The sequence below is a fragment of the Lytechinus pictus genome, chromosome 10 (genome assembly GCF_037042905.1).
Source record: "Lytechinus pictus isolate F3 Inbred chromosome 10, Lp3.0, whole genome shotgun sequence".
NCBI lineage: Eukaryota > Metazoa > Echinodermata > Echinoidea > Temnopleuroida > Toxopneustidae > Lytechinus > Lytechinus pictus.
This window is the reverse complement of record NC_087254.1, coordinates 3,386,762-3,530,940: the sequence shown is the minus strand read 5'-3', so window position 1 is coordinate 3,530,940 and position 144,179 is coordinate 3,386,762. Positions and strand designations below refer to the sequence as shown.

At 36.2% G+C, this 144,179-nt stretch overlaps 5 protein-coding genes and 1 long non-coding RNA gene across 6 annotated transcripts in view; all 6 read right to left on the bottom strand.

Annotated features, from left to right (window-relative positions):
- LOC135155836 (tenascin-N-like) overlaps positions 1-13,794 on the bottom strand; it is a 22,451-nt gene extending 8,657 nt beyond the window's left edge. The window contains exons 1-11 of the mRNA XM_064106113.1: positions 13,546-13,794; positions 12,464-12,715; positions 11,412-11,663; positions 10,869-11,129; positions 7,231-7,515; positions 5,519-5,664; positions 4,915-5,074; positions 3,760-3,882; positions 2,749-2,856; positions 2,069-2,182; positions 453-569 (exon numbers count right to left, since the gene is read on the bottom strand). Coding sequence (XP_063962183.1) covers positions 453-569; positions 2,069-2,182; positions 2,749-2,856; positions 3,760-3,882; positions 4,915-5,074; positions 5,519-5,664; positions 7,231-7,515; positions 10,869-11,129; positions 11,412-11,663; positions 12,464-12,715; positions 13,546-13,783 — 2,056 coding nt within the window. The 5' untranslated portion in view covers positions 13,784-13,794. The remainder of the gene's footprint in view (positions 1-452; positions 570-2,068; positions 2,183-2,748; positions 2,857-3,759; positions 3,883-4,914; positions 5,075-5,518; positions 5,665-7,230; positions 7,516-10,868; positions 11,130-11,411; positions 11,664-12,463; positions 12,716-13,545) is intronic.
- A 964-nt stretch (positions 13,795-14,758) lies between these two features.
- LOC135155732 (fibronectin-like) lies at positions 14,759-38,434 on the bottom strand. Its single transcript, XM_064105803.1, has 23 exons — positions 38,407-38,434; positions 37,831-38,082; positions 37,292-37,552; positions 36,499-36,765; positions 30,367-30,621; positions 29,285-29,536; positions 28,234-28,485; positions 27,691-27,951; positions 26,988-27,242; positions 25,909-26,160; positions 24,858-25,109; positions 24,315-24,575; positions 23,639-23,893; positions 22,557-22,808; positions 21,507-21,758; positions 20,964-21,224; positions 20,279-20,533; positions 19,197-19,448; positions 18,145-18,396; positions 17,602-17,862; positions 16,915-17,169; positions 15,833-16,084; positions 14,759-15,033 (listed from the first exon to the last, which is right to left on the bottom strand). Exons 1-23 carry the CDS (start codon positions 38,432-38,434, stop codon positions 14,759-14,761), a joined length of 5,670 nt encoding a protein of 1,889 aa, XP_063961873.1.
- Positions 38,435-48,457: 10,023 nt separating this feature from the next.
- On the bottom strand, positions 48,458-66,135 carry LOC135155731 (fibronectin type III domain-containing protein 1-like). Its single transcript, XM_064105798.1, has 7 exons — positions 66,132-66,135; positions 63,024-63,293; positions 60,723-61,013; positions 58,854-59,129; positions 56,670-56,939; positions 51,558-51,848; positions 48,458-50,203 (listed from the first exon to the last, which is right to left on the bottom strand). Exons 1-7 carry the CDS (start codon positions 66,133-66,135, stop codon positions 49,770-49,772), a joined length of 1,836 nt encoding a protein of 611 aa, XP_063961868.1. The 3' UTR covers positions 48,458-49,769.
- Positions 66,136-78,630: 12,495 nt separating this feature from the next.
- Positions 78,631-117,164, bottom strand: LOC135155730 (hyalin-like). The gene is made up of 26 exons (XM_064105797.1): positions 117,062-117,164; positions 115,890-116,186; positions 114,443-114,715; positions 113,679-113,933; positions 106,035-106,292; positions 104,208-104,456; positions 103,559-103,807; positions 102,866-102,994; positions 101,181-101,459; positions 100,679-100,960; positions 99,247-99,513; positions 98,388-98,648; positions 97,319-97,570; positions 96,252-96,497; positions 95,202-95,315; positions 93,591-93,782; positions 89,313-89,438; positions 87,467-87,586; positions 86,365-86,466; positions 84,884-85,006; positions 83,982-84,109; positions 83,201-83,426; positions 82,612-82,770; positions 81,269-81,310; positions 80,184-80,359; positions 78,631-79,332 (listed from the first exon to the last, which is right to left on the bottom strand). The coding sequence occupies exons 1-26, from the start codon at positions 117,162-117,164 to the stop codon at positions 79,171-79,173; spliced, it is 5,070 nt and encodes a 1,689-aa protein (XP_063961867.1). The 3' UTR covers positions 78,631-79,170.
- LOC135155604 (uncharacterized) lies at positions 91,825-93,462 on the bottom strand. Its single transcript, XR_010294739.1, has 2 exons — positions 93,291-93,462; positions 91,825-92,349 (listed from the first exon to the last, which is right to left on the bottom strand). It is a non-coding gene; the product is annotated as an uncharacterized LOC135155604 (long non-coding RNA).
- A 120-nt stretch (positions 117,165-117,284) lies between the features above and the next one.
- LOC129269615 (fibronectin-like) lies at positions 117,285-141,259 on the bottom strand. Its single transcript, XM_064105795.1, has 17 exons — positions 141,256-141,259; positions 138,960-139,238; positions 131,136-131,435; positions 129,880-130,161; positions 128,552-128,812; positions 127,828-128,085; positions 127,096-127,371; positions 126,364-126,645; positions 125,222-125,482; positions 124,492-124,749; positions 123,764-124,039; positions 123,094-123,375; positions 122,252-122,512; positions 121,509-121,766; positions 120,226-120,483; positions 119,488-119,739; positions 117,285-117,950 (listed from the first exon to the last, which is right to left on the bottom strand). The coding sequence occupies exons 1-17, from the start codon at positions 141,257-141,259 to the stop codon at positions 117,676-117,678; spliced, it is 4,323 nt and encodes a 1,440-aa protein (XP_063961865.1). The 3' UTR covers positions 117,285-117,675.
- Between the last annotated feature and the right edge of the window lie 2,920 nt (positions 141,260-144,179).

The window sequence follows — 144,179 nt, the reverse complement described above, 5'->3', positions numbered from 1 at the left end:
AAATTTTGTTTTTAAGTAATTAGGCGTTAGGACGTACCGACAAAAATTTGACAGGGGGCCATAATGCCTCCCCCCGGAGTATTTGGGTTAATGAAGCAGGGCATTATGGCGTGCATCCGTGCACACTTAAATGCACACTCGCAACCATGCACATACACATAAACAATCTCAAAGATCCTATTTCTTTCTATATGCCAATACAAATCATTCATTTTTTGTGTCTTTGTCCGAGGTAGAAAAATCTTAAATTTAGTGCCAATTACTACTGATCCAAATAAATTAATACACAAATGTAATTTCAAACAAGTATATGACCATGACTTTTCATTCTCTGAAAAAGAACTGTCAGTGATGTGAAATACCTTTTAAATTTTTCCATAAATAACCTCATGATTTCATACTTTGAAATAATAGTTTGTTATATTCATAAATATACTAAATTGTTGTATTACCTATTTCACAGTCAATGCCCGAGAAACCAGTTTGGCATATACACATGAAACTGTTGACTGCATCTACACAGGTGCCACCATTGAGACAGGGGTTGACTGGTGCACAGTCATTGATATCTGTGAAGTAAGTTTTTATTTAATATTTATTTTTTTGCATTTCACCAATTTCTACATTCACAGTATAAAAATCCCTATCGTGGAGTCACCAACAATGCAATTGGATTATGACAATGCAATAAATAATCCCGGTAATCATAATGTTTGAACAAAACAATGTCATGGTTATGATTGGTCAAGGATGATAACAGGTTTTTTTATATATGATATACATGTATATAGTCATTATAAATCAAGATATCAATATAAACAAAGAATGATACAGGAGACTAATAACCAGTGCTTAAGCTTTAGTCTTATTGACCCGTATTTTAAAGTTGGGTTTAACGTAGAACATGGTCTAACCCTGTGTCAATGTACGATGTAAATTTCTTTTGTAATACTGTGGTCTTTCCTAATTTTCTTATGGCGATGACAACTATCTTATAAATCCTACCTAGACAGTTAAGAATGATTCAAAAGTCAAGTGAGCTGGTGAATTGAACCACCAATGTTAGAGATTTGTCACAATTGGCTTTCGAAAGTTAAACCCCAACTTTAGACAAGATTTTATTTAAATCAAACCCAACTTCAGAATACAGGCAAGTGGCTTCACCGGAAGCAAACTTGGTACTGGTCCTTTATTATTCTTTGATATAGCTATACCATACCACGTTGCATTGGTTATAAAACTTAAAAGCACCTGGTACACTTTGCGCATCATGACTATATATAAATACGATGAATAAAATTGAAACCATCAAAATATTTGAGTAATCAGGCAGATAATAATAATAATAATAGCCAATTTTTATATAGCGCTTTTCCCAGAATGGCTCAAAGCGCGTTACAGCATATTATTACCCCGGTCATTGGATTCATTTCAATCCCGCACGAAAAGTGCACAATTTCCACTCCCTGGGGAGCATTTCTTGCATTCATCGCAGCCTCATTATGGCGCTGGCATATTCAAACGTACCATTATTTCGCATCCTACCGGGTACCCATTTAGCACCTGGGTCGAGAGTGGCAAAGTGTGGATTAACGCCTTGCCAAAGGACGCTAGACCGCGATGGGATTCGAGAACACGACCCTCTGTTTACAAGGCGAGAGTCAGAACCACTACACCACGGCTCTTCCAGATAACGCAATTAGGTTCTATTCTCTGGGAATAGCAAAGATGTAATTCAATTACATTTGTTAGTCAACAATCACATAATTTTGTGAAACCTCACCCCATAGGAATAAGTAAGACACTTTCAAACAATAAAAAAAAAAGGGCCTCAAACTTAAACAAATTCAAAATAAAGACAATGATTAAAGAAAAAAAAACAGGAATCAATCATTATGTCCAGACTGCCAATGGTTTGTATGACGAGGAAAGGGTGTATCAAATCGCAAATCATGGTTATTGTCATAACATTTGAATTTAGGGCTGTTCAAGCGTTTGTAGTTTTTTAATGGTTATAACCCTATTCCATGATTATTTTAGAGGAGTATTGTAAACATGTATGACTTACTTGTTTCACACAACGTGCCAGTAAAGCCAGCAAGACAAGAGCATGTAAAGGTTGTAAATACTTCCACACAGGTCGCACCATTTAAACAAGGATTGTTTGCACATGGCTGGGGTCCTGAGAATGAAGAAAAAATCCGTATAGGGAAATCAAAAGTGAATATTGATAGTTAAACATAAAAGAAGAGTATGCTGGAAAAACTTCAAAATACTTTGGGTCTTGGTGAATTGCATCGTTCATGATTAAACCATAATTACCTTTTCTAAAATGATTTGATTTTAAATTAATATTCAATTACATGTAATTAAAGAACTATTCGATAGATCCAGACTCCAGAAGCAGTACCCAATAATTTCAATCCAGTGTCTTAACCCAGTGCTTATCACTATTCACCTTTTTCAAAACAACTAAATAAAAAGTTAAAAATAATAGAAGTTGGCCATATAACCTTGATTTCAGCATTATTGTGGTTGTTTAAGCATATACAGTGCATATAATTCAAGTATATGAATATTGGCGCCAGATTCAACCTCTTGATCTTCATACTTATAAAATAATCCCCACAGTAAACAGTTTTCTGAACATCAATCAAACTACCTCCAACAGGAATTAAAGAAATATACCACATTACAACTCACACTTTAATAAAGCAACAGTTGAAAAAAATATTCATGTTTACATACTTATCTCACAGTTTGTGCCAGTTATTCCTGCAAGGCAGCGACATATATAACCATTTTGAAGATCAGTACAGGTTCCTCCATTTAGACAAGGAAAGCTGCTACATTCATCTAGAAGGGAATAAACATAAAGAACATTAATTATTATCAGGGCGTTGTTTCACAAAGAGTTAAGTGTCGCACCTAAATTCCCAGTTGCAAGCAGTATTCATCACAGCATTAGTCAAATCATGCTAAAGGAGATGCAAGCTACTGGTATTAATCAATTAGGTTGCGTGTTACATATCGTGTGCGCATCAGGGGACCGTTTCATGACAGTTGTCAGGACTGACAAGATGTCTTTCTCCGACTGTTACCATAGTGACAGTCAGAGGCCAGTGCCTTTCAGCCAATCAAAACCAAGTATTTCACTGAAATTGTCAGCACTGACAATTTAGTCAGTGCTGACAACTTTCATGAAACACCCAACAGGATTTAAGAATGACTTTATGTTAAATTCAAGTCTTTGTGAAACATTCCATGCTATAATTCTCCTCTACAGTGTCAATTGGAAAAGTTTACGCTCCGTCAAGCGTTAATTTAATTTTCATAAAGCCGTTCCTAAGTTATGAACAAATTTACGCTTAACGGGTTATTACGTTCTTTGGTAATGATATACTCCACTTTCTCGATGCCATTTTAAGCAGAGGTTTCAACGAGATGGGAATTAATTTCCCAAAACCCCTAATCAAATTTTAATAAGCAATGAATTATGCATTAATATGCTTTTTAAAATAAGATATAATAAATAAATAATAATAATTTAATCTTCAGTCATCGAATATCAATCTAAATATTTTTGTTTATTACGGAGGCAATTATAAATGCATGTGTAGCCAACCAGATGACCACTATAAAAACTTGCAATCGATTATTTCCAGGGAACATGCTTTATCCATATCAAAGAAAATGTATTTCAGTTATTCCCTACTGACACACACATAAATTTGAGAATAATAAGATTATTATTATTACCCGTGTTTACTTCACAGGTAGTACCACTGAAACCATTGATGCATTCACATCTGAATCTGCCTCCTGATACACCAAAACACTGTCCATCATTCCTACATGGTCTACTTGCGCATTGGTTATCACCTGTAAGGAGAATGGAAAAAGTAAATTAGTTGTTCGCAATATTGGCATATCTAGAAAGACACCACTGATGCAATCACATCAGAATATGCTTTCTGATACACCAAAACACTGTCCATCATTCCTACACGGTCTACTTGTGCATTGATTATCCACCTGCACGAAGAATTTTTAAAAAGGTTGTAATCTGTCATTGGTAGAAATAGCAGTGTATCTAGAAAGACATGGGTAACATGCACCAAGGCATATTTCAGGGATGCCCAAACGAATCGGAAATTTCATGGGGAGCAATCATATTCGTCTTTTTTTTTCTTCATTTTTTATATCTATCATATGACATTTGTTTCACAAACAAAAAAAAAACCTTGCAATATTGCACAATATGAAATTGGAAATGAATGAGAAGTATACAGTAAGACAGAAGGACAATCAGTCTATAAATATTTAAGACTTAATTTGACTCAGAGAAATAAGATGAGACATAGATAAAAGCAAGCTTTTAACACTGTACACAGTGTATCCAACAAAGAGAAAACCTATTCTTAAAGCTAGATATCACAATATTTAAATATGTTTTATCATAAATTAAACATTAAATAGCAAGTATGAAATCTCATCTTTGAATTTTATACCTAATACTCAGTGCATTGTTCATGCATTGCCGAATACTAACAACAAATTCTGAGGCATGTCAGAAATAAATTTCGCAGAAACTCACATGTGAATCAAAATCCACTCTCATGTAGAGATGATCAAAGGCAACTTAGCAAAGTATACGTCCCTTTATTAATCGAAGTCATCGCATTCTTAAATCTCAACCAATTCTTAAGCGCAACTCTGTGTTAATGCTGAATTTTGAAACTCTTCTTAATCATCTATGCAGGAACTATTCAGATCACACTTGGTATCAAAATGAAGAAGAGAAACTGAATTCCATTATTATATAAATGGCAGATTGTAAATCACTGACTATCTTGAATAAAGGTAACCATGGTAACTGGGAAAACAAGGATGGCTCGGTATCTTGGGACTCACCTCTATTTATTTCAAAGTTAGAATTTTGTTGCTGAAGTAGCTCGGCAAAATCACTAAATGTATCAGTTGAATTCCGATATGATACCAGTCCTATGGTAGAGGGTATGATAGGATTGAGTCCTGAGATGGCGTACGCCGTCTGACCAACTGGGATAATAGCCTGTTTGAATGTACATGTAATTAGAAAAAATCTTTATGAATCCTATCTGACCTGCAAATGATTTGTTTATCTCATTAACCAGGTGGTGTTTCATAATGCTGTTTGGAAATTATGAATGACTTTACACACAACTTGTATTTGGGTGTCAAATCAGATTCTCATTTATATTCCCATCATTTAAGGTAACACACACCTGAATACAAAGTGGACTATTTTTTGTCAAAAGTTGATTTCAGTTATAGGAAATTCACTTGAACTATCAAGATTCCTTGATTGATTGATGAAGAATTTATTTATCTTCAAATGTTCAAGAATGAAATCACAAGAGTAAATTGAGCTATATCAGAAAATATGAGGTCAAAATGTAGGGTAGTGCATAAGATCTGTAACAAATGCCAAGCTGGTGAAAGCAGTTTTATCCAACGTCCATGTGAGTGTCCTTACCTGTGCCAAAGTAGTTGGATCCTGGGTTTCTGCACCATGTATCACTATATACCCATCTATTCTCCCATCAGCGGGTGGATTCCACTCAAGTAGTACTGTCATTCCAGTAATCTCGGTGAAGCGACCATTGATAGGTGGATTTGGTCCTGTGGTCAAATGAGGTAGAGACATAACCATTATAGTATCTAGGGCTGATACGGTGACACATTCAAAGTCTGTTTTATATTAACAGAAAATAAGCAGCATGCAAAGCAATTTCGAAGGACTTTTATTCCTAGAGGGGGGAATCGACCCTTTCCCATAGGCTGCAGTACAAAATTTGAAATTCGAGGGGTACCCCACTAGGGTTCCAAAATTCCCGGGTATTTTCGCAGTGGAAATTTTCCATGGTGACATACGGGAATTTTGTGGGAATTTTAGAAATTTTCGGAAATTTTCAAGAAATTTTGGGAATTTGAAAAAAGTAACACAATTATTTTTGTATACAAGAATTCAAAGGAGTACCCTGGCAGATGATGCTTGATTGTGCTTTCTCAGCAAGCACCAAGCCAAATATTATGCTAAAAAGGGCAGAATTTTAATGAATTCCATGTCAAAGTTGATCTACTCTATTACTGGCTGAATGCAATGTATGATGGCAGTACACTACACATGCTTTACACAAGGGAAATATGAGGCCTATTTGATATTCTGATCTTGTTGCAAATGATGAGAATCTTTATTAATTATTGTTGCATTACCATTATTATTATTATTATTATTCTATTAACATTATCTTGTCTCATTTATTTCTGCATAGCAGAAGTGAGAACTTGGTGATGTTTGTGGCATTAATTTGACGAGTATAATTACAGACTGCTGATTCAAGGTCAAAGGTTATTTTATTCAATTCATCCTGTTAGGAATTAATATTTTGTTCATTTTTTTCCAAAATACTAGATCAAATTAAATGAAACAGATATGAGACATTTTCTCAATCAAGGTCAAAGCTAATTTGAGGTCAACAAAGTAAGTGCATGATTTTTTTTCTCCCTTTGTGGAAAATTACTAATCCTGGTTGTTTTCAAAGCCAGAAAGGCTGCTATATGAAATTGCATAATGCAGTCAAAACTGCCATTTTTCTTTCTTCCCACCCCTTTTTTGGAAGGAGGTACGTGGGGTGGAGGGGGCTATCTCAGAAATCAATTAGTAAACATGGTCGGTTCCATGTTCCATTGACCAGTTTTTGTGAAAAAATGAAAATTCCTGAAAATTCCCCAAATTCCCAGCAGCTAAAAATTCCTGAAACTTTCCATGGAAATTTTCCAAAATTTCTGGAAATTTTCAAGCCCTTTGCAACCATAGAACCCACAAACACCCCCCCCCCCCCACGTGATCCCCACTCATGACATAAAGGCATGTATGTGTTGAGTATAAGGACATGGACAGCAAGGGGGGGTATAATCCCAGTGACAGATGGTTTCAATTGCTTCTATTTCTCATCCAGGAGAATAACTCTTACATTCTTCTAAAATGGAATTTTCTAGAAGAAAATTACTTCAATTTCTCCACCCTGTAATATTCTCATGACTGCATAAAGAATAGATTTAGAGGCAAACCATTATTGGTAGCTCTTTTCACCTAAAGATGTGTTTAACTGTGAACTTATCATTGAGGCCTATTCAGCAACTGCTTATATCTTTGAAAAAAGGTGTATAAAGCCATCATCTTACTTGTGAAAACATCTAAATTGCCTTGATCCTCACGCACTCCAGTACTGGTCACACCTTGGATGTTAACATCGTATTCTGTGCCGGGTGTAAGGCCCATAGCAGTAACCACTATATTTCTACCATCACGATTCGCAGTGGCTGGAAGTTGTACTGAAAAAGTACCCCCTACTTCACTGACTGCTGCAATGTAGCTAGTATAGGTGAATTCGGGTCTGTCTTCCCACATGATGTCGAAGCTTGTCGTTTGGATGTTTTGAGCACTGGTGACAAGATTAAGCAGTGTATCTGTGAGAGAAGGCAATGTGCATAAGCTCTTATTATCCATTACTGAACAAACAAATCCAAAACATTTCAAATTATAACCTGGTTGACATTTAATACCCTACACATATACATGTATAGGTATAAGCAGAGGAAACCAAAACAAAATCAAAGAATCATCTGATCAACGCGAAGCTGAGAGAAACTGATATACTGACTTGGCAAAGTACAGATTTACCCCGATGATACCCCGTTTATTTACCCCGTTGATATGCAACTCGAGGAGCGGGGTAAATCTGTACTTTGCCAAGTCAGTCCATCAGTGTCTCTCAGCTTGGCTTTGATCAGATGATTCTTTGATTGATAATCTTTAGACATAAAAATAACATTTAAAAAGACAGCAACATGTACTCTTCGTTATTGCATTTATGCTTCTCTTCAGTACAAACAGTAAATTTCACATCACAACAAAAATAACGTCTGACCATCCAAGTGGAAACATATAAAAATGATAGATCATATGAGAGGAAATAATCTATCAGAAAATAAGCACGTATTATATAGATTTTTGTAAAGGATATGTGGGTGTTTTCATTAAATTGACAATTTCTGATGTGTACATTCTTTATATATATATATATATATATATATATATATATATAAATGTGTAAAGTTATACATGTACAACAGCTTTGGCAACTCTTTTATTTAAATATTATATATATATATATATATATATATATATATGCAGCAATGGAGATACACACCTGAAAGTTGACCCTGAGTCAACCGACTTGAAGTCAATTTACTCAGGGTCATGTTCAGAACTTAGAAATTTTTTTGAGCTCGGAGAGTGTACTACGGGCGGCAATGGAGTGCTTTCACGATGGGAAACACAGTTGGGGGGTGTGATCGCTTATTAGAACAGCCACTACGTACATTCATAGACCTTCTGTGTGTTCTGCGGAGCAAGAGCTGATTTTGTGAAATAGTGTAGTCTTATTCCAGGAACGAATAAATAACTATACAAAAAAAGAGTAAAATTTTGATTTTTTTGTTTTGTTTTGTAGTTGAATAATATGGTTCCAAGATTAATCACCAAAATATTTGTTCATTCAATTCAATTTGGATTACATCCAATTAAGTGTACTGAGGCCTAGATTAGTAGGGTTTCCAGGGCTGCAGTTGGGGGGGTTGATATTTGAATTAACAATAAAAATGAAAACAAAGGTAGATCGACTTGATTTCGATGTATACGTAACATATCATAGATCCTGTCCATGTCTCAATTTTTATTTATTTTTTTTTTGGGGGGGGGTGCAGTTGATATATCAATATAGCATAATACTCAGTATTATGATTATATTTCTTGATATAATGGACTAAAAGTGATGGAATGTTTTTGTACGGAGACTGGAGGTCACTGTCTGTAGTATTCACTTAACTTGATGTTGTTATGCCTCACTTCATGGATTTTCATGTTAAGATAACATTACCTCATCCCATACCCTGTCTATGACTTTTTTTTCCAGCGGGGGGGGGGGGGGGAATTGATATCATGATTTTGCATAAAACTGTTAATAAAACAACCTCAGTCGTGTGATTATATTCCTTCATGTAACTGACTAAAAGTGATGACATGTTTTTTTATAGATGACTTGAGGGTTTTGTGGGTAGTATCAACTTTACTTGAAGTTTTGGGTCACTTTATGGTTTTCATGTGTGTACATTGTCTAGAGACATTTAATTTATCCCGGCATGTCCGACATCCACGTATCATACCTACTCATACTATTTTTCCCCATTTATTCATTTATTTATTTATTCATTTTTTATTTGGGGGGGGGAGTTGATATTTAAAGACACACATTCCTCGCCAGTAGTTCTGCAGCATGGAGACTTAACGCAGCAATGCCCACGCGATTTCGTGCGAATGGGACTGTGTGTTGTTATGACTCTCTTTGTGGATTTTCAGGTCTAGATAACATTACCTTATATCCCTTAATGTGATCAACTCAAAGAGAATATATGTTTTAGTTTGCTGACTTGAGGTCAATAATGGTGGTATTCATCTTACCTGAAGTTGTTATGACTCTATTTGTGGATTTTCAGGAATAGATAACATTACCTTACATGTATATCCCTTAATATAATCGACTCAAAGTGATGATATATTTTACTTAGCTGACTTGAGGTCAATAATGGTGGTATTCATCTTACCTGAAGTTGTTATGACTCGATCTCTTTGTGGATTTTCAGGAATAGATAACATTACGTTCTTCCCATATCCTGTCCATATCTTATTATAATAGTTTTTTTTTTTGGGGGGGGGTGGGGGGTGGAGCAGTTGGTATCTTACTTTAGCGTGAAACTGACCTAAAATATATAAAGTATCTAAAGTAAGATATCCCTCATTAAAATCGACTCAAAGTGATGATATGTTTTAGTTTGCTGACTTGAGGGCAATAATGGTGGTATTCATCTTACCTGAAGTTGTTATGACTCTATTTGTGGATTTTCAGCAGCGCGCCCCACAAAGACACAAACCCTACCAGAAGTAGGCCTACGCCACTGTCAGTACACTTTATTGGATGTCAAAATTGACGAATCTTGGAAAATAAGCCTCGAACCATAATATCACACCACAGTTTGAACAACAAAAACAAAACCAAACAATTTTAGAGCATTGTTATAATTATTATTTTACTTATTTATTTATTCTTGGAATAAGACTACACAACTACTCAAAATCGGCTCTCGCTCCGCAGAGTACGCAGTAGGTCTATGTACGTACGTATAGTGGCTGTTCTAATAAGCGACCACAACCCCACATTAATCGCTCTGCGTGGAACATTACAATGACAAATCTAGACTCATTATTTTGTTATTAAGGCATTATAATTAATACAGGAAACGCAAATAGAGATGAATAACCAAGCAATAACTCAAACCAGTTGATTAGTTATCAAGAAAACAGACAACATGTTAGAAAAATCAACTGAAAGAAACTGCAATCGTGATATAGCACTCCGTTGCCGCCCGCAGTACACTCTCTGAGCTCGAAAAAATTATAAGTCCTGAACATGACTCTGAGTAAAAGTCGGTTGACTCAGGGTCAACTTTCAGGTGTGTATCTCCATTGCTGCATATATATATATATATATATATATATATATGTATATGCATATAATATATATATATATATATATATATATATATATGTTGCTGTACATAACGTATATAAAATGCTGAAAGCTAATGCTTTTGCAAAAACCATAATTGCATGATTAGTATAAAAAAAAAATTAACTTTAAGTATAATGTTTTTTGGGGGGGTCATTGAGACCAATACGTGAAACTGTAAGATATTATGTGTACCTGTAGTTGCAGTAGCAGTGTCAATATCTGTCTGTTGTCCAGTATCAGTGTTAAATGCCCTTACAGTGATATCATATTGAGATGCAGGAGTAAGTCCAGTAAGGGTGAAATCAGTGGTGGGATGAAGAACCTGCCCCAGTTGCTGTTGCCCGTCTGGTCCAGTGTATATTATCTGATAGATATTGGTACCAGGGACAGGTGTCCAGCTTATGTCTACGGTGTTTGGTGTAACAGCACCCACAGTAACTGAAGTGTCAATACCTATAGCAACAGCAATATTTAAAGACTATTTTGAAAATCTTGAGCTGAAAACCAAGACCCTTAGAAAAAGAATATTATATTAAAACTATTCTAACTGGGATTTTTCAGACAAGGCTTTTACAGGTGCAGGGGGAGCAAGTAGCCAATTAATGAGAGCTTTTTCTATATTTCATATTTCTAATTTAATCAAATTCATGAAATTTACTGTATATATCTGGCAGATATACATGTATACATTTGGATTATCTCAAGAATTCATTCAGATATAAATAAAAAGTGCACCTGTAGTGGCAGTTGTAGTGCCAACATCTACCAGTTGTCCACTGTTAGTAATAGCCCTCACTGTGATGTCATACTGAGATACAGGATTTAGTCCAGTAAGGATGGTGTCAGGGGTGGTCGGAAAATCTTGCAGCGCTTGCCCATCTGGTCCAGTGTAAATTACCTGATAAGTATTGGTATTGGGGATAGGGGTCCAGTCCAGGGCAATTGTGCTTGATGTAACTGGGCCCAAATTAACTGATGTGCCAATACCTGGAACGACAGATAATTGTAAGGACTTAAACAAACTGAAGACAAAACACTCTAGAAACATCATGTATATCTTCTGAAAGAATGAAAAAGCATTTTTTTTTTCTTTAATCAAAAGCTTTCTTTTAATATTTTTAAAAGAGAAGAAATTTCCTTCAACTTTTCACTTCCAGTATGATATTTCCGAAAATAAGAACCTGCCTTTCGCATCAATCTATTTTCTTATGAGGCCCTGTACTTTTTTTTTTCTTTGCCGGTTAATTTCAAAACGTCTTGTTCATTTAATATTTTTTTGGATTTAGATTTATTTATTTTCAAACATAACTTTTGAAATATCTTAATGATGATAAGCCCGTTTGTAAATATTTTTTGATATATAATTTAAATCATACCACTTGTGTCTTTATGTCTTTTTAATGTTTTCTGATTTCTTAATATATTTTCTATCTATTGATATTGTCAATAATTGTTCTTTTTAAAGTAATCTGGGTCGGATGTATTATAAGGAACTTTTCTCCTTGGCTGCTTCCCTCTTAATGTTTTTTTTTGTAAACTTATATGTATTTGATGTTATGTATTCTTTCTTCCTCATGTATTTTATTATATGTTCCTCTTATGCAGATAGAAAAGAAGACCTGAATTGAAATTAAAAATATATATTTAAAGTGATAAGGACAAAGAATACAGATATCAATAACATGATTAATACATTCAAGTAGTACTGCAAATATGGGAAGGTCGAAATATTCATAACAGCTATTTACAATCTTTCTCCGATATGCAGACAAACTAAACATACAAACCTGTTGTAGCAGAAGCTGAACCAATTGGGATGGTCTGTCCGTCCACTGTAGTACCAAGAACAGTTATTGTGTACGTTGTACCTGGTTGCAGACTATCAATAACTGCCGGCGGTACAGGTGAATTGATAGATCCAGTGTGGAGGCCATCAGCACTGACAAAGTCTATGCGGTATGTCAAGGCATTTGTTATCTCTGTCCAACCTGCGCTGATTGAATTTGGAGTTGTTTCAGTTATTGAAACTTGTGTTGGAACTGCAAAAAACAACATCACCAAGATGCATTAGCATACATACTGTATCTGTAACTTCTGAAGGTTTCCATGGTGAAGCAGAAAGGGGGCAGCAGTTTCATAGTAAATCATGTATTCTTGAGTGGGCATGTGTTGGTCCTGAAAAGAACCACCTAAACTCAATATTTTTACAAATGTATTCTTGTTGTCTTCAGGAGAATGAGCAAGCGTAAAAAGAAGCTGTATACTCTAACGGAGATCCCTGTGCACAGTGCGTTGCGGAGTATACAGTATGTCTCTGATTGGATGGAAAAGTCATGACACAAATATATGAGTTGCAGATGTCAGTACACACATACGGACATAAGGGGTTCGAAAATAATAATGATAATGATAATAATAATAATGTTACTTATAAAGCGCCCAATCCACTCTGTAGAGTGCTCAAGGCGCATAAAGAGCTAAGAGTTCAATTAAAAGCACAAAGACCTGCTTGGTCTGTACTTAGTGATAAATGAAAGTCTGTATTGTGGTGCTGATCCAAAAATACTATGAAAAGCAAGCAACAAAATCTTAAAGATAATCTGATTTTTGATAGGGAGCCAGTGCAGCAAAGTCAAGATGGGAGTGATATTCCCGCATTCCCGCAACACCGCAACTCTGTCACTCACTCATAAGCGGATGTCATGTCATGTGACAGCGGATGTCATGTGACAGATGGACCATGCATTATGTGTTTCAGAGTTGATAGTGGATGAATCATACTAATCATACTAGATGAAATTTTTTCTTGAATGCATTTTCAGTGAGTTTTTCCTATGGATTTAATAACTATTATTTATGGAATATTTACCTGTAGTAGCGGTAGTGGTACCAACGGCTGATTGCTGTCCTTGGTTAGATGTTGAACGTACTGAGATGTCATACTGAGTGTCAGGAGTAAGTCCAGTAAGGATGATGTTGGGGCTGGTGCCAGACGAAACCATTCGTTGTGTTCCATCTGGTGCAGTGTAGGTTATCTCATAATTTATGTTGTCTGGCAAATTTGTCCAGCTGAGAGCTATCGTGTTTGGTGTCACCGAATCCACCATAACCTCATTCAGAATACCTACAGTTTATCAACAGTTATCAAGAAAACAGACAACATGTTAGAAAAATCAACTGAAAGAAACTGCAATCGTGATATAGCACTCCGTTGCCGCCCGCAGTACACTCTCTGAGCTCGAAAAAATTATAAGTCCTGAACATGACTCTGAGTAAAAGTCGGTTGACTCAGGGTCAACTTTCAGGTGTGTATCTCCATTGCTGCATATATATATATATATATATATATATATATATATATATGTATATGCATATAATATATATATATATATATATATATATATATGTTGCTGTACATAACGTATATAAAATGCTGAAAGCTAATGCTTTTGCAAAAACCATAATTGCATGATTAGTATTAAAAAAAAATTAACTTTAAGTATCATGTTTTTTGGGGGGGTCATTGAGACCAATACGTGAAACTGTAAGATATTATGTGTACCTGTAGTTGCAGTAGCAGTGTCAATATCTGTCTGTTGTCCAGTATCAGTGTTAAATGCCCTTACAGTGATATCATATTGAGATGCAGGAGTAAGTCCAGTAAGGGTGAAATCAGTGGTGGGATGAAGAACCTGCCCCAGTTGCTGTTGCCCGTCTGGTCCAGTGTATATTATCTGATAGATATTGGTACCAGGGACAGGTGTCCAGCTTATGTCTACGGTGTTTGGTGTAACAGCACCCACAGTAACTGAAGTGTCAATACCTATAGCAACAGCAATATTTAAAGACTATTTTGAAAATCTTGAGCTGAAAACCAAGACCCTTAGAAAAAGAATATTATATTAAAACTATTCTAACTGGGATTTTTCAGACAAGGCTTTTACAGGTGCAGGGGGAGCAAGTAGCCAATTAATGAGAGCTTTTTCTATATTTCATATTTCTAATTTAATCAAATTCATGAAATTTACTGTATATATCTGGCAGATATACATGTATACATTTGGATTATCTCAAGAATTCATTCAGATATAAATAAAAAGTTCACCTGTAGTGGCAGTTGTAGTGCCAACATCTACCAGTTGTCCACTGTTAGTAATAGCCCTCACTGTGATGTCATACTGAGATACAGGATTTAGTCCAGTAAGGATGGTGTCAGGGGTGGTCGGAAAATCTTGCAGCGCTTGCCCATCTGGTCCAGTGTAAATTACCTGATAAGTATTGGTATTGGGGATAGGGGTCCAGTCCAGGGCAATTGTGCTTGATGTAACTGGGCCCAAATTAACTGATGTGCCAATACCTGGAACGACAGATAATTGTAAGGACTTAAACAAACTGAAGACAAAACACTCTAGAAACATCATGTATATCTTCTGAAAGAATGAAAAAGCATTTTTTTTTTCTTTAATCAAAAGCTTTCTTTTAATATTTTTAAAAGAGAAGAAATTTCCTTCAACTTTTCACTTCCAGTATGATATTTCCGAAAATAAGAACCTGCCTTTCGCATCAATCTATTTTCTTATGAGGCCCTGTACTTTTTTTTTTCTTTGCCGGTTAATTTCAAAACGTCTTGTTCATTTAATATTTTTTTGGATTTAGATTTATTTATTTTCAAACATAACTTTTGAAATATCTTAATGATGATAAGCCCGTTTGTAAATATTTTTGATATATAATTTAAATCATACCACTTGTGTCTTTATGTCTTTTTAATGTTTTCTGATTTCTTAATATATTTTCTATCTATTGATATTGTCAATAATTGTTCTTTTTAAAGTAATCTGGGTCGGATGTATTATAAGGAACTTTTCTCCTTGGCTGCTTCCCTCTTAATGTTTTTTTTTGTAAACTTATATGTATTTGATGTTATGTATTCTTTCTTCCTCATGTATTTTATTATATGTTCCTCTTATGCAGATAGAAAAGAAGACCTGAATTGAAATTAAAAATATATATTTAAAGTGATAAGGACAAAGAATACAGATATCAATAACATGATTAATACATTCAAGTAGTACTGCAAATATGGGAAGGTCGAAATATTCATAACAGCTATTTACAATCTTTCTCCGATATGCAGACAAACTAAACATACAAACCTGTTGTAGCAGAAGCTGAACCAATTGGGATGGTCTGTCCGTCCACTGTAGTACCAAGAACAGTTATTGTGTACGTTGTACCTGGTTGCAGACTATCAATAACTGCCGGCGGTACAGGTGAATTGATAGATCCAGTGTGGAGGCCATCAGCACTGACAAAGTCTATGCGGTATGTCAAGGCATTTGTTATCTCTGTCCAACCTGCGCTGATTGAATTTGGAGTTGTTTCAGTTATTGAAACTTGTGTTGGAACTGCAAAAAACAACATCACCAAGATGCATTAGCATACATACTGTATCTGTAACTTCTGAAGGTTTCCATGGTGAAGCAGAAAGGGGGCAGCAGTTTCATAGTAAATCATGTATTCTTGAGTGGGCATGTGTTGGTCCTGAAAAGAACCACCTAAACTCAATATTTTTACAAATGTATTCTTGTTGTCTTCAGGAGAATGAGCAAGCGTAAAAAGAAGCTGTATACTCTAACGGAGATCCCTGTGCACAGTGCGTTGCGGAGTATACAGTATGTCTCTGATTGGATGGAAAAGTCATGACACAAATATATGAGTTGCAGATGTCAGTACACACATACGGACATAAGGGGTTCGAAAATAATAATGATAATGATAATAATAATAATGTTACTTATAAAGCGCCCAATCCACTCTGTAGAGTGCTCAAGGCGCATAAAGAGCTAAGAGTTCAATTAAAAGCACAAAGACCTGCTTGGTCTGTACTTAGTGATAAATGAAAGTCTGTATTGTGGTGCTGATCCAAAAATACTATGAAAAGCAAGCAACAAAATCTTAAAGATAATCTGATTTTTGATAGGGAGCCAGTGCAGCAAAGTCAAGATGGGAGTGATATTCCCGCATTCCCGCAACACCGCAACTCTGTCACTCACTCATAAGCGGATGTCATGTCATGTGACAGCGGATGTCATGTGACAGATGGACCATGCATTATGTGTTTCAGAGTTGATAGTGGATGAATCATACTAATCATACTAGATGAAATTTTTTCTTGAATGCATTTTCAGTGAGTTTTTCCTATGGATTTAATAACTATTATTTATGGAATATTTACCTGTAGTAGCGGTAGTGGTACCAACGGCTGATTGCTGTCCTTGGTTAGATGTTGAACGTACTGAGATGTCATACTGAGTGTCAGGAGTAAGTCCAGTAAGGATGATGTTGGGGCTGGTGCCAGACGAAACCATTCGTTGTGTTCCATCTGGTGCAGTGTAGGTTATCTCATAATTTATGTTGTCTGGCAAATTTGTCCAGCTGAGAGCTATCGTGTTTGGTGTCACCGAATCCACCATAACCTCATTCAGAATACCTACAGTTTATCAACAGTTATCAAGAAAACAGACAACATGTTAGAAAAATCAACTGAAAGAAACTGCAATCGTGATATAGCACTCCGTTGCCGCCCGCAGTACACTCTCTGAGCTCGAAAAAATTATAAGTCCTGAACATGACTCTGAGTAAAAGTCGGTTGACTCAGGGTCAACTTTCAGGTGTGTATCTCCATTGCTGCATATATATATATATATATATATATATATATATATATGTATATGCATATAATATATATATATATATATATATATATGTTGCTGTACATAACGTATATAAAATGCTGAAAGCTAATGCTTTTGCAAAAACCATAATTGCATGATTAGTATTAAAAAAAAATTAACTTTAAGTATCATGTTTTTTGGGGGGGTCATTGAGACCAATACGTGAAACTGTAAGATATTATGTGTACCTGTAGTTGCAGTAGCAGTGTCAATATCTGTCTGTTGTCCAGTATCAGTGTTAAATGCCCTTACAGTGATATCATATTGAGATGCAGGAGTAAGTCCAGTAAGGGTGAAATCAGTGGTGGGATGAAGAACCTGCCCCAGTTGCTGTTGCCCGTCTGGTCCAGTGTATATTATCTGATAGATATTGGTACCAGGGACAGGTGTCCAGCTTATGTCTACGGTGTTTGGTGTAACAGCACCCACAGTAACTGAAGTGTCAATACCTATAGCAACAGCAATATTTAAAGACTATTTTGAAAATCTTGAGCTGAAAACCAAGACCCTTAGAAAAAGAATATTATATTAAAACTATTCTAACTGGGATTTTTCAGACAAGGCTTTTACAGGTGCAGGGGGAGCAAGTAGCCAATTAATGAGAGCTTTTTCTATATTTCATATTTCTAATTTAATCAAATTCATGAAATTTACTGTATATATCTGGCAGATATACATGTATACATTTGGATTATCTCAAGAATTCATTCAGATATAAATAAAAAGTTCACCTGTAGTGGCAGTTGTAGTGCCAACATCTACCAGTTGTCCACTGTTAGTAATAGCCCTCACTGTGATGTCATACTGAGATACAGGATTTAGTCCAGTAAGGATGGTGTCAGGGGTGGTCGGAAAATCTTGCAGCGCTTGCCCATCTGGTCCAGTGTAAATTACCTGATAAGTATTGGTATTGGGGATAGGGGTCCAGTCCAGGGCAATTGTGCTTGATGTAACTGGGCCCAAATTAACTGATGTGCCAATACCTGGAACGACAGATAATTGTAAGGACTTAAACAAACTGAAGACAAAACACTCTAGAAACATCATGTATATCTTCTGAAAGAATGAAAAAGCATTTTTTTTTTTCTTTAATCAAAAGCTTTCTTTTAATATTTTTAAAAGAGAAGAAATTTCCTTCAACTTTTCACTTCCAGTATGATATTTCCGAAAATAAGAACCTGCCTTTCGCATCAATCTATTTTCTTATGAGGCCCTGTACTTTTTTTTTTCTTTGCCGGTTAATTTCAAAACGTCTTGTTCATTTAATATTTTTTTGGATTTAGATTTATTTATTTTCAAACATAACTTTTGAAATATCTTAATGATGATAAGCCCGTTTGTAAATATTTTTGATATATAATTTAAATCATACCACTTGTGTCTTTATGTCTTTTTAATGTTTTCTGATTTCTTAATATATTTTCTATCTATTGATATTGTCAATAATTGTTCTTTTTAAAGTAATCTGGGTCGGATGTATTATAAGGAACTTTTCTCCTTGGCTGCTTCCCTCTTAATGTTTTTTTTTGTAAACTTATATGTATTTGATGTTATGTATTCTTTCTTCCTCATGTATTTTATTATATGTTCCTCTTATGCAGATAGAAAAGAAGACCTGAATTGAAATTAAAAATATATATTTAAAGTGATAAGGACAAAGAATACAGATATCAATAACATGATTAATACATTCAAGTAGTACTGCAAATATGGGAAGGTCGAAATATTCATAACAGCTATTTACAATCTTTCTCCGATATGCAGACAAACTAAACATACAAACCTGTTGTAGCAGAAGCTGAACCAATTGGGATGGTCTGTCCGTCCACTGTAGTACCAAGAACAGTTATTGTGTACGTTGTACCTGGTTGCAGACTATCAATAACTGCCGGCGGTACAGGTGAATTGATAGATCCAGTGTGGAGGCCATCAGCACTGACAAAGTCTATGCGGTATGTCAAGGCATTTGTTATCTCTGTCCAACCTGCGCTGATTGAATTTGGAGTTGTTTCAGTTATTGAAACTTGTGTTGGAACTGCAAAAAACAACATCACCAAGATGCATTAGCATACATACTGTATCTGTAACTTCTGAAGGTTTCCATGGTGAAGCAGAAAGGGGGCAGCAGTTTCATAGTAAATCATGTATTCTTGAGTGGGCATGTGTTGGTCCTGAAAAGAACCACCTAAACTCAATATTTTTACAAATGTATTCTTGTTGTCTTCAGGAGAATGAGCAAGCGTAAAAAGAAGCTGTATACTCTAACGGAGATCCCTGTGCACAGTGCGTTGCGGAGTATACAGTATGTCTCTGATTGGATGGAAAAGTCATGACACAAATATATGAGTTGCAGATGTCAGTACACACATACGGACATAAGGGGTTCGAAAATAATAATGATAATGATAATAATAATAATGTTACTTATAAAGCGCCCAATCCACTCTGTAGAGTGCTCAAGGCGCATAAAGAGCTAAGAGTTCAATTAAAAGCACAAAGACCTGCTTGGTCTGTACTTAGTGATAAATGAAAGTCTGTATTGTGGTGCTGATCCAAAAATACTATGAAAAGCAAGCAACAAAATCTTAAAGATAATCTGATTTTTGATAGGGAGCCAGTGCAGCAAAGTCAAGATGGGAGTGATATTCCCGCATTCCCGCAACACCGCAACTCTGTCACTCACTCATAAGCGGATGTCATGTCATGTGACAGCGGATGTCATGTGACAGATGGACCATGCATTATGTGTTTCAGAGTTGATAGTGGATGAATCATACTAATCATACTAGATGAAATTTTTTCTTGAATGCATTTTCAGTGAGTTTTTCCTATGGATTTAATAACTATTATTTATGGAATATTTACCTGTAGTAGCGGTAGTGGTACCAACGGCTGATTGCTGTCCTTGGTTAGATGTTGAACGTACTGAGATGTCATACTGAGTGTCAGGAGTAAGTCCAGTAAGGATGATGGTGGGGCTGGTGCCAGACGAAACCATTCGTTGTGTTCCATCTGGTGCAGTGTAGGTTATCTCATAATTTATGTTGTCTGGCAAATTTGTCCAGCTGAGAGCTATCGTGTTTGGTGTCACCGAATCCACCATAACCTCATTCAGAATACCTACAGTTTATCAACAGTTATCAAGAAAACAGACAACATGTTAGAAAAATCAACTGAAAGAAACTGCAATCGTGATATAGCACTCCGTTGCCGCCCGCAGTACACTCTCTGAGCTCGAAAAAATTATAAGTCCTGAACATGACTCTGAGTAAAAGTCGGTTGACTCAGGGTCAACTTTCAGGTGTGTATCTCCATTGCTGCATATATATATATATATATATATATATATATATATGTATATGCATATAATATATATATATATATATATATATATGTTGCTGTACATAACGTATATAAAATGCTGAAAGCTAATGCTTTTGCAAAAACCATAATTGCATGATTAGTATTAAAAAAAAATTAACTTTAAGTATCATGTTTTTTGGGGGGGTCATTGAGACCAATACGTGAAACTGTAAGATATTATGTGTACCTGTAGTTGCAGTAGCAGTGTCAATATCTGTCTGTTGTCCAGTATCAGTGTTAAATGCCCTTACAGTGATATCATATTGAGATGCAGGAGTAAGTCCAGTAAGGGTGAAATCAGTGGTGGGATGAAGAACCTGCCCCAGTTGCTGTTGCCCGTCTGGTCCAGTGTATATTATCTGATAGATATTGGTACCAGGGACAGGTGTCCAGCTTATGTCTACGGTGTTTGGTGTAACAGCACCCACAGTAACTGAAGTGTCAATACCTATAGCAACAGCAATATTTAAAGACTATTTTGAAAATCTTGAGCTGAAAACCAAGACCCTTAGAAAAAGAATATTATATTAAAACTATTCTAACTGGGATTTTTCAGACAAGGCTTTTACAGGTGCAGGGGGAGCAAGTAGCCAATTAATGAGAGCTTTTTCTATATTTCATATTTCTAATTTAATCAAATTCATGAAATTTACTGTATATATCTGGCAGATATACATGTATACATTTGGATTATCTCAAGAATTCATTCAGATATAAATAAAAAGTTCACCTGTAGTGGCAGTTGTAGTGCCAACATCTACCAGTTGTCCACTGTTAGTAATAGCCCTCACTGTGATGTCATACTGAGATACAGGATTTAGTCCAGTAAGGATGGTGTCAGGGGTGGTCGGAAAATCTTGCAGCGCTTGCCCATCTGGTCCAGTGTAAATTACCTGATAAGTATTGGTATTGGGGATAGGGGTCCAGTCCAGGGCAATTGTGCTTGATGTAACTGGGCCCAAATTAACTGATGTGCCAATACCTGGAACGACAGATAATTGTAAGGACTTAAACAAACTGAAGACAAAACACTCTAGAAACATCATGTATATCTTCTGAAAGAATGAAAAAGCATTTTTTTTTCTTTGATCAAAAGCTTTCTTTTAATATTTTTAAAAGAGAAGAAATTTCCTTCAACTTTTCACTTCCAGTATGATATTTCCGAAAATAAGAACCTGCCTTTCGCATCAATCTATTTTCTTATGAGGCCCTGTACTTTTTTTTTTCTTTGCCGGTTAATTTCAAAACGTCTTGTTCATTTAATATTTTTTTGGATTTAGATTTATTTATTTTCAAACATAACTTTTGAAATATCTTAATGATGATAAGCCCGTTTGTAAATATTTTTGATATATAATTTAAATCATACCACTTGTGTCTTTATGTCTTTTTAATGTTTTCTGATTTCTTAATATATTTTCTATCTATTGATATTGTCAATAATTGTTCTTTTTAAAGTAATTTGGGTCGGATGTATTATAAGGAACTTTTCTCCTTGGCTGCTTCCCTCTTAATGTTTTTTTTTGTAAACTTATATGTATTTGATGTTATGTATTCTTTCTTCCTCATGTATTTTATTATATGTTCCTCTTATGCAGATAGAAAAGAAGACCTGAATTGAAATTAAAAATATATATTTAAAGTGATAAGGACAAAGAATACAGATATCAATAACATGATTAATACATTCAAGTAGTACTGCAAATATGGGAAGGTCGAAATATTCATAACAGCTATTTACAATCTTTCTCCGATATGCAGACAAACTAAACATACAAACCTGTTGTAGCAGAAGCTGAACCAATTGGGATGGTCTGTCCGTCCACTGTAGTACCAAGAACAGTTATTGTGTACGTTGTACCTGGTTGCAGACTATCAATAACTGCCGGCGGTACAGGTGAATTGATAGATCCAGTGTGGAGGCCATCAGCACTGACAAAGTCTATGCGGTATGTCAAGGCATTTGTTATCTCTGTCCAACCTGCGCTGATTGAATTTGGAGTTGTTTCAGTTATTGAAACTTGTGTTGGAACTGCAAAAAACAACATCACCAAGATGCATTAGCATACATACTGTATCTGTAACTTCTGAAGGTTTCCATGGTGAAGCAGAAAGGGGGCAGCAGTTTCATAGTAAATCATGTATTCTTGAGTGGGCATGTGTTGGTCCTGAAAAGAACCACCTAAACTCAATATTTTTACAAATGTATTCTTGTTGTCTTCAGGAGAATGAGCAAGCGTAAAAAGAAGCTGTATACTCTAACGGAGATCCCTGTGCACAGTGCGTTGCGGAGTATACAGTATGTCTCTGATTGGATGGAAAAGTCATGACACAAATATATGAGTTGCAGATGTCAGTACACACATACGGACATAAGGGGTTCGAAAATAATAATGATAATGATAATAATAATAATGTTACTTATAAAGCGCCCAATCCACTCTGTAGAGTGCTCAAGGCGCATAAAGAGCTAAGAGTTCAATTAAAAGCACAAAGACCTGCTTGGTCTGTACTTAGTGATAAATGAAAGTCTGTATTGTGGTGCTGATCCAAAAATACTATGAAAAGCAAGCAACAAAATCTTAAAGATAATCTGATTTTTGATAGGGAGCCAGTGCAGCAAAGTCAAGATGGGAGTGATATTCCCGCATTCCCGCAACACCGCAACTCTGTCACTCACTCATAAGCGGATGTCATGTCATGTGACAGCGGATGTCATGTGACAGATGGACCATGCATTATGTGTTTCAGAGTTGATAGTGGATGAATCATACTAATCATACTAGATGAAATTTTTTCTTGAATGCATTTTCAGTGAGTTTTTCCTATGGATTTAATAACTATTATTTATGGAATATTTACCTGTAGTAGCGGTAGTGGTACCAACGGCTGATTGCTGTCCTTGGTTAGATGTTGAACGTACTGAGATGTCATACTGAGTGTCAGGAGTAAGTCCAGTAAGGATGATGTTGGGGCTGGTGCCAGACGAAACCATTCGTTGTGTTCCATCTGGTGCAGTGTAGGTTATCTCATAATTTATGTTGTCTGGCAAATTTGTCCAGCTGAGAGCTATCGTGTTTGGTGTCACCGAATCCACCATAACCTCATTCAGAATACCTACAGTTATCAAGAAAACAGACAACATGTTAGAAAAATCAACTGAAAGAAACTGCAATCGTGATATAGCACTCCGTTGCCGCCCGCAGTACACTCTCTGAGCTCGAAAAAATTATAAGTCCTGAACATGACTCTGAGTAAAAGTCGGTTGACTCAGGGTCAACTTTCAGGTGTGTATCTCCATTGCTGCATATATATATATATATATATATATATATATATATATGTATATGCATATAATATATATATATATATATATATATATGTTGCTGTACATAACGTATATAAAATGCTGAAAGCTAATGCTTTTGCAAAAACCATAATTGCATGATTAGTATTAAAAAAAAATTAACTTTAAGTATCATGTTTTTTGGGGGGGTCATTGAGACCAATACGTGAAACTGTAAGATATTATGTGTACCTGTAGTTGCAGTAGCAGTGTCAATATCTGTCTGTTGTCCAGTATCAGTGTTAAATGCCCTTACAGTGATATCATATTGAGATGCAGGAGTAAGTCCAGTAAGGGTGAAATCAGTGGTGGGATGAAGAACCTGCCCCAGTTGCTGTTGCCCGTCTGGTCCAGTGTATATTATCTGATAGATATTGGTACCAGGGACAGGTGTCCAGCTTATGTCTACGGTGTTTGGTGTAACAGCACCCACAGTAACTGAAGTGTCAATACCTATAGCAACAGCAATATTTAAAGACTATTTTGAAAATCTTGAGCTGAAAACCAAGACCCTTAGAAAAAGAATATTATATTAAAACTATTCTAACTGGGATTTTTCAGACAAGGCTTTTACAGGTGCAGGGGGAGCAAGTAGCCAATTAATGAGAGCTTTTTCTATATTTCATATTTCTAATTTTATCAAATTCATGAAATTTACTGTATATATCTGGCAGATATACATGTATACATTTGGATTATCTCAAGAATTCATTCAGATATAAATAAAAAGTGCACCTGTAGTGGCAGTTGTAGTGCCAACATCTACCAGTTGTCCACTGTTAGTAATAGCCCTCACTGTGATGTCATACTGAGATACAGGATTTAGTCCAGTAAGGATGGTGTCAGGGGTGGTCGGAAAATCTTGCAGCGCTTGCCCATCTGGTCCAGTGTAAATTACCTGATAAGTATTGGTATTGGGGATAGGGGTCCAGTCCAGGGCAATTGTGCTTGATGTAACTGGGCCCAAATTAACTGATGTGCCAATACCTGGAACGACAGATAATTGTAAGGACTTAAACAAACTGAAGACAAAACACTCTAGAAACATCATGTATATCTTCTGAAAGAATGAAAAAGCATTTTTTTTTTCTTTAATCAAAAGCTTTCTTTTAATATTTTTAAAAGAGAAGAAATTTCCTTCAACTTTTCACTTCCAGTATGATATTTCCGAAAATAAGAACCTGCCTTTCGCATCAATCTATTTTCTTATGAGGCCCTGTACTTTTTTTTTTCTTTGCCGGTTAATTTCAAAACGTCTTGTTCATTTAATATTTTTTTGGATTTAGATTTATTTATTTTCAAACATAACTTTTGAAATATCTTAATGATGATAAGCCCGTTTGTAAATATTTTTGATATATAATTTAAATCATACCACTTGTGTCTTTATGTCTTTTTAATGTTTTCTGATTTCTTAATATATTTTCTATCTATTGATATTGTCAATAATTGTTCTTTTTAAAGTAATTTGGGTCGGATGTATTATAAGGAACTTTTCTCCTTGGCTGCTTCCCTCTTAATGTTTTTTTTTGTAAACTTATATGTATTTGATGTTATGTATTCTTTCTTCCTCATGTATTTTATTATATGTTCCTCTTATGCAGATAGAAAAGAAGACCTGAATTGAAATTAAAAATATATATTTAAAGTGATAAGGACAAAGAATACAGATATCAATAACATGATTAATACATTCAAGTAGTACTGCAAATATGGGAAGGTCGAAATATTCATAACAGCTATTTACAATCTTTCTCCGATATGCAGACAAACTAAACATACAAACCTGTTGTAGCAGAAGCTGAACCAATTGGGATGGTCTGTCCGTCCACTGTAGTACCAAGAACAGTTATTGTGTACGTTGTACCTGGTTGCAGACTATCAATAACTGCCGGCGGTACAGGTGAATTGATAGATCCAGTGTGGAGGCCATCAGCACTGACAAAGTCTATGCGGTATGTCAAGGCATTTGTTATCTCTGTCCAACCTGCGCTGATTGAATTTGGAGTTGTTTCAGTTATTGAAACTTGTGTTGGAACTGCAAAAAACAACATCACCAAGATGCATTAGCATACATACTGTATCTGTAACTTCTGAAGGTTTCCATGGTGAAGCAGAAAGGGGGCAGCAGTTTCATAGTAAATCATGTATTCTTGAGTGGGCATGTGTTGGTCCTGAAAAGAACCACCTACACTCAATATTTTTACAAATGTATTCTTGTTGTCTTCAGGAGAATGAGCAAGCGTAAAAAGAAGCTGTATACTCTAACGGAGATCCCTGTGCACAGTGCGTTGCGGAGTATACAGTATGTCTCTGATTGGATGGAAAAGTCATGACACAAATATATGAGTTGCAGATGTCAGTACACACATACGGACATAAGGGGTTCGAAAATAATAATAATGATAATAATAATAATGTTACTTATAAAGCGCCCAATCCACTCTGTAGAGTGCTCAAGGCGCATAAAGAGCTAAGAGTTCAATTAAAAGCACAAAGACCTGCTTGGTCTGTACTTAGTGATAAATGAAAGTCTGTATTGTGGTGCTGATCCAAAAATACTATGAAAAGCAAGCAACAAAATCTTAAAGATAATCTGATTTTTGATAGGGAGCCAGTGCAGCAAAGTCAAGATGGGAGTGATATTCCCGCATTCCCGCAACACCGCAACTCTGTCACTCACTCATATGCGGATGTCATGTCATGTGACAGCGGATGTCATGTGACAGATGGACCATGCATTATGTGTTTCAGAGTTGATAGTGGATGAATCATACTAATCATACTAGATGAAATTTTTTCTTGAATGCATTTTCAGTGAGTTTTTCCTATGGATTTAATAACTATTATTTATGGAATATTTACCTGTAGTAGCAGTAGTGGTACCAACGGCTGATTGCTGTCCTTGGTTAGATGTTGAACGTACTGAGATGTCATACTGAGTGTCAGGAGTAAGTCCAGTAAGGATGATGTTGGGGCTGGTGCCAGACGAAACCATTCGTTGTGTTCCATCTGGTGCAGTGTAGGTTATCTCATAATTTATGTTGTCTGGCAAATTTGTCCAGCTGAGAGCTATCGTGTTTGGTGTCACCGAATCCACCATAACCTCATTCAGAATACCTAAAGTTTATCAACAGTTATCAAGAAAACAGACAACATGTTAGAAAAATCAACTGAAAGAAACTGCAATCGTGATATAGCACTCCGTTGCCGCCCGCAGTACACTCTCTGAGCTCGAAAAAATTATAAGTCCTGAACATGACTCTGAGTAAAAGTCGGTTGACTCAGGGTCAACTTTCAGGTGTGTATCTCCATTGCTGCATATATATATATATATATATATATATATATATATATATATATATATATGTATATGCATATAATATATATATATATATATATATATATATATGTTGCTGTACATAACGTATATAAAATGCTGAAAGCTAATGCTTTTGCAAAAACCATAATTGCATGATTAGTATTAAAAAAAAATTAACTTTAAGTATCATGTTTTTTGGGGGGGTCATTGAGACCAATACGTGAAACTGTAAGATATTATGTGTACCTGTAGTTGCAGTAGCAGTGTCAATATCTGTCTGTTGTCCAGTATCAGTGTTAAATGCCCTTACAGTGATATCATATTGAGATGCAGGAGTAAGTCCAGTAAGGGTGAAATCAGTGGTGGGATGAAGAACCTGCCCCAGTTGCTGTTGCCCGTCTGGTCCAGTGTATATTATCTGATAGATATTGGTACCAGGGACAGGTGTCCAGCTTATGTCTACGGTGTTTGGTGTAACAGCACCCACAGTAACTGAAGTGTCAATACCTATAGCAACAGCAATATTTAAAGACTATTTTGAAAATCTTGAGCTGAAAACCAAGACCCTTAGAAAAAGAATATTATATTAAAACTATTCTAACTGGGATTTTTCAGACAAGGCTTTTACAGGTGCAGGGGGAGCAAGTAGCCAATTAATGAGAGCTTTTTCTATATTTCATATTTCTAATTTAATCAAATTCATGAAATTTACTGTATATATCTGGCAGATATACATGTATACATTTGGATTATCTCAAGAATTCATTCAGATATAAATAAAAAGTGCACCTGTAGTGGCAGTTGTAGTGCCAACATCTACCAGTTGTCCACTGTTAGTAATAGCCCTCACTGTGATGTCATACTGAGATACAGGATTTAGTCCAGTAAGGATGGTGTCAGGGGTGGTCGGAAAATCTTGCAGCGCTTGCCCATCTGGTCCAGTGTAAATTACCTGATAAGTATTGGTATTGGGGATAGGGGTCCAGTCCAGGGCAATTGTGCTTGATGTAACTGGGCCCAAATTAACTGATGTGCCAATACCTGGAACGACAGATAATTGTAAGGACTTAAACAAACTGAAGACAAAACACTCTAGAAACATCATGTATATCTTCTGAAAGAATGAAAAAGCATTTTTTTTTTCTTTAATCAAAAGCTTTCTTTTAATATTTTTAAAAGAGAAGAAATTTCCTTCAACTTTTCACTTCCAGTATGATATTTCCGAAAATAAGAACCTGCCTTTCGCATCAATCTATTTTCTTATGAGGCCCTGTACTTTTTTTTTTCTTTGCCGGTTAATTTCAAAACGTCTTGTTCATTTAATATTTTTTTGGATTTAGATTTATTTATTTTCAAACATAACTTTTGAAATATCTTAATGATGATAAGCCCGTTTGTAAATATTTTTGATATATAATTTAAATCATACCACTTGTGTCTTTATGTCTTTTTAATGTTTTCTGATTTCTTAATATATTTTCTATCTATTGATATTGTCAATAATTGTTCTTTTTAAAGTAATTTGGGTCGGATGTATTATAAGGAACTTTTCTCCTTGGCTGCTTCCCTCTTAATGTTTTTTTTTGTAAACTTATATGTATTTGATGTTATGTATTCTTTCTTCCTCATGTATTTTATTATATGTTCCTCTTATGCAGATAGAAAAGAAGACCTGAATTGAAATTAAAAATATATATTTAAAGTGATAAGGACAAAGAATACAGATATCAATAACATGATTAATACATTCAAGTAGTACTGCAAATATGGGAAGGTCGAAATATTCATAACAGCTATTTACAATCTTTCTCCGATATGCAGACAAACTAAACATACAAACCTGTTGTAGCAGAAGCTGAACCAATTGGGATGGTCTGTCCGTCCACTGTAGTACCAAGAACAGTTATTGTGTACGTTGTACCTGGTTGCAGACTATCAATAACTGCCGGCGGTACAGGTGAATTGATAGATCCAGTGTGGAGGCCATCAGCACTGACAAAGTCTATGCGGTATGTCAAGGCATTTGTTATCTCTGTCCAACCTGCGCTGATTGAATTTGGAGTTGTTTCAGTTATTGAAACTTGTGTTGGAACTGCAAAAAACAACATCACCAAGATGCATTAGCATACATACTGTATCTGTAACTTCTGAAGGTTTCCATGGTGAAGCAGAAAGGGGGCAGCAGTTTCATAGTAAATCATGTATTCTTGAGTGGGCATGTGTTGGTCCTGAAAAGAACCACCTACACTCAATATTTTTACAAATGTATTCTTGTTGTCTTCAGGAGAATGAGCAAGCGTAAAAAGAAGCTGTATACTCTAACGGAGATCCCTGTGCACAGTGCGTTGCGGAGTATACAGTATGTCTCTGATTGGATGGAAAAGTCATGACACAAATATATGAGTTGCAGATGTCAGTACACACATACGGACATAAGGGGTTCGAAAATAATAATGATAATGATAATAATAATAATGTTACTTATAAAGCGCCCAATCCACTCTGTAGAGTGCTCAAGGCGCATAAAGAGCTAAGAGTTCAATTAAAAGCACAAAGACCTGCTTGGTCTGTACTTAGTGATAAATGAAAGTCTGTATTGTGGTGCTGATCCAAAAATACTATGAAAAGCAAGCAACAAAATCTTAAAGATAATCTGATTTTTGATAGGGAGCCAGTGCAGCAAAGTCAAGATGGGAGTGATATTCCCGCATTCCCGCAACACCGCAACTCTGTCACTCACTCATATGCGGATGTCATGTCATGTGACAGCGGATGTCATGTGACAGATGGACCATGCATTATGTGTTTCAGAGTTGATAGTGGATGAATCATACTAATCATACTAGATGAAATTTTTTCTTGAATGCATTTTCAGTGAGTTTTTCCTATGGATTTAATAACTATTATTTATGGAATATTTACCTGTAGTAGCAGTAGTGGTACCAACGGCTGATTGCTGTCCTTGGTTTGATGTTGAACGTACTGAGATGTCATACAGAGTGGCAGGAGTAAGTCCAGTAAGGATGATGTTGGGGCTGGTGCCTGAGGAAACCATTTGTTGTGTTCCATCTGGTGCAGTGTAGGTTATCTCATAATTTATGTTGTCTGGCAAATTTGTCCAGCGGAGAGCTATCGTATTTGGTGTCACCGAATCCACAATAACCTCTTTCAGAATACCTACAATTTAAATTTATATTATTTTTATTAGTCATTCACCTGCGCTCATCAAAATATTTGAATTGACCTAAACATTCAAGAGATAATCACGCCAACCCTTTTTTTTTTTTAACACCAGATTAATAAAGGGTTAATTACATTAAAAAAAGAATATGAATACGTCATCAAAAGACGTGAGAAATCAGAATGAAGACAATCAAATTCTACAAATTCAAAAATGATTTTTAAAAAACAGTGTAAGCAGATGACACAGATAATTTGTTCATCAAACTCTCTAGCAAAGCTTTGAAGGTACCACTCATTGAAACTACAGAAACTATTGAGTATCCTATGAGAAAAGAGAGCCAATGGACTTTCCCATCCCTCCCCATCAGATTGAAGTTGGCCTCCCACTCGTCAACTTGTCATGAAAAGCTTCAGAAGGGTAAAAATGGTAGTCAATCCCACAAGTAGCAAGGTAAATTTCTCAAGGATGCAAAAGTCTGCTAAGAAATAAGCTCCTGGGTCCTATCTTACAAAGAGCTGTGATTGATCTGATCAACCTCAACTTTGGAAATCCACCAATATCATTATTTCTCATCCAAGTAATTTGCTCAATGTTCCTTTGTAAACAAAAAGAAGCTCACTGAAAGGTCAAGATAATGAAGCATGCATGAATATATTTATAAAATGTTTTTAACAGACATGTGCATTTTAGATCTTTGGGTTGCTGGTTTTTCATAGTTGTGGTTGATTGGATCAATAGCAACTCTTTTTTTATATATGATCAATAGCGTCTCTCTGTAAGATGAGCCCCTGGACAAGTGATGGATGAATCCTCGTGATCAAGACTGAGCATGATGAGAGGGAAGATCTGGAAATCTGGAAGATAATAATAATAACGCAGTTCTTGTATAGCATATATATCGCTTATTTCGTAACGTCGTATCCAAAGGACTTGGATATCACTACCCAGGCTTTAGCCCCGCAGCCTACAGCATGCATGGTGACACAGAATAAATTCTTGCCAGGGACCCATTCACCTCACTTGGGTTGAGTGCAGCACAATGTAGATGAATTTCTTGCTGAAGGAAATTACGCCATTTCTGGGATTTGAACCAACGACCCTCTGTTTCAAACTCAGAAGACTTATCCACTGGGTCACAATGCTCCACATTGATCTGGATCTGGAGCATATAGCATTGTCAATGACCTGAGACAACTGGACAAACAAGTGAGACTTTGATCAGGTTCAGTCATCAACATAACTAATATTTGCTCTTGGCTGCACATCATTTACGTAACTGGAATTTTTTTAATGAAATGTATAATTTCCTTTACAATATAAAGGAAATATGAAGGATGTTTTAAATAAACATGTATTTGCATAAAAATTGTAAAAAAATTGCCATAATAGGCAATATAGGACTATTTCTGTACTTTAGGGAAAAGGATTTCTGTACATAAATTAATACTCAATCAAATATTTAAAGGAGAATGAAACCCAAAATTGAATACCATATAATATCATTGATAAGTACATGACAATCAAAATGAATCCACTTATACCCAAATCCGATTTCCCAGTATCGAGTACCACCTCCATTACGAAACTTTGTGTTTAAAAATGGATCTCCTCTGACACCCCAATTTCAAATTCCAAGCTACTTTCACTCGCCCCCCCCCCCCCATCCCAATATCAACAAGGAATGGTTATCCTTAAGTAAACAACCACGCACTCTCCCAGCTAATCCACCTTCCCCCAAGGAGAAGTGACCTTCATAAGGCCTGGCAGAGAGAGAGAGAGAGAGAGGGAGTTAACTGGGGGTGATTTTTTTTAAACTTATTGTTATTTCGGCAATTGTGGGTCATTTTGCATCGTTCAAAATTTCAGTTAGATCTCCATCTAAATTTTGAATCGTTTTTAGACATGCTTGTCCTAAAACAAATAGAATACAAATATATTCTTTCAAGATTACTGTCAGCCAGGAAGCTCTGAAGAGTTTGTTTATACTATTACGTAACAAGGACAGCTGCAATCCCACTCCATGCCATTCATCAGCCTGATGTGGTGGCATGCACAGTGTTTTATCAGCTCTTATCAGCAGCTGCAGTCACTAAATCGACCCCACCCCAGTTTAAACGAGAGAAATGAAACTTTCCCAAAAACTGAAAGTGGGGTGTCAATACCCCACTTGAGCTCCCATTGACTAAGGCTGCGTTTATCCGACCTCAAGCCAGAATCGTGATTTGAATCATGATTGGAATCATGATTCAAATCACAAACATGAATCACAATTACTACAGAATCAGGGTTTAGACGACCTTCGTTCCAACGCTGTTTCTCCTCGGATTCGGACCGATCCAGTGCGCATCACAGTGCGCAGTTTGACCCAGGAAGTATAGGTCAACGTTGGACACTTAATTGGAGGTCGGCGACGTACATGTGATGTGACAACGTGGGGCGCGCGCCTTGGCAAGAACCGGAAATAGCTCGACACAATGACGTCATATAATCATGATTCAAATCACGATATCGTTTATCCGAACATTTTCGTACGTGATTCTGCAGAAACGTCTTTCCAAACGCCCTTTTTTTCGTAGTTCATGTTTGTGATTCTAATCATAATTATATTCAATTTCGACTAAACGCAATCGTGATTCTGCAGAATCGTGATTTGAATCATGATTGGAATCATGATTATAGGGTAAAAAAGTGGCGGATAAACGCACCCTAACACACAAGACATTATCAGCAGTCAGATGAACCCCACCCCAGTTTAAACGAGAGAAATGAAGCTCTCCCAAAATCTGAAATTGGGGTTTCAAATACCCCACCTGAGCTCCCATTGACACAACACGCAAGGCAATGGAGTTCCTGTGTTATAAGCTGGTGGGGTATTTTTTAAACACAGGATTCGCGTAATGTCTTCAAAGTTGGGCTTCTTCAGATATGTCTCTGAATGGAGATCGCCATTGTTGTGGGGTTCGTTCAAAATTGTGACGTCAGCGACGTTCAACTGCTCTCGGTAGTATCGGTACTTCCATGTGCACAACGCATAGCTAGCTATACGGGCTGAACCTGCCCCCAAGTGTGCATAATATAGATACTTTTTTTTACCAGGAATAAATAAAATATACACATAAAACACTTAAAAATAATATTAATAAAGCTATTTAAATTATTTTATGGATTAAAAACACAAATTGATGAGTTTTGATGAAAATTTTTACAAATTTATTTACGATATCCAAATTGGCAAATTTGACAAAGCTAAATATGTACGTACTGTACGGACGGTCATTTACCCTGAACCGAGTGATCGTGCTATGTTGGAAGTTTGGTTATTTATCCCGTTTGAATATCGGGAAATTGTTGATTGTGCTATATTTCTATATATCTAACGTTATTTATTATTTGTTACCGTCGATTTTAAATAAAACAAAACATATCGCGGACGTTTGTATTGAAATGGAAGGCCGAGAGCCTACGACTTCGAGCCACAAATAGATCTACTCGGCCGAAGAAATCGCTCAACGAGCAGACTTAGAGGTAGTAGAGTAGAGGCACGTCGGCGCACGGTCAGCAGCAGCCACCCAATTTTTTTTAGAGAGATTTCTGGCCTCAGCTTCTGCGGATCGTGAATTAGGTAAAAGCTAGCTGCATTTTGTCCCCTTTTCTGACCGATTTCGGCAGCCATACGCTTGGCAGTATACCATCCTGATCAGCAATGTTTTACGCTAGCAATCACAGGCGCTCGCCGGGGTCGGACACTGAGTTGTACGTCGCTGACGTCACAACCCCCCACGGAGATATGGGGAGTATGAGCAAAATGGCGACCTCCACGGGTCTTTCCAATATCAAAATATTGATAACTTTGACTTGGCATATCATGGGAAATAGGAAACCGTTCTGCCTCATTTTAATTTTATTTTAATTAGTGAAGTGTAATTGGCTTATGACCAGATAATAAATCTATCCTTTCATTCCCAGGACCAAAATCCAATTGAAACCAGTTGGATTTCCAACTGGTTTCAATTGGTTTCAATTGGTTTCAACTGGTTTCAATTGGTTTTAACTGGAATTTAACAATTTCCAGTTGAAACCAATTGAAACCAGTTGGGCAACTGGAAATCCTAACTGGAACCAGTTGGGTAACTGGAAATGACTTCCAATTGGGAATGATTTCTAACTGGAACCAGTTGAGTAACTGGAAATCCCAACTGGAACCAGTTGGGCAACTGGAAATCCTAACTGGAACCAGTTGGGTAACTGGAAATGACTTCCAATTGGTAATGATTTCTTACTGGAACCAGTTGAGTAACTGGAAATCCCAACTGGAACCAGTTGGGCAACTGGAAATCCTAACTGGAACCAGTTGGGTAACTGGAAATGACTTCCAATTGGAAATGATTTCTAACTGGAACCAGTTGGGTAACTGGAAATGACTTCCAACTGGAAATGATTTCTAACTGGAACCAGTTGAGTAACTGGAAATCCCAACTGGAACCAGTTGGGCAACTGGAAATCCTAACTGGAACCAGTTGGGTAACTGGAAATGACTTCCAATTGGAAATGATTTCTTACTGGAACCAGTTGAGTAACTGGAAATCCCAACTGGAACCAGTTGGGCAACTGGAAATCCTAACTGGAACCAGTTGGGTAACTGGAAATGACTTCCAATTGGAAATGACTTCCAATTGGAAATGATTTCTAACTGGAACCAGTTGGGCAACTGGAAATCCTAACTGGAACCAGTTGGGTAACTGGAAATGACTTCCAACTGGAAATGATTTCTAACTGGAACCAGTTGGGTAACTGGAAATCCTAACTTGAACCATTCAGTTGTGTAACTGGATATCCTAACTGGTACCAATTGGGTAACTGAGATGACTTCTAACTGGAAAGATGGGTAACTGGAAATGAATTCTAATTGGAACCAGTTGGGTAACTGGAAATTATTTCCAATTGGTTTCCAATTGGAAATTTTCCAGTTACCCAACTGGATCCAATTGAAACCAGTTAATTTGCATATTATTTGCCAGTGTGCACAGATTAATGTTTTATGAGATTAATCATCATTAACAATGTATCTATTTAATTCTTTACAATTTCAAGTACCACACTTTTTAAAGATTAGTATTTAGAATACTTAGCAGTGAAAACCATGTTCATAAATGTTATAGATTATAATTAAAACAGATTAAAGGATAATTAGTACACCACTAACTGTTACCAAATTACATCAAATAAAAGTACATATATTTGAAGATCTTCCATATAAATATATAAATACATGAAAGTCTGTATTTTATCAATGCCCTTTACATTGGTATTAATAGACGTATAACACTGCTTCTGTGTTGGCATGAGAAATAGTTACTGCAAATGCTAATTAATTTGTAACTAATTAAGTTCGTTCCAACTGGAAGTTCCAATTGGATCCAGTTGGAAACCAATTGGTTTCAACTGGAACCAATTGAAACCAGTTGCCTCCAATTGGATTCAATTGGTTTTAATAGGGAAATTGGAACAACTGGAACCAATTGACAACAATTGCCAACTGGTTCCAGTTGCCCAATTGGTTTTAACTGGAACCAATTGGCAACTGGTTTTCAATTGGTTTTTAACTGGAACCAATTGGCAACTGGTTTTCAATTGGAACCAGTTGTTCCAATTTCCCTATTGAAACCAGTTGGCCAACTGGTTTCAATTGGTTTTGCCCTAATTGGTTTTAACTGGATTTTGGTCCTGGGTTTTCCTTTAAACACATGGTTTCAGACTTTGGTACCATTTTGGGCTGCATAACACTACCAAGAACCATTGACATAGCCTTCAGATTTACAAGGAAAATAAAGAGCCAAATGTCGTGATTGAAGATAAAATTGTGTACCGACCTGTTGTTGGCGTGATGCTTCCAACTTCCAATGGTGCACCTCCCGGGAAAGCCACAACTCGAATATCATACATTGTAGCTGGTGTGAGTCCAGTTAGTGTGGTTTGGCTGTTTTGTGGTCCATTAGGAACTAATATTTGTTGTTCCGGTTGAGTAGAGCCAGTAGGCCTATATAAAACCTGGTAAAAAGTACTACCATCTATCGCCGTCCAGGAAAGTGTAACCGTGTTCTCTGTAACTGAATCCAATGTTACCGTCGTATCCAAACCTGGTAAAAACATTGCAAGATAAAAATAAGTCTCCATCCAACTAAACTCTACAATGTAGAGCAAAGAGTAAAATGTAGTTTTATATATAACCTAGATAATGGACATACTTTCTTAAGTGAACGAAATACAAATGAAATCTAGAAACAGAGATCTATCAGAGAGGCCTAGGAAATCCCTCTGACCACCCCCTTCATCTTTGAGATTAACGGCTTCCCGTCAATTTCATTACTAAAAATTTGTGTTTCACCTGCCCTCATAGAATGCCGTACGACTACAATCCGTATTGATATTTTGATATTCCATTCTAATTAATAGCTGTATCGTGCAATTATCAATTAATCAGCATACAACTCTTAATCACACACATTAACCCAATCTTACACACACACATACACACCCTGCCTGACACACATGCACCCTCATGCTAATGCTTTTTGCAAAATCAATAAATACCTAATTTACCCCGAAAAACAATGAACTTTAAGTATTTTTTTTTGTCATTGAGACCAATACAAGAATGTGTACCTGTAGTTACAGTAGCAGTGCCAATATCTGTCTGTTGTCCAGTATCAGTGTTAAATGCCCTTACAGTGATATCATATTGAGATGCAGGAGTAAGTCCAGTAAGGGTGAAATCAGTGGTGGGATGAAGAACCTGCCCCAGTTGCTGTTGCCCGTCTGGTCTAGTGTATATGATTTGATAGATATTGGTACCAGGGACAGGTGTCCAGCTGATGTCTATGGTGTTTGATGTAACAGCACCCACAGTAACTGAAGTGTCAATACCTATAGCAACAGCAATATTTAAGGACAATTTTTTTAAATCTTGAGCTGAAAACCAATACCCTCAGAAAAAAATAAATATTACATTAACTTTATTTCAACTGGGCTTTTTCAGACCAGGCTTTAAAATGTGTGTGTGTGGGGGGGGGGGCAACTGTCCAATTAATATGAACTTTGTCTATATTTCATATCTCTAATTTAATCAAATTCATCAAATGACATGCAGATGTGTAAAGTTGGGTTATCTCAAGAATTCATGCAGATATAAATGAAAAGTGCACCTGTAGTGGCAGTTGTAGTGCCAACATCTACCAGTTGTCCACTGTTAGTAATAGCCCTCACTGTGATGTCATACTGAGATACAGGATTTAGTCCGGTAAGTATGGTGCCAGGGGTGGTTGACAAAGCCTGCTGCACTTGCCCATCTGGTCCAGTGTAAGTTACCTGATAAGTATTGGTATCGGGGATAGGGGTCCAATCCAGGGCAATTGTGTTTGATGTAACTGGGCCCAAATTAACTGACGTGCCAATACCTGGAACAACAGATAATTGTAAGAACTTAAACAAACTTAAGACAAAACACTTTAGAAGCATCATTTTTATCTTGTGACAGAATGAACACTGTTTTCTTTATTCAAAAGCTTTCATTCAATATCTTTAAACAGAGAAGAATTTTATTTCCATTTAATTGTTTACTTCCAATAAGATATTTCCTAAAATAAGAACCTGCCTTTCGCATAAATCTATTTTCTTTTGTGACCCAGTACATTGGAATTATTTGCCGGTTAATTTGAAAACGTCTTATTCATTTAATATTTTAAAACATAACTTTAGAAATATCTTAATGATAATCAAACCTGTTCGTAAATATGTTGGATATATCATTTAAATCATACCACTTGTGTCTCTATGTCTTCTTAATGTTTTCTAATCGTTTGATATATTTTGTAACTATTGATATTGTCAATAATTGTTCTTTTTAAAGTAATTTGGGTTGGATGTATTACAAGGAAATTCTTGGCTGCTTCCCTCTCAATGCTTTCTTTTTCTTGTAAACTTATATGTCTTTGATGTTATGTATTTTTTCTTCCTCAGAACGTACTGTAAAAATGGGAAGGTCTAAATATTCATAACAGCTTTTTATAATCTTTCTCCGGTATGTAGACAAGCTAAATATACCAACCTGTTGTAGCAGAAGCTGAACCAATTGGGATGGTATGTCCGTCCACTGTAGTACCAAGAACAGTTATTGTGTACGTTGTACCTGGTTGTAGACTATCAATAACTGCCGGGGGTACAGGTGAATTGATAGATCCAATGTGTAGGCCATCAGCACTGACAAAGTCTATGCGGTATGTCAAGGCATCTGTTATCTCTGTCCAACTTGCACTGATTGAATTGGGAGTCGTTTCAGTTATTGTAACTTGTGTTGGAACTGCAAAAAACAACATCACCAAGATGCATTAGAAAACATATCTGTGACTTCTGAAGGTTTCCATGGTGAAGCAGAAAGGGGGTAGCAGTTTCACGGTAAATCATGTATTCTTGAGTGGGCATGTGTTGGTCCTGAAAAGGACCAAACTCGATATTTCGATAAGTGTTCTTGTTGCCTTCATGAGAATGATCAAACGTAAAAAGAAGCTTAATACTCTAACAGGGTTCCCATGTGCGTTGCAGAGTACATGTCTCTGATTGGCTGGAAAAGTCACATGATACCAATATATGAGGATGTAAGTGACAGTGTTGCAGATGCCAGAGTTGTGGATGTCAGTACACAAATAAGGACATAAGGGGTTTGATATATACAATGAAAGTGATTACCACTCCTACAACGCGGCAACAACTCTGCCACTCACTCACGTGTGGATGTCATGTGACAGATGGACCATCCATTATGTGTTTCAGAGAGCCAATTGTGTTGATAGTGGATGATTCATACTAGATGAAATTTCTTCTTGAATACATTTTTTGTGATTTTTTTTCCTCTGGATTTAGTAACTATTATTTAAGGAATATTTACCTGTAGTAGCGGTAGTGGTACCAATGGCCGATTGCTGTCCTTGGTTAGATGTTGAACGTACTGAGATGTCATACAGAGTGGCAGGAGTAAGTCCAGTAAGGATGATGTTTGGGCTGGTGCCTGAGGAAACCATTCGTTGTGTTCCATCTGGTGCAGTGTAGGTTATCTCATAATTTATGTTGTCTGGCAAATTTGTCCAGCGGAGAGCTATTGTGTTTGGTGTCACCGAATCCACAAAAACCTCTTTCAGAATACCTACAATTTAAATTTTTATAATTTTTATTTGTCATTCACCTGCGCTCATCAAATTATTTGAATTGACCTAAACATTCAAGAGATAATCACGCCAACCCTTTTTTTTTCAACACCAGATTGGTAAAGGGTAATTACATTAAAAAATGAATATGATTGAGTCATCAAAGGGCATGAGAAAATCTGAACGAAGACAATCGAATTCTACAAATTCAAAAATGATTTTTTAAAAACAGTGTAAGCAGATGACACAGATAATTTGTTCATCAAACTCTCTAGCAAAGCTTTGAAGGTACCACTCATTGAAACTACAGAAACTATTGAGTATCCTATGAGAAAAGAGAGCCAATGGACTTTCCCATCCCTCCCCATCAGATTGAAGTTGGCCTCCCACTCATCAACATGTCATGAAAAGCTTCAGAAGGTTGAAAATGGTAGTCAATCCCACAAGTAGCCAGGTAAATTTCTCAAGGATGCAAAAGTCTGCTAAGAAATGAGCTCCTGGGTCCTATCTTACAAAGAGCTGTGATTGATCTGATCAACCTCAACTTTAGAAATAAACCAATATCATAATTTTTCATCCAGGTAATTTGCTCAATGTTCCTTTGTAAACAAAGAGAAGCACAAAAGGCTGCCGTAACACAAAGGTTGGCGATTGATTGTACGCTTGATTCTCACGATGGATTGTAAATTGTGGTCAATGAAATTAATTGTAGAAAAATGTTCTATAATCATTGTTAAGTTTTGTGTTACGGGCCCCTGGATTGTGAAGATAATGAAGCATGCATGAATATACCTATTTATAAAACGTTTTTGACAGACATATGCATGTTAGATCTTGGGGTTGCTGGTTTTTCATAGTTGTGGTTGATTGGATCAATAGCAACTCTTTGTAAGGCAAGCCCCTGGACTAATGATGGATGAATCCTCGTTTTGATCAAAACCGAGCATGTTGAGAGAAGATCTGCAATTCTGGAAGATAATAATAACAATAATAAAGTAATAACGCAGTTCTTGTATAGCGCATATCACATTATTTCATAACGTCCATATGCGCTTCCAAAGGACTCGGATATTACTACCCAGGCTTTAGCCCCGCAGCCTACAGCGGGGTGGCACTTCAAGGAATAAATTCTTGCCAGAGACCCATTCATCTCACTTGGGTTGAGTGCAGCACAATGTGGATGAATTTCTTGCTGAAGGAAATTACGGCATGGCCGGGATTTGAACCCACGACCCTCTGTTTCAAAGTCAGAAGACTAATCCACTGGGCCACAACGCTCCACATTGGTATGGATCGGGAGCATATAGCATTGTTAATGACCTGAGACAACTGGACAATCAAGTGAGACTTTGATCAGGTTTTAAATTCTCCTCAGTCATCAACATAACTAATATTTGCTCTTGGCTGCACATCATTTTCGTAACTGGAATTTTTTTTAATAAAATATATAAGGCATACGGATTACTATAAAATGAAATATGAAGGACGTTTAAAAAAAATAATGTATTTGTATAAAAATTGTAAAATTTCCGTAATAGGCAACATGACTATTTCTGTACTTTAGGAAAAAGGATTTCTGTAAATAAATTAATACTCAATCAAATATTTAAACACAAACTTTTTTTCAAACTTTGGTACCATTTTGAGCTGCATAACACTACCAAGAACCATCGACATAGCCTTCAGATGTCGTGATTGAAGATACATTGTGTACGGACCTGTTGTTTGCGTGATGCTTCCAACTTCCAATGGTGCACCTCCCGGGAAAGCCACAACTCGAACATCATACATTGTAGCTGGTGTGAGTCCAGTTAGTGTGGTTTGGGTGTTTTGAGGTCCATTAGAAACTATCGTTTGTTGTTCCGGTTGAGTCGAGCCAGTAGGCCTGTATAAAACCTGGTAAAAAGTACTACCATCTATCGCTGTCCAGGAAAGTGTAACCGTGTTCTCTGTAACTGAATCCAATGTTACCGTCGTATCCAAACCTGGTTTAAAACATTACAAGATAAAAATAAGTCTCTATCCAACTTAACTCTACAATGTAGACAAAGACTAAAATGTAGTTTTATAAATAACCTTGATGACCGACATACTTTCTGAAGAGAAAAAATCTACAAATAAAGATCTATCAGAGACGCCTAAGAAATCCCTTTGACCACCCCCTTCTTCTTTGAGATTGATGGCTTCCCGTCAATTTTATTACTGAAACTTTGTGTTTCACCTGCCCTCATAGAATGCCGCACAACTACAATCCATATTGATATTTTGATATTCCATTCTAATTAATAGCTGCATCATGCAATTATCAATCAGCATACAACTTACACACATTTACCCAATTTTACACACACACACATACGCAACACCCCCACACACTTGCATCCTCAAGCACACCAAAACTCATTGGCTTCATTAATTTATGTTTCGGATCACCTACCTGTTGTACCTACAGCTGATCCGACGTTAAATGCATTTGTGCCGTCTGTTCCTAGCACTGAGAATGTGTATGTTGTCTGTGGTTGAAGCCCAGGCACAACGACAACTGTGTTGCCGTTCCCGTCTGGGTTAAACAAACCAGTATGTGCACCATCAGCACTGATGTAAGAGATTAAGTAGTCTGTGGCTGCCTGGTTAAAAGTCCATGAGAGTGTTGCTGAATTTCCAGTTGTGCTGTCCACAGTAACGCTATTAGTACCTGGTAGGATATCTGAAATAACGCACAGTCAGTGTTACATAATTTACTGATTTACTAATTTAAGTGATACAAAAACTTAGTACACTTAAGATTTAATAGCGTTTCTCTCAGAGACAATACCGGTAAATGATTGTTACACCCGGGTTAATTACATAATGCTCATGGCTGTCAAATGTAACTTTTGAATTTTACTCAATTTATTCATAAATTATAATTATTATTTTCACCCTGGAATGTCCCTTCGATAATATGCATAGGCGTTTATGGTAAATATGACCTTTGCTATGAATTAATCTTTATTGAACTATTCCGAGACACATGCTCGTATGACTAAAATAAAGTTAATTCTATTTTTTTAAGAAAGAAAATAAAGGAAGGCGAGTGGTATAGCTTTCATATACCAAATACCACCAATTCTTCAGTTTATGAAAATACCCCCCTCCCCATATAGTGCATATTTAACACAATTCTTTAGGGTAGGGAAAATATTGTGTTCCCTTACAAAGTGAATATGACAGAATATTGTTCATGGTTAAGCTAATAATACAAAGAGCTAAAGATGAAAGAAATGCACGGGCACAACGACAGAAATTTTCTTAATACTCAAATCAAACGACTTACTCTTTGCATACATAACATGTATGATTATGTTTGATGTCTTATTAAATTTGGTACAATAAGTTTTTTTAATTCTTTTTTTTTTACTAAAAGCGCATGGAAGAAAATTTATATTCACTCGGTATTTACTAGCAGACAGTCAAAACCTACGATTGTCTTGATTCTAACACCATCATGGCTAAAACTACTTGACCAGTATACTTATTGTGGTCCCACCATCACTTGGTTTAATAATATGATGGTTTAACTATCACTTAGGCTAATTCTGATAGAGGGTCTATAATTTCCACCAAGTTTAATTACATGTAGTATTTTGCATTTTGTCAAATGATAATTTGGTTCATAAACAGCTCAACTAATCATTTACACTAAAGTGGATATTACAATGATGTCTAGGTCATCATTAAAGCGCAGCATGATCTACTGAGTATACAAATAGATTTGTCTACCCATCACCATTTTTGCACTTCATGGCACTCAATCCTACTAGTGGCTCACTTCATTCATCATCCCTGTATAACTTCCAGAAGGATTGCTGTATCAACTATCAAGTAATATTTGTTCATCTATATTTTCTTTCAATGTTTAATATTTTTTTCAAATATTTTTAATATTTATATGTCTTTAGTATTGCCAGTGGAGGGCCAATTTTCTAATTTTTTTATGGATCAGTAAAATAGATCTGAATCTGAATCTGCAATTCTTACTGGTTGTTGCTTCATCTGATCCAACAACAGAAGCTTGATCTGTATTCGTCAGTACATTTCTAACGATAGTTTCAACAACAGCAATGTACGGGGTGTCTGGTGTCAAGTTCTCGAATAATACAGATGTGGTTCCAGCAGGGACACTTTGTTCATATTGCTGTAAGCCATCCTCACTGAACAGAAGAACTCTGAAGGAGTCGGCAGCGATGCCATCAGTCGACCAGAGTACCTCCAGTTCTTGAGCTGTAACAGCCCCAATATTCACAGTTCCAGCAACAGCAGCTGTATGATTTATGAACAAATCATATACAAAATTTTAAAAATGATTATCATAATAATGATGTTAATGCAATGCATATTAACCCATTGCATATATGAGGGCTGGAGCACTACAGAAAACACATGTTGAACCAAAAGTATTCAGTCTCCAATGGGTTAATATTGATGAAGAGGATAACGACAAGCAAAGCCCGGGGAAATTCTGCAGGCCCTACCTGTAGGAAACTGAACAAACAATGTAAGGTTTGTAATTTCACCTTCCGGAAGGGTAATAAAGTACAATGCTGCTGCATTCATTCATTTTCAATCATTTTAAATGCAGACGTTTTTAAATATTGTGATAGAATGGTTTTATATCAATAATATTGAGCTAGTATATGACAACCTTGAATTCATTTGGATAATCTAAATGTATGTGCTGATTCTTGTATGTTCACATTTTCTGCCTTGATTCATATATATTTCTGATAGCCTTGATAGATTTTCAAAATGTGAGCATAATATAGTCGCTATATCATGTTTCAAATCCATGTATGGCAATTATTCAGACTAACGCTCAGCGCACACTATGTGATGTGATTTCACCAAAATCTAATTGCAACAAGTTTCCAATCCCATCTCAGTGCACTCGCGTCAGCAGTTTAGGCATGACTTTGAAGTTACACGTAACTCTTTGTGAAACAACCCCCAGGTTCAATAAAGTCCTATAAGAAATTCAAAGAATAATACATTATCAAGATCACATCTTTAAATCATTGTCCCCAGCTATTGTGGTACCAGTGTCTTCCAGCTGCAGCTCCCACAGGCCTATTAAAAAAGTATGTGACAAGCCATACCAAAACAGAAATTCAAATAAAATACTTTATCAGGATCACCTCTTTGAATCATTTTCCCCAGCGATTGGGGTACCAGTGTCTTCCAGCTGCTCTCATGTGCTTATTTCAAACTTGTGTGACCTGTCAAACCAAAACCAATAAGTGGCCAGGAAGGTTCTCTGGAAATACTCAAAATAGTAATTAGGTCTCGAAAGAGCAAACATTGAAAATTAACTTATCTGAAAGAACAAGTCTTTTTCTTCATGCTGTCAAAATTTAATATTCTCAACTTGAATAAAAGATAAGATGCAAGAATTCCTTTGACACCATCTTTTCTTAATTCTTTGAATTTTCATTAAGATTGCGCAGTGTGCACTTCCCATGCTTGAGTGAAGCCAGAACTTCAAACCTTGATTTCTCCTTATTCTTTGAAGCTCTCGCTGAACTTCCTCTGCATTCAAGTACTTGTGAAGGTTATTATTGATCAAGTTTGATGAGTTATATATTATTATAAAGCTTAGGAAGTGCTTTTTAAAGCATAATAAAAATCTCAAAATCAATTTTGGGTGACTATAATATTGCTGGTTTGGGGTGGCTGGTCATATATTGACCTAATTAATCTTATATGTGATAGCTTATATTCATAACGTTTTCCCTTATTTTTTTAATGAAGAATAGAGGGAAAATATCCTAATGCTCTTACTTGGCGGCACAACGGTGAATCCAGGGAAGTCGCTTGTAGCAGGTTCAATATAAGTAAGAACGCTCAGGTCATAGCTAGTAGCTGGTTGAAGACCACGTATAGCATTACTGGTAGCGCCTTGGGGTAGGACATTCTGTACAGAAAAACCCAGATCCGTATTGGAAGCAGACACCAAGTAGTCAATAAAGAAGTCATTTGGTGGAAGGGAACGTTCCCATGTAAACAAGATGGTAGTTGGGGTGAGCGGATACAGGAGTACGTTGTTTGGTGGTTTAGGCCCTGAAGAAGAAAATCCCAAAAACAATTAAGCTAGAATTTAATTGAATTTCACAAAGAACACAAAACATTTGATTCCAATTAAGTGTGCATCAGAGAGTATATGATCAAGATTCATATAATCATATTTGTTTATAAACCCTTATATTTATGCAGTGTGGACTATCCAACAGAAAATAACACCATCCCTTTATTCACAATAATTGATGTGCAATTCACCCACCCCCAATGGTAATGGGTGAGATTTCAAATTTCTGTCCTCAGTCCATTTTTGCATTGAATCACCCCAAAGCGGCCGAACTGATTTTTTTCTCTGCTATATTTTGTCTGAAAAAGATCTAGCTTCCAAAATGAATTTTAATTTTAATGGAAGCTTGAAGGATATTTACAGAAAAAAAAATCATTGACTTCCCAGACAACCAACTATCATCTATACTGGTTGAACTCTATGGTAAAGGCAGTTGAATCAACATTCAGAAAGAATCGTGCTTACTTGTAAAAGCCAAATCACTTGCAAAGTCAATTTCAGTAGTTGGATTTGCACTCGCCACGATGTTAATATCAACGGTGTACTGTGTTCCCGGGTCCAGTCCAGTGAATCGATGTGTAAGAGGCGTAGCTCCTGCTGGGGCACTAATAAGTCCCCCATCTTGTACTAGGGTGACACCATCATTTCGAAGGAGAGTCGGGTGATATGATATAATGCCTTGTGTCGGGTCATGGTTCCAGACAATGTTGATGAAATCCTCACCACGGTCATCGATGGTGAAAATAGTGTTGTCTATAATTAGTCAATAAATAAGTATATATCAGAAGTTTTGAATGAATAATATAGGCGTACTAGGCTAAGCCTTCTGTACATAATAGCATAGTCGTGCACATAATTTTTTCTGTGGGAAGGGAGGGAGCAAAAAGACATGGCGGTTTTGTGCCTAATGGACTCATAATGAAAGATGGGATTCGTTCTTTAGTATCTACCCATTTTCTTTAAATGTTGCTTTCCAACATAAGTATTGATACTGGTAATAATCTACAAACAATAATTAAACAACTTCCTATTACATGTTTTCAAGGTAAAGGGGAACACAATAAGTGTAATAATATAATTATTACTATGTTAAGTTCAAGGACACACCAACGTATCCCTGTTGCAGTATAAGGGCATTTTCACGGTAACTGACATTACACGGCACAATGTTTTCACACCTTTCATTGTGTGTACCTCTAAAACAACAAATGATGGGAGTTTGCTTTTGATAGAGTTAATAAAGGGAACCTTGCTGTATACTCTGATACTAAGTTTTCCTAAGTAACCACATTTTTTTACGCATCAGCAAGCAAAAATGTGTCGGTAACTGACATTACGCAAAAAGACATGCAATTTCAGGGTGTTCATTAAAATTGAAATATCTCATGTCCCGAAGTAGATAGAGTAATAATTTGAATATGTAAATATACCTCCGTTACTAGGTTAAGATGTGTCAAAATATTAAACAATTCGTTTTTGTCTTTTGGGGGCTATGATAATTTTTCCACAACCATGCTGGTAACTGACATTACACTTAATTTGCCATAGAGATAACACATGGAAGTCAAATGTGTGGAATCATTGCATTGTATCTTCTGTGCAGGGCTTCACATGAAAGTGAGCTTGATGTGGAAGTATACCCGAGTTTCTAGGAACATTTCAATGAAAAAAAAATATATTTTTCTTAATTCCTTTCTTGAACATTTTTGTCATTACTTGTCGGTAACTGACAATACATATTAACATTTACCAGTGCTATATGATTTTCAGGGGCATAATTTACTTGGTACTTAATATATGTAAGGCTTTTTAAAATAATAAAAGTTTCATAATATTTCACATTTTTAATTATCAAAAGATAAGAAATGTATGTTTTACTTACTCGGGGGGGGGGGTCATAGCAGCTACATGTTTTCCCATAGTAATTTAATATTGCATTGACTGTACACATGTATTTTTCTGACTATACACCCATAATATATATTCATCAGTTTATATTGAATTTTTAAACCTTTTCCTTCTCCAACCTCCCCCTCCCCTCAAAAAAGGCAAAATGAATAAGGGTCTCCTCCCCTAGGCTACACGTACCCCTCCCCCAAATCTCATGCAGCCATGTAGTTTTATTGATTTCTATTCTGGTCAGTGCAAGCAATGCTTGTTCATATCTGTCGGATTTCAATTCTCTTCATAATTTGTTTAATCATTTTCTTTGCTAATTTCTTTTTTAACCTGTCAACAAAAAATAAACTCCAGCTTCTAAGCTGATACTGAACTATTTGTAAATTAAAAAAAAAAAACAGTGTTAGTAGATCCATGCAACATTGATCTGAACTGTCAAATTTCACTTTTCATCTATACTTGTAAACCCAAAACAAAATTGTATCACACATCCACACCTGTATAAAAACCAGGAATTTACTTTTAGCAAGGCAATGCTCAAAAGAATCCTGGAAACTAAAAAAGGGACCCTGGAAATCCCCTTCATCACAATGTTAAGCTTATTTTTTTTTTGCATATTTAGGCAATAGGTTGGGAAAAGTCCCCCCCCCCCCCGAAAACCAAACAAAAAAATTGTCTGATACAAACAATTAGGTACTTGGTAAGTGCATGTACAAAACAATTTCATAGTAATTTTTTTTTGCACGATGGGAATGCAACTTCCTTCATAATTTCATATAGTATTCCTTGTGAAATATACCTTTTAAAAGTCAATATAGCAAGCTCCTTCTGGTGAGACTTTTAAAGTGAAAGACTTAATAACAAGTATACATTATTTCTTCACCCTAAAATTGACCACATATTTGCATTTCAATATTGGTAACCAACGTTTTATCATGGTAACTGACATTACATCTCGGTAACTGACATTACATTTTCCACTTGGTAACTGACATTACATATAGTTAATGGTACCCTATGGCTTCATTGTTAATTGTTAATCTTTAATTTTGGTGCAGAAGGGAGGGGTGTTACCTAGAGAGGAAATCTACCAAGTTTCATATAATATATCCTCTTTTCCAGGAAATGAGAAAAAAAAGTTCATGTTTTCATGACATTACATACCATATCACATACTTCATCAATGTTTTTTTATCAGATGAATGAATTACTGGTGTTTCTTTCTGTGGGATTTTAAAAAGTGTTATAATAGCAAGCTAAATCTCAGGCGAAAACATCATGATCAAACCTGTTCTTTAAAAATCTGTCAATACAAAATATGTATCAATATACTATTTTCAACACTAATTTGTATCCATACTTTGGCAGCCATTTTGAAATAAAAAATGGCTGCCAGAGTCGGAAATAAATTTTGTCTCAGAAACTTCAGGTCTTGTTTTATTAAAAACCATAAAGCATTTGACATGAATATAAACTTGATTTTTTTGCCTCTGTGTCCATCTGTGGTGAAAATGCCCATAAGCAAGTGCGATGCTGGGATCTGGCTACCAAAATCAAAGAGCTTGAGATTGGATGACAGGTGGTAGAAGTAAACATAGCCCAGGACCAATGTTATTTATAGTGTGCCGTCATCATTGGCCCCAAAATCAAGACGTGACAGGCCTTAAGCGTGAAAATTGATTTCAAATATCAATTAATCCAGAATACACTCAAATTGAATGGTAGAGATGATCAAGAACTTGACACTAATAAAAGATTTCATTTTCCTTAGTTTTAAAAGAGTTGGGCATAAAATGAAATTGCTCAAAAAAATCTTGAAATACAAATAGTTTAATGTTCCTTTATTAGCCTCAGTTATAAAACTGAACAGTTATAAATCTCAGTTATAAATCTGAACAGTCTCATGTTTCATGAACTAGGTCGACTATATGCTTTCTAAGTTATGATGACATATTAAAAACTTATCCTTCGTTAAGATTTCAATGATAACGCTGCTGCTACCACCGTCGTTGGAAAAAAAGCATCGCCTATTAAAGTCTCGGTTTGCTTTGCAGGCAAGACAATAATCCTGAAGAGTATTACCTGGTGGTGTTAACACAGGAGGTAGTACAGTGATACTAGCTTGAGCTCTGATACCATTACGTTGACTGTACAAGTTAAATGTGTAATCCGTATTGGGTTGGAGATTCTGGATCTGTTCGGATGTTATATCTGCAGGTAGCTCTTGAGAATTGACTACTGCACCATCGGCGTATGAGATGATATATCCATCGACGTTCCCCGGGCTAGACCAGGATATAGTATAACTTGTGTCGGATGTCCGTTGTATGGTAGCAAGCAAGGGAGGAGAGGGTATCACTGCAAAAAAAAAAGAAATATAAGGAAGGGAAAAACATGTTGAATTAGAACAACTTCTAAAAATTACAATTTGATTATCTGAATTTTGGGGCAGATGGCAGATATAATAAGATCCTTGTTCTCCCAACATAAAATGAGTTGACTGTGCTATTGATGCAGAGCTACAGACTCAGCGGCAAACTGGGATGATATGAATACAGGTGCAAGCATAACTCTTAGACATAGAGCCTGGATAAAAGGAAGTTAAGTTCAATGCACCAAGCCAGGTGTTAAAAGAATAGGAAAAAACTCCTTGGTTGGCTTTTAGGGTGTGTCCTGAAAAGGACCCTTCATAATTAAGACTGTGGGTATACATGTACCATGCAACCTCTTAGTTGGATCTCCAATCTTGCATTATGTGAACCTTGTTTGTGAAGTCTGAAGACAGTATTGGAGTAAAAACTGAACTGAGATATGAATGAGATAATACAAAAGTAATAGTGATATACAACTGATTCATTTTCTCTATCCCCAATCCCCTGCGTCTTTATTTTGTGCACCCAATTGTTTCAGAGATGAGCTGCTGAGTTACCAATTGAGCTACTGACTGAACTATCTATAGATATTGACTGAGCTACTGGCTGAGCTCAGCTACCAACATAGCTAAAATCAACAGAGTTACAAATTGGCTATTAATGATTTTGGGTTACCATCTGAGCTACAAACTGAATTAATGTTTGAGCTATCAAAAGACAGTGCTACAGCGTGAGCTCCTCGGCCCCCATTGCATAAAATGTATTATTATAGTATCTTTGCCATCCAATGGTATCTTTCATGAAATCCTTGAATTTGGGTCATGTTACCATGGTAGTTACCATTGGAAGGCAAAGTTATCATAATAGTTACTTTTATGCAACAGAGCACTAAGTCATCTACCAACTGAGCTACTGATTGAGCTGGGTCGGGGCCAACACACCGGTAACATAACTCACAGAGTAGCAATTATTCATCAACTTTTCTTTACGATGCTTCTGATAAACCGTTTATTAAGAACCAGCTGATCACCTGACCCCACAGCTAAGCATTATATGTAGGCCTAACTTGAAAGAACACGTTTTGGTATTAAGGTATATCTTATCCTTTTATTTTATCCAGATTATTCTTTTTATCAGACTAACTTTTGATAATCTTTGTTTTATTTGTACACATCACTGCTACCGCTCATTTCATTTATTCTTCCCTACTTTTCTGTTTTTATTCTCTTTATCTTTTTTATCATTTGGTTCATTAGACAATGTCAAACTGTATCGAATGTTTTTTATTTATACAATGTTAATTCCATATTGAGTTACTATTGTACTCAGGTTGTACTCACCACTCTGAGGGGGCAGAGACGCCACAGACCGAGTGTTTGGAATTTCAACTTGATTAAAATCCAAATGGGCAACGAATGCACTATTCGGATCAATATCACTTCTACCCTGTAGGTTGTTGTCTTGAAATGTAATCGTTGTCACTGTATTGTCTAAGATGGTCTCGCCATTGGTCACTCCGCTTACCGAATATCCCACCAGATACCCGAACACTCCGGTCGGGTTCTGCAGGGTTGACCAGGATACAGTGATGAAGTTCAACAAGTGAATCTGATAATATGATGAGTCCGTTGCTATAAGGGAACAGCGATAGAAAGAACAAAACAAATAAATGTGAAATGGACATTAGTAAAAGTGTCTGGTTAGTCTAATTTATATATGACACAGTCAGGATTGGAACTCAAGACCCTCAGTCCATGAGTCTGGTGCCTCACTATCAAGCCAGCATGCCCGTCAATATAACTGACTTGGTCTGGCTTCAAAACCTTTGCTACAAATGCTGTACAATTTTGTTGATAATTTTGTAAGATTTTCTCAAGAATGCCTTATAAAACAAATCCTCGCAGATTGTTTGTAAGTTTACAGTTGGTCTTGTCCAAGATTTATTTTTAACATCTTAAGCCCTTCTTAAGAAACCATCTCGTTGAAAGGGGGCCTTGACAAACGCAATAAGAACATTTAAAAACCATACAAGATGTAGGTTTGAGGGCCAATACTTTACAGAAGCCTTGAATTATTATAATAGTGTAAGAAATAATTCCTTAAGTTGTTCATAGATGGCTCCTACGGCATTCGCAAGAACGCCTTGCGAACAGACATCCTTACCGCGCGTACAGTCATACAAACCACTCTTGATGTTTGTGAGGTGTTTGTAGACAAGCGCCGGAACACTTTCATTTTTTTTTAGGGGGGGGGGGCAAAATCCCGAAGGGGGCACAATATTTTTGACATCGTGAGATACCGAAGCGATCGAGCAGGAGAGGTTGTGTGACCCCCACGGTAAGCATTCAAAAATGAATTTCTTGAGAATTAAACATAGAATTCAATACGAAAGACTTTACTCATAATATATGAAATCTACGCGCAAAACGATCGCTTCGGAATGTGGTTTTCGTGTCTGATCAATAATTAGGCATTACGCTTATATTGACTCAAAATACCAGAAATTACATTATTCAGAAGAAAACAATTACATTCCAATAGCGGATGTGGTTGACGGTACCATGTGGAGCTAGTTTTCGCAAAAGTGGATAGAGGAAGAAGTAAAATTGATAGGAGAGGAAGTGGACAGTTGATAGTCGAGTAATTTTTTGTTTAAATGAGCGTAGTCCTGAAAAAGACAGTAAACCAGAAAAGGTTGAAGAGGCTTGAGTAGTTGAAAAATGAGTACTGATCCTTCTCTGCACTCCATTCGCCGACTCAAGCTAGCATCTTGTCATTTATCCCCAGGGGCGTCGATCCATTTTTCAGATTGGGGGGGGGCAAAATCATGAATCAACTTCCCAAAGGCATTCGATCACCCGAAACATACTCACACGCACATACATGTACATGTCTACATATAAATACATACATATTTATACACATATGACTCATGAGATAGAGACACATATTTTACCAACAAATTAATGCGAGCGGGAAGCGCGAGCTGATTTTTTTTTAGTATACTGACCTGAAAACAGGATTAAAGTGCCTGTTTAGGACTATTTGTAGTAACTTATGAGGAGGATACATATCTCACTACACAGATAGTGCGAGTGCCGAGAGCGAGCTGAAATTTCTTTATATTTTGACCTGAAAGCTTAAAATATTCTAAGCATTTAGAATAATTTGATTATAAAGATGGGTATCTACAAAAAAAGAATAGATGCGAGCGCGAAACGCGAGCTGAAAGTTTTGATATTCGGTCTGAAAAAAATGACAGTTTAATGGACGTTTTTGATAAAGTACAAGATATATATCCAATAAAAAAATTATTAAAGTTCTTTTGAGATTAAGAACTCAAAACGAGACATTCTATGTACCTATTTAATCATGGAAAGTATGGGTTTTTGCTACAGAAATGATGCGAGCGCGAAGCGCGAGCAGAAAATTTTTAAATTCCAATCTGAAAAACGGACATTTTGAGCATGATTTTAAATAAAGAACGAGTTGTGTATCTCAATCTCTCTTGCTGATTTCTGTGTAACATTACAATCTCATTTTATTTTTTGTACATGCAGAATAATTGGGGGTGGGGCAAAACGATATGTTTGCCCCCCACTCCCCAAAATTTTCATTGGGGGGGCGATCGCCCCCCCCCCCCCCCGGATCGACGCCTGTGTTTATCCCATAATCCAACTACTCAAGCCTCTTTAACTCTTTAACACTTTTTCTGTTTTACAGTCATTTTCAGATTCCACATGTTGCTCGAGTAACTAGCGTTCACGTGCGTTAGTGATATCGGGTCCGGTCTGAGCGTTTCTGGGCGACCGCGCGTTTGTTAGCCGACACAGCGAGCATGCATTGGTGAACCACTTTCAATTTGCCATTCGGTTTTAGTCTGAAATGTAAAAGGTTAAACGTTATCACACTGTAATAAGATGGAAAGGGGGCTTATCAAAGGTATGTTTCACAGAGGGACATGTTCGTCAAAACTTGGACGCAAGGCTTACTATGATATGTAATTGCCCCGTCAGAGACGATTTTTTTTTATTTTTGACAATGGAAATGACAATTTTAGGCAGAAAAGTTCCTTCATCGTTTACTTTTGTCCTTGGATAATTTATCATTTCTTCTACTCTCAGGGGGGGGGGGCACATGGGGGGGGCAAAATCTCGTTTTGCCCCCCAAAAATTTTATTTGGGGGCAAGTACCCCCCCCCCCCCACCCGCTTCCTGCGCCCTTGTTTGTAGAGGACTTGTAAGCCTTGACATTAGGATAAATTTATCCTCATGTGACCTTGAAATTAAAATAAATTTATCCTCGTGTAGCTATGAATTTAAGATAAATTTATCCTTACGTAGCTTTGATATTAAGATAAATTTATCCTCATGCAGCCTTGAACTTAAGATAAATTTATCCTCGTGTAGCCTTGAAATTAGAATAAATTTATCCTCATGTAGCTTTAAAATTAAGATAAATTTATCCCCGTGTAGCTTTGAAATTAAGATAAATTTATCCTCATGTAGCTTTGAAATTAGGATAAATTTATCCTCATGCAGCCTTAAAATTAAGATAGATTTATCCTCATGTAGCTTTGAAATTAAGATAAATTTATGCTCATGTAGCCTTGAAATTAAGATAAATTTATCCTTCTGTAGCCTTGAAATTAAAATAAATTTATCCTCGTGTAGCCTTGAAATTAGGATAAATTTATCCTCATGTAGCCTTGAAATTAAGATAGATTTATCCTTGTATCAGCAGGATGAACTAATCCTTATAATTGAAATAGATTTGTATGATATATTTATTTGATCTGTTATTCCTATTAAATGATTGTATTAATTGAAATACTGTTCCCGTTTGTTTCTTATATTGTTAGAGACTTGCCAAAATACATTGAATTACCAATAGCCATTAAATAGAGTGATTGGAGAGAATGTGTAGAAGAGAGAACAAGTGATACAAGTGGTTGTTAAGTGCAAAAATGTCAAATAAATATTGTGGAATGAATATGATGAACATTTGAAGAAAAATGAACAAAGATTCATTCATTTTGAAAAGATTTACTGTTATTTGTATAGCCAAATCTTAATACAATGACTGAGAGTGCCGCGAGTATTATCTGAAAAATAAGAAGTCGTTATCAGCATTGTACGGGATTATTGTATTCGTGAGAAAAGACCTTCTCTTTTAAACCTGCCCGTCCTTTTCTTGGTGGCCGGATCCGCCGGGACTTACTGAAAACTCCAAATTCATATTGGGGATGGGCATCGTCTCTGATGATACTATGCAGCTTGTCCAACTTCAAGACTGCTTTGTAAGCTAAATCTTCCAATGGGGTTACTGGCGAAAATCACTTTACTGGCAGTTTTCATAATATTGAAAATAATAATAAGTATTAATATAGCGCCATATATCTAGAAGCAATATCTTTCAAGGCGCATTTTTATTATTATTATTACGTCGGCTTAAAGCCCCCATCACACGTATTCCGAATCAAGCAGAATTGGCCGGAATGAAGGACTATTGTTAGACCATCAGTTGGTCATTTAAATCTACTACTTCGAACACCGTTCGAAAATACCCCTCGGATGTTTTGAACATGACCAAGCCTTCGGGACAGCCAAAAGAAAAGACAAAAATATTTTGAATGCACTCAGAATGCAGTCAGAATATTTAAAATGTGCCTAGAATGTCCAAGAATGTAGCACGAATTATCAATCTGACTCCATTGCAGATCATTTTGACTAGTGTCTGATGATTCATCTGGTCAATTTACTAAATTTCAACTCCAGTTTGGTGAATTCATAAGTTCCTCCAAAAAATTTATAGAATTTTTTAAATATTTTTTTTCGTCCAGCTTCTGCTTGTTTCCTGCTGATTCCGAATAAAGTGTGATGAGGGCTTTAGCTCGAGATACCTTTTAGCGCTCAGTGTATTCACGGAATTACTCCTGCTGGCTACCCATTAACCTCGTCTGGGTTGACCGCAACACAATGTGGGTAAATTTATTGCTGAAGGAAAACACACCATGGCTGGGTTTTGAAACCATGTACCTCTGACTGAACGATAAGACTAGTAACCACTAGACCACAACGCCCCCAGACTTCATTACATTGATCAGCCTATCCATATTCAGGGAAGTAAGACAAAAGAGCAGAGGAAAAAGAGATGATTTTTACACTGAGTCTCAGCGTATATAGGAAATACCTGTGGCAATGGGCAATTTTTGCTCTGAAACGCATACTTTTGAGCGACGATTCAATCTAGAGTCGCCCCAAGATCTTTCGCAAACAATCACGAACGATATTCAAGATTGTTTAGAAAATCAACGGTAGGCTTATGCTACATAATTGCTTGTTTTTCACTAAAATGTCCCTTAAAATAAATGAAATAGCCCCCAATATTCCCAAATTGCCACCCTGTGGAAAAAGAGATAGCCCCTAAAAAATATATGAATTATTTCCTACCCTGCTGAGTCTCAACAGCCGAAGCGATGTCCTCAGTACCAAGCACTTTTAAACCAGTGAACAAGGTAGCAACCAAGACGCTGTTAGCATCAGGAGCAGTGCCTTGGAATGTAATGGTTGTTACGTCGCTTGCTGTAAAATCTCCTCCATCCACTCCACCTACTCTATATTGTACTAGATAACCAGTCGGCTGGAATGGCGGGTTTGATGGGGGTGACCATGATACGGTGAAGGAATTCGAGTTAACCTGGTAAACCACATTGGTCGGTGCTGGAAAGAAAAGAATTATGAATATCAAATAGGCCTACACTAAAGGATATCAGTATAAATTTTACCTTCATACCACGAATTCGATGAACTAAGTTATAATATAAATACTTTGTTCTCTGAATAGGATTCCCTGTGTGGGGGAAATAAGGTTGGCAATGTTTGGCTTATTTTCTCTTGTTCTTTGGTACAAATGCTTGATTTTCTTTTTACACTGTCAGTTCCAAATACAACTATTGATCATATAATTTGGCTCTGAAGTAAATTTAATTATTTTAATTATTGTTTTATCAATTGGAAAGAGAGATTGTAAAATGATAATTTTCTTGCAATTTTACTTTCCACCAATCGAGGGCCTACACAAAAATGCCCCAAATTACACCATTTTAGTGCTCTTGGGAATAACAGCAAATTATTCCCAAGTTACTAATGAAAAATAAACCACAACTACATGTTTATGGAAATAAGTATTTTTGGTTTAAAAAGTTATATTTTAAATATTTTTTTTATTTTGTGTTGTGTACTGCACATATAGATCTACATATAGAATCCCCATAGGAAGGGTGGTTGCAGTGATTTACTCCAACGTATTACATAAACCACTCATCACTGTTGTTTAAGGGGTTAATTTACACAAATTTTGAAAATCTAAACAACATTGTTCAATCTTTAGGCGATGGATATTAGACATTGAAAAAAGCAGTTTAAAACTTAAACAATACCAGATCAGGTAGTCTAAGTTATATAAAGCATATCTCTGTATACAATTCGGTTGGATCCATCTTCTATTGTGACCACAATTGTGACAATACATTTCAGGCACATTTAATTTTGATATATTTAGCAATTATCCATGGTGGACAGAGTTATAAAAAGCACAATACAATTTTTAGATACCTTGTCAAAAAGCCTGTGCAGCGTCTTTTAGCAGGAATTCCACTGTAAAGACATTAGATCTATGCTTTTTTTCCGGAATTCCCCATTGTATTGTCCATGATGAAGTGTGAGAATAGGAAATGAAAGGCCACTTCTGGGATTCCCGCATGAAAGACAGGGTTCTGACTTTCAACAAGGTACCTTACTTAAAACTAAAAAAAAATATTGGGTAAAAATATTCCATGACTCGAGTGTAATTGTAACTGTTTTTATGTGTCCAACCAACATTGGGCATTTCTTTTTCGGCATTTTTATTTATCCAGTATGATAATTTTTTTCCCATTCTTAAGTAATAGCTGCTTATTTTAAACCTTACTGGACAATATGCTTCCCGCATTGGGTAAAATACTGCCCCATATCGGTTGGACACATAAATACCCTTGTACTTGTTGAAATTTTACCCAATATTTTTTACAGTGAATGCGGTCTTTAAGGAGAAATAGAACCTATATAAAGCTATATTGATAAACCATTTAGGCAAACATTAAGTATGATCAGTTATTAATATTACGTCACAACTAAAACATGAGTTTTAATACACTGCAAGAGTAAGAAGTACGAGTTTGTCAAATTTAACATACCCTATAACCATAATCATTAACTTGACCTGCAACTCACATCACATAGTCAGTTATACTTGATTACCCTTACGTCCATGTTTCATGAAATTTTTCCATTTAATTTCCATGTTAAAACTTATCATGAAGATTTCATTTTGATGCCCCCAACATTGCAAAGTTCATTGACTTTAAACTCCTTTCACCTTAGCCTCAGTTACAAAAGTGTTAATCTGAACCGTCCCACTTTCATGAACTAGGTCTTTATGCTTTCTAAGTTATGATGACATTTCAAAAACTTATCCTTGGTTAAAATGTCAACGATTTGACGACGCTGCTGCCACCGCCGTCGTCGGAAAAAGCAGCTCCTACTGATAGTCTCGCTTTGGTTTGCAGGCAAGACAATAAACCTGAAGAGTATTACCTGTTTGTGTTACCACAGGAGGTAGTACAGTGAGACTAGCTTGAGCTCTGATACCATTCCGTTGACTGTACAAGTTAAATGTGTAATCCGTATTGGGTTGGAGATTCTGGACCTGTTCAGATGTCCTATCTGCTGGTAGCTCTAGAGAATTGACTACTGCACCATCGGCGTATGAGATGACATATCCATCGACGTTCCCCGGGCTAGACCAGGATATAGTATAACTTGTGTCGGATGTCCGTTGTATGGTAGCAAGCACGGGAGGAGAGGGTATCACTGCAAAGAAAATTTTAAGAAATATAAGGAAGGGAACAAAATGTTGAATTAGAACAACTTCTTAAAATTACCATATGATTATCTGAATTTTGGGGCAAATGGCAGATATAATAAGATCCTTGTTCTCCCAACATAAAATGAGTTGACTGAGCTACAGACTCAGCGGCCGACTGAGATATGTAGTGATATGAATACAGGTGCAAGCATAACTCTTAGTCATGGAGCCTGGATAAAAGAAAGTTAAGTTCAATGCACCAGGCCAGGTGTTAAATGAATTGGAAAAACTCCTTGGTTGGCTTTTAGGGCGTGTCCTGGATATTACCCTTCATAATTAAGACTGTGGGTATACATGTACCATGCAACCTTTTAGTTGGATCTCTTCAATCTTGCATTATTGGAACCTTGTTTGTGAAGTCTGAAGTCAATATTGAAGTACAAACTGAGCTGAGATATGTAAAGAGATAATACTAAAGTGATAGTGATATACAACTGATGCATTTCTCTATCCCTGCGCCTTTATTTCGTGCACCCAATCATTTCAGATACTAGATGGGTTGCTGAGTTACCAATTGAGTTTCTGACTGAACAAGTAGCGTAAATATATCGACTGAGCTACTGGCTGAGCTCAGATACCAACTTTAGCTAAAATCAACAGATTTTTTTTTTAGATTTACCAATTGGCTATCGATAATATCGGGTTACTATCTGATCTACAAACTGAGGTGCCGTGGCCGAGTGGTCTAAGGTGCCTGGCTATACATGGAAAGTCCGGGGTTCGATCCCCGGCCCTGTACCTGTGCCCGTGAGCAAGGCATTTGATCTACAATGCTCTTTTATCCTGCTTTCAAATAAATGGAAATGCTATATGCATAATTGGTAACTAGGTGTGCACTTGTTTAAAAAAACTGAATTATTGTTTGAGCTACAGGTTGAGCTCCTGGGCCCCTGTTGCATGAACTTAACTGTTATAGTATCTTTGCCATCCAATGGTATCTTTCGTGAAATCCTTAATTTTGATTGGCTTTTGGGTCATGTTACCATGGCAGTTACCATTGGAAGGCAAAGTTACCCTAATAATAACTTTTGTGCAACATGCGGAGCACTAAATCAGCTACCAACTGAGCTTCTCAATGAGCTGGGTCGGGGAGAGGGAGGGGTCTGGGCTACCTACTGAGCCCAATGTTGAGTTCATTTGTCTATTTGATTAAACTCCCGGTGTAACGATGATTTAACTTTTCTTTAAGAGGCTTCTGATAAACCATTTATTGATAACCAGCTCATTACCTGATCCCACAGCTAGCTATTTATGTAGGCATAAATAACAAATATATATATCATTTTTAGAATATTGGTAAAGTTTATAATATTCCTTCTTTTTCACCCAGATTATTCTCTTTATCAGACTAACTTTTGATAATCTTTGTTTTATTTGTACACATCACTTCTACCACCCATTTCATTTATTCTTCCCTACTTTCCTGCCTTTATTCTCTTACCTTTTTATCATGTGGTTCATTAGACAATGTCAAATTGTATCAATTTTTTATGCAATGTTAATTCCATATTGAGTTATTGTACTCAGGTTGTACTTACCACTCTGAGGGGGCAGAGACGCCACAGACCGAGTGTTTGGAATTTCAACTTGATTAAAATCCAAATGGGCGACGAATGCACTATTCGGATCAATATCACTTCTACCCTGTAAGTTGTTGTCTTGAAATGTAATCGTTGTCACTATATTGTCTAAGATGGTCTCGCCGTTGGCCACTCCGCCTACCGAATATCCCACCAGATACCCAAACACTCCTGTCGGGTTTTGCGGGGTTGACCAGGATAAAGTGATGAAGTTCAACAAGTGAATCTGATAATATGAGGAGTCCGGTGCTATAAGGGAACAGCAATAGGAAGAACAACAAATAAATGTGAAATGGACATCTGTACAAGTGTCTGGTTAGTCTAATTCATATATGACACAGTCAGGATTGGAACTCAAGCCCAACTCAAGACCCTCAGTGCATGCATGAGTATGGTGCTTTACTAGCAAGCCATCATGCCTGGCAATATAACTGGCTTGGTCACAAATACCTGGCTTCAAAACCTTTGCTACAAAATGCTGTACAATTTTTTGGATAATTTTGTAAGATTTTCTCAAGAATGCCTTGTAAAACAAATCCTCGCAGACTGTTTTTAAGTTTATGTTGTCCAAGATTTATTTTTAACATTTAAGAAACCATCTCGTCGAAAGGGGGCCTTGACCAACGCAATAAGAACATTTAAGAATCATGCAAGATTTTGTAGGTTCGAGGGCCAATACTTTATAGAAGCCTTCAATTATTATGATAATATTGTAAGAAATAGTTCCTTAAGTTTTTCATAGATGGCTTTTACGGCATTCGTAAGAACGCCTTGCGAACAGACATTATTACCGCGCTCATACAAACCACTCTTGATGTTAGTGAGGTGTTCGTAAAGGACTTGTAAGGTATAGGTACTAAATTTGTGCAACTGTAGAGTCAAATCTTATTACAATGACCGAGAGAGCTGCGAGTATTATCTGAGAAATAAGAAATCGTAATCAGCATTGTACGAGATCATTGCATTCGTGAGAAAAGACCTTCTCTTTTAAACCTGCTGGTCATTTTCTTGGTAACCGGATCCGCCCGGACCTACTGAAAACTCAAAATTCATGTAGGGGATGGGCATCGTGTCTGATGATACTATGCAGCTTGTCCAACTCCAAGACTGCTTTGTAAGCTAAATCTTCCAATGGGGCCACTGGCAGTTTTCATAATGTTGAAAATAATATTAGGTATTTAAATAGCGCCATCTATCTAGAAGCAATATCTTTCAAGGTGCATTTTTATTATTATTATTACGCCGGCTTCAAGCCCACATCGCACTTATTCCGAATCAAGCAGAATTGGCCGGAATGAAAGGACTATTGTTCGACCACCAGTTGGTCATTTTAATCAACTGCGAACACCGTTCGAAAACACCCCTCGAATCTTTTGAACATGACCAAAACCTACGGGACAGCTAAAAGAAATGACAAAAATATTTCGAATGCAGTCAGAATATTTAGAATGCGCCTAGAATGTCCAAGAATGCAGCACGAATTATCAATCTGACTCCATTGCAGATCATTTTGACTAGTGTATGATGATTCACCTGGTCAATTTACTGAATTTCATCTCCAGTTTGGTGAATTCATAAGTTCCTCCCGAAAATTTATAGATTTTTTAATTATTTTTTTCGTCCAGCTTCTGCGTGATTCCTGCTGATTCCGAATAAGTGTGATGGGGGCTTTAGCTCGAGCTGCCTTTCAGCGCTCAGTGTATTCACGGAATTAATCCTGCTGGCTACCCATTAACCTCGTCTGCGTTGAGCGCAACACAATGTGGGTAAATTTCTTGCTGAAGGAAAACACACCATGGCTGGGTTTTGAAACTATGTCCCTCTGACTGAAGGACAAGACTAGTAACCACTAGACCACAACGCCCCCAGACTTCATTACCTTGATCAGCCTATTCATATTCAGGGAAGTTAGACCAAAGAGCAGAGGAGAAAGAAATAATTTTTACACTGAGTCTCAGCGTATATAGGAAATACATGTGGCAATGCGCGATTTTTGCCCTGATACGCATGCTTTGGAGCAACTATTCAATCTAGAGTCGCCCCAAGATTTGTCGCAAACAATCATGAACAATATTCAAGATTGTATAGAAAATCAATGTTTCAACTTTGACAGAATGATGATATGCTTATGCTACATAATTGCTTGGTTTTTTCACTAAAATGCCCAATAAAATAAATGTAATAGCCCCCCAAATTCCTAAATTGCCACAATGTGGAAAAAAGAGATAACCCCTAAAAAATATATGATGTATTTCCTACCCGACTGAGTCTCGACAGCCAGAGCGATGTCCTCAGCACCAAGTTCTTTTGAACCAGTGAACAAAGTAGCAACCAAGACGCTGTTAGCATCAGGAGCAGTGCCTTGGAATGTAATGGATGTTACGTCACTTGCTGTAAAATCTCCTCCATCCACTCCACCTACCCTATATTGTACTAGGTAACCAGTCGGCTGGAATGGCGGGTTTGATGGGGGTGACCATGATACAGTGAAGGAATTCGAGTTAACCTGGTAAACCACATTGGTTGGTGCTGGAAAGAAAAGAATTATGAATATCAAATAGGCCTACACTAAAGCATATCAGTATAAATTTTACCTTCATACCACGAATTCGATGAACTAAGTTATATATAAATACTTTGTTCTCTGAATAGGATTCCCTGTGTGGGGGAAATAAGGTTGGCAATGTTTGGCTTATTTTCTCTTGTTCTTTGGGACAAATGCTTGATTTTCTTTTTACACTGTCAGTTCCAAATACAACTATTGATCATATAATTTGGCTGTGAAGTAACTTTAATTCTTGTAATTATTGTTTTATCAATTAAAAAGAGAGATTGTAAAATGACAATTTTCTTGCAATTTTACTTTCCACCAATCGAGGGCCTACACAAAAATGTCCCAAATTACACCATTTTAGTGCTCTTGGGAATAACAGCAAATGATTCCCAAGTTACTAATGAAAAGTAAACCACAACTATATGTTTATGGAAATAAGTATTTTTGGTTAAAAAAGTGATATTTTAAAGATTTTTAAATTTTGTGTTGTGTACTGCACAAATAGATCTACATTTATAATCCCCATAGGAAGGGTGGTTGCAGTGATTTACTCCAGAGTATTACATAATCCACTCACCACTGTTCTTTACGGGGTTAATTTAAACAAATTTTGAAAATCTAAACAACATTGTTCAATCTTTAGGCGATGGATATTAGACATTGAAAAAAGCAGTTCAGAATATTTTGGTTTAAAATTTAAACAATTCCAGATCAGGTAGTCTAAGTTGTATAAAGCATATGTGTATACAATTCAGTTGGATCCATCTTCTATAGTGACCAAAATCGGGACAATAGATTTCAGGCACATTTTGATATATTTAGCAATTATCCATGGTGGACAGAGGCATAAAAAAACACAATACAATTTTTAGATAACTTGTCAAAAAGCCTGTGCAACGTCTTTTAGCAGGAATTCCACTGTAAAGACATTAGATCTACGCTTTTTTCCGGAATTTCCCATTGTATTTTCCATGATGAAGCGTGAGAATATGAAATGAAAGGCCACTTCTGGGATTCCCGCATGAAAGACAGGGTTCTGACTTTCGACAAGGTACCTTACTTAAAACTAAAAAAAAAATATTGGGTAAAAATATTCCATGATTCGAGGGTAATTGTAACTTATTTTATGTGTCCAACCAACATTGGGCATTTCTTTTTCGCTATTTTTATTAATCCAGTGTGATAAATTTTTTCCCCATTCTTAAGTAATTGCTGCTTATTTTAAACCTTACTGGACAATATGCTTCCCGCATTGGTTAAAATACTGCCCCATATCGGTTGGACACATAAATACCCTTGTACTTGTTGAAATTTTACCTAATATTTTTTTTACAGTGAATGCGGTCTTTGCGAAGAAATATAACCTATATAAAGCTATATTGATAAACCATTTAGGCAAACATTAAGTATGATCAGTTATTACGTCACAACTAAGTCATGAGATTAATACACTGCAAGAGTAACAAGTAATAGTTTGTCAAAATTAACATACCCTATAACCTTAATCATTAACTTGACCTGCAACTCACATCAGATAGTCAGTGATACTTGATTACCCTTACGTCCATGTTTCATGAAATATGTCCATATACTTTCCATGATAAAACTTAACATGAAGATTTCATCTTGATACCCCCAACATGGCAAAGTTCATTGACTTTAAACTCCTTTTACCTTGATCCTGTGACTTGTCACTAATGCAAGATGCTTGATTATCCTCATATACAATTTTCATGAAAAAGGTCCATCTACTTTGTAAGTTATGATGACATTTCAAACAACTTAACCTTGGTTAAGATTCCATGTTGACGACGCCGTAGCGGTCGACGCCAAAAGTCGGCACCTATGAAGGCGAGACAAAAATCTAACAAATTGATTTTTAGACCCCTTAAACAGATGTTGATTTTCCCTATATAAGCTTCAGGCCGATCAGTTTGGAGGGTGAAATTTGGGATCCAGATCCGTTTTTATATCAATCTAATTAAAACGTTTTTTATTATTATTACTATTTATTTATTTCGCTGCTAAGGTCGATCAGAACCCTTGGACTCAATCGGCTAAATTGTTGGCTAACCTCAATTTGATTACATCCTATACTTTCGATATTAAGGATTTTCGCAGAATTCTGACGATGCCCATTTGGGAAAATATACCTTTCCCTAAGATACATGCCTGTATTTCCAACATGTGTCTTTGCTTCAGTCCAGGTTTATGTGCTACATGTAGGCCTAGGCATCTCAGTTTTGGAAAATCTCTCTTAAATATTGTTCATTAATTATTAAAGACCCAGACAGCTTGAACTTATTCCTTGCAATTACATTATATTCCGTAACACCACAAGGCGTATTGATCTTAATCATGTAGTGGTGAAACTCAACAACCAAATTATTCCTAGAGTTGAAAATACTAGGTTTCTCGGCGTTATCATTGATAGTAATTTAACATGGATACATCACATAAATGAAATTGAGAACAAAGTTGCAACAAATATTGGAATAATACATCGCCTAAGTTTTTACTTGCCTAAAACTGTATTGCGTACATTATATTGCTCGTTAATCTTGTCTTTTTTTTTATTACTGTAATTTGGTCTGGGCTAACACATACCAAACCCATCTTAGAAAATTATGTTCCCTTCAAAATAAAATTGTGCTTATTATTTCTCCAGACGACAAGATGCCACTAGCAAATACTTAAGATTTGTTTCATTCCCTAAATTTGTTGAAATTAGACATCAACAAACTTCAACAATGTCATTTTCTCTACAGGTGTTTAAATTATCAAATTCCACACAAATTTCGTGATTCATTTACTCATGTTTCCAACATACATCATTTTGATACCCGCTCAAATTATCAAATATTCATTCCCAAACATAGAAAAATAATCTTCCAACACAACATTCGTTACACTGGCCCAATAATATGGAACCAAATTCCGGATTACATTAAAAAAATCTCTATCGACAACAAGCTTTAAGTATAAAATGAAAAAATTGCTTCTGTCATTTTATATATGAATATTTTCCATCTTACGTTTCCTTTTGACTTTAAGTTAACATGATAATATGAACCATGGACAATTGTTGTTGCGGCATTTATAGTTTACCCTCACTGATACATTTGTTGAGCATTCTATTTTATTTAATAATTCATGCCCGCCTTCCCGCTCATGTCTCCCTCTCTCGCCCCTTTTTCTTCTCTTCTCTTCTCTGCCCTTTCCTTCGTATTGTTTATTGTAAATTAATAGGCGTATCCCGCCACAAGCCGCTTTTCCGCTTTTAGGGTATACGCCTTCTTCTTTAAACCCAACATGTACATATTATTTATATTCTTCATAATATTGATTTTTGTATGAATTAATGTTTACGAAAAATGTAATGAAATGGATGAAAATAAATGTTTATTTGAATTGAAAAATTGAATTGAATTGACCCATGTCCAAATGTAAAGGCCTATTACATTCGTTTTCTTTTATTCTTTCCGCCTCATATACAACCAAACTCTCATCACAAAATTCTTGAATTTCTTCTCCACTGAAGTGATTCTGCTCTCCTCGTATTCTTTAAAACATGACTACTCTTTCTTTCAACAAAGTATCAGGGGCAGTACTAGAATATATGCAACATATATACAGCGCTTAAAGAACAAGTCCACCCCAACAAAAAGTTGATTTGAATAAAAAGAGAAAAATCCAACAAGCATAACACTGAAAATTTCATCAAAATCGGATGTAAAATAAGAAAGTTATGATATTTTAAAGTTTCGCTTAATTTTACAAAACATTTATATGCACATCTTGGCTGGTATGCAAATGAGGAGACTATGACGTCATCCACTCACTATTTCTTTTGTATTTTATTATATGAAATATGAATCTCCTCATTGTCAAGTGATACAATGATTAATTTGTCCCTGAACATGTGGAATTAGCATTGTTTAATACTACAAATGTATATGGTTTAGTCAAGTTGGTCCTTATTGTCAAATCTATAAAAAATGAAATATTGTATAATTCAATCAATAAAAAAACATAAGAAATAGTGAGTTATGGACATCATCGACTGACTCACCTAATTGTGCATATCACTTTTTTGTGAAAAAATGAGCGAAACTTTAAAATGTTATAACTTTCTTATTTTATATCCAATTTTGATGAAATTTTCAGCACTATGCTAGTTTGATTTTTCCCTATTTATTCAAGTCAGCATTTTCCTGGGGTGGACTTGACCTTCAATAAAATGTTTCTGAAGAAATTTCTGCCTTCCGTGTTCTGTGTTCTGATAGGAACGGAATGATTGATAAAATGCCTAGCTTCATATCTTCTATAGATCTATGGCCAGTGTCAGGCCAGTGAATTTAATTGTTATGTATTTATTTATTTCTTGTTATGTATTTTAAAAAATGTAAACTCACATTGTTAGTCTTCGGACTTTTTGATGAGTATTGTTTAATAAAACCGAATTGAATTTGAATTTGAATTTATATGAATTGTGCATTTGTTATCATATAACAAGTCTTTATGCAAGGGACCCTAGAATTACTATTGGTAAGATAATAGATCAGTAATCTTCAAACATTTAAAGATATAGACCTAACTTCTTTTTTAGTAAGAAGAGTAGACGATCATATCATTATCAGGTAAAGACAGGACTAGCATTTAAAGACATCTAGATCTAGGCCTATCATAGCCCTTGTTGAAGTATGCAATGGGTCAGGGTCAAAAGGACCAACCGCTTAATCCAAGTTATCACGCCTATGGGGCATTTGTTACACATGAAATTGTAACATTTAGTTTTTCTTTATCAAAGTTTATGCACTAAACAGATTTTGCAAGATTTTTAACATTCAAATTTAAACATTATAGTCCCATATATAATAAATAATGACAATGCTTGACTCATTTACATTATATTTTCCACTTGCTATCATTATGGGAATCGTTTTGACTGTTTGGTTAAGGTTGGTGTGGCTCCACCCTAAATGTAGAAATATACATCAATTGCTACTTTAATAGTTATTATGTAGGCCATACCGACCCGGTATCTCTTTAATTGGACGACTGTGGTAAAACACATTGTGCTTTTTAACTTTAATGACTATTGTCTTCCTAATAAAGTGATATTATTTCTTAAAGATTGGCAAATGACAGCTTTGTCTTAAAAAAAAAGATACCACTTTTTCGGACAAAAAATATTTCTTTACCTTGTTAACAAACTTAATAACAAAAAATATCAGCTCGCGCTTCGCGTTCGCATCATTCATTAAGTGTGATCCACATCCACTTTTCACAATTTCCCTACACAGTGCATTAAATTGACCTTTTTTCAGATCGGTAAATCAAATGTTTTCAGCTCTTGCTTACACTGATCTTCATGATTAAACAAATGTATTCAGAAGGCCCATATTCTAGGTCTAAATCTAAAACATGCGCGATAGCTTGCATGTTCTTTGTTCAAAATGTGCTTTAATTATCCAGTTTTAGATCAGAATATCAATAGTTGTCTGCTCACGCTTCACAATCGCATTATTAATGATACCCAATTAACCATATCCTATTCATGATTTACAAAATATGAATAGAGTGTCCCATTTAAAGTCTAAAATCTCAATTTTCTTCCATCAATTATATAGTTACAAACCTTTCCCTTTATGATTACAAAAAGTGCTTAGAATAACAATTTTTTAGGTCGGAATGTCGAAAAAGTTTAGCTTGCGCTTCGCGCTCCCATTATCTAAATATATACCGTCTACGTGGGTTACTGTAAACAGTCCTTTACAGGTCTCTTTTCGATCTTGCAAGAACAGTTATCAAAAATTTCTGCTCGCGCTTGGCGTTCGCAGTAAATAATTAGTTACATATATGTATCTAGTTACATATATGTAACTAGATAATTACTGCGAACGCCAAGCGCGAGCAGAAATTTTTAATAACTGTTCTAGCAAGATCGAAAAGAGACCTGTAAAGGACTGTTTACAGTTACCCACGAAGACTGTTCAGGATCACAAATTACATTGCCCAGAATACTAATTTTTCATGACAAAATACATGAAATTTAAAAAATAAATCGCTCGCGCTTCGCGCTCGCACTTTTTATATAGGGCTTATGAGATTATTTCATATTTATGTTGTTTTATAAGAATAAAGCTAAGAAGTGACTGATCAGGAAAAATATAGGTGAAGATAATTTTGGGCCCCGTCCCCTTTTTGCGAAAGTCGGATCGGCCCTTGTGACACATACACACACACACACACAGAAAAAAAATGTTCCCCCCCCCCCCCTGAAAAAGCAAGGACCCCCAGTGCCCTCCAGGAAAAAAATCCTAGCTACGCCACTGCGCTGCGAGTTTGGTTTCTTTATAATAAATATAATTTATCCATATCTCTTGGATAGATATATTCAAAATCATTATTCTTCATGTCTGAGCTCACAGAATATCATATATACAGTATTTGTATTCTGATCTACATACCCGTCTGAGAAGCAGAGCCTTTGCATATAGATAATATGAGGAAGACTACGAACATTGGCCAATGTGAAATCAACTTTGATGCCATCATTCTCTGGTTGATATCAGTTTTAGAGTAGCCTCAAAATATGATGTGTACCACAAAAAACATTACAGAACAAATAGAACAGCAAGTCAGCAACCACTTTGGTCATGGACCCTTGTATGCCCATGCTTTGGCATTCAAGGCAGTTGAGGCTGCAATTCAGATCAAATTTGAAGGATCTCGATTAAAAAAACCAACAAGTCTAACACTATTCGTTTTCCTTCATTGCTGTTTTTTTTACCTCTATTGTGTTAATGTTTCTTCTGAGGGCGGTTTGTTTTTGACTGCCCAAGAAGAATATGAAGGACGTTTTATTTTCTTTTTAACACCTGTTTAATATCAAAATTAGGTCAAAGTGACACTAAAACGTGATAAAGGCAACAATCCCTTGTACCCATTAAAACTTTACCTTGGAAATAATGGAATGGACAGAGAGGCGCCTGCAGTCCTGATGTGAAATCTCGTGAAATAAACATATGATGTCATTTAACCAAACTAGTTTTGTGTAAGAAACCAATAACGGGGATTCCCCCGAGAGGTAACCGTGTGATTGGAAGGCTGTATACTCATCTAAAGGTTGAATTCTTTATTCAAAGAACAAAGAAGTGAAATAATAAACATAAGACCAGAGATTGAAATTTCGTGAGAAATCTGTCCCATTCACAGGGTGTACAACATTGTGTATACAAAACAAAATCGATCTTAACAAAGAATTCAAAACTTCGAACAAAGCAACGATCTATAAATGCCCGTGTAAATTTAAAAACATTGAAATACGTGTGAAATATATCAATTCCATTTTATCAAGTAATGAGTTGACCTTCCGAAAGTATTCATAGAATATAAGAAAGAACTGCTTTAAACCCCCCCCCCCCCCAAAAAAAAAAAAAAAAGATGACGATGAATGACGAGATTAACGATTTATCTTTAATCCAGAAAAAAAAGTAATTTCAGAAAAAAAAAATTAACACATTTGAATGAAAAAAATAATAAGATTATTAAGTATAACTCATTGAAGGCACGAAGTTTAAAAAAATGGATGTTAGATAGTACTTGGAATGAATAATGTATCTTACGTCTGAGTTGATGCCACAACAACAATATGAAACGATAGATATTGTGTGAGGATTTGTAAGGGTGTGTTTTTGTGTGTGTAATTGATTTTCTAACGACATGCAACCATTTAAAAAAAACTTAAATTTAAAGGTTAAAAAAACATCCAGGCTTTATTGTTTTAATGTAATCAAATCAGAAGTCAACATTTAGAAAAACAAATCATAAATACGAAATGTAGAGACCTTTGGACAACTCAGTGAGAGGCAGCGGAACATTCTTTTAAAGGGGACAAAGCCAAAATGGCATTTAAATGTCGAAATGGGCATTTTGGTGTAAACTGGAATTTTCACCATACATTAGATTATCATCTGCGTGAAGTGGTTTTGTGTTTTGTAGTAATTAAGTTGAGCAAGGCCTTTTTGAAGTGATTTATTTTTTTGCTGACATATCACGTAGGTTTCAATTTTGCCGCGAGAGAGCGTAGCAAGCGAGCGATTTTTTATTGTTCAAATTTGAAGTTGTAAAATACGCTTTTTGGTCAATTATAGCGCTATTTGCTGTTAAAAGGGCATCCTTGCGAGATGTTGCGAGTGCGAACCGCAAACCCAAACTTTCAATGGACATTTCATGTAATAAAGCCTTGAAAATTAAACATTGGGAGCAGTTGTTGTAATCATTAAAAATATGTGTATCTAACTAATGGATTAACGCGAGTGCGAAGTGCGAGCTTAAATGTTTAATATAGTGACCAGAAAAAAACCTGTCGAGGATTGCATTTAGTGACTCATGAACAGGATATTGGATATTGGAACAAGATATTAAACAAATATTGGAATAATATATCGCCTAAGTTTTCACTTGCTTAAAACTGTATTGCGTACATTATATTGCTCTTCAATCTTGGAATATTTATATTACTGTAATTTGGTCTGGGCTAACACATACCAAAACCATTAAACAATTATGTTCCGTTCAAAATAAAATTAAACGTATTATTTCTTCAGACGACCAGATACCACTAGCAAATACTACAATTTTGTTTCATTCCCTAAAATTGTTGAAATTAGACGACATCAACAAACTTCAACAATGTTATTTTCTCTACAGGTGTTTAAATTCTCAAATTCCACAAAAAATCGTGATTCATTTACACATGCATCATGTTGATACCCGCTCAAATAATCAAATATTTATTACCAACCATAGAAATCGTCCAACACAACATTCGTTATTCTGGCGAAATTCCGGATTACATAAAAAAAAAAAACATGTTTTTTCATCCTATATATGAATATCTTTCATCTTTCGTTTCCTTTTAGCATTAACCATGTATAATTGTTGTTGCCGCATTTATATTTTGCCCCCACTAATATATTTTTAGAGCACTCTATTTATTTAGTAATTCATGCCCGCCTCCCCGCTCACGTCTCCCTATCTCGTTATCTTTCCTTCTTTTCTTTTTCTCTGTTCTTTTCTAGCCTTTCGTCTTTTCTTTGTATTGTTTACTATATTGTATATAGTAAACTATATTCTTCATGACAAACTGATTTTTGTATGTATTTATGTTTACGAAAAATACAGAAAATTGTGAAATTGAAGAAAATAAATGATTATTTGAATTGACTTGAAAAGGGATGCATATCTCCCGAATCGAATAATGCGAGCTTGTGATAATCCAACCTGAAAATTGAACATTCTTAGCATTTTTTGTAACCAGGAACAGAATGAATACCTTATGCCATTTTCAGTATCTTTTGATTTTTTGCTTCCGCACCAGTCCAGCGCTAAAAGTAGTCCTCACCATTGCGTTCATTAACTACAGCCGAAAAAAACTCGGCACGCGGTCCTGGCGCTAGTCTGGTGCTGATAAAAGCAGCGTCAAAAGTCCCGGGCCTGAAATCGCCCGCGATCCATAAACTCAAACTTGTACGACTTAGCCCGAAACTGGTCCGGATCAGCGAGTTATTGAAAGCGGTATATTAAACTAAACAATAATTTATTCGAGCGCGAAACACGAGCCCAAAATTTGTGATATTCCAACCTGAAAACTGGACATTCTAAGCATTTTTGTAACCATGAACAGGATGAGTACCTTACTACACAATGATGCGAGCGTGAAGCGCGGGCCAAAAATTTTGAGATTTTCCAACCTGAAATGTATCATTTTTTGCTTCAAAAAGGGTATTTCAATTTGAACCAAGCCATATTTCATTCTCGTTTTTAAAACGGCATTTTCCATTATGGAAAAGGGATTTTTTTTTCCTACTGGGAATTGGGGCGGGGGGTTCCGCCGCCCCTGACCTCAGACATGTCAGAAGTACAGCTGGAGCGGGCTATCAAGCTCATATGTGGAGAACGGTTAAAACAAATAATAAAACCTTGAATGTAGCGTCACAATGGACATTGTGTTCATTATTGGGAATGATGAACAAATATTCTTATCATATCAAACTTGATGTGTCCTTCTTGATGAGAAGAAAACACTTCAATACAACTCTGAAAATATTTTTTCCTTATTATTTCGTAGTACCTGGTTGATTTTTCGCGCTTTGAAACGAATTCATTGTCCACCTATGCTTTTTTATGATTTTGTTCCAAAGAATAACTGAAGGTCATATCCAGGCAGGGTTTAGTTGAAGAAAAAATGCGTCTGATCGCAATTCAAATAATCAATCACTAGTCCCTCATGCCCGTATTTCATTGGTTGAAATACGTATTGCGTCTGATTGTTTGGGGACGACTTTGATCACAAGGTCGTTGGCAACTGACACGAAAAAGAACCTGGGGGAAGACGCGTCTTTTTTGAAAGAAAACTAGTTATTCGCAGATCACAGATTCATCCCACGTTTTTTTTCCCCTCCACGCAGGTTGTGATGACTTTGGGGGACCTGTCAGATATAGTCAAATGAAAGAAGTAAATTAATCTTTAGGGGATCCACGCTGTACAAGCAATGCTTTTTAGTGGATCCCCTCATTTCCATATCAGATTTTGTTAAAACTATTTTACAAATGTTTTGGAACTCGTAATTGATTTGTAAACATTATCATATTTCATTTGTATTTGTTTATATTTATGTATGTTTGATTAGTATTTGCTTATAATGTTGTTAATGGACATGGAAAATAAACTTGAACTTGAATCTAGGGCTACGTAAAAATGTTAAATGTTCATCAAATTTTATTTAGTTACTTCACAGCTATCTTATTTTCACCGAAAAAAATGTTCTGTCAGATCTAAATTTTTGTATTTTATGACCAAACTCACAGCAGAATGTTTTTGGGGTTTTGTTTTGTTTGGATCAATAACACTAAACTACGCAAAACTGAATTTAAATTTTCAAGTTGTGAAGCAACAAACTTGGGGCAAGGCCGTTTTCTCATCCTTTTTTATCTATATAATGGGTGAAGGAGGTGTTTTAATGACCGTTCTGGTATGACCTGTTCTTTCCATTTTCAGTGTCGTCCTTTTATATTCATATTCTCTTTCGCTTTCACTTCGATTCATTTTCTCCCAGTTTATACTGGGATGGGGGTGGCAACCCCAGCCAATGCCTGAATCCACACCCTCGACCCCTGCTCTTTCCAGATGATCTTATACCCCTTTCATAAACCCAATAAAACCTATCCTCCAATTAGCCGCCTAAGAGTAATGCGGATAATTCAATCAAAATTGCGTTCACAAACTCCGAAAATTATCCGCTTTATTTTTACGAGCACCCGTCCTGAAAAAGGCGGATAATCGTCATGACAACTGGACACGCCCCCTCCGATGCGGTTGTGTTGGAAAAGGGTGACCTTGTGACCGCACCATGGCAATTATCCGCATTATTTGGAAATACGTTCATAAACTCAAAATCTTGTCCCGATGCCGCTATTATGCGGATAATAGCAGCATCAGAATAATGCAGATAACTCTTGTCCTCCTCTGATCTTACGACCAAATTATGCTGCTATTAGCCGCATAATTGGGTTTTATTGGGTTTATGAAAGGGGTATAAAAGGCCTGCTAAAACCCTTAATTGCTAAGTAACGGCTACTATTGAAAAAATATTACTATTGAGATTTACCAGAATGTAAAAGTCAGAGCAACTCCACTTCCTTGTATAGCAAAACTTGGAAAGAGTTTTAAAAAATGAACCTGGTGTCTTGAACATTAATGTTTTAAGTCATAAATGATGCGAGGAAAGCTGATGAGTTTCTTGTTCATGTTTACGTCGAATTAAAACGTAAAACTCGGTAATCTTTGAATATTGGGCCTTAAAATCGGATTACCTTGTTCATTCATACTAGTTGGAGATTAACTTAAATAAACATTACGTATGAGGCAAAAGACTATGCTCGATCTTGCGAGTTCAGTTCAAGTAAAACGAATGGGACTTTTGTGCGTATTTGTATGAGTTTCACCATTTGCCTCACATAGTACTGTCAGTGTGCAAAAGTACACACAAGCAAGATGGCGGATTCCGCAAAAGAAATGTTAAAGTTGTTTCTTGAAAAAAAATCTTCCTACAAAAAAATGCAACTTAGGAGGATTTTACCCGAAGAAGCTGAGTAAAGAGAAAGAGAAATTAGTTGTTTAGTTGCCCTTAGTATGCATTTGACATTATGACAGGAAATATTGTTTATTTCATGTAAGAAAATCATGTGCTATAACTTCTGAAGGTTTCCATGGCGAAGAAGAATAGTGTAGTAGGTTTCGCGGTACACCATGTATCTTTCTTGAGGACGACAAGAACACACTTGTCGAAACGTCGAGATTGGGTGGTCCCGGCTTTTCAGAACCAACATATGCCCAAGAAAGATACATGGTGTACCGTGAAACCTACTACACTATAAAATCATGTGCATGTATGAGATTGTGTGTGCACTCTACATTACGAAGTACGGTGAAGTTAATTCGCACAAGTGCATTGGCACAAAAAAAGCAAATTTGCGAATGATTTTCCGTTCGTTACTGTTCATATGACATAAATTCTAATACTTGCAAAGAAAAAGCGATGAAGTGGGGAGTAAGATGTATTTTTGTATGATTACAAATATGTTCATTACTTGATAGCTTTTTACAGTAATTCTAATTATCGATAGGAAACACGTGTACAGATAGTAACGAATCCCATCACTCCCTAATATAGGCTTTGGGTTAACCCCCCCCCCCTCCCCCTCCCCATTTCGTTCGTACATCCGCAACTCCCACCCTTTTCTTATTTCCTTCTCTTAGGGAGCCCAAGGGAGTTAAACCCCCACCCCTTTAGATCCACCACTAGTACCTTATAACATGTATAATGCTATACATTTCTTTGTCTCCTACGATACAAATATATATTGATAAGTATCCATGCAATGCACATTTCCAAAGAGGATTCACGCCTGAACGATTCAAAATATTACCGATAAAAGATTTTATGCCCACGCATCAACACATTCTCAATTGGAAGCATTGGCCGATTAACATCTTCGTATATGCAATTTGCATTTTTTTTTATAACTTACCCTTGGAATAAGGAAGCCCTGAAATAGCAGACCTCAGGAATAACGAGCGTATAACATTATCATAAAGGGGCACACCAGGCTGAAAATAATTTTATTTAAATAAATGGTTTAAAAATCGCAAAGTAAAATGCTGAAAATTTTACCAAAATCTGATAGCAGATAGCAAAGTTATTGAATTGAAAGTTTGCATTATTTTGTGAAAAGAGTTTAGTGTGCACGTCGTCATGAATATTCATTAGGTGGGCTGATGATGTAATGTCCCCACTTTCCTTTAATAATGTTATTACATGAAATCTTATTTCATATTTTCATATCTGTAGGCATGGTATATGTACCTTATAATAAAATAAGTTGTAGCAATGAATATTTAATGTATTAAATCAGTTTTCAATCTAATTTATTTTAATATCAGAGGACAGACTTTGAATAAACTTCGTAACATTATAATAAATTGCAAAAGAAGGAGTGGGGATATGGACATCATCAGCTTGCTCATTGAATATTCGTAAATACATACATGGAATTGTTTCACCGAAATAATGTAAATATTTAAAATGTTCTTCCTTGTCCGAATTTGATGAAATTTTAAGTTTTGTATTTGTCTGATTTTTCTATATCTGTTCAAATCAAAATATTTTCAGCCTGGAGTACACCTTTGATAAGTGGCACAACGAGTATTTCAATACAATAAAACTATCGATATCTTTTTGTCAGAATAATTATTCCTCCGATTTAATACAAACCATTCTTTCAAGCAATCTGATAGATAAACAAATTATTAGTTGTATCTGTTAATTTGTATTATAATATCCAAGCATAATACAAGTTACCATTAAAAATATTATCAATTCTTCCATATAATTTCTTTCAATAGTAATTTCATTGGATGAATACACATTTTAACACAAACAGATGAATGAAAAAGGCTTGTCATCATCCTGATATTATTGAACAAAATTTCCTAATAAATACAAACTAAAATTTAAATGACTTTATATGAATTACTGTAATTTAACTGCGCTAAAGAACGAAAGTGCTGCACTTCAAACGAAATTTACATGTCTACACTAAATTTCAGAAAAAAAACTATGTTAATGTGAAATGTCAAATACAACGGAGAAATGTGAAGGTTGATATTATACAAAAATATATACAGTGTATATCTATACTAAAGTGGGTGGGATCTTGTCTACTATTAATCACGCAACGCTTAGGTTAAATTGAGATTATCATATCTTTTCCCGCCATTTGAAGGGGTGTTGTGTATACAAACATTGATGCAACTATATTGTATTCAAAGTAATGTTGTGCATGAACAGTTACAGCAGTAGTTACTGCATACATTGTAATCTTACATGTTTAAGTTGAGCTATTGAATTGCACCATCGTGCTTGAGTGAAGCCACACCTAAATGTACAACATTGAATCATACATTAAACTGGACTCAGAGAGTCAAGATTGAATCCCACTATATCTGCTGTCTAATGTACATTGGCTCTAATGTTTCTTCAACAACACTACAAGGGGCAAATTTAAACCAATCACTACTACCTTTCTTCTGAAAGAAGCAAGACGATCGTCTGCGTTCGCGGAGCGGGGGTGGCCGCCCCCTTTCCAGAAAACCGGGGGAGCTTTTCTCAAAAGGGTGGATTGAGGGAGGGGTGTCAAAATAACGCCCCTTTTCGAGACAACCGGGGGAGTTTTCACGAAAGGCAGTGCTGAGTTGTCTCTTGTACAAGTTGTTTATTTGTGTGTCTGTGTAAATTTGTGTGATGGTATGGAGGCTGCATATGAGGTGATGTTGTGTGCACTAAAAAAAAAGGAAGGAAAGAAAAAGCACAAATTTTGCGCATTTTCATTTAGGCTTATTTATTTTCAATAGTCTCGGCGGTGCACGCGTCGACCGGGTTTTCCCGTACATGGTAACTATCATATTAGTACTTGCTAGCAGCTTGCAAAGGAAAGCCAGTTTCAAAGTAATTGCTTCAGTGGTGTACAGATGAAGGAGTGAGGGACTCCGGGCGCTTTGGAATTTCGACATTTTCATTAAAAAAAAAATTGCATCAGATTTTGACATGAAAGTATTCAGAAAATGATATCATATTTCACCTTTCTCTCTTTTTTCATTTATTTCCCATTTTAGTCGTCATTTTTTAGGGGGAAGTGCCCCAAGCCCCCCCCCCCCCCCCATCTGTGCACCTTTACCAGTAGTCTATTAGTATTATATTGTTGTTATTATTTGATGAATAATTTTCATAGAAACGACTGGTTCACAGCCTTTCGTGAAAAGCTACCCCGGTTTTCTCGAAAGGGTGCGGCCGTCCCCGCTCCGCGAACGCAGACGATCGTAACAAGCCTGCAAAATACTAGTATAGGGTGCAAAAAACAAACAAGGTGCATATTTTCGAGTTTTCATGAGGCGTGCAAGATATCACCGCTACTGTGATATTTGGGGTGTAGATATTTCCTGATGTGCACATGGAGTTAAGTCCAGAGAAAAAAAAAACTTCTACAACGATTTGGAGATGAAGAGAACAGGACACGAATTGCTCTCTGTATGATGTCCATGCTGATAATGAGATGTACGTGTAATCTGACTTAAATCATGAACCATTCTTTAAAAATGCATGTTTGCTATGTGTTCTCCGTATACAATAGTCGATATAGACACCTATGTACATATTTCAGTGTGTGAAGCTGCCGAAGTGTTTCACACAAAAAGTTGACAATTTCGTGACGATCCGCCTTTGACTACTCCTTAAGCTCATCCATGGTCGTAGCGTGGTTCTTTGCATCCATGCTAAAGGCAGACGGGTGCTCCTCATCTAGTTGTTGGTTAGGATTGATGTAGGTGTGATCGTCCAAGTTAGGTTTCTTGAAGAAGACGTCGGGGACTGATGACTGGATAAAGTCCTTGAATAAACCGAGAAATTCAGAGAAACACAAATTAGCACTCTTCGGAAAGGCGTTTATAATAATAATAATATAGGGTATTTATATTGCGCACATATCCACCTTGTTAGGTGCTCAAGGCGCTCCTATATTACCCGGCTAAGCTAGGCGTTCATAGCGCACACAGCTTTTTAAGGAATTACTTCCTACCGGTACCCATTTACCTCACCTGGGTTGAGTGCAGCACATTGTGGATCAGTTTCTTGCCGAAGGAAATTACGCCATGGCTGGGATTCGAACCCACGACCCTCTGTTTCAAAGTCCGAAGACTAATCCACTGGGCCACAACGCCACAACGCTCCACAACGCTTGCGTTTAAACGCAAGTCGAAATATCAACCGCAATCCCAAATGCGCGCATTCGATTGGTTGAAACAAGTTGGGTTATAATTTATCATAATTTCTGTAAATTGAAAAAAAAATCCATTATAATTTATCAAAAAGGTGATTCTAGCGTTCAAAGATCATCTCATAAAATGATAAAGTAAATAAACATTACAATTATACGACGTCAATATCAATGGCAAGCATACGAGCGACTGGTGTCAGTATGGTAAATGAGAGTAAATTGAGCATTAATTGTGCTATTTTTATCTTGAATTGTCATACATATAAGATATATCTTATTTTCGCTTTATGAAACTGAAAAGAAAAGGATACGGTCATTATTCATTAAAGTTGTTCATTACTCATGTTCATGAAAATAAAGTGGAATAAGCCCGAACTTCAAAGCCAACCCTAAACGTAAACCTAATATATCATTTTAAACTAAAATGAGTATATGGCACAGAAGAAAATGTCGCGTTTTATTACCTCAGGAGTTTTGACTTCAATGGCCTTCTCCTGTGCAGCAGTTCGTTTCTTCACCTTGTATTCTTCACGGTGAATGCGAATAAGGTTGAAGCCAAACACGATCAAGACGAGTAGGATTATGATGGCAACGCTTGAAACTATACCGATAAAAATATTCGTCTTATCGAAACCAGTTCCTGGTATCACGAGTGGGTGGGATGGACGAAAAGAATGAAAGCGTTATTACAAAACTGGTTAATACTTGAATAATGAACATTAAAACGTTTGAATACAAAAATGACTATAGCTACTTGATATAGATGTTCATGTAAATAGTGATTGTTTATTCACTTTTTTGGTCGATAAAACTTGATAAAAATTTACTCGGAGAATCAGTCTATTTGGGAGTCACACTCCGTTACGAGTTAACAATGACAAGTGATAAGGTGAGACGTGTCGCTTAATTTGCGTAAACTTATTGATCACATCTGCCCCCCCCCCATTCTTCGGATGCTATGTTTGATTTAATTTCTGTTTATTCAATTTGGAACGTAATGTGGACCCAGTAGCCCGTATTCTGAAATCAGGTTTAACATATACCATGGTCTAACTCTGTGTTAAATTATGGAGAGCCAAAAACTTTAAAAATCCGCTTATATTGTATATTTTTTTCTTATATTTGCTTCTTTATTTCCCTTTGCTTTCATAATGAAAAAAAATCAGTTATCATTCTGAGACAGTTAATGAACATGTACTATTAAGGATTTGTCCCCCAAATTTGCCCTCCGTAATTAAACTACAGTTCGTAATACGGGCCAACGACTCAACTACCGGTTCAACTTGACCATGAATTTGAAGAGTGAAAGTTAGCAGCAAACTCCCATTCTTTTATGTACCATAGATGTCGATGTAATTAAAGTAGTTGAAATGAATTAAGAAAAACCACATGAGAACATTTGCACGAGTGTTTTAACACCATAATGTTATACCACCCGTAAGCTTAACTCTGCTGTTTTTCTTTGCCAGACTGCTTGGGGGTTTTCTTTTAATCCTAACAGTATAAATACACGAGTGGAAATCCAACGAAAAGACAATTCGTTATTTACCTGGTTCCTTGTTTATTCCTGATGGTGTCGTTGATGTTTTATCTATGAAATAATTAATATCAAATATGTATTTTTTTTAATAAGTTTCGTGAATGCCAACAGTATAAGGGACAAGTCCACCCCAACAAAAAGCTTATTTGAATAAAAAATCCAACAAGCATAACACTGAAAATTTCATCAAAATTGGATGTAAAATAAGAAAGTTATGACATTTTGAAGTTTCACTTCATTTCACAAAACAGTTATGTGCACATCCTGGCTGGTATGCAAATGGTAGACTGATGACGTCATCCACTCACTATTTCTTTTGTATTTTATTATATGAAATACTCTAATTTTGTCCTCATTGTCAAGTGTTACCACGATTATTTCCTCCCTGAACATGTGGAATTAGCATTGTTTAATAATACATGTATATGGTTCAGTCAATAATCAAACAATAAAAAACAAAAGAAATACTAGTAGTGAAGGACATCATACATTCTCTCATTTGCATGTGATTAAATTGTGCATATAACTATTTTGTGAAAAATAAGCGAAACTTACTGCTTTAAACTGTCATACCTTTTTTATTTTACATGTGATTTTGATGAAATTTTCAGCATTAAAGCTATGAAAGCTATTTCCAAAGACATCCCATCGGTCGGTGTGGAGTCGGTTTCGGACAGCAGATCGTCCTCACATTCAGACCGGACGAAAAGTTGCAAATATGTCGTTTGCCCAGAGTCCAAGACGACACTGCTGTTTTGGTTCACCGATTTTCGACAAAGACTGCTTTGTCATGAAGGGCGATTGTCAATAGAGTATCTGCTTTCCAGAAGACGTCTGCGAAGTGGTTACGAAAATTTCCTATTTTTAGTTGTTAGTCAACATGACGTAAATTGTTTGTCTGGCAGGAACGAAAAAAGAATATACACCACCATCTCCGTGATTGCATGGCACCAACTGTAAACAAACGTTGGCCAGCCTTCTCGACATATGACACCAAGGTGTGGTACACGACACCCTCATTATTAAATAGACCAATGAGAACAAACTTTCAATCATGATTTCTTTTCTAACAAATATTCATACTAAAGAACGTAGCGGGCGTGCACACAAAGCAACACTGCAAATTGTTGATGCTCTCCAGTTTCGTTTATTCAATAACCTAAAAATTTGTGCAAATCAAACTATGGTAAGTAGGGTTCAATCCATTTATAAAACAAAAATAATGGAGATGAGAAAAAATTCTTCTTAAGAGTGAAGCTTTTGAATCTGGTTTATGGTAGACGTGAATGCTAAGCATGAATGCTTAAAGTAATGAGCCCATCTTAAATTAAAAAATATATATATATAATTACCTTCCATGCAGTAGCGTCCAGGTAGTGATTCCGGAAACATGTCCTTATAGCCTTCCATACACAAGCAGATATAATCCCTCTCATCTTCAGACATACACACTGCATTCATGGAACAGTCATTTAACTCTGGCGTGCTGCATGGATCGATGTGGATAATTTCTATCAACATAATGATATATGAAGAACTCAAAATTTCAGTTATGGTACTTGACGGAATAATTCATCTTGCAGGTCGAAAAAAACTTGTAATAACTGAAATAAAATTATGTCGAGAAAAATCGATGTCGTAGCCGCTTCGAGGATCTGTACTTTACAATAAATTGAGAGTGTGCAGTGCAAGAAAAAAAACCCGGGTACATTTTATTTAAACAAGTGATCCAGTTTTATGTTTCTTTAATTATGAATAATTTTATTCCCGGAAAATTCATAATGTGAATTAACTTGGGTTTTCAGTGAATACGAATAATTTACAAATATATTGATGTGAATACATATGTACATATTTTTCAAACTTAATCACTGAAAACACCACCCCCCCCCCCCCTCCTCAAAAAAAGGTGGAAAGGGTCGTATGACAGTACGTTCATACCATGAACAGTGACAGAGTCTCGTCGAATTAATAATTCGTGTGAACCATCAGAGAAGCGAGTTGAAGATTCATTGGGCATTAGAACGTTCTTCAGATCAATCTCAGTACCGTCGAATTCTTTCCCCACGTAAACAGTTATCTCGCACATCAGACTGCCTAGGAAGAACCCATCCACTTCTATGCCGATGACACCAGGCATTCCAGAAGCCTCAAAGGCTAGAGGTAACTGCGAAATAGAAGGGAAAATCGAAGAATTTTTAGGTTAAAATCACAAACAGTCTTTAATCTCCATATTGAAACATTTGCAAGATACCAGTCACGTTTATGGGTGGTGCTTATCATCGATTTTTACTCATTAATGGCAAATTGGTATATTGAATGAAAGAACATTACATCGGTGACTTTGATATTGATATTGACTCTATTTTACATATTTCACATAATTATGAACACAATACAAAAACAATATAACATCCAAAGAAATAACATTGTATGAAAAATAGGACATGGCAGCCTTCATCTAAATTAAATAATACAGCGATTTGAAACCACCAAAGACTATTCAAAATATGGTGAAATATCAGGGAACCTGCATAAAAAAGCAAAGCCTGTTAGATCTGCAGGATCTTTTAGCTTCATTACCTGTTCAGTTTAGTTCGTACAATTTTGTTAATAATCAACATCGCTATAGTCAATTTCAATAGTGCAACTAGAATAACCCGCATTAATGTAACTCATTCTGAAATTTCCCCTCTCAGTTTGCAATTGATGATCAACTCACAAGACCCGTGACGGCATCTGAACCTTCCTGAAAAGCGAGGCTGGTAGGATCAGCAAAGGATGGGTTAAAATCCACCGGAGAGCCACCCAGCTCATCGATAGTGAACACCGAGGAATAAGTTCGACTTCCTTTAAGTTTCAGGAAGAATAAATAAAAATACTAAAATGTTAATACTGTCATGGGACACAAAGCATCCCTTTAAGCAAATTTTGATAATCTTTTACAAGAACACTCTAAAAACAATGAGTAATATTTTACCCAATATTGGGTAGAAAGGGAACATACATGTTTGTTAGGTATTTTTTTACCCCATATTTGGCAAAATGCATGTTTAAGGGATAAATTTCAACGCAACATTGCTTAAAATTTACAAAATATTTAGTATGTTTTTACCCAACCAACATGCATGTTCCCAGTTTACCCAATATTGGGTAAACATTTTTAGAGTGAACGCATTGCAGACCAATGTCGTTGAGTAAGGAAGTTCTAATTTAATGATAAAGGATTTCATCATATGAGATCTGACATATATAAGATCGGTGTTGAAATTTATTTTGAAAAAAAAAAATATATTTGTATTAAAAAATATGTGTATTATAAGAGATCTGGGCTCCGTAACACGAAGGTTTGCAATCAAATACCAATGACCAATCAAGATCCTAATTGCATGCGCTCAAGATCATAATTGCATGCGCGCTCTGTTTCAAATACTGACCAGGAACCAATCAGTGCGGTTCTTTCATATTTGCAATTCATCGCAAACCTTGAAGACGATGGTATTGGTATACCTAGTGGTCCTCAATAACCAACTTGAAGAAATACATCGTACTGCCTTTGATTTGAAAATCATGCATTTGGAGTTCAATTGAGTCAATTGCTTACACCCTGCTATTATAGCTTACTTGGCACACAAAGACCTGTCCAGAAACTCCTCTCTCGATCTGGTCTGCAGTCACACTGAAATCCTCCACCTGTTGTTGATACACAGATCTCGGTTTCGATATCACATTGTGGAGAACAAGGACCTGTCAATTTCAAGAACAAAAAACCCAGATAAACTGAAACATCAGACATCATAAGCCCCTTTTAGTATCATTTACCTTTATAAAATGCCAAGTTACCCATAGCGGTTGAAAACTTAACAAACTCTGGTTTTATTTTAGGTTCCACATACCTCACTTTTGCAATTATGGTAAAGTACATGTGAGGGTGTGTTTGTAAATGTGGGTGCGTTGGTGTGCGAGGGTGTGTGTGTATGCGTTTTGAATTTATCGCTAATTATTTGTTAGTGCATCATTTTTTTATATGGTTCAATAGCGTTGTGGCCCAGTGAATTAGTCTTCGGACTTTGAAACAGAGGGTCGTGGGTTCGAATCCCAGCCATGGCGAAATTTCCTTCGGCAAGAAACTGATCCACAATTTGCTGCACTCAACCCAGGTGAGGTAAATGGGTACCGGTAGGAAGTAATTCCTTAAAAAGCTGTGTGCGCTATGAACGCCTAGCTTAGCCGGGTAATATAGGAGCGCCTTGAGCACCTAACAAGGTGGATATGTGCGCAATATAAATACCCTATATTATTATTATTATTAATAGGACTGGATGTGTGAAATAAAAAAATAATAATAACTAACCAAAATGTTTCTCTTGCATGTCCCATACCAAATGGTAAACATTTTAACAGCGCAACTAGTAAGACGGAAATATAAGATTCCACTCTAATAGAGATTCATTTTCTTTATTGTAATATACAATTCGTTTATTCCTCTTTAACACTGATGTTACGTTGTTCTTATTTGTAATGATCTTAACCCTTTAACATTTTATAGTTTTAGACATACATTAATACCTTATTGTTATTGTTTCACCCGATTTTCTATATATTTCCTATGCTATAATTCATTCAATACTATCATTTCAGTGTTTTTTCATCAGTGAATGAATTATACAATTAGTAGTGTTATAATTAGTAACTGTTCAGTTTTAATAACTTAAATATTTCAGTTTTATTCATGTTATCATTTAAGTAAAAATATTTGTTTGTTTATGTTATCAAGCATTGTTATCTTTGACTCAGATATTGACTGTATTTCCATGTATGATATGATGATTTATGTTGTTCTTTATGTTTTCATCAGGTCATTGATGAAAACCAGTTTTATGCTGATCTTTTGTACCTGAATAAATTTGTATGTTCTTATTAATAAATAAAATAAATAATCATTTTATATGCCTTGGAACCTTTGAAAAAAATCATGACAAATATCTGTTATGAACCATGTCTATATCAGTAGGTATTTCTGAATATCTTGACATCAGTAAGTAAATGTTCCTGCTTGATAATACTCATTTGCTTAACTATTACAATAATGGTTAAATACTTACTTTGGCACAATCCTCCCTGAAGGATAAAACCTTCTAGACAGGTGCACTGTTCATTCACACAAACCTGAGAAGATCCGCACTGTACCCCAGCACAAAATAAACCTTTTTAAAATAAAAAAAATAATAATACATAAACAATATTTTCAGATACAATATATTAAGAGTTGAAATATAGCTCATATGATTCTTGCTACGGTAGCTTATGCACTATTATCATGATTAGAATAGGATCATATTTTTTCGGTTTAGTGCATGAGAGCTCAAGTAGTTTAATGACGTTACAGTAAAATTAAGTTCCCCTCGAAACTATACAAATTATACATAAAATGAATACCAAGAACGGTTTGTAGCAAAAACAGTGGTGCTAAGAAGTAAGTGAACCCCACCAGAAAATGAACATATTTTAAGTTTTTAAAATCTGCCATGTTTTTTAAATATCTAATTGTGTAGTCAGGTGATAAAATATTACGTTCATCAAAGTTTGTTTCTCTCGGCTCGCCGAAAATTGTAGTGGTGTTGTCGTTTCCTTTCGACACTAAGCATGAAGGAGTGTTTTTTGTTGTCGGGCTTACTAACTTGTTAGCACCAATGTATATATTATTTTATTTTGCTTTCATTTAAGATGACGGGTTCGGAGAAATTCATTTGTTATATTACAGTGATTTGATTAAGTACATAAAATTCGGATTTCAAGTAAAATCTGAAAAGTCATCTGTTGTTCCAGGACCGTTGCATAAATTGGGATAAATTGTTTCTTAATTTGGATAAAATGTTCAATATGTTTGTCCCAATCACCTGATCTGAATACAAAGTGGAGGGAGAGCATTTATCTCTTCGGGTCCCTCGCTCTCGAATTACCTCCCACGAGAGATCCGGGATAGCAAGTGTGTCTTAACATTAAAGATTAAGTTAAACAACTTACCTCCTTAACTCAGTTTATCAACATTGTTTTGTTACTTGTAATTTTGTTTGCTCCCCTTTCACTTATGTGCCTTGAGCATGGATATGGATATGGCGCCTAATAAATCGCATTTATTATTATCATTGTAATATAGAGGGGAAATCCGATGAAAATGGAATGAGTTGAAAATATATTTCTTACTCTGTTCACAGGCTGGCCCTGTGAAACCTGGTCCGCATAGACACGTCACACGGTTGAACCCGGCCACACAAGTACCTCCGTTCGCACAGGGATCCGGCGTGCAGGAAATAGTCGCAGACTCTGTCCGTAAAACAATCATTAACCACAACCTTTGAATTACATGGCGGCAATCCAACATTGAATATTTACGATTCGAATATTGTTGTACTATTATATAGGTAAACTCCATATTGAATGCTAATGAAGATTGAACTTTATGTGTAGGATTATGATCACATTATTTAAAAAAGCATTCTATCATATTTTCTACATCCAAGATAAATCCACGACAATATGTATGCTAATCTGATCATCCATATTTGTGTTCCTTTTAACCACTCATGGGCCGAGAAAACATATGGTTCCCGAATGGAGCTTGCTGGAAGGGGAAGTTCATCCTGACACAAAAGTGTAATGTACAAATGAAAAATAATTTCAAAAATATTGCCGAAGGCTTGAGAAAATCCACCAAAGAATTAAAAAGTTGTTACAATGTTAATTATTTGATTTGTAGCGTCATATGCGAGCAGCATTCCTACATAGCGAATAGTAAAAATCAATGAAATGTCATTTTCTAAGAAAATCGAATATGGTTTTTACTGTCCCTTTTGTATATCAATAGACAAATCATTTCATACCCGATCATGAATGGAAAACCAAAATAAGTCATCAGGAACCATAAAAATTTGAAATTCGTGCATTTTATATTACAAAAACAGATGGGGCAGCTGCTCGTTTATGACGTCCCAAATCCAAAAATTAAATTTTCAATAACTTTCTTAATTTCTATCGGATTTTTCTCACACCTTCACCAATATTTTATTATTTTTTTCTGCTATTTGTACAACAAACTTTTCTTCTGGGTGAACTTCCCCTTTAATTATATAGGGCTTAATGGAACTAATATTCAAAAGAGCATTCTTCCGTAGCGTAAAGAAAAACTATTCGAAAGCCACAGTTAATGGTGAACGTTCAAATGTTGGATCCATCTACGTCGTTCACCTGGTTTGTAAGGGATAACGTATTTCTATAATTTTGTACAACTTTAATTATAATTCATAACAGTACGCAACAATCCTCGATTCGCTTGATATTCATTCTTTACAAGTTCAAGTAATTTTGATGTACAAGCGAGGCAGTCATATTGTATTTTAAAAGCTCATTGTTTTACCTAGGGGCATCGTGATCTAGTGGTTACAACTCTCGTCTTTAATTCAATCTGGGGGACGTGGGTTCGATTCCCAGCCATGGCATCTTTTCTTCAGCAAGAAATTTACCCACATTGTGCTGCACAAAGCCCAGGTGAGGTCAATGGGTACCCGGGAGGAAGAATTGCGTCAAAATGCTTGAACGCCCATTTAGGCAGCGCAGCTACAGATGTGAGTATTTGAGTTTTGTATCAATCAGATATGATTATTTACTTCTGGGGGCCAACCTTTAACGTCACCATCCGAAAGACGTGACCAGGGCTCGAACCTCTGCATCGATTTGTAACTTCCCTACAGCTTGGATTACAGGCGCACGCCACAACGCCCAGCTAAGCCAGGGTAGTAATAGCAGCGCTTTGTATCCTCAGGCAAAAAAGGTGCTATATAAATCCAGCTTTTATATAGTTATTACTGGTATTATTATCATGAAAATGAAAATCCATATTTTATTGTTCTAAATAGACATGAAATGAAATACTCCGAAAATTTGCTTTGCACAATTGATCGTGGGCCCGGCAGCTACTGCGCAGCGCCAGATCGACGAGGCTCATCATTGTTATCATTGTTATCATTATTATCATTATTATTATTATTATTACCTTGACAAGTGCCATCAGGCATGAGTTGAAACCCCCCATTACAGCTGCACATGAAGGAACCGATATTGTTGAGACAGAAGCTGTTGGGATCCACGCACATTAAACCGTTCCTGCATTCATCCACGTCTATATCAAGATAATAAAGTAATATTTGTGTTTACTGTCATCCAGAATATCTTACTCTTCAAGCCAATGAACTGTAATATATTGGTTGGTATTCTCAGTTTTAATAATCACGTCCACGTTAATTCCAGACTCAACAATTATTTTAGACATCACTTCAGTGAAATTCTACCTTTCCCATTCAATAATTTCCAGATAATTGAAAAAAATTAATGTTCGTATCATCTTCCCGTCTTGCCTAATAAACAAATCAAATTTTCACTGTAGTGTTGAAATGATTAGTATAATTATGATGCATACAAAGACCATTGATTCTTATTACTATGGTCTTAGTTAACCATCGGTTAGTCTAGTCAATGTTATGTGAATATCATCCAATGTTTTTAATCAGGTCACGGGGATGAGAAAAAATATATATTTACGGAAAATATTCGACAAATGTGTTACCCTGCATTTGTTTGTATCTGTCTTTGCAAAGATATGATGCACTTGCCTCAAAAACAAAATGAATGCAGATTTATGGCATTATAATCTCACTCAGATTCATCAATTTACTGAGCAGTACCTTGTATCTCAAGCTATGACAAGTCAATGAAATAATTAATTTCTTTATAATATACATACGGTCTAACGTACAAAAAGGTAACGATTTAAAGATTTCAGAGCAAATGAAAAAAGCTAGATTACAGTCAGTCCGCAGCCCGTCCGAAAGTGCTCTATTTTATTCAGCGGTATGCATAGCCGTCCGTGGTTATGCATACGTAATGAGCTGTGAAGACGAACTTTCCGATCGGTGTTTTTTGCTCTTAGAATCGTTTATTCCTCACAAAATTGGTCTTATTTTATAGATAAAACTTTGAAATTTCTGATCAGCTAAATAAAATGCACATTTAATGTATTTTGAAAACCGATATTTAGCTTAGAAAAAATGATTTTTTTCAAGAAATATATGTGAATAAACAGAGCGCATTTTTGCATCGAAATTATACTTGCGTCAAATTGATATTATAATCAATATAAAGCGTAGACATTCTTCTTTACGACTGAAAAAGAATTATGAAATTTCATGATGTAGCAAAGTCAGGAACCACAAAAAACCACGGCAATGTCCATCGCAAAATGATTGGAATTGCAGTAGAATTGCAGACGCGTTCTGATTGGTCAACAGCGGCGCACAGACTTGCAACATTTTATATAGCTTAAAAAACCCGGAAGTAGTATGGAAGAGATCGATGGCGAATTGCGTAAGCGCATTGTTTTGGCGTGTGCAAGGACCCTGGTTCGAACCCGCCGGACTGTTTTTTTTTTTTTTGGGGGGGGGGGGGGGTGATTGGGATATGTTTATGCTTTTTCTTTAAATCATATTCCTTCATCGTTCCTACCCAGCTTTATTCTCTTTTTACTTTCATGTGAAGTTCTATTTAGGCCTGCATTTATTAAATCATGGAGCTATTAATAGCTCTATGATTAATTCTTACTTCTTCTTAATCACTGCTTTTGATTTTCAAGTTCTTGATTACACTTATTTGGGCAGGGGTGGGAAGGGAAGTGAGTTAAAGGTCAAGTGCACATCAACAAAAAATTATTTGAATAAATACAGAAATTTCCCTTTTTTAACACAAAACAGTTATATACACAAAACAATGGTATGCAAATAGAGTTGATTATGTCACTCACATCACATTACTTTTTAAATTTTTGTTGCATTTTTATTATATAAATTTTAGCAAATTTGATCTAAAAAATCTTCCTCGAATCACAATAGGTTACATTTATGGAAACTACGAATGTTAATGGAGGAATTAAAATCCCTCTCAAAATTTGTTAATGAAAATTAAAATAAAATATACATGTCATGTACATGTATCAAACAAAAAAATACACAAGAAATTAGAGTGCTTGTGACATAATCGAGTCTGTAATTTGCACATTGACCAAGATGAGCATATAATTGTTTTATAAAATTAGGCAAATTTCTCAATGTCAAAATAGTAATTTTTTTAATTTTGAATCATAGTTTTTATGAAATTTTCTGCAATACTTTATTTTTCTTTTAATTCAAATTAATTTTTTGGTGGGGTGGACTTCTCCTTTACTCTTTGCTTGGAATAGGGAATGCACAATAATATTTATCCACGAACAAAATTGTCTAAACATATGCAAATCCGTAATTGGACACATGCTCACTTTCCTTTCATCCAGGCCACTCCCTCACATCCACCAGGTTTACAGTCTTATAACAAAAATGATGAATTAATCATAATACCATCACACCATAGCTCCATGATCACACAACATTCATACAGTGCTTCACAACAAATATTTCACTTCTGTTCATATATGCAATAATTACTGTGGAAAACAAAAACAAGGCGTAACCACATTCAAATACCGTTTAAAAGGACAAATATATTATACCTTCGAAAAAAAAAATTGTGAACATACATGGCACTTAACCTTCAGCACATTAGATAACATATAACAGAGTTGCTTGAGAACAAAATATGATTATGGGGCATTGCAAGAAACTTAGGTTCAATTTCAATTGCAAATCAACTACATGTTTGTGTTTAATCAAAGGACTTACCCTTAATTTTGGAATGTGTGATTGAGTAGAAAGTTTCTTGCAATGCACTATTAGTAACATTAAAAATGTCCTTTGGTTTTGAATTGTGAATTTTTATTTTTGTCAAGCTGTATTCCTGTCCAAGTCAGTATTCTTAGTCCTCCCCAAAACTGTGCTCTAATTTTTTTGTTTCCAATATCGATAAAGATAAATTTTCTGTTGTATCAGTCCAAAATTTGTAAACGAAATAAGGGCTTTGTCGAAATCATGGTCTGACCATTATAGTACATGATGGACTCTCCCAGAATGAAGTAGCAAGCAGAGACCAGAGTCAGCAAGTATGCAGATCTGTGTGTAGAAGAGACAAAAAAGAGAGAAATAGTCTAAATTACTAAATAACCATTCAAAGTATGAATTATGTTACATGTACGTCAATTAAGAGACTAACTAAGTTAAGTCTAAGTACTGTCTATGACAGCCACAATTTTTTTATTTGAACAAAATGGTTTATAAATACTACTGACTACTGAGTACGGTAGTACCATACTTTTTAGTTTGACTTTAAACTGTTTATAGTCTCTAGAGTAGACTGTCTGAGCTAATCATCATTTAATTCTTAACCGCAGCCTGGGCTGGGGCAAAAATCATCATGGGGCTCAACTTCGACTAAAAAAGGTTAACAATTTTCAACATAAATCAAGAAATATCTCAATCTATAATAAAAACTTGATGGAATTCGGAAACCTAATAATCATTGAATAAAACTTTAGAAGGGATCTACTTATTAAGCTTCGTTTATATTGAGTCTTAATTTAAAAAAAACAAGTCCACCGTCCACAGACACATATAATGCGAGCCATCTGCCATCATTACAGAAGTTTCAACGTATGGGACCAAAGGCGAAATTCTACCAACCCGCGACGAACGTAATTTTGGCATCATTTCGCGCCATCGTGGAGTGAACGAGAAGGTTACTTCCGGGTAAAACGTAAATTTCTCGATTTTTAGGGTATCATTTTCTCTAAAATTAAAATATAAGGTGAGTTTGCGTCAAGTTGGTTCTGACATATTTTGAACAGTGACTTTTCTTCTTTCTAAAAAATCCTGATCGAAACAATTTGGTTATGTAGCAAAGTCAGGAACCAAAAGTGAAATTCCGACTACAAAATCGCAGTTAAAATATTACTAAAATAAGCATCAATTAAAGAGGTAAAAATGGTAGGTTGAAAATGTCGAAATATGGAAAATTATATACCAAACTGTAGATGAAGGTCTTGAGAATAACTTACCACAATTCGTTTCGACGTAAACTGAAGTTAGCGACCAGTACAGAGCTATAACTTCAGCCCCTCCAATTCAGTGGGAAAATCAAGCCAAATTGATCGCACGTTTTCCTTCGGAGACCGCTAGAGGGCCGCTGAATAAATTTCCGTGAATATGCTCATTATCGCGCGAGCTGCGGTCTGACTGATTATGATCTCAAGGAAGAGTAAAAATCTCACGGGCGATTGATATTTGTGCTAAAAAACATTTACCAAAAAAATAATGACAATTAAAATGATATGAATTGTATTTATTATTGAGCATACCTTCACATGATGGGAACGTTCCATCAAGTGTTCCGTTAAGTTGACAGGCTATTGTCGGTTCGCCCCTGATGAGGAAACCAAGATCACATCGGTATGTACAACTATAACCATTGTCAATTAGACCTGGTCCAATACAAGATCCGTCAAAGGAGTTGAGCCTGTTCGACATTGGAGGAACAGGGCATTGGATAGCTGTGGAGAACAAGTTCAAGTCCGATTGAAAGTAGCAATAATGATATGATTATATACATCATAACAATAATCACGAAGATGAAACTCAAGCACATCATTCTTGATATTTCTATAGATTATCAGAGTTTGAATTTTATCGATATTTATCAAGAATCAATGTCTTAAAACCTGTGCAGTTTTCGATATGAATCAAGTTCTTATCAGGTTTCGAAGTCAAAATGAACAATCATTTTATAAAAATCCTACACAGGAATAACCGTCTTTTCTGGGAATTTATCTTTAAAAATCTGACATTTGATTGCCATTCTTATCACAAGTGTAGCAAACGTTGTTAAGCGGAAGAACATATGATCAAAAGTTGGAAGCTAGTGGTATAGAAAAATATGAAACAGGATCTCGCTGCATAAAACCATTTATCGCGGTAACTTTGTAACCGGGCGTGCAGTTGGAGTAGCAACTGAAAGGTGATCTTTAACTGGCTGCTAAGTCCTTTTCTGTGGACATCGTGACCCTGGGAAGCGGGGTGTTGGGGTGATTGGGGGTGCTGAAGCACCTCCAAGATTTTCATTGGGGTGCTGCGTGCATTAGTTTCCACAGGCAGCAGCGTGTGACAAGATGGAGAAATGTAACAAAAATGACCTACATTTTGTACAGAAATCCCCCCCCCCCCCTTTCGGGGTTGGTTTTTTGTGTTTTGTTTATGTTTGCCAAATTTCTCGGGACGAATATGGCCTTCATTTTGGAGTCGAACCTTTTTCTTTTTTTCTTCTCAAATTTCCATCAGCACCCCCAGTAAGAAATTGTTCCAATGGCCCTGATGGAAATTACCATTTTGGCACTGATACAATAATAGTATAATGAAAGATTTACCATCTGTGACTCTTAATGGGAGAAACTAATTTTTCCGAGGGGGTTCTAGACGTAACTACCTTTCGGAAACAAAGCTGATGATTAGCGAGGAGGGGATAGTGTGTGTTATCAACTGAAACTAAAATGTGATTAGTTTCACAGGCGTCTAATCACCACTCGCAACAACGGGGTAACTATTTTTTTTGTTCTAAAACATTACATAGTGCAACGAAAGTTACCGAAGACATAACACATTGCGACATACTTTTATTTCATACATTCCCTAGTAAAAAAGGGGGTCTTTTAAGAATTCAGTGATACGTAGGGCATCACATTGAATTTGTTAGGTATCTACACAATTCATCACGTGATTCATATTTCATCAATCAGATGGCAGCAATTGCCCTGAACACTCTGAAATTTAAATACGGGTTATTTATAAGCTGCCTTGAATATCTACTATAACTATTATTATCACTCCTGGTATGTAGATTTATAAAGTCATGTGAGAAGTTTTTTTTATAGAAAATATGAATAAATCGCAACAGAACGAAAATTAAATTATCTTACCAATTTCACACAAGGTACCAAAGTATCCAAGCCCACATTGGCAGGTGAAACTCGTCAAAACATTGACACACTCTCCTCCGTTTTGACAAGGGGATGATGCACAGTTATCAAAGGCTATCGTAGAGAGATGACACAATCAACGATAAAACAAATGATGCATTGTGCCTCTGTGTTCTTATACACGAAATACATTCTTTATTAGACACAGTTGTCAAAGGCTATCATAGAGAGATGACAATTATCAATAAAACAAATGATGCACTGTGTTTTTATGTTATTATGATGCATTGTTTCTCTGTGTTATTACACACGAAATACATGATGCATTGTGCCTCTGTGTAACTACACACGAAATATTTCCTTTCTCGCATTGTATCAATTTTGTCTCATTGTAACAATGTAATGGGTTCAAGTTAAAAGAAGCATTCGCCCTACATCTCTTATGCTTAATATAGTCACATCTGTGAAACCAAATCCGCACCGGCCAAGCTCTTACATTATTAGCAATGACCTACCATTGGTCGGTTTCGTTGGTACGACTGTAGCTATAAGTGTGGCCCAATCTTCCTTTATGGGAAGGGGACTTGAGTATCTGTATTCTTGAAATTAATTCGGAAACAAATTATTATCAGATATTGAGCAATAGTACTACATTCCAATTAAGGAATTAAGGAATTGTCAACAAGTTTGATTTCATTCACGTTTCACATACTTATATTGTCCTGGCAATTATTAGGTTTATTTAAAGCGTTTTAAAGCAATTATGTTACATTCCTCTTATTCTTGAATAATGTAGTTCAAACAGTTTCTGAATGTTCATGGGGGCAATAGGGCCATATTGGATTTTTTTTTTTAATGGTTAAGGTACATCACTCGTTCGGACTAGGAACTAAGTGGTTTCGACTGTTGAAACTTGTTTTAATAGAAGATTTTTTTAATATAAATTTGATTTATGACAACCCATACTTAAAAAATTGTAATGGTAAGCCAAGAAATTCTGGTAGAAACAAAACCATGGCGACTTAAAATACCATTAAGTGTCGCAATTACCTGTACTTCCCGATATAGATCCTAGGTTTACCTCACCCATCGGCCCGTAACCGACAACTGAGAACTCGTACATGGTATTATGCGTAAGGCCTGTTATCGTGATCGGAGAGGCAAACGTCTGCTCGACATTGGAACTGATCCCATCGTTAATGGTGACAATGTAAACCAGAGCTCCTGGGAGTGGGTCCCACGTCAGGACGGCTGTATCGACAGTGATGTTCACAATTTCAGCCGTTGATGCCATTTCTGCAGTAATAATACATCAAGTGACAGTGAAGAGTAGTAAAGATAAATACTGAATATTCGATGACACGACATTTGCTCGTGCGACAATAGGGTTTTATGTTGGGTAAAGGATTAGGTTTAGGGTAGGGTACAGTATCAAATCCAGACTTTAAGTTAATCATGCGAATAGTGTGTGGAAATAACGGAGCAAACAACGCTTAATACAATTTTACTGAGCATCGTGTATTAATTAACCACGACTACCCTGATCTGGGCCCCGTAACACAAAGCTTAGCGATGAATAGCAACTATGAAAGAACACTTCTGATTGGCCCCTGGTCAGTATTTTGAACTAAACGCGCGTGTAACATTGATCCTGACTGGTCAGTCCATTTAGCGATTGATCGCTAAATCTTAGTGTTGCGAAGCCCAGGTGCCTGAGCATTCAAGGATGTCCTTACTACGAGAATACACCTTGTTGGAGAGAGGCAAAGTTAAATAGGTGCCTTGCGAAATGATGCATATGTAGCGTTGGGATTTGTGATTCAGAGTCCGGAGACTTATGCACTGAGCCACATTACTATTTAAAAAGAGAGAGAGATGTGAGGTGCAGGAATGTAGTGCTGATTGATTGGCAATCATTACCAACACTAATTGAGGCTATTTAAAAGTCAATGTAACCTCCTTCATCTTTTGTGATATTGAAACTGAATTAATCATCGAAATCTTCTTATTTAAGTGCACTTCTAATCACATCTTTTGTTTGGAAATCAGTCATTTAAACGTTTATAATTTAAAAACAATTAAATGGCACGCTTGTTTAAAAAAAAATCATCCTTTACCCGTGGAAACTAATACAGATCCAACAACTTGTCGAATGGTGCCAAATGAAAAAGATTCGACCGTAATGTTATAGGCTGTAGACGGGGTCAGGCCATTGATGGTTGTAGTGTTTGTAAGAGATGCGGCCTGTCTAACAACCCCATCCAGGTTTCGATAATCAATTTGATAAAAGTTGCCATCGGGGATATTGGTCCAAGAAAGCGAGATGGTGTTGAAAGTTACAGCATCAACGACCACTTCCGTCAAAACGTCTGCAAGGGACACAAAAAAGGTTTGTAAGGTGATGAAAGTAGCCATGATGACCATGATTATCATGATTATTATAATAATAACGACGTAGGTAGCAACGTCATTAAAAATGATAATGATGATAATAATTGTATTAAGGGTTAATAAAATCGATACTGATAATGATATTCATAATTCCATTGTTACTATTTGTTACTATGTATTCCATTATTATGATTGTTATTTCGTTTATAAATATTATAATCATTATAATTATCATAATCATCATCATCAAAAATTGTGTTAGAAGAAGAAATGGATCATATCGTGCAGTTCGAAAAAAATTTTACGTCAGTTCAGATCTCTAGCAAATCTCTGGAATTTAATTATCTGGAGAGTTCGGACGTGATCGAAAACAATCTTTGACCATATCATTATTGAAATGAAATTGGCGTCAATTTCGATAAAATGCAAGTATGTATTACATGTATATCGTAGGAAGTGTATTTTATTATGAGCTCAGTATTACTGCGAATGGAGTCATCAACAAATAAATCCACAGAAAATTTGTTTTTTTATAGTTTATCTCACGAAGATTGTGACTTATATCTATCTCAACGTTATCAAAGGGTTGATCTTTCAGTTGTGGTAAAGGGATAAAACAGACATTTTACTTGGAAGAAAGATTAATCGAACATTGCATACGTCCATAGAGCTATCTGTAATAGCTCTATGATACGTCTATGTTACGAAGTAAAAGTCTTCAATGGTGTATAACCATAGTTACTCAACATGTCTACAGTAAAATAATATTAAAGGGAATATCAAATTCATTCTTACTTGTGACACCAACGGTGGTACCAACACCCGTCGGTGGGGTAGTGGTTGCAACCACAGAAAAGGTATAAATTGTTTCTGGTCGAAGGCCGGACACAGTAGCTGTGGTCGATGGCGATGGTAGTTCGACAACCCCTGTGTCCGATAGGTCTTGACTAATGTAAGATACCACATAACCGGTAGCTGAAGGGATAGGTATCCATGAAAGGGTCGCTGAAGTAGAACCTATTTCAGCCACGGTCAAAGTCGAAGCAGTTAGGATATCTTGGTAAGAGAGAGAAATAGTTTAATCGATACAAAAGGATGCTTCTTGGTATAAAGTAGAGAATACTTTTTGAGACCTCAAAGAACGAATGATAATTTGCTCAAATGGATAATCGCATGTTGAATTCATTCAATAAGGTTTTATAAAAAAAAAATGCGTATTTTGTCGCTAAAAGGGGAGGGTACGAATGATCCCCTGTATATTATTCTTATCAAATTTTAAAGGGGCAGAAAGAAAACAGATAAGAGCAATTAATATCGACGTAGCCCATGCAACCCTCGGGGTCATCAGCAATTTGCCGGTCAGATATGTTGAGACATAACACTCTACTTCAATTCAAGAAAATTCACATATTATAAGTGATAACTCTTTAAAATAGTATTGTTAAACTTTTCAAGGTGAGTATATGGCATTGTATTCTATCATGTCTATGATAACAGCTCATATATCCAGAGTATGTCCAGCCGGATGGTATGAAATTTCTCTGCCTCTTCGAATTTTTGTCTTATTCTGTACTTTTATATCTTTGGCCACTATACAGAATTTCAGAGGGCTTTGAAGTCGAGATTATTTTATCCCTCTCTGTGTCACCCTTACTTGTTCTTGCTAGGTCCCAACCGGACACGTAAGACAGTTTGGATGACGCAGAGACTGTCTCGACTACAGCCAGGTACAGGGTATTGGGCGTCAGGTTTTGGAAAACCACGGATGTATTTTCAGCACCGACTGTCCTGGAGTGTTCCTCTGTACCACCTTCGTTGAAGAGATGGACCACGTAAGACTGTGCATAAACTTGTGGAACAGTCCAGGCGACCTCTACGTGCTCTGCCGTTACGGCCCTAATACTGACATTGGCCGGCGATCCTGCAGGAATGATAAGATTAACATTACCTCTAGTTTCAAATTTCATTGGGGGTCTCAGAACCGATTTTGCTATTCTTTGTTTTTAAATGACAGGTGAGACCTATAGAAATCTTATAGTTATACACAATGCCATGCAGGACCATCGCGGTGGTCCGTCCGTGATATGTCTACACCTCATAGTAATATGTCTCTATAGATTTCTGAACAAACGTAATCTTAAAACGCATTTTTGTCTCGCCTGTTTAGTAGAGCGAGACAAAGGCGCCGCTTTTCCGACGACGGCGGCGGTGTCGCCAACATTGAAATCTTAACACAAGGTTACGTTTTTGAAATGTCATCATAACTTAGAAGATATATGAACCGAGTTCATGAAACTTGAACAGAAGGGTAATGAAATATTACTCAATTAAGATCCTGCATGAGTTACAGGTCACATGATCAAAGTCAAAGGTCATAATAAGGTCAATAAACTTAGGCCATATTTGTTGAATTGCCTTCATAAATTTGAAAGTTTATGGATAGTTCATGAAATGTGGGCATAGGAGTAATCAAGTATCACTGATCATCTTGCACAAATCTTTTAGGTCACACAATCAAGGTCAAATGTCATTTAGGGTCAATGAATATAGTATTATATTATCATGTGAATGGTGTTTTGTGAACAATATTCTCGTCGTTTTCAAACTCAGCACTGCTGCTATATTGAATCGCGTAATGCAGACGAGACTGCCAGAGGGGCTCCACTTAATATTTTCATTCAACTTTGGGGCCGATTTCTTCTTTGGTTGTTTTCAGAGGTCTTGCTCTCTGTGGAATGGGGGTTTATACGCTTAGTCCCTTTGACATATGGTACCACTTAATGCATGAAAAAGTTTTGTTCATTCAAATTCACATTCAAGACATGGTTTTGATAGACAAGTGTTGCATTCAAAAGCTTTATAGAAAAATATTGGAAACTTGTCTACAATGTGCATCGATAATATGAATACATTTTACGATATTTTTGGGGGACAAGTACAAAAGAATATTAGTAGCCGTGAGCATTGATGAACATCAAAGTTAAGCATAACTGAGAGAGCTACAAGCAGATAAACCTGCATGGTGTATCCAATAAGTTTAGAAAGAGAGAGAGAGAGAGAGTAGTAAGGCACCTATTCCTACTCACCAAGTGTAATAGTAGGGAATGTCGTAAATGAACTTGCTGTATTTTGACCGACGGTCGTAAGTACTGTGAAATCGTATGCCACACCAATCTGGAGGCCGTCAAAGACATGACTTCTGACTGCAGAAGCCAAAGGGACTGCACTGATAAAGCCAGATGAAATGTCCTGATAAGCTGCCAGATAGCCATCGAAGTTATTGTCAGGAGGAGATGGAGCATTCCACCGAATAATAGAGGCTTCATCGCTTAACGTGTAGAGGATGATGTTCTCCGGCGGCTTCGGTCCTGTGCGAGATGAACATTGTTAGATGGCGTCTGGGTAATTAACTTTACTCATTAAAATTCAATAATCTTTTGAACTATTTCATTTCCCTTGCTTATATTTTCCCAAAAATAAATATATCAATGGATCCTAAGCATTCTATAGAATAACTAACTGCGGTCTGAGTTTGGTTCAATTGAACCACAGCCGAGCCTATTTATTCAGAACGCGCTATTAACTTACGAGTGTAAAATGTTCCTGACACGAACTGGTTTCTGACCGAACCGACTATGACATCAACGTCGAGGGTATACTTCGTCGCCGGCTGAAGTCCCGTGAATTGAGAGGTTAGTGTTGGTTCAGGAGCAACCAGCTGCTGCTGGACCACTTCTACCGTTCCAGAAGCATCAAATAGAGTAAGGATGTACGACACAATAGTCTGCGAAGGATCATCCTCCCAAGTCACCGTTGCGAAGTCTGTCCCCCGATCGGACACGAAAAAAGGTGTGCCTACTATCGCCACTGTAGATGCCAAAGATGAAACATCGTATCATAAGGATGTTATAGCGATGAGCCATTTCAAATGATGAGAGGTCATATCGTAAATGGTCATAATCACTGGATTTTGCAAAGTTCTTTTACTTCGAACATGTTGAATCCTCAAATTCTCATAACAATAACAATTTATTCGTTTAATAAACATTAACGCATTACAGGATAAACGGATAAAACTTTACCACATCAAGGTCATGGTGATATGATACCCAACGGTGAATAAAGTAAAGCTGATCGTCGTGAATGTATAACATCCAAGCAATGTTCATGATGGAGTGAAATGATACGCAGCGGTGACTATATATTATATTGACTTTGTTTTTTTAATCAAACTTATCTTCATGAATACGTAGAAGATAATGAATTACAAATGCAAAACTGATAAGTCACAGTGGTATTTTCAGCTTGAACACGTTTACCTATTTCCTCCCGGTGTTTTCCATGATATAAATCATTATAAACAAAACTCAAATAAGAATATGAAAACCAAGTAAATTTTAAATAACCAAAGCTGGAAAATAAGACATGTCAATATAAACCCTTAATCAAAATGCCAAAGTATCATCCACTGTATACATGGTTTATGTTAAAACAAAATGTACGCTATGAATGATATATGAATACTAATTCAAAGAGAGGGGGGTTGTTTGATTTTTTTAAGAGAAAGAGATTGGCGTCAGGAATTCGACATCGCGGTGTATTATCTTGACGGGGCAGTTTTCAGATAATATTTTGCGGTATGATCCCGGGGGGGCCACTTACATTGACGAGTGGATACCATGCGCGACCAAAAAACACGTAAAAAGGATGTCCTTTTCTCGATAGGACACGTTACGTACGTAACGTGATAAGGGTATCAAAAACACAAAAATAATGAAAAAAGGGTGTCTATTTCGCTAGGAAAATTACGTGTTTAGGGTTGAATTTATGGGAATGATAAAAAAAAATTAAAATGTTTTATAAAGGATGTCCATTTTGCCCCAACACTTCGTGTTTAGAGTCCGATTTGCGCGAGGTGTAGAAGGATGGGTCGTACTAAACCAAATAAGGTAAAGCCGACGACCGAAGGACCCGTAACAATAAAACATTCCTGTACTTGTTTAGGGGTTCATTTCAGGGAATATTTGCTAAGAGTATCGTTTTGTTTCCAATACTTGTTAAGGGTAGGGGTTTCACACGCCAATACTTGTTAAGGGGTGCATTTTCAGAATATGGAAATTACCGTGTTTAGGGTGGTTTTCGAGACCCCATGGTCGCGCATGGTATCCACTCGTGAATGGAAGTGCCCCCCCCCCCCGGGGTATGATTAGCATCTATACAGAAATGTACATCGTTCTTTTCTATAAAAAAAAGTATTCCAAACAAATACGTACATAATTCACATTGGTCTCCAACGTAGCCTTCTTGACAAATGCATGCATAACTATTTTGTTGAACATTGACACATGTCCCAAGGTTTTTACAAGGTCCGCTGCTACATGCTGTAAGACTTGTCATCATAGCTGTGAAAGAAAATGAACATGTCAGCAGCGTCAAGATATTATATATATCCAAAAGCAGATTAAACAGAGGAAGGTATGCATTGCTCATTATTTGCATCAAAACTGACAATGGAAGACGTATTCAACAGTATCCGACTAGACACATGAAAGTCGGGGGTTCGATCCCGGCCACGGTATTTATGCCCGTGAGAAAAGGCTTTTAATTACCAGTGCTCTTTCGTCTTAAATTGAAATGAAAAGAAATGCAAAAAATGCTTTGGCAAATATTTGTGCACTTGATTAAAGAAAATAATCCAAAGGCCCATTAGTCCTTCGGTCAAAAGGGATGACAGGTCTCAAGGTAGTTAAGGTTCAAAAGCTTCAAATCGATTTGTACGATAGTCGCTAAAGGGGTTCGTTAGTTTAGCCAATAATAGATGGTCTGTTAATACGCAGTGAATGATGAACCTTGCCATATTCACACTTTTCATAGAAATGTGAAATGGCAAACATTCGTAGGGCGCTACAACAAAGCTATAAGATAAAGTCTTGTCAATTCGACCTTTTTCAACGTGTCAATTTTACCTGTGGTCGCAATAACGGAACCAACATCCACTCTTCCTGAACTGTCGAAACCTAATACGGTGATGTTGTACGATGTGCCCTCGAGAAGGTCTGTCAGTGTTATGCTTTCTGTCATCGTAATGTTTATCTGGGTCCTATCGGAGTCGCTGTACAAGATCTGATAAATCAAATTTCCCGGAACCTGAGGCCAGGACACTGAGATGGAATTCTCTGTGACAGAGGTGACAGTAACACCAGTTTCTGTGGTTCCTGTGAAAAAAAGAATGTATTTCTATACCTTTAGATCAAGAACAAAGTAATATATAATCATTGCTGTTATAGTTTGGATTTGATTATAATGTGACTATGGAACGATATCAAACTAAAATCATGGAAGTATTAATTATCAACCGGTTGGTTGTGCTCACTCAAAAATGAAAAGAAATTTTTGTCTTCCGAAAAGCTTGACAAACAAGCGAAAACCTATTTTTGACATGGTGCGACTTGTTTTTTCTACCAAATTTTACGGAGTACGCCGGTACTTTCCGACCCCCCCCCCCTGGATCCGTGCCTGAATAGGCTTACAAATTATGGAGTACAGCAAAAACCGACCAAGGCATCGTAATTTGTTTATCAACCATATTAAACAAATGTAATTAATTAATCCTACCAGTGGATACAACGACATCAAACGAACAAGATGCCCGATTTCCAAACTGATCACGGAAAGTATACGACACATTGGTTGTCCCTAGTGGAAACGGGTTTGTAGGATTTGGCTGGGTACTGACAAGTGTGACACTACCACCGACATCGTTTGCAGTAGCACTGGGTAAGCTTATTATCCCGCTGGTTGCTCCTGCAGGGATTGTTGCAACAAACGTCCCTGGACATATAACGACGGGCGGTATAGTATCAACTGAAAATTAAAAGAAAAGATAGAGAAGTGAAAGATTTTCTCACAAACCCGTGCCTTAGAAGAATACGAGTTAAGGGCCATCTCTTTCTTGATTCCCGACTACTGGGCATGGAAAAGTTGATTTGTGCACATGATATATTTGGATGTTGACTTTCAACCTGTTAGTAGGGAACAGTACAGTAAAGCACATTTTAGTTGGCCAACGTAATTTTGATTTGATATCACTTTACTGAAATCACAATAAAGGAAAGAAATTTACAATGTCAATACAAAACATAATAAAGATCAAGATAGGCCCAGGTCACGACGCATTACTGCCAATGCAGGGCAGTAGTATACAACTTAATGTACAGTTTCGATGTAATCGTAACAGGTACATAACTTATACATATAATATATCTTAAAAATGAGTATGTGAAATGATAAATAACAGCTAAAATTAGGGTATGGGTAAATATTAGAAAAAGAAATATACATATACATACATACAAATTTATACTAAGTGTACATATATTAGGTTGGGGCCAATCTCCAAAGCATAGGCAAATATCAGGTATAGCTGCAAATAAAATGCTTAATGTCAATTTCACTATGTATTTTCAGCCTCTTTTGATATTAACTCAAGGCTATAAAAATTGATTACATATTGGCCCGAATTCACAAAGGTGGTTATAAGAACCCACGGTTGAGTCCATGGTTTATGCAGATTTCCTGTATAAATTACGCCTATTTTACCGCGTATATCAAAAAATGTCCAATGTCTATGCGCGCTTTTGTCGCAGTGCGCCAAATTGACGCCTGTCGCCATGGTTATCCATGCTATTTTATTCATGAGTCCACCGTTTTGAATAATGAGTCCACATTTCAAACAGTGGACTAATGAATAAAATAGCGTATCTATATCTAACCATGGTAACAGGCGTCAAATTGGCGCACTGTGACAAAAGCGCGCATCAGCATTGGACATTTTTTATACACGCGCCCGATACGCGCTTAATTTAGCGTAATTTATACAGGAAATCTGCATTAACCATGGACTCAACCGTGGGTTTTCAAAACCACCTTTGTGAATTCGGGCTAATGTTTTCGAAAGACGTCTTAGAAAGAAAAATAAAGTCGTCCATTAAAGTCGTCCATCAACCATGGACCTAGAGTAGTAGGTCCATGCATAAATTCATCAATAATCCATCAATAAGTTTGGCGTAAGTACGAGTGTCTCGTGCAATCATCTTTGTTACAATGAAATACCAGAAAAATCGGGAGTACGTTTCGTAAAACTCTTAATAATAATAACAAGTTCGAAATAGAAGTTTAAAGCTAGTGAAATCATTCGATTTGATTGGTTGATATTAAACCTGTTATACAAATTGTAAGTTTAATATCTATATAACAAATCTTTTTTAAATGAGACGGTGTTTATATGTCTGATTCCAACATCCCAATCATATACGAATGAGGAAGTATAGGCTGAATATGTTTACAGCACAAAATTATATAATTGCAGATACGGCATGGAAATCTGAACAGCCATTTTCTCGCATAGAATTCTTGCTTACCCAGACTTTTCAAATATTTTACCTTCTACCACATTGACCAAAAAAGAACAGGATGCCTGGTTGTTTGCTGGATCTCTGTAGGTGAAATTCACGGCAGTCGTTCCAATCGGAAATCTACTTTCGGCAGGCAAGGTTGAGCTGACCAGTACAACAACTCCAGAGTTGTCACTAACGTTGGGCTCTCCCACATTAATCACCTCAGATTGCGTTGATCCAAGTTGAACTGTCACGGTGATGTCCAGCGGACAGCTGACGACTGGGGGTATCGTATCCACTGACGCTGCAGAATAGTGCAAAAGGGTTTAGTTATTGACAGGTTCGAAAATAGCAGAAAAGTATTTTTCTCAGCGAATGATGGCAAAAATCCACTTTCAGTTCAGTATTGAAGTCAAAATTCAAAAAAGCATTTGATAAAAATAATGAATGATATTGTTTCTGCAATAGTCATATCATAGGGGGTTTTCTTATATCTTAAAATATTTTGCTAGTGTTGATTCTCATGTCGGGACCATGATGTAAAACAACCATTGGATGATTCATTTTTGGTATGATTAGATATGTTGGTAAATAAATAATTCCAATATTGAATTGAAGTGTAGGCATGCCTGTGAGAGTACGGATGTTTACTCATCATATGGCCACGATAGCGTACTGAGAATTAGGTCTGGTATTCATATGGAACAAGAGGTTGTAGTGGTTCTTATAACCAATATCATTATTAACACAGAGTTGCATTATTTCTCATTTTCAAAAAAATATATACGATTGGTTAAATCAGTGGCGTAACAGGCGGGGGGCAGGGGGGGCAAGCTGCCCCCCCCCTGGCGGAGCTCACCGGGAAAATAAAAAAAAAACTGGAAAAAGAAAAAAAAGGGGGGAGGGAAGGGAAAGGGAAAGGAAAGAAAAAATGTGAAAGGGAAAGGAAAAGGGAAAAGAAAACTAAGAAAAAACATAAAAAAGGGAAAACGGAAAGATAACGGAAAAGGAAGGAAAAAAGAACAAGTGAGAAAGAACAATCGCCCCGATATTCAAATACATTAGCATGATTAATAAGACAGGGAAATAAATTAAAGATGAAAAAAAGGCAAACAAAAGCGGGAAATAAAGGCAGAATGGAATTATCCAAAATCTAAATTGGAAAATAAAGAATAGGGACAAGATAACGTACACTAGCTACCGGGCTGCCGAGGATTGAGATAACGAGCGGGAAGAAAAATGGATGGTATATAGCATAATGTCGTATTAAAGTCTATCATAAACTTGCTAAATCTCCAAAGGCTCTGTCCAAGAGTCAAGACCGCGGCTCTTCATCTGTAACCTTTAATGGGTTCTATAACGGGCCCCTATATGGACCCTTCCTGCATTAAGCTTTACGTTGAAGCACTGGCGTACCGCGGGGTGGTTCCACAGCCAAGGGGAAATAAAAGAAAATAAAGGAGGCAGCGAAATGAGATGAATGACAAAAAATATATGACATGATATTTGCTATAATGATGTAAAAATCTATCACATAATTAGAATTTCATTTTAACAGGCCATTTTTTTTTCTGGCTCGCTTCGCTCGCTGGCGACTTTTTACAAATTTTCCCACATTTGCTATGGTGTGCCCCTCACAATATTTGGATGATTACGATACACAACTGTATTGAATTTATGTGTTGTGTTAAAGCTATATAAATATACACGCAATTTGATTAAAATAAGTGGCCATCTGTAAGGTTTAAAATGGCTTTGATATCAAGAGGTTCCGGGGCTCTGCCCTGGACCCCACCCATAAAGCACTGTTATATGGATGAGTTTGGACCATGGCCCCCAAAAGTTCTACAACCAAACAAAAAAATTAGGAAAGAAAGGAAAGTGTATTATATTTTTCTGCATATCACGTTTAAATCTATCGTCATGTTAGATTCTCATGAAAAGGTGATTTTTTTTATCTCGCTCGCTTCGCTCGCTCGGGACCTATATTATGCTACTTCTTGCCAGAAGCGCCATACTCGGCCCCCTCGAGCATATAGAGCTTCGCCCTGATGCTCACAATCATAACAAAAATCCTGTTCACGGTGGCGTACAAAAAAGAGAGAAAAAAGGAGAGGAGGGTGAAATATGATATCATCTTTTTAACATTATGTCAAAATCTATCACAAAATTTGATTTTTGCAATAAAAATGTCAAAAAATTTTGCTCGCTCGCTTATATTTATATATATATTTGCCCGATACGCCATACCGCCCCCTCAAAATTTTTGCCTTATGACGCCATTGCCTGTTCCATGATATGACCGGGAAATGTTTGGCTCTTGCCCCCCCCCCCCCCCCCCTGGCCACCGACCCCTGTTACGCCGCTGGGTTAAATGACAGGCGATAGAAGGGCTTCATTGCTGTGTCAGTACATGTCATTGCTTTTGTAAGGTAGACAGTTATTACATCCGCCCATCATTCCTAATCTTGGCTCATTCGTTCTGCCTAATTGGTACGTTTGACTTACAGAGGGTGAACCGTCTATCTTTCTACAAAGAGCAGGCAAATTATTGCCGAAAGGAGAAATGGAATATATAAACTGGGCAACGATAAGAACATTAGAATACTGATTTTATTTCTGTACCAAGGTGAGCATACGCTATGTAGGGAAGATTTACTCTTGACATAAAATGCATAGTTTTTTTTATCAGATATGATTTCCAATGTCTAAAACATCTTGGAAACACACTAAAAATTCATTCATCCATAGCACTTTAGGACCTAGATTTGTTTTGAATCTGTCCACATACAACAACTTTTGTTTACTTTTGGCCGGGAATGACATTATCTCTCGGTGGATATCCAGCTCTTAAGTTTGGCAACAATATAAACTATGCAAGATGTGAACTCAGCCCTACTGAAATTGTTTCTATAAATTAATTTCACCGAGACAATAATCAAAGATGGATAATTGGAACGACTCTTGCAAGAACGAAACAACCGTCTCTGGCTCTGATGAAATCGCTCCTTTCTACGCAACAGTTGTGTATGCCATTCTCATTGCCGTAACCTCAGTACTATCAATCAGTCTCAATGCAGCCCACTTCAAGACGATTCGATCGCTCACGGACATTCCAACGGCAAGCAAAATAATATTACAGGTTAAAGCATTTTGCGATGCCCTTTTCGCAGTGAGCTATGGATTCATGGTCCCCATAATAGTCAGCCACTCCTGGGGTTTCAGAGACTTTTTCTGCAGAGTAAGCGGTTGGATTGCACAGATATTTGCTTCATGCAGTATCCAACTACACGTGCTCCAGCATCTAAATCGTCTTTTGTCCATCATCATGCCTTACAGATATGGGACGTGGATAAGCAATTTTAAGGTATGGGTTTGCACGATTGGGACGATATTGCTTACAACAATGATGATTTCTTTATCAAATATCTCCGATTCTGAGATATTGCAGACAGAGGCAGGCATGTGTTACATCGATGTAAAGACAATGGGAGAATTCTCAGCATTTGCGTTCATGCTAAATGCTGTGCTCTTACCAAGTGCCGTGATTATATTTGTGTACGTCTGGTTATTGACTATCTCGTATCGACATGCCCAGAAGATCCACGCCCAGGAATTAGTTGGAGCCCCTGATCTTCCACAAGGACAAGGCATCCTAGTAAAGATCAGGTCAATTAAGAGGGCGCTGTTCGTTACACTTGTAAATGTTGGTTGGTTTGCGCTAACTGGGGTTCCTTTCGCCATATTGAGCATTTTGACAGTAAACGGCTTAAATGTCCACTATGCAGTGTCAATGCTTGCGTGGTGGATATTTTTGTGCCAGACCTTTGGGAATGTGATAGAATTATTGCTCAAGGGGTCTTACAGAAAAGCTCTAATGGACACACTGAAAAGTGCCATCCTATTCCGATGTAAATCAATTTGGCTAAAAGAATGATGGTGGACGGTGGAATGTTAAAAGGTGGATTACACTGAAATCATTTTAAACCTATATCTAGAGTTGATAAATCTAGAGTTGATTAATCAAGAATAGCTTTAGAAATAACAATTCCATTACTAAGCTACCTTTAATTTTAGCGCCGACCCTAAATGAGTACCATATTTAGGGATCGACATCAAACAGCAGATAAATGCCGTACTATTACAGTTTTTAAAGGCATTTGATAAAGAACCGCATAAAAAACAAGCCTTCTATGGCATCCAAGGAAATTTCCTTTGTTGGATCAGAGCCTTCCTTAAAAATCGTGTCCAACAGACCGTGCTTGAAGGAACTACCTCTCTCCCAGTTAATATCATCTCAGGCGTATCTCAAGGGATTGTACTTGCCCCATTTCGTTTCTTGGCCTATATTAATGATCTTCCTAGCTGTGTCAAGTCTGAGGTTCGGATGTTTGGCGACGATTGTCTACACTACCAACAGATTGGGAGGCCATGCTGTGGCAGATATCTTTCAATCAGTCGAAGTGCGACGTCCCGAGAGTGACCAACTAGGTGAAATATGTCACCCACTCGCTTTATGCTCATCATGCTGTCAACCTTCCGGCTGGTGATAATGACAAGTACCACGGAGCTCACATCATTAGATGGAAAAGGCATTAGTTTTTACCTGCACAAGGACACTTTTACCTTTAATATGTTCATAAACATGTAACATCGGTATTACTTACGGTAGGCAATGCAGCATGGTGCACTAGTTTTTCGGTACTGCACAAAGTATTCCTCGTGTTTTCAAAGATTTTTTTTGTTATTCCATTTTGTTTGCTCCCCTTCACTTGTGTGCCTTGAGCATCTTTAACGAGATGGATATGGCGCCTAATAAATTGCATATACTGTATTATTGTTATTATTATTATTAGTGCGAAGTACTAAGTACGAAAATGCTCTATTACGAAAATACTCTACTACACCCGAAAGAACGAGAAGGATTGATTGCATATAGTACTGCAATTAATCCTACAAATTCACACTATACAAATGCTCAGCTTAGAATTACTGCTAGAAGATGCAAAATGCGAGGACCTACATAATGCTCCACTACTGTTTTGTGAAAATGAATATTGTAATATTCTTGTATTTATAGATATATTTGTCATTCTGAATCTTTTTGATCTCTCCATATATTTCCATTCCCTTGACTGTTTTAATTCCTTTTTTATTAGTAATAGTACATGACGTTGAAGGGATAATATGAACAGATATCTTGCATTGTCATATATATATATATATATATATATATATAATGTAAGTCAAGTAGTACTCATTTATGTTTAAATGAAATACACGTAAGGTTCCATTTGTCCTCTGAACATTCGCAGATGCTTATTCGTCCATTAGATGTTTGGAAACTTATGATAAAAAGGGATGAGAATAACAAAATAATGTGATGTAAATAATAGGTATTTGTTGTTGCTGATGTTGTTTAACTTTGGACATTGTCAATTAACTATTTTAACATAAATAATGGACAAGTCATTGTGCCGAAACTAGATTAGGGCGCTGTGTCTTAAAAAAAATGTTTTGATAACAAATGCACAATTTCTATAACAAGTTTACTATCAGCCAATCAAACTGAATGATTTTAGTAGCTTTAAACTGTTATTGCAAATTTGTTAATATCACAAGTTTTATTAAACAACCCCCGATAGAAAAAATATCATGCGTATGACATCTGTGTGATTGAGATCAAGATGTATACCTACAATCATGAAACAAACATTTGTTCGCATATACAAGGCGACATCCATCGTGTCGAGGATATTAAAATTTCATTTGACATTCAGTATCACTACGTGATATCAAATTCTAATCGTGTCCATCATCAAATAAAGACGATTTCCGCTCTATATCATTTGCACTCGCTAAGCCAGTAACGTGATTACATTGTGCGTTATAAAAGATGTCCAATAAAGCCGCAGCGATACCGGGCGCGCTGCAGGAGGAGCCGTATCCCTAAAATTTCTAAGTAATTAAATAAAAAGGTGAAAAGGGAAAGAGGAAGGAAAACGGAGGAATTATGCAATACGAGCATTAAAAGAGAATGTCGGATCGCAAAAGCTATACTCTATTATCATTATTCATTGACAAAAATGGCGTCGCTGATTCCCTTATCGCTCCCCCTCCTACAGAGTACCCTCTCATCAAAACGCCCTCTTTCAATATGACAGTCATTTCAGGACTCGTCGGGTTATTGTTAGAAAATCATGGCTTGTGAAGTTTATTAACAGTCAATCACTATTAATGACAGCGAAAAGCAATTTGAACCCTCTTGAATATGTACCCGTTTTCATAATTGTGGCGTTATGGGATTTATGTGACCCTTAGAATACTACTAAAAATTCGATTTTCTTTGGTTGAAAATTATGAAAAGTGAGACCTCTCGTATTTTGTGTTTTATTTATTTTCGCGCTCGGTCGCTACGCAAACTGGCGTATGGATAATGAAAACGCATTGAGAGGGGAAATCTTAGACCACTTTTTTGGTTGACAGGCCCCTCTCCTTGTATTGTAATTAAACGATTACCTGGGGGTTATATTGGTAACATATAATGGCTCTAAAATAAATTCTTAAACAGTTGGAAATTAAATCTTTTAACCATGTCGCTTCGCCCCCTCGCGTTTCTATTGACACTGTTGTAATGTTATTGCTTGGCGAGGGTGGGGGCACTATCTGATGTCACGTACATCAATTCCCAGCTGCATGAGTAGTCTCCCCATGGTGCCCATGGTAAGCCGTTTTCGTTTGTACTAAAATGACCATCTTCACACATTTATAAAGCCCCACCCCCAAAAAAATACATTAATAAAATGAAATAAACAAATGAAAAAAATAAAATAAAAATAAAAACTTTCGGACGAGAACCACGCTTGACGCAATATCAATGATTGTAAATTATATAAAGTGTTATGATTGTTGAGAAGGTTCTATAAAAAGACGTTATGCTATCGACATGAATATTTAAACTTCCCTTGGAGCAAATCAAAATACTAGTAATATGCTCACAATATTAATCTACAGACATGTATTTGGCGGTATTTTCGAAGATTGACTAATGTGATAACCCTGCAAACTAGTGGGTCTACCCTTACTAATTTGTCAGGATCAAATTATTAGGGATGATAAATTAATCATCTTTTCGCAAAAGATATACCAGTTCGTAGCTCTATTAATACTAGTAAGGCTACAACTTCTGAGCAGCTCGGTTCACATCTACTGATGATTAAGGTCATTGTGACATCACTTGTATTTATTTGTCTATGGTATGTGAGTACAATGTGCATGTGGGCGCTCGTGTTTTTACTTGTGCCAGTGTGCATAAAGGTGTGTATGTGAGGGAGTGTGGGGTTTATGCGCGTACGAGTATGTAAGGGTGTGTATGGGCGTGTTTAGCTTGGGCGAAAAAAGGGGGGGTTACTACCTCTCTTGATGTCATGATTATTATTATCGACCTTGTAAAGAGTTTGTCTTAGGGGTACAGTTTAGTTAGGGTCAAGTAATCATGTGTAGATGTTTAACAACATTATGTTTTCCTTTTTATTGTCAAGTTCTATCTTGATTGGAAACCAGAAACATTTCGCTGTTTAAACATGCAATGTGGACGCCAATATTGGCTACCCCACGAACCCTGTCTGTTGATTACCATGCATTTATACCTTCACCAATTAAAAAAATCATGTAGCAGTTTCTTTCTTACTTATTGACACGAAGATTGACAATGTGCATGAAGCTTGATTGAAGGCGAGATCACGGTAGGTAAATGTGACCGGTGTATTTCCAAGAGGGAACTGATTTGTAGTTGGTACGGTTGAACTAACGAAGAAGAAGATTCCGGAGTCATCGGTAACAGTAGGGATTGGCACTGATACCATTGCAAATGTACTTCCCAGTGGAATCGTTCGGATGATATCAGACGGACAGAGCACAGTTGGCGGAGTAGTGTCAGGCGAACCTTGAAAAGAAGAAAATTGAGGTTTTTCAGAATCCGTTGAATTTAATGAAAACTAATGAATGAAGAATCTGAATATAATAAAACATTCGATGTGATATACCTACCATCGTAATTGGACGATGCATCGTCCATCGTATTTAATACCCTACAGTTTCTCTACAACGTTATTTAAAATACGTTGTAAGGAACAGACGAAAAACAAATTAAGAGAAACTGTTGTTTACAATATTAACTGGAGGACCTAATGGATTTTTTTTTCAATTTTGTAACCGTAATGTTGTCTAATACATTAATATAATTATGCAGATCAGAAATAAATAGGCTGATTATGACCTATTATCAGGGATGTGTTCCTTGAACGTTCATTCAATACAACAAAACTCAAGGTGTGCTCCAAAAGGAATCTCCTGCAGACTTTGAATATATATCCGAAGTGAAAGGTTTGACCATAAATGGTCCCATTTGAATTTCGATAATATCATATCTGTAGTACTGAGATATATACATACCTTGAGAAACCATTGTTAAAACTGCACGTTTTCTAAGACCGTTTTTCTGACTGTACAGATAGAACGTGAAGTCTGTGTTCGGTGGTAACCCTGTGATTTGCTCGGACGTCCTGCCTAAAGGCACTTCTCGACTAGAGGTGTTGTCTCTCGTTAACGTTGTTGCATAAGATATCACGTAACCATCTACACCAGGTGCACTAACCCATCTGAGCTCATAGCTGGTCGCTGACGTTCTCTGAACCGTAGCGCTTCTTGGAGCTTCAAGGGGCAGCACTGACATGGAAAAGAAAGAAGAGAGATGACTATATAACAATTGTAAGACTTGAACCATATTTTTTTGTTCAATATCTCGAAATAACGACCCATAGTGTCATACCCATGCAGTTAAACATTGGAGTGCCAAAGTCACAATTTATTTCAAACTACTACTGATCCATTTACTTCATCTAGGTAAAGATCGATGTCCTCATGTAAAAAAATTATCATTCAATTCCACATTTTTTGTTATATTTGCTGTTTTCGTATCCATGACCTAGGTTTAACACTAAGGCCTATATTATCGTCGGCGGTCATCCGAACCGTCGTATCACACATACGACGGTGCATACCAATTTCAGAGAAAATCGACTTCAAAGTTTACTTTAATTTTCACACCTAGTTCCCCAGCCTTACAACATATTCATTGGTAGAAAAAATACATGGTTCGAAAGACCAAGACAATTGCTTGAAATTGGTATCCAAAACCAGGATTAGAGAAAATATCGCAAAGAGCTCCATGCTTGTAATTTCGGTTTGAGCGGTTTAGATCTCCCCTGTACAAAAATGCCATTGGGATACAACAACCCTGACCGTGATTTCAATGCAAAGTCCATGCAGTCACGATGGCCGCACATGACGGTTTGGCTGACCGTGCGCATTGAAATCGCGGTCAGTCAAAACGTCGTATCGCTCTGCTAGAGTACATGTTTCCAATGGGATTTGCTCATTTTATTTAAAGAATGTATGTCATCGCCGTTAAAATCCCCTCATATCTCAGAAACTAAAATAAATTATTGCCTAGAAACTTAGTTATAAATAGAATAGGATTTGTACTTTCATTTTCTGCCAAAATAAAAAAATATCTCTTTTTTTTTATACCAAAATTGACTGATACGACGGTTCGGAAGGAATCCGACGTTATGTTTAACTGAGACCATGGTCTGACTCTGTGCTAAAATTATAGGGAGTCAAAAATCTCTATTTTAATATATATATATTACGTTTCTTATGTTACTGTGCTCTTTTCTAATGGTAAAACAGTGAATTCAGTTATCTCGTTATTTATTCCCAAGACAAATTGTCGATTTATCTGATAATCTCTATTGCTCTATGTCACGATTGGCTATCGATAGTTAGTGTTTAAACTATAAACCTGACCTCAGAATACAGAATATATGTTGATACTCACCATGCAGGGGAGCCTCGTTTCCTTGTACAATATATTGCGTATTGACCATTCCTGATACGAAAGGAACGATTAGTACCCCATTGGGTGGGTTGCCGCCAAGGGTGTCATCCTGTAGGGTTATCGTGGTGGCCGTAGGATCATTGATTGTCTCCTGGAAGCCAGCACTACCAGCTTCATAGGCTACCAGATAACCTGTCACGTCGGTGATGTCCTCGGGTGTCCAGGACACTGTGAAGTAGTCTAACTCATGGGACTGAAAGTAGACATCCCGGGGTGCAGGTCTAGGTATCAGCGGTCCTAGGGTATCGATATGAAGATTTGAGAGAAAATTTAATTGAAGGGGAAGTTCATCATGACGATTTTGAGAAAAACACTGGTGAAGGTAATTTGTGACGTCATACATCATGGAACGAGAATCCTAAGAATTCCGTGGGTTTTTTTTTTTTCATTGAAACAGATGAATAAAACATTTGTTATGAAGGGGTGACAAATGATGTGTCTGATAGTATGTCCACACCACAAAAAAATTCTTTCAAGTTTGTTAGAAAGTGACATTTTGGGGCAATTTATATCACACGACATAAACCAAAATTTCAAATTCATAACTTTGTCATTCTTTGATGGATTTTTATCAAACCTTCACCGTTATTTTTTTCCACTTTTTCTGCTTTTAGTCAACGAACTAAGCGTCAAGGTGTAATTTCACTGTAAGCGTGGGTAGATTCAATTTCATTTCTGAATGATGTCAAATATAACGTTTTGTAGATATGAGGTCGGTCACTATTTCGAATATCTCTTGACGATGTCCTCTTGCAAACTCTTAACATTTTATATGTGGAATGGCTGTAAATTACTTTTTTTTAAAGGAAATATTAATTCAAAATCAAATTTTAATCTAAGGTCCAATGTGGCCTGACTATGTAGGAAAAGAACTACACACCGTGTTCTTCCAACGTAATAAAATGATTTAATATTGATATATAATATGTAGTCCTAACGCCAATCCCTTTGATGTCACAATTTCTACTATATGTCCATCAACGTAAATGGTAATCAGCATTAGTATTCTATTAAACTTACTTCACAAAAGGAATGGCTCATCAATGCAATTTTTAACTAGTTAAACAATTATTTAATTTGTGAATTGCCATTTATTCAAACAGGCATCCTACCTGTATTTGCTGCCGCAGTGCCTATTACAACAGTAGTGTTACCTACAGCCGTTTGAACTCGAAAGTTGTAAGCGAAGCCTGGACTTAGGCCAGTAAGACTCATAAAATTATTCAGAAGATTATATGTAGTAATAACGCCATCAGGTCCTGTGAATACGATCTGATAAAAGACAGTGGTATCAGGAAGTGGAACCCATGACAAACTGGCGGTTGATGTCGTTACCCCAGTCACTGTAACAGAATTTGGTTGACCTGTGGAAAAAAAAATTTGGTTGATTATATAATACCAATTAATACTAACGTAATACTATTTTTTTATTTAGATATTCATTTTGTTTTTCAAAAGTAAAAAAAAAATATCATGACCCCGATCGTCTTTAATAAACACTGCCTTCTATAATATTTACATTTTTACACGCATCCCGTTACAGTAACAGATTTCTGTTCTCTTTCCTAACAAAAAATATCTTAAGACCAAGCTACACACTGCCATGTAATAATGTAGGGAGTAATGCGTCTCGATAAAGCGTGTTCTTCGAACAAATAACCGAAGACAAATAGCACCATAAATTGTCAAAATCCTCCCCATCCGATGTAATAAGTCAGATTTAATCTCAGTGACATGACATGAATGGTTTACTTGTGTTGAATGATGTCATTCCAACTTCCACTTGTCCACCTTGGCTGGCTACGTTCCCCACCACACGAGCGTTGTAGGGGCGTCCTGGCAACAGATTTGCTACAAAGACCCATTCTGTTGGTGACATGACAGACCTCTGGAAGTTGTTCTGACCAGTAAATATTATGTCATAGGCTATGACACCTGGCACAGTCGTCCAAGACAACGTAGCCGTTGTTGGCGTCACTTCCTTGACAATTATTGGTGTTACTGTGAAGAAAAAATATATATTTACTTGGAATAAATGAGAGAACATGACTCCTTTAAATGGTTGCTATTTATTTTCTTTTATATGCATGTAACATTTTTGCTTATATAGATGCCAAGAAATTTGTCTATTTTATTTTCAGGAACCAGGTAATATATGGATGTTTCTTGTAACTTCCATAATAGATTTAAATCCATATCAGCTAGCTAGGTAAGATCTCTGCAGCAATTGGTGCACAGGACACAAACTTGTTGAATTCATCAACCATCAACCATTCATCAACAACGAATACGGCGACCTGAGACAGCAGCTGCGTTTTAAGACATTTTCTATAAAACCAGAAATTAATAATCACGTTTTTGTAATTGGATATAGAACTAAAACAAATCAACGAAATAATGCTTCTTGTATTAAACGCATTGCTCATTTTCATTTAGAAAAATGATATTTATTTCTCCAACTGCAAAGATGCTGAGGTGTATATTCGCTTTAAATATGATATTTGAGTGCTCGTCAGGCATTTTCTAGTTTGCTTGTATTGCGTTCTTTTCAAACAACTATGCACAATTTTAAAGAGATTACTTATGGTCTCAAAATCGTGTCTTTAAATTGGGGTTGAGCTTGAACATTGATTACGGGAACGTAGGACCATTTGTATTGAACCTTTTTGAAGGATATTTTCAGCATTGATTTTTGAGGCGGTTAGAGCATCTTCATTATAAATCCCTCCCATATCGCTGATGAGTCAATTAATATGACTTATTTTTCCCCAAAAAATCACAAGGTATACAACCATAAGATGACCTTTCGAATACTTTGCGATGTATACTAAGGTTCAAAAGCTTTGATTAATAAGTGTATTACACCGACGAAACCGACTTTTGACGGACATAAGATATCGCCCTATTACCAATGACTGATTATCCGTCGATCTGTAGTAGCTTCAATGGGTAAGAATGTAGCATAAGATTGGATAAGTAGAAGGGATAAGAAGTTTACTTTAGATGGATGTGGTAACATGTCTTCAAGGTAAAACTCCTTTCGATTTTGATACTATCCTTTTAGACCAGTTAACCAACGTATCCCCCACCCCCCCCCCCCCCCATGGATAGCTTTCTTTGAAATATTTGGGGAATAAATGAATATATGTGTGTGGGTGTGTGTGTTGTGTGACTGAATGTATCCTGTAAACCGTCTTAAGTTTGACTTAATATGTACAACAACATGTTCGTAACGCTTGTCTAATGTTCCATGTGCCACAAATAACAACAGCTTGCAAGTGGTTTCCTTATCCTGTAAGGATAATTTCCTTCAGCAAGAAATGTATCCACATTGTGCTGCACTCAACCAAGGTGATGTGAGGGTAACCGGTAGGAAGAAATTCCTTGAATTCTTGAACGCCTAGGCAGTCCAGCAAAATCCGGGGTAATAATAATAGCAGGGCCCACTGGGAGAACAGTTTTCAGAACTGAAGTGGCTCCCCTTGGTAAAAATATACCTATATTATTATATTATTATTATTATTATTATCCCCCTTACCTAGTGAAACAAGAACGAACAAGGAACAAGATGCCCTGTTGTTAGCTGGATCTCTGTAGGTAAATGTCACCATGGTTGTTCCAATCGAGAATTGATTTCCGGTTGGTAGGGTCGAAGTGACTAATTCTACAGATCCAGAGTTGTCACTAACTATCGGCTGTCCCACGTCTATTAGAACAGAGTTTCCGCTCTCAAGTACCCGATTAACGTCGGGCGGACAGATTACCGCAGGCGGGGTCGTATCAGAAGTCACTATGATGGGGAACAGTGTGACGTTATTTCAATTAATGAAAAATTTGAAAGAAAAAAATTCTGATCGATGGAGGTAGTGTGGTTAGGTGGGATTCTTTTTAATCTTAGTAAATGCCTGTAAGAACTAGAGGAAGGCTTAGGAGGACCTCTCCGATGTAGGAACCTGGTATAGAGGATAATAGAGGATAAATGCCTACCAACTGGCATTGGTACACTAATCAAACCTGAATCGCCGGAATCTGAAACCCCTGCTATATCGACTCAGTTATCACGCCTGAACATCCACGTCAATCCACCCCTGGTGGGTGTTTAATAAAGCTGTTCGTAAAGTTACGCAAGACTTTACGCACGACCGGTGACCTTTCTTGTGCCACACTATCCCTATGTAGCCCATAGCACCTAAGATCATGTTCCAGTCGTGCGCGTTGTGCGTAACATTACGAAAAGTTTATGAAACAACCAACCGGAAAGAAGTGATAACCTTACCTGGCGTCGTGATAGAAGTAGTGCCTATGATAGTTATTCCTGTTGAGTCTCTGACCTGTACTCGAATACTGTAGGGAGTGCCTGGACTAAGGTTGATAAGACTGGCTCCATTTAACACAGATGAAACTGTTGTCGGGTTACCGTCTGGTCCAGTGTAGACAATCTCGTAAATAACATTACCAGGAAAGAGAGTCCATTGAAGACTAACTGTCGTGGGTGTCAAGTTGCTTACATTTACTGATCCAGATAATGTTGCATCTGACAGGCGAATATAAAGATTAAAAACGTAGAAAGAAAGACTGAATAGCATTATGTTCGCATGAAGTACAGCATCACACATACAATCTTTTTTTTTACTCTACGACAAATATGAACTGTACATTCTAAATTGCCACTTCGACATAGGTTATTATATAGTTTAAAGGGGAATCCAGCCTTGGCCATAAAATGTTGTGTTGGGAAGGAGAAAAATAAATTAAACAGAATGGTGAAAGTTTGAAAGAAATCGGACAAGCAATAAGAAAGTTATAGCTGCTTTAAAATTGAGATCACTAATACTATGTACATTTCAAATTGGCAACTGAGTGAGTAAATTATGACAAGGGGCAAGGACAACTTTCCCATAGGCCGTGTACTTTATTATCAGGGATTTGTGGTTTTTTCCTAAGTACCCATTCCCCTGGGGCGGTAATCTAAATATAACCCAGGTAGTATATTGTTTCATGTCCTCATGAAAGAAAAATATAATTTGAAATAAAACTTTTGGGAAAAATGACATTTTAGCCAAAATATGTATTGGAGTACAAGGAAGAGTAGTCCTTACCTTACATCACTATGACATCCCATATGCGGCCAATTTGAAGTCTCCATGGGTATGGTGATTACCAATATTTACAACTTTAAAAATTCATAACTTTCTTGTTGTTTGTCCAATATTGATCAAACTTTCACCTATCAACTTGTCTGATTTTTCTTTTCCCTATAAAAACAAGTTTTTATTTGGGTTGGATTCCCCTTTAAAACTGCACATCTGAAAGAAAGAAAACTTGCAAAGCAAAGTGTTCTACATAACGCGTCGATGCAATTTAGTTTGTATATTGAGATAATTGAGATAATTATATAATATTAACTGGACTTGAGGGAAACATCAAATATGTCGCCCGCAACAGAATCATATTGGCCAGACTCGTTAGACGTATGATACTAGTAACGCGCCGCGCTTTTTACACTAAGCTGTTTGAGGATTCAAAATATTAAATCTCAAACTCACACAAGAGACTTACCTATGATCACAGTGACTGACCCTACATTTATTTGGGACGTGCCTACAGTTGCTACCACAGAGAATGCATAAGTCATCTGAGGTTGCAAACCAGTCACTACGGATGTGGGGATGGTTGAGCTTAGGACACCCGTCCCTGCATTGTCTTGACTGATGTAAGATATCCGATAGTTGGTCGCAAATGGAATCAAAATCCAAGATAGTACTACCGATGTTGAAGTCTTGCTGTCCACTCTAACATTTGAGTTGGGTTGCGCATCTGTGGAAATTTGAAATCGTTAACTTCTTATTCTGATTCAACGTGATTAATAGACGCAGTCCTTTTACAAATCTTTAATTAGTAAACACTCAATTGCCCATGAGTTCAAATTGGAAATCATCATACGTTAGGATGGAGTCCTACCTCCACTTATTTTACTCCTCTTTGCTTTACGTACTTAGTATATCGTTTCAATACATATTAGATGACCATTTGAATAATTCTGAAGACACCACGTGTTTTGCCCATAATTATTATTTCATTGTCAAATATAACCATTAATATTGTTGTTATTTTTTCAGAGATTTTGCCAATAGTAAAATCATCATTATGGTAATATTCGATGTAAAGGGCAGAATTGTGAATGTTCTAGCCTTTTAAGAAATACTTATATCAATTTATGTCTATTTTGTGAGTACTCATTGGGATTTGATAAAGATTTTGTTTAGAAAGTGATTAATGAAACTTTTTAGTGCAGTTCTTACTTGTCATCGCTTGCACTGATCCAAGAACATTCAAGGAAAGGGAATCCTCAACTACAATTACGTAAGTAGAATCAGACATTAAATCTTGAATCACAGTCGTAATACTCGGCAGATTTGGCACTGTTTGGTTGATCTCCTGTGTTCCGTCGTCTTTGAAAAGATGGACAACAAAGTTCCTGTTGAGGTTGGGGTTTTGCCAGGACAACTGAATCTTCTGATCCGTCACTGCTCCGACCATCAGTTGAATGTTAGCAGAAAGATCTGAATAAACGAAATGTGAACTTTGTTATTCCTTGATCATTTTCATTTCATTTAGGTATCATATTTAACATTCTTAAAGAGCAGATATTGAACTATTGAGACCTGTGGATTTATTTTATGTTAATCAGATACCGTCTGTCAAATGATTTTTGTCCCTATCCTTTGTTCGTATTGTTCAGATTGTTTCACTCACTCGGGCGTGAATAAGTATCCATCTAAGGTATATCACATGAAAGAGGAGTCACCAGACCTTTTAAAATGATAGGTCATTTGTTTATCATATTTATGGTTAACACTTATAATTAAAGCATCGATAATTCCCAGTTTGCTTATCTTTTTGAGGTACTCGCTGTAAAGCATACAAGTGAAAGGTGTGCGTGCATGCGTGTGTGGGTGTCTGCATAGAGAGAAACAAAGTTGACACTCTGTCTTTTCCCAAATAAAATGTAATCAAGTAACAAAAGGCCACCGCTGGTAACGGATCGAACATGAGAGTGATTCATAGTGAACAGGGACAAATGATTGGTTTATGCCATTCCATCGGGTAATAGCATCGGGTAGGTTCTACGTTTTATAATTACCTAATGCTTTTCCAATGAACGGATTGTTTTCACTTCTTACGGTACCAGCCTGAGTTACGACCTGAAAGATATATGAAGCGTCTCCTCGAAGATTGGACAATACATGACTGGTTACCGTCGAATCCAATTGTATCTCTTGTGGCGCTTCTCCATTAGCGCTGTCGAAGTATATGACCACGTAGTTTCCGAAGGAATTATCAGGCGGTGATGGTGGATCCCATCGGAGCAAAATGGATGAAACACTCAGCTGGTATAAGATAAAGTTTTCTGGTGGTTTTAGAACTGGAATGAAAATTTAAAAAACGGTGTTGACGCATGTTATTGCAACATGTTTCACGATATATGTCATGATTTGTTTACATAAATTACATCGAGCTCTCAACCCTATAATGAAGTTTTACTAAAATGGACTGCAAAGACTATCTAATGATAAATTGTATTTATCAGAATTCGTTATCTGCCTTACGTTAAGGGACATTACAGTCATAGAATAAATAATTTAGAAAGGAGATTTTACCCTTTTGTAAATTCATGTAATCATAATATGGTTCTGTAGTCATGAATGTTCCAGGTTCAAGAAGCTTACGGTACACTATCATCCCCTTATTGGTGGGAGGTATATTGAACATGCAGAGATCTATTTGGATCCGGATCATCTAGCTTCATTTACCTGTGACCGTTGACGTAATGACAGACCCTACTGTCACCAGGGCAGACGTGCCTAAGCTGCTTGTGAATGCATATACCGTAATATTATACGTCGTCACTGGGAGCAGGTCAGTTAAGGTGAAGAAATTTTGGAAGGAGTTCCTCTGATTGGCCATACCACCTGGAACAAGAGGCTGATAGACGATCTGGTACAAAACAGTATCAGGAATGCTGGCCCATGACAAGTCAATTGTATTAGTACCGGGTGTGGCGTTCACAGCCATAGTCGACACGGTATCTGGGAGTATAGAAGGTGAAAAAGAACATCCACAACACTGAATAACATTGTTTGAAGGGAAGAGTCAACCTCAAGAGAGGTTGCTTTGGATGAGAAATATTAAAGCTGTGACTCGAGTAAAAATGTTTTGTCAATAAAGTGATCCATTTTAGTCTTGAATACGACAGACATCATCAAAGAAAATAGGAATAGCCCTAGGGAAATACGTTTCAATAGTCAAATCTGATTCAGATACTATCTCTCTTTGTTTCCCAAAAACATTAATTTCACCTTTCATAGTTATGTTTAAGTTCAACATTCAACTTTATTGATTCTATCTTGTAACAGAGTGGCAAAGCAAGGACATTTGACAAAGGTTTTCTAAGGAACGACCTCTAATTGGAATCTACGTTATTCTTTAAATTGGTATGTAGTTAATACACTTTAGCATAACCATTTTAGGTTGGCCTTACCTGTAGTTTCAGTCACTGACCCTACATTTATTTCGGATGTGCCTACAGTAGCTACTACAGAGAATGTATAAGTCATCTGAGGTTGCAGACCAGTAACTACTGAAATTCGGGTAGTTGAGCTTAGGACACCGGTCCCTGTATTATCTTGACTGATGTAAGATATCCGATAGCTGGTGGCTGATGTAAACCCTATCCAGGATAATGTAACCGATGATGCAGTCTTGCTGTTCATCGTAACAACCGAGTTAGGTGGTGTATCTGTGGAGGATAAACACATTCTTTACATTACAGTAAACAACTTCGATGCATCCAGAGAAAAAAAGCTTTAAAACAAATTGAGTGTTTACGCTTTATTGGTAGGCATTTAATGCATGTATTTATAAATATCCTGATGGTTAAAACCACATAGTTATTACGACATCTTTGATAGATTTAAGAAATTCCATCTGATGTGTGATTTGCTGATTTGTATGATATCATTTTCATACATATTTTTTATTGGGGAACTAAGAATTTTAGAGGTACACGGTAGGAAAGTAATATTTGCGTAATAAGAAATACTATGCTGAATTCATGGATCTTCAATAGGAGTAACAACACGTGGCAATATGAAGATAAAAACGAGATTCTTTTTTTTAATTCCATATACTGTACTCAAAGCATTTTTATGAAAAGCTCATCATAGTTTGAGTGAATGATTAGAGAAATGACAGGTGTGTACGGTTCTTACTTGTCATTGCCTGGACTACTCCAAGAACAGAGAATGTTAGTACGTCCTCAACTACAATGACATAAGTAGAATCAGACATCAAATCTTGAATCACAGTCGTAATACTCGGCAGATTTAGCACTGTTTGGTTGATCTCCTGTGTCCCGTCGTCTTTGAAAAGATGAACAACAAAGTTCCTGTTGAGGTCGGAGTTCTGCCAGGACAACTCTACCTTCTGATCCGTCACTGCTCCGACCATCAGTTGAATGTTTGCAGAAAGATCTAAACGAAATGTGATTTTATGTAAATTATCAATTTGAATATTTTGTCCTTGATAGTTTTCTTTGATTGAGATATCATAGGTATCATATTAAAGAGCAGATATTGAACTTTTGGGACCTGTGGATTACTATTTTTTAGTTCGGATTCCGTCCCTCATATATTTTGTTAAGTTGTTTAACTCGCTCGGGCGTGTACCAGCATCGAATAAATGAGGAGTCTCGAAGCTTTTAATATGATACCTCATTTGTTTATCATATTTGTGATTAAAACTTATAATTAAGTATCGATAATTCTCAGTTTTGTTTTGTCGGGAACTGTAAAGTATTTGCGTGCATATGAAGGGTGTGCGTACATGCGTGTGCAATGGTCCTGGGAATCTGGGGGTGCGATTTTTCTAGAGGGTGCTGCGTGTATTATTCTCCATAGGCAACATCCCCTGGAATTCTAGTAGGTGTGGAAAATGTAACAGAAATGACGTACTAATTGTGGTGAATCTCTTTTTTTATTAAATTTCTCTGGACCTATAATGACCTTCAATTTTTTTTGGCTCGTCAAATTTCTCTGAACCAAAATGCCCTTTCGTTTTGCAATGAAACACTTTTCTGTTTTGCTTTTCAAATTTGCATCAGCACCCCCAAGGAAAAAATCGTTCCCATGGCCCTGGCTTGTGCAGGCGTGTGTGTGTATGCATGTATATATAAAAGAAAGAAACAAAGTTGAAACCCTCATTTTTTCCAACAAATTTTAATCAATTAAATAAAAAACACCGAATGTGCGCTATAACGGGTCGAACATGAAATAAGTTAGAGTGTTTCATGGTGAACAGGTAAAATTGATGGCTTGTGTCATTCCATCGGGTCAGGTCTTCGGGTTAATATTACCTAATGCTTTTCCAATGAACGGATTGCTTTCACTTCTTGCGTTACCGGCCTGAGTTACGACCTGAAAGATATATGAAGCGTCTCCTCGAAGATTGGACAACTCATGACTGGTTACCGTCGAATCCAATTGTATCTCTTGTGGCGCTTCTCCATTAGCGCTGTCGAAGTATATGACCACGTAGTTCGCGAAGGAATTGTCAGGCGGTGATGGTGGATCCCATCGGAGCAAAATGGATGAAACACTCAGCTGGTATAAAATAAAGTTTTCTGGTGGTTTTAAAACTGAAATGAAAATTTTAAAACAGTGTTGACACATGTTAAAACAACACGTTCCACGATATACATGTATGTATAAAGCGCTCTATAAATTTTGTATATTATTATTATTATTTAATGATTTTTTTTAAAACATAAATTACTCCATCGAGCTCTCAACCCTATAGCCCCCTGTTGAAGTTTTCTGAAAATGGACTGCAAAGACTATCTAACGATATCGATCAGAAATCGTTAACTGCCTTACGTTAAGGAAATTACTGTCATATTAGAAATAAGTTAGAAGAGATTTTACTCTTTTGTAAATTCATGTAATAATATGAGGTTCTGTAGACAAGCTTTCGGTCACGAATGTTCCAGGTTCAAGAAGCTTACAGTACACTATCATCCCCTTATTGGTGGGAGGTATATTGAACATGCAGAGATCTATTTGGATCCGGATCATCTAGCTTCATTTACCTGTGACCGTTGACGTAATGACAGACCCTACTGTCACCAGGGCAGACGTGCCTAAGCTGCTTGTGAATGCATATACCGTAATGTTATACGTCGTCACTGGGAGCAGGTCAGTTAAGGTGAAGAAATTTTGGAGGGAGTTTCTCTGATCGGCAAAACCACCTGGAACAAGTGGCTGATAGTCGATCTGGTACACAACAGTATCAGAAATGCTGGCCCATGACAAATCAATGGTATTAGTCCCTGGTGTGGCGTTCACAGCCATAGTCGACACGGTATCTGGGTGTATAGAAGGTGAAAAAGAACATCCACAACACTGAATAACATTGTTTGAAGGGAAGAGTCAACCTCAAGAGAGGATGCTTTGGATGAGAAATATTAAAGCTGTAATTCAATTAAAAATATTTTGATAAAAAACTGATCCATTTTAGTCTTGAATACGACAGACATCATCAAAGAAAATTGGAATATCCTTAGGAAAATACGTTTCAATAGTCAAGTCTGATTTAGGTAATGTCTGTCCCTCTTTGTTTCCCGAAAACATTCCTTTCACCTTTCATAATTATGTATAAGTTCAACATTCAACTTTATTGATTCTATCTTGTAACAGAGTGGCAAAGCAAGGACATTTGACAAAGGTTTTCTAAGGAACGACCTCTAATTGGAATCTACGTTATTCTTAAAATTGGTATGTAGTTAATACACTTTAGCATAACCATTTTAGGTTGGCCTTACCTGTAGTTTCAGTCACTGACCCTACATTTACTTCGGATGTGCCTACAGTAGCTACTACAGAGAATGCATAAGTCATCTGAGGTTGCAAACCAGTCACTACGGATGTGGGGATGGTTGAGCTTAGGACACCGGTCCCTGTATTATCTTGACTGATGTAAGATATCCGATAGCTGGTGGCTGATGTAAACCCTATCCAAGAAAATGTAACCGATGATGCAGTCTTGCTGTTCACCGTAACAACCGAGTTAGGTGGTGTATCTGTGGAGGAAAATCACATTCGTTACATGACAATAAACAACTCTGATGCATCCAGAAAAAATAAACTTTAATTCAAATTGAGTGTTTACTCTTTATTGGTAGGCATTTAATGCATGAATTTATAAATATCCTGATGGTTAAAATCACATAGTTATCACGACATCTTTGACAGTTTTAAGAAATTCCATCTGATGTGTGATTTGCTGATTTGTATGATATCATTTTCTTACATATTTTTGATTGGGGGGGCTAACAATTTTAGACTTACATGGTAGGAGACTAATATTTGCGTAATAAGAAATTATTTGCGCGAATTCATGGATCTTCAAAAGGAGTACAACATGTGGCAATATGAAGATAAAAACGAGATTCATTTTTTTATAAGTCTACTCAAAGCATTTCTATGAAAAGCACATCATACTTTGAGTCAATGATTAGAGAAACGACATGTGTATACGGTTCTTACTTGTCACTGCTTGCACGGATCCAAGAACAGTCAAGGTAAGGGAATCCTCAACTACAATGACGTAAGTAGAATCAGACATTAAATCTTGAATCACAGTCGTAATACTCGGCAGATTTGGCACTGTTTGGTTGATCTCCTGTGTTCCGTCGTCTTTGAAAAGATGAACAACAAAGTTCCTGTTGAGGGTGGGGTTCTGCCAGGACAACTCTACCTTCTGATCCGTCACTGCTCCGACCATCAGTTGAATGTTTGCAAAAGGATCTGAAAAGGGGAGAATCAATTTGAAACAATGGTAATAAAAATGATTTCTCCTTCATTTGTTTCTTCGACTTTAACATACTCGAAGTTTTTTAAAAGACGTTTTTGACATGGTTCATCTTTTTTTTTACTCCAAAGTGAAATGTCTAGCGTGATGTTTTTATGACTATTTCATGATAAGATTGAGCAAGGTTCTTTTTGGCATGTCTAGGGTACTGGAAAGAGTACATTGTCTCACAGTGTGTTCAAAGTCTGGAACACAGTGGCCCGTATTCTGAAGTCAGGTTTAACGCCAAAAATTCTATCATTCTGTTTATATTGTATATTTGATACGTTTACTGTTTTCTTTTGCTTTAATAATGAGGAAAAATACTTCAAAATACTTCGGTTATCATTCCCAGACAATTTGGATGTCATATGAGTTAATAAATTGGATGTATACTGTTAGAGATTTGTGCTCCAATGGGTTCTTCATAGTTAAACCACAACTTTAAACCATTGTTTAATTTAAACCCAAGTTCAGAATACGGGCCAATCAGTTCAAAGTGTGGAACACAGTGCCAGATCACCTTCAATCTGTTCAATTTGATTATTTTAACAGTGGTAATCACATTATAACATTGTCCGCGATATATGTGCACAATTTGTTATCACACTTGACGTATGTTAAACATCACTATGTACAAACTAATTAGCATTCACTTATATAGGAATCTATCATCGTATGTCGGCCCCACATGCTCCTTATCTTAAATGTCATACATCCTCAAACAAAATCAGCTAATTCTAGAAGATGTTGTAAAAAAATATGCCCGACACAAAGTAATTCAAATGTATGTATGTTTCTTTCTTGGTGACCTCGTAACGAGGAACTAGGTTAGTCTGTAAAAGGTATAATACGACATGTGGAATTCAATGTGCAAATATCAATCGTAGCTAGGTCTGACAATCCTCTGGTAATTTTTCGGATTTCAAAGAAGAAACTTTTTTTGTAAATTGTAAAAGAATGCCTACAGTTTTCATGACATGAGTATTTATTCTTCCACTCCAGTAGGATTAGAAAAATTTACCTAATGGTTTTGCGATGAATTCATTGCTTTCACTTCTTGCAGTACCGGATTGAGTAACAACCCTGAAAATATACGAAATGTCTCCTTGAAGATTGGTTACAACATAACTGGTTATCGTCGAATCCAATTGGATCTCTTCTAGCACTTGTCCATTATCGTTATTAAGGTATACGACAACGTAGTCTTCAAAGGAATTATCCGGCGAAGATGGTGGGTCCCATCGGAGCAAAATGGATGAAAGACTCAGCTGATATAAGATAAAGTTTTCAGGAGGCTTTAGATCTAAAAATTGGAGGGAAACAACAATCAAAATCGATAAGACCTTGTAGACTTCGTGCGATATAAACTAGCTTATAGCCTTCGTGTATTCAAGAATGGTTCGCGTCACCTTTCATGGGAAATATGGTAATCATCCACTGATCTGCAGTTCTTAATATATATATCTTAAAAGATCGGAATAAGCACAGTGGATGGATTGGGAAAGATTGATGTTCAAATCTTCGGCTATATTTCAGAGCATAATCCCAACTCGTCATTTCATTGAGTATTCCATTTCACGTTGTATAAACTGTGCAGAATTACTTAAAGGTCAAGTCCATCCAAGAAAAATGTTGATTTTAACCAACAGAGAAAGATCAAATAAGCACAATGTTGAAAATTTGATCATAATCGGATGCTAAAAAAAAAAGTAATGTCATTTTTAAGTTTCGCTATTTTTTTAACGAAATAGTACTGTTATACGCACAACACAGTGATATGCAAATGAGATATAGTTGATGACGTCCCTCACTCACTGTTTTTTTATCGTTTGAATTATAGGGCCTATAATATTTCAATATTTATACATTTGACACAAGGACCAAATCGGCTGAACAATGAAATGTCCAAAAAAAATTATAATTCCACATGTTCAGAGAGTTATAATACTTTGTTACACTTGACAATGAGGTTAGAATATTCCATATATCATATGATGAAATACAAAAGGAACAGTGAGTGACGTAATCAATCACTTGCATACAGACCAGGATGTGCATTAAGTGTTTTGTGAATTAAGTGAAGCGAAAAGGAAATATGTTATAACTTTCATATTTTAAATCAGATTTTTGTGAAATTATCAGTGTTATGCTTCAAGGGATTTTTCTCTTTTTATTCAAATCAACTTTTGTTGGGGTTGACTGGTACTTTAAGAGTTGGGATATCTCACTACCTTGTACCTTTATATTGTGAGTGCGATGAGCTACATGTTATATTACCTTGGGTCACGGGAGGTAGCGTCGTCAGGTTCGCTCTAGATCTCAGTCCATTGTTCTGGCTATACAGATAGAACGTGTAGTCTGTGTCTGGCTGGAGGTCCTGGATCTGTTCCGCGTTCCTGTCGGGAGGCACTTCTATACTGCTCATATCAGTCCCAGTTGATGTTTGTGCGTACGAAATAACGTATCCCTCGATAGCCACAGGGCTGTTACCATTCGTATTTGCCCATGTCAGCTGGTAGCTGTTGATCGATGTCCGCTGAACAGTTGCATCTGGTGGTGCAGGTGGCAGGACTTGGTCTATGTATAATGAAGATATCAATAAGTTAATTAATCTATATCTGCGATATTCTCAAAGGAATCTGACTCTCATAACCCTACAACGCCGAATTCTTTAAGATGGTGATTTAACCTTTTTAAGAAGTTACGCTCCCAAATTAAGATGCCTATTTGCTTCAGGATAGTAGTCAAGTAACAAATGTAAACTATAATAACAACAATGATGATTTTGAAAATAGTAGAAATAATAACGATAATATTCTATGAAAAAATGAAAATGATACTTGATGATGATGACGATGATGCCGATGATGATGATGATGATGATGATGATGATGATGATGATGATGATGATGAACATGATGATGAACATGGTGATGATGGTGGCGGTAATGGTGATGATGATAAAATGATCATTATGATGATACTAAATAAAGACAATCATCATCATGTAAAATAATGCCGGCAACATCAAAAGTCTTGAATTTGTGCACCCTTCTTACACCAGTAACCATGAATGAAAAAGAGTTCGAGATTAGCTGAAGTCATTTCGATTTCATTGCTGATCCCAGGAACAAAATAGTCCCCTGAACTCCATAACAAAATGCTAAAAAAAATTATCGTGAGGCCTATTTCTACGAGTGATTACATTGAGTATTAAGTATGGTCAATCATTAAAATCAGCCTTACGATCAACTGCTTAGCTTTATAATAAATAACGCATCTGCTGAAATATGACGTCTTTTTCTATATAACTTTTGGCTACCGGTGGCCAATTGTTTTAGTAATCTCGATCACTTTAACTTTTCTAATGTTTGTGTCCTTTGTATGTTTTGTACATGGTTTTACCAAGTTGTGTGTTTCTAGTATAATAGCATGTATTTTTACAATACATATCAGCGAGCTGTTAACAATTTAAATATGAATGCAATATCGCGTATGTATATCTCCTAGTATCTTAGATGAAAATTCATATCGGCAAAATCAGTCATATTATACACATGAGGCTTTTAAAAATGCTTTCTATGATAATCAAACTACCAGTGTGAATGAGAAATTTTCGATGATTCATTTTAATTGCAAAAGTATATTGAAGAATTTTGATGATATTATTGCATTATTTAACTACCTATCTATTAAGTTTTCTATAATTGGTGTAAGTGAAACTTGGTTAAAAGACGATAGTGTGCAATGCAATATTGATGGTTATAATTTTCTGTCTAATAATAGAAAAAATAAGAGAGGTGGAGGAGTCTGTATATATGTTAGGGATGATCTTGTTTTTAAATCTAGAAAAGACATTGAAATAAATGATGTATATATTGAAAGCATTTTTGTCGAAGTGGAAATCACACAGAATAAAAGTATTATATTAGGGTAATTTATAGGCCACCAAATCAATCAGTTTCTTTGTTTTTAGATGCACTTAATAATATTTTCCATAGTTTGAGGAGTGAAAATAAAAGCCTATATTTCCTTGGTGATTTTAATATTGATTTATTAATGGTTTCCTCTTGTCAACATGTTAATAAGTTCTTAGACATTTTGATGACAAATTCCTTATTTCCATTGATACATTATCCCACTCGTGTAAGTTCACATTCGGCAACATTAATTGACAACATTTTTACAAATGATTTAACAAAACTGTCGAGTGGAGTAATATTAGATGACATTAGTGACCATCTTCCTATATTCTGTATATGTCATAATCTGATTTTTAAGGGTAAGACAAATGATATTTTGAAAAGGACGATAAATGAAGTTAGTATTAGCAAGTTTTATCAATGTTTAGAGCAAATATCCTGCAACTTAGATGAGAAAGACCCAAATCTTGCTTACAATTCTTTTGTAGATAAATTTCTAGAAATATACAATAAATGTTTTTCTTTGCATGAAGTACGTATTAAAAATAAATCTTTTTCTAAACCATGGATTGACAAAGAGTTGATTAAAAGGATAAAGAAAAAGTGGAAAGCCTATAGAAGATATTTAAAGAATCCAACCGATTATAGAAAAAAGGTTTATAAGGAATATAGGATCATGGTCACAATTGAAATGAAAAAGAAAAAATATGCTTACTACAAAAATAAATTCAACAGTAACAAGAATAATATAAAAGTGACATGGAAAATTGTAAATCAAGCTCTCGGATCTCGATCTAGTAAAAAATATTCTAATATATCAAACTTAAATGTTAACAACTCAATTATTACTGATAAAGCTGATATGTGTGATATTTTTAATAACTATTTTGTTGATATCGGTTATAATCTTACTAATACTGAACATTATTCTGGTAATTATCAACAGCCAGACTTTTCATGGAATATTCGTTCTGCTTATTTTACTCCAATAACTTGTAATGATATAGCATCTTCTTTTAAAAACGGAACGAGTGCAGGGTATGATGAAATTGATGTTAATGTTGTTAAGAAAATAATTCCAATCATTTTTTCACCTCTTTGTTCAATTTTTAATTTGTCTATATCCAAAGGTCTCTTTCCAGATAAGCTCAAAATAGCAAAGGTCATTCCTGTTTTTAAAAATGGTCGTGAAGATGACGTCTCAAATTATCGTCCAATTTCAGTTCTTCCTTTGTTTTCTAAGATTTTTGAACGATGTCTATATAAAAGACTATACCAATTTCTCACTTCTTCTAAATTTTACACAATGGTCAGTATGGCTTCCGTAAGGATTACTCCGCATCGATGGCTCTTCTTGATTTTATTCATAAAGTTTCTGATTCTATTGATTCCAAAAAATATATGATTGGTTTATTTATCGATTTAAGCAAGGCTTTCAATACGTTAAACCATAATATTTTAATGAAAAAACTATATGCTTATGGAATTCGCAGTTTACTCTGGAAACTATTTAATAATTATTTATCACATCGTTTTCAGTTTGTATCAATTTGTAATAATAATTCATGTTTGAAACCGATTCGATGCGGAGTACCCCCAAGGATCTATTCTGGGCCCCTTACTTTTTTTGTTATACATGTATATTAATGATGTTTGCAATTCATCTAAACTATTACATTTCATTTTATATGCTGACGACACCAGTGTGTTCATGTCTCATTACAATATTGTTTCTTTGCAGGATAATTTTAATAATGAATTAGAAAAACTAAATAACTGGTTGATTAACAATCGATTAGTTTTAAACGTAACTAAGACAAAATTTATGATATTTACAAAGAAAAAATTTTAGAAAGATAGAGTGGAAATAAGATTCAACAATTCAACTATACAATGCGTTTCATTTTTAAATTTTTTAGGAGTTTATATGGATGATAAACTCTCGTGGCATGAACACAATGGTGGCGTTTGCAATCGTGTTTCTAAAGGTGTTGGTATTTTATATAGATTAAAACTTTTTCCGCAATATATTTTGATTATGTTATATTATGCTTTAATTTTCTCACATATTAATTACTGCAATATTGTTTGGTCAAACTCCGCTGATTGTTTTATAAACAGATTATATATACTTCAGAAAAAGGCCGTGAGGATAATTTGTAATAGCCCTTATAATGCCCATACCTTGCCACTTTTTCATGATCTTCATTTATTATTATTATTTATTTATTATTTATTTTGTTTTATTTATTTTATACTGCAGGGTAGGCCTGTTCAGTTCTTAAAACTGCTTTACAAAGGCGCCCTGCAGTTTAAAATACATGTCAAGATAACTATGAACAACAACAACAAACAACATCAAAAATACAAAATACAAAATATCTAACATCAGAAACAATTAACACCAAAATATAGAGTGGGAAGTGACAATTTAAACATACATAGCATTGTAAATCAATGGAATATCATTTCGCTCTTTATCAATTCGTATGAAAGGCTTTGCATAATTTTTTAAAAACTAACAAGGAGGTACAAACTTGTAAATTTGAAGGAAGTGCATTAAATAATTTGGGTCCGACATATGCGAAAGATTTTCTTTTATGTTCAATTCTAGCTTTCGGAAGCTGAAGGGGGCATCGTAAAGAATACCGTGTCCTGTATTTCACGGGCCGTTTACATACTAAAGGTTTTAAATAATTTGGAACTAAATCATTCATTATTTTATATACAAGAACACAATACTGATATTTCATACGCTGATCTACTCTGATTTAAATAGGTTTAACATCGCAATATTTATGTATCTTTGTTCCAAATCACTTATTCCTGATTCCATTATGTCTAAATTTTGCTTTAATTTTTCGATTCATCAACACAATACCCGCAGTCTATTTGATTATCATGTACCACGAGTACGTACCTCAGTTTCTCATAACTCAATTTATTTTCAAGGACCTATTCTTTGGAATAATTTACCGCATTCTATTAAAACATGCCGAACCCTCAATTCTTTCAAACGTTATTACAAATTACATATTTTAAGTTTGTATTCTTAATTTGCTTATATAACTACGCTATATATTTGAATGTATGTGTTAATATATGTTTTTATTTATGTTATCTTTTTTGTAATATTTATTGATTTTGTCTTATAGTTGTTGGGTCAACGCTCAATAAGGCTATCTGCTCTTTTTTGTTGGCCCCTCATTCTCATAAATATGTTTTTTGTATGTTGTCACAATGTTTTACTTATGTACCTTATATATGTTTTTCATGTTTTTATTGAGAGTGTAAATAAATTGAATTGAATTGAATGTCAAGAAGCCCTGGGGAGCGTTTCATGAAAGGACTTGTCGGACGTTTTATCCGACAAGTCCTATTTCATCCGACAGTTGCCATAGTAACAGTGCTCCTTAGCCAATCAACATCAATGAAAGTTGTCAGATCTGACAACTTGTCAGACAAAAATTTTCATGAAACACTCCCCCGGACTTTCAGTTTCTGAAGGTGCATCGCATTCTTTCATCATCATGATCATGGTCGGTTATCAGGGTTCACTGTCAAGACCGTGGTGTCATCACAGCATTTCCTACTTGTACCAAAACATATGGTGAGCGCTCATTTGCACATGCCTCTTCTGTCTTATGGAATGCACTTCCTAATTATATGAGAAATATACATGATTTAGATAAGTTTAAGACTTCCCTAAAAAGTATCTGTTTAACTTGTAATGAATTCAGTGCCCAACACTCTTTACTTACTTTCTAATTTCTTTCCTTAATTTCATCCAAGTGCATAGGGACATGCGTTGTTATTTGTTATGCGTTATAAAAGAACTTAATATTATTATTATTATTGTAAAAGATGAAGCCTGAGCTCATCGCACCAGCTTTTTCTAAAGATCCTAAATCATGAGAAGGCTGTGGAGATCGAGCTTTCTCTGCCACAGCACCTTCTCTTTGGAATAACTGATAATTGAATTTAAGCAATCTGTCATCATGTAAGTCTTTCAAATCTAAACTGAAGTCTTATTTTTTTTCAATTATCTGTTCTTGGAACTAAGACGCCATCCAAACTCTCGTCTTTTCATTTTTTTATACGCCTCGATTGCGCTTTATGAGTTCTAATTATTATTATTTTTGTAGTAGTAGTAGTATCATCATCATCATCATTAAAATCATTAATATTATTATTATTATATTATCATTATTATTATCATTATTATTATTTACATCATAAATATCACATTCATCCTTTTATACCTGTTTTACCCTCATTCTTCTTTATCTGTGCCTTTGGTTTTTCGTTCATACTCTCTGGTCAAGTCTCTTTTTATTCCATCTCCATATCTTTTTTCGCATTTACCTTTTCTTCAAACTAAAGGAAGATACTGTTCTAGACAATTTTCTTTTCAAATTTGTTTTCGTATCATGTACAATCCATTTTTGCATTTGGTACATGTGATTCTGTAAACACGAGTTGGTATATGTGATAATTTTGTGTGGTAATGACGTTACCACAATGTTGAATCACTGTGAGTGATAGGTGATATTTATTTACTGAGAAATCTTTTTTAAATGCTATAAACTTTGCCACTGTCTATATTACTTTTTGTTTTTTTTTGCATTTGTATAGGTATCCTCAGCATGGAACTCCTTGCAATTGGTGAATATAAGTTCACACAGAAGGAAAGTACTCCAAAGCGTTTCATAACACGCCTAATTGACCTTTGAAAAACCAGTGTCAAAATTCCTGTGGCGTTTTAGTTTCTTTTGTTCCATTTTTTCAAATATTATCTTTAAAAAGAACGAAACAATGAGTTACCGAATTCCCTGTTTTGCTACCAATCGCCTCGTAACAAAGAGAGACGTCTCGACTTCTCGACACTCTAACGTACTTGTTATTATTTCTTTGTTAACGTTAAAATAAGCACTTGTGTGTGACCTTGATCTCATTTTATGATCAAAGTATAGGTGTGATAGTAGTGTGTCCTCATTTTATGTCCAATTCAAAATGTCCAGTACCGCCCTGCCTTTCAAATCAGAGATAGGCGTTACTTTCCCATTTATTTTAGGACAGTCAAGAATATAGACCCTTTGAGAAGTATGACAAAGCTGACCCAACATAAACTTGCAAAACGAGGATTTCTCATGGTATCATGAATATTTCAACTCAGAGTAATTTTTATGGAGATCTTGTACTTGGAATCATTTGTAAATGCCGATATTTAATATTCCTCTTATTTTTTCCCCATACCTACTTAAAAAAGGTTTACCCGATATTGGGTAGAATGGGAACATGCATGTTGGTTGGGTAAAAAAATACCAAATATTTTGTAAATTTCACACAATGTTGCGTTGAAACAGCCCAATATGGGGTAAAATATTACTCGGTGTTTTTAGAGTGTAGTCATCGAGAAAATCTTTTCTAGCATTATTAGTTCTTAGCACTATGACACTCATCCAAAATCTCTTATTTCTATTTGTTTGTTCTGCGCCTCGGAATAAAATATTTTCAGGTAGACAGTGTTATAGACCTATAAGTACCTTGCCATTGTTGATTTTGTGGGCTATACCCATAATAGGGGGTCAATTACTTAAACTTGTTTTCATTTAGTTTTTTTTTACGACACTATTTCGTATTAATTATGTCTCAATTGAATTCAACGTGAAAATCATAATACCATGTCCATGGTTCTATTCTGAATGCAGGTCAATCACAAACATACAATATATTAACATTATTATAGTCATATTACACATATAAACCATATTCAAATACAATTAAAATGGCAATTTTGGAATAAAGTCAATTAGCCAATTACAGTTATGCATCATAAACATACAATATATTAGCATTATTATAGTCATATTACACATATAAACCATATTCAAATACAATTAAAATGGCAATATTGGAATAAAGTCAATTAGTAAAGTTCAGTTGTGCATAAAAGAATAACACCCCCCCCCCCCCACCAAAATGTAATACTACTCTATATTATGAAAGATAAATCGGTGTCATTTCCAGTTGTCTTATATATAATATATATATGCGTCACTCAAAATTATATGATTATTTAATTCCATTTCCCTTTCAGTAGATTCGAACCCATTCCAATCCATGTATCTGGAACAACCACATGGTTGACCACCCACTTGGATGGGGTAAGTGTTACCTTGCTCTGTTGGAGTCGTTGCCCGGACAATATTAGCACCATCAATATTGCCGTTCATCATCGGAGCCAGGAGCACAATTAAGGGAGGGTTGCCCGCAAGATCGTTGTCTTGGACGGTGGTGGTCGTTGCTCCAGGGCCGTCGATGGTAACCTCTTTCTGGTTACCGTTGGCGGTGTACACCAGACTGTACCCAGTGATACCATCCAGGTTTACAGGTGGAGTCCAGGATACGGTCAATTCGTTCAGGGGATGGTATTGGAAGAAGACATTCCGAGGAGCTATAGAGATAACAGATATGACGTATTTTAGCTCTAAATCGGGGGGGGGTCAATTTATTTTCGAACAAAATGTATTTTTTTTAAAAAGAGGAACGTACAGTCCCGGGTTTCACTTTTTCAACAACAACAAGGGAAACCAACACGTATAATTCAAACATATAGGATCAACATGGTGTTGATTTTATACAGGCTTAAGATTATTTTTTATTAAGAAGGTGCGGTGGATTAGCAGGATGAAAATATCATGAATATGGTATACAGATATGTCTTCATATGTTTGGGAATAAAAGTGATCGGTGGCTGAGGAATTGAACCTCAATCCTGTTACTGTCAATGTGACAGTATGAATAATTTGATAACTAGATCATTTACAACTGAAAACAGCAAAGTATTACATATAAGGATATCCACTGCATAATATATTCCAGAATGTCTCGGTTAAGCTTTTGCTATGTATATAGGCATTTGGCTGAATGTTTGGTATTTTTGAAAATGTACAATGATCTTGGCAGACTCATAGGCCCGTAATCTGAAGTCGGGTTTAACTTAAACCGAGGTTTAAGTTAAACCCGACTTCAGAATACGGGCCTATAGAGACTGCTGACTGGGGAAAAAGGGCCGGGACAACAGATTAGCTATGTTGTTTACATTCTTAATTTCACTGAAGTCATTCAAGAGCAAGAGTCTTCTAGAACATGTAAGACTGGAGTGTTCAAGTAAGAAACAGAATGTTGTTTTTGAAGACAATGCTATAGAAGCTGCCAGTATGCTGTAAATTTATATTAAAAGGCTGGAAAATGCTTCAAGACATCAGATTTCACGCCAGTCTTCATGTCAGAGCATAGTTCACCTCTATGTGGAACATAACATTGACTTCGGATGTGGAATTATTTGCACACCACCACCAATGAACTGTTTACAGTTATTTTGAGAGGGGAATTCTCAGTTCTCATCAAGATTATCAACCTGTTGTAGCGGTTCTGACTCTCACCTTGTAATCAGAGGGTCGTGTGTTCGAATCCCACCATGGCCTAGCGTCCTTTGGCAAGGCGTTAATCCACACTTTGCCACTCTCCACCCAGGTGTTAAATGGGTACCCGGTAGGATGTGAAAGCCTATATGTAGTATGCCTAGCAATTTATTGAGTCTTGGAACTCTTGTTGGAATAATAATAATAATAATAATATAGGGTATTTATATTGCGCACATATCCACCTTGTTAGGTGCTCAAGGCGCTCCTATATTACCCGGCTAAGCTAGGCGTTCATAGCGCACACAGCTCCCCAGGGAGTGGAGAAGGTGCATACATCGTATGCGGGCATGCAAGGATCCGATGACCGGGGTAATAATATGTCTATTAAGCGCTTAGAGACGTCGTTCCGATGTATTAAGCGCTATATAAATGCGGAATATTATTATTATTAGAGAACCTTTTCAACCCATGGATTGCTGAACTTGACTGCTTATTATCATTTACTTTGCCTTCACGGACATTTTATCTCACTACAGTGATTGTAATTATCACCTTTCAATACCACTTTCGTCATCACCAGCATCGTGGACTTTGATCTAAGGAATCTTTGCCAGCCAATATGGATATTATTTGGATTATCATATTTTGTGGATTAACCAGAAGTGATTCTTCAAGATATGTAACATAATTTATAATTTTGTTTACTTTGTGCTCTATTTTGTGAAAATAAAAAAGAGGAAGACAATCTAACTAAATTGCAAATGCTGTATTTTAAGCATCATACTTAAGTTGTAAAAGTACACTAAACCAGTATTTTCACTCTTCTAATTTAGACATTTTCTCCTCCGGTCACTATTAGTGGCGATCATAAGTCAATATGATAATGGCTTGACTTATCTGACTATAATGTATCATGTTAGAGGTTTACAATTGCTACAATGCTTGGTTTTTCCATAAAGATATAACAACTTTTGTTCCCCTAGAGCACAGCTCCCTCGTAGATTATTTGAAATTATTTCTCCTTAGTTATGGGATACCACAAACTCATGTTGCTTACTTAACTCCTATTATGATTACCAGATTTTACAACACTTTATCTACATTATCTTTCACAGAAGAAAAAGGCTACAAGGCTATATTCTTGTAAGAAGACACAAGTATTTTGAGATAGAAATAAACTTTACTCTGTCCAATAAAATTATTCGTATCCTTGGAAAAATATTTTGTTTATCATGTATGAAATACAAAGTATGAACAGAAGACGAAAATCGAATAGGGATGAGTTAATACTGTTGTTTTTATAGGCGGATCCAGGACCCCGCCTATCAGCGGCTAAAAAAACAGAGAAGAAAGAGGAAGGAGAGGAAGAAGAAAAAGAAAGATAATGAGTAAGAAAAGTGAAAGAAATAAAGGGAAGGGAATGATTGGAAATTGGACAATATTTCAGGTCATTTATTAATATAAAAATCTAAATTTCGCTCTTACATGCAGTGGCTGTTTAAGTCAATACGCGAGAATGATTTCAATCTCACGATTCGAGTTTTCATAGTAACAAAATTTGCTTAGAATGCCCAGTTATCATCTCGAAATATAGAGAATTGTTAGCATTATATTTCATTTGATCATATATCATCTGAATGAATCACTGCATGTCAACAGTCCTTAACAGGTCCCTTTTCATGTGAGTATATTAAAAATGTTAGCTCACTTGCCCCCTAGTTTAAAATACTGGTGCCACCACCAGAACTTATACTCATAGGCGGCGGAACGTATTTTCTTTGGGGGGCAAAGCCAAAAAGGGGCACTTATATGTCAAAATTGGCATTTTGGTGCAAACGGGTATTTTCACCATGAGATTATCATCTGCGTGAAGTACTTGTGTGTTTCGTATTAATTAAGTTGAGCAAAACCTTTTTAAAATGATTTCTGATTGATACGATATGTATTTAGCCTTTTAGGCTATATTTTTTTCCGCGAGTGAGTGTAGAGAGCGAACGGTTCGGAAAATTTCCCAAATCTAAAATCATAACTCGCTTTTTGGTCAAATGTGGCGGTAATTAATGTTAAAATGGTGTCCTTGAGGGATGTTGAGAGCGCGAATCGCTAGCTCAGACTTTTCAACATTTCATGTGTAATAAGACATGAAGCTTAACATTCCTAGAAGTTTTTGTAATCATGAAAAAAATGTGTATCTATCTATTAACGCGAGCGCGAAGCGCGAACTGAACTTTTTTAATACAGACCTACTGACTAGAAAAGGAACCAGTGAAACAAATACTAGTAATACGAGCGCGATGCGCGAGCTCAAAATTTGTGATAAGTAATTCAAGCTGAAAACTGGACATTCTAAGCTTTTTGTGTAACCGGAAACAGAATGAGTACCTTACTAAACACTAAATGGTACGAGGGCGAAACGCGAGACATTTTTTTTTTCTCATTTAAACTCTATTATGTTATTTCAAAAATGTATTTCGTTTTGAAAAAAAGGTCACATTTCATTTTAAGGGCAATTTCCATTTTGGATAAAGGATTTTTTTTTTTTCCTACGGGGAATGGGGGGCAAGTGCCCCTTGCCCAGTTCCGCCGCCCCTGCTTTATTCTAATTATCTTCCATCATTGAGAACATTTAAGAAAATCTATTTAAAAAATGAAAATATATGTGCCCATTCACTTATTTTATTATATACCTTCCAGAACATGACACATGAGTTACAATACGAAAAATCGTGCCCCAATGTATTAATTTCGCTAAGAAGACGCTTATACATACCCGATTGTGCGGCCGCCGTGCTAAATAAAGACACTAAGCAGATAAGAAAAATTATGTAGTTCCAAACACCCATCTTGTTACATTTCAATTCTCCAACATTCCTCCCGCTGTGCTAATCAAGTAATCAATAGTAAATATGAATTAATATCCCCTTTCTCTGGCGTCTATTGCCAGAATGTCGAATGTCAAATCCCGAAGTCTATACGATTGACTGCGCAATAGAATATTGGGTCGAGCGGTCGACCCTTTGAAGAAAAGACGATGAAGTTTTCGTGAGAATGAAAGAAACGAGTATTTTTAATTCGTGACGTGTTCAAGGTTTTAATTATTATTATTAGAGTGACTGAATAGAGGAGCCATTCACGGATCTCACAATCACGCCAAGAGATAGGAAAGCAAGACGACCTATATAGATGACGTCAGTTTGCTCAATTTGGTAAATGGTGGTGATTTTTCTTTCCTGATTGCTAAGAAAGCGTAAATGCTTGTAAGCAAGCAACCGCAGAGGACCGACGTCTTAAAGTCTTCTCCGAGGGCACAATATTACTAGAGGTATTATAAAGTGACACGGACCATTGTACAGTTCTATCCTTTACAATTTCTTCATTTTTTGAGTGATCACTAGATGAAGAATGAGGAAATTAGATTTCATTGCTTTTGTTCTACTATCAATGGGGAAACTGCTCGCATATAACATCACAAATTAAGAAACTGCAATTCTAATTAACTTTTTAAAATCTTTGATGGATTTTCTTTAAACCTGCACCAATATTTTTCCTGCTATTTTTACAATAAACATTTTTATCATAGTGAACTCCCCCTTTTACCCAAGCTATAGTCCCTATTATAGTGTTCCCAATTTTTCTATTTTCTTTCTTTTCTTCCTCTTTTCTCTCGCTTTGTTTTAATTGCTAGAAAAAATGAAACCTCCATTAAAACCGTGATATTATAGTCAGTCGCAGCCTCGACAGTGCAAGTATTCGAATATGACTTCTTCTTCATCATCATCATCTTCTACTTCTTCTTCTTCTTTTTCTCCTTCTTCTTTTTCTTCTTCTTTCTTCTTCTTCTTCTTCTTATTTCTTGGTTTGTTTATGTGAGTCCTTTTTTGTACTTACTAAGTATATTATTCTGATATTTTATTATTATGTTATTGTTTGGTTGTAAATAAAGATTTATTTTGAAAAGTCAAAGTCCT

Excerpts from the sequence above, each read along its gene's own strand:
- LOC135155732 (XM_064105803.1), bottom strand. The coding sequence starts at position 38,434 with ATGATATATCCAACATATTTACGAACAG. Across the intron at positions 25,110-25,908 it reads TTCAGCTTCTGCTACAACAG|GTATTGGCACATCAGTTAAT; the intron begins GTTTGTATGTTT and ends CTGTCGTTCCAG. Across the intron at positions 21,759-22,556 it reads TTCAGCTTCTGCTACAACAG|GTATTGGCACATCAGTTAAT; the intron begins GTTTGTATGTTT and ends CTGTCGTTCCAG.
- LOC135155731 (XM_064105798.1), bottom strand. Across the intron at positions 59,130-60,722 it reads GTCTCTGCCCCCTCAGAGTG|TGATACCCTCTCCTCCCGTG; the intron begins GTAAGTACAACC and ends TTTTCTTTGCAG. Across the intron at positions 56,940-58,853 it reads TCCTGTGGTAACACAAACAG|CACCGACCAATGTGGTTTAC; the intron begins GTAATACTCTTC and ends TTTTCTTTCCAG.
- LOC135155730 (XM_064105797.1), bottom strand. The coding sequence starts at position 117,164 with ATGAGTCTTACTGGCCTAAGTCCAGGCTTCGCTTACAACTTTCGAGTT. Across the intron at positions 101,460-102,865 it reads TGGAGACCAATGTGAATTAT|TGGCGATAGTAGGCACACCT; the intron begins GTACGTATTTGT and ends TGGCATCTACAG. Across the intron at positions 89,439-93,590 it reads AACGTTCCCATCATGTGAAG|ACGTGGATGAATGCAGGAAC; the intron begins GTATGCTCAATA and ends ATCTTGATATAG.
- LOC129269615 (XM_064105795.1), bottom strand. Across the intron at positions 126,646-127,095 it reads CATTACGTCAACGGTCACAG|TTTTAAAACCACCAGAAAAC; the intron begins GTAAATGAAGCT and ends TTTTCATTTCAG. Across the intron at positions 124,750-125,221 it reads AGTAGTCCAGGCAATGACAA|ATACACCACCTAACTCGGTT; the intron begins GTAAGAACCGTA and ends TATCCTCCACAG.